Below are 121,896 nucleotides of genomic sequence, written 5' to 3'. Positions count from 1 at the left end.
AATTTTATAAGGGGGAAAAGGTGAAACTGATTGAAAGCTGAGTAGCACCAGACACTGCCCCGGATACAAAATGTACAATCTCAAATATCTCTCAAAAAAACCTTGTCATTACCACTGATATTGTCATTCTCCCTCTGCACAGTGGAGGCACCCGGGTTCCGAATGATGATTTATTACAGCCACTCTGCACCAGGATTAGAGCGGAGGCAGCCTGGCTCCCAGGCCGCTCTGACCCACTTCAAAAACAAAAGCAGGTCCAGCAGTCCCACCCCTGGGCCGATGACCATTATTCAGCCTTTACAAGGAAGGAAACTCTGACACCTGCTACAGCATGGCTTAACCTGGAGGACACTGCTCAGTGAACTCAGCCAGAAACAAATGAGCAAATACTGATGATTCCATTTCTGTGAAGTTCCTAGCGTAGTTAAGTTCACAGACAGAAGGGAGAACGCTGGGGGAGCATATGATGGGTTCTGTTAATACCACCCAAGATCCTCAGAAATCCCTGGATACAAAGAAGGAAAGCCTAGTGTTACGGACAGGACCTTTTGCACAAATACATATAATAGTCTTCAAGCTGCCCGAAGATATGGGATTGGAGCAATTAAAATCTTTATCCAAATGGAGAACAAAAACCAGACAATTTCCCGTTATTAAAAGATTGGCATATGTACCTCACATCTAGTTGTGTACATTCCTTTCATTTCCCAGATTTTAATTAAAAACACAGAGGATTTTAGCACTGCCGTCACTTGTTCATTTACACAGAGCTAGACTCACTTTCTCTAACCGCGCAGGACAGCTGTGGCCCAAGTGCTGAGCCGTTCTCATGGGCTCCTGGGCACTGTTCAATGTGCCTTATTTCCGGAATTTAACTTTCTTCTGTTGTTAGACGTGATTTATGTTTATTAAAAAAAACTGTCTCAGGCCCGGCCCGGGTAGCTCAGTGGTTGAGCATCAACCCATGAACCAGGAGGTCACAGTTTGATTCTTGGTCAAGGCACAAGCCTGGGTTTCAGGTTCTATCCCCAGTAGGGGGTGTGCAAGTGGCAGCTGGTCAATGACTCTCTCTTATTGATGTTTCTTTACTTTTTTAAAAAAGAATAGATTTTATTGATTTTTAAAAATATATTTTATTTTTAATATATTTTATTGAAAGGATGAGAGAGGAAGAGAGAGCTAGAAACATCGATGAGAGAGAAACATCAATCAGCTGCCTCCTGCCCACCCCCCACTGGAGACATGCCTGCAACCAAGGCACATACCTCCGACCGAAATTGAACCTGGGCAGAAACCGGTTTGGCTCAATGGATAGAGCATCAGCTTAGGGACTGAAAGGTCCCAGGTTCGATTCCGGTCAAGGGCATGTACCTTGTTTGCGGGCACATCCCCAGTAGGGGGTATGCAAGAGGCAGCTGATTGATGATTCTCTCTCATCGATGTTTCTAACTCTCTCTCTCTCTCTCTCTTCCTCTCTGTATAAAATCAATAAAATATATTTGAAAAAAGAAAAGAAAAAAAAGAAATTGAACCTGGGATCCCTGAGTCCGCAGGCCGACCTCCATCCACTGAGCCACACTGGCCAGGCTCTTATTGATGTTTCTGTCTCTCTCTGCCTCTCCCTTCCTCTCTGAAATCTGCCTCGGCCTGTGGAGCTGAGGGAATGGCACGGCCACCATTAACTGTATTCACCATGTCCTAAAAAGCACTGGCTTTCAACGGGCAGGTAAGGATCAGTGCCCTCTCCTGTCTAACCAGTCGGGTTCTCTCTCCTCCTCTGAGTCCTAGGACGTTAATGCCGCTTGGCATCACCGTTTTTATTTGGGGGAACAATTGTGAATCATTAGTAAAAGTTCAACTCTCTTAAGCAAAACCAGCAAGAGAATTCACGGTGTCCCTGTTTTCCAGACGGCGTCCTCCACGCTCGCACCCGGGTGCTTAATAATTTAGCCTTTTGGGCAAAGTTCTCATTAGAATAGGTCAAAGGCATGAATAATTCAGGCATCTGCGAATCACACTGGCTCAGCTGTGCTGACACTGGCCAAAAAGAACCTCCAGCACCTCCAGAGAGACTCAGGGTGACGAGATCAGATGACTGGGTCAGGATGACACCGAATTTGGCTAATGGGAGCCCAGGCCATGTCCAGTGGTATCAAACTACCCCGGCGCCTGCCACTTTTTGCAGGTCGTTGAAGTCTGAAAGGTCTCCTGCAAGAAATATTCCTGCCAGGAGATCATGCTCTCCATCTCTAGTTCTTTCTCTCTCTCACTTCCCAGACCCCTCTTTCCCTCCTCAACCCCACACTCCTCCGTTCTCAGCAGATGACCTGGCTCCCAACCCTTATGAGCCCACAGCCAGCGTCTGTACCCACACACCCTGCCCCCCCTCCTTTTCCATAAGATAGACTGGCTGTGCCCTCACTGCGGCAGCTCCTCCGTGTGTCCCTGGGTCCCAGCCCCTCTCGGTCTCTGCTCCAGCATCAAGTTTTCATTGCCCAATAAATCTTCTCTGCTAGTGTATAAACGTGCTGTTATTGATCCCATCTTTCAAATTAATTCACAATGTGTACAGCAAAGAAGCTGTCTCAGTTCATTCAGGCTTAAGGGATTGAACATAAAAGAAAGAAAAAGTGGGAAACCTCATGGACACAGACAACAGTGTGATGACCGCTGGGAGAGGGGGGATACATGGTGATGGATGGAGGAGACTTGACTGGGGCTGGTGAACACACAATACAGTGTCCAGATGATGTGTTGTGGAACTGTGCACCTGAAACCTGTATAGTGTTAACCAGTGTCACCTCAATAAATTAAATGAAAAGGAAAATAAATAAAAATTAAAATAAAACCCCAGACATTTATTTCTCACAGTTCTGGAGGTTGGGGAATCAGATATCAAGGTACGGGAAGATTGGTGTCTGGTGAGGGCCCACTTTTTGATTCACAGACAGCCAGCTTCTTATAGTTTCCTTCTGTGGGGTCACTAGCCTGGCCCATGTGGCTAAATGGCTGATGTCAACCCATGAGAGAGGTCACAATTCAGTTCCCGGCCAGGGCACATGCCCACGTTGCAGGTTCAATCCCCAGTTGGGGGCGTGCACGAGGCAGCTGATTAATGGTTCCCTCTCATCACTGTTTTGTTTGTTTTTCTTTCATTGATGTTTCTCTCTCTCCCTCTTGCTTCTTCTCTGTAATCAATTAAAAAAAACAACATCATAAGGGCACTAATCCCATTTATGAAGGCTCCATTCTCATGATGTAATCTCTTACCAAAGGCTCCACCTCCAAATACCATCCACACAGGATTTCAACACATGAATTGGGGTTTGGGGAGACACAGACGTTTGGTCTATAGCATAAGCACGTGAAAAGACACTTCTCGTTAGTCATTAGGGGAATTCAGAGTCAAACCGCAATGAGATGCCACTGCACACTAACGAGAATGTCCCAGATTAAGAAGCCCAACAGTGCCAAGTGTTGGTGAGGGTGTGGAGGCACTGGAACTCAGAAATATGCTGCCTACGTGCTCAGCACTTCTCATGGGTTTAAGTTGCCTTTCAACGTGTTTTCCCTCCTGAAGTGAATGTTCTTCTGAAAAAAGGTTGGCAGTGTCTTACAATGTTACAACTACCATACGATCCAGCTATTCCACTCCAGCTTCCTCCGTGGGAGAACTGGGATTCCCGAGCATACCCTCATCCTGTGAAGAACAGCCCCGCTACAGCCACCATCCCATCTGGGTCAGGGGCGGGAGCTGCCATGGTTACCATGTTCAAGGACTTCTTGGCAAGAAGCTCCTGAGTGCTTTTTTTTTTTTTTCCACTAAAAACCTGTCCTTGGAGCTTTTGCCATCTGACCAACTCTGTCGTTTATTTGATTAACTGAATGATTTTTGACCAAGGGCAAAAATATGAGGAGAGCCCCAAACTGCTCGGGCAGGTATGAAATGTTAGAGGAGAAAAGAAACAAAATGCGTTAGAAGACTGACTTTTTCATGAACGAGAAATGTGAGCATCACCGTCTCAATTTACCGTTGGGCTGGAGGCAACATTTACTGGACACTGAGTGAGTTAATTAAGGAGAAATCGCAACTAAACCCAACTTAAGGAGTGCTGCTGGCTCTTGCTCCGGGGCCCCCTCTTCTCTGTCTGCTCTCCCCCAGGATGCAGGTGCTGGGGGGGGGGGCTCACTGAATTGCCTCTCCCCCCTCCGAGAATCACACCCCAAGGAAAACCATCCAGTAAGACAAACTTCCAGGAAGGGGCACTGTCACCTCAAAGTTCTGGAGACCTCAGATACCAGAGCCAGGTCCAAGACCTAGGAGACTGTTCTAAAGCCTCACCTTCTTATCTGGACAGGACGTGGGGGCCCAGACTTGTTCTGGCTTTTCCAGCTGTCTGACTTTGGGGAATTTACCCAAGCTCACAGAACATGTTTTCTTTTTTAATTTTATTGACTATGATATCACATAATTGTCCTCATCCCCCCATTCCCATCCCAAATCCCTCCCCACATATGCTCCCAACCCACTGGCTAGGCGCATATGCATGCACACAAGTCCTTTGGTTGATCTCTCCTCCTTACTCCCACCCTCCCCTACTTTCCCTCTGCGGTTTGAGAGTCTGATCGCTGCTTTCTCTTTGAACATCAGTTTTCTTATTCATTGATTCAATGTATTATTATGGAGTGCCTGTTATCTGCCTGGCACAAGGAATAAACATTATTAATTTAAACAATTGGCTAGTTACCTGAGTAAATATTACTGGCTTGGAAATAATAAATATAAAGTGAGCGGTGTGTGTTAGAGAGCCCGGGAGATCTCATCATGTAGACGTGAGAGAATAGAATGTATCTGTATTAGTCTCTGTCCCCAGCTCCTGGCACACAGCTCCTAAGACCTTAGTAATTTCCTAGGACGCAGCCCTCTCCAGACATTAGAACAGAAACCTTCTGTTCTAATATTTTGTCTTTGACTCTGGATCCTGACAGGAGGCTCCTAAATCGCTTCGAATTTCCTGGGAAATTCCTTTCAAGAAGAGGGCAGACACAAAGGGAGAAGTTGGCCATGTGACGGCAGAGGCAGAGACTGGGTGATGCAGCCATGAGCCAAGGAGTGCCAAGGATTGCCAGCAAACACAGGAAGCTAGGAAAGACCAAGGAGGGCCCTCCCCTGGAGCCTTCTAGGAGAGCCTTGAAACACCTGGATTTCAGACTTCCGGCCTCCAGACTTGACAATGGATTCCTCCTATTCTCAGCCACACAATCTGCGGTGCTTCACTGTGGAAGCCCTGGGAAATTCACACACTGGGGCTTTAAAAAGGTCCACCCACCCAGTTTGAGGGGAGTCCAAGTGGATGAGGGCTGGCCAGTCAGGAATACAGTGCAGCTGTTCCCAAAAGAGATGACGGTGCCTCTGGCTAGGGTGGTGAGAGTGAGGTGTGGAAAGAAGACAAGTCCAGGAATGCTTAGGAGGTGACATCTATTGAGAGACTACTCAAGTGGCAAACATTGAAACGTGGTCTTCAGACATGTTCAGGAGCTTTGTCACCGACAAGGTGGGCACAGGCCGTGATGGCACCTAGGACAGGCCAGTGAGTCAGGAGATGGGTGAGGCCAGTGTGGGTGGAGAGATGCCACGGGACTACGGAAGCAGCAGGTGATTGGTGGGGGCCCTGGGTGGAGGAAGTCAGTGGGTTAAGAGGCACCTTGGGGATCTGCATTAAAGCAGGTGGTCAGCTGGAGCATCAAATATCTGAGGGTCCAGGGCCATTGTCCGTGTAACAAAGCCCAAATACACACCCTGGCTTCCCGGCTGCAGACATTGCTAGCCGATCCCAGCATCCACTCCGTCCATGCTGGAGCAGAATGGGCACAGAAGATAGCCTCGCAATCCCAGGACAGGGGTGGGGTTCAGCAGGGGACGCAGCCCTCTCCAGACATTTGCAGATCTGCACTTGGTCCCCTGATCTTCAGAGGAACTGGGAAGATGACAGAGCAGGTGCTTGCAGGACTCCTATTTTCAGAGGAAGCTGAGGCCCAGAAGCCCACAGCTGGCATAAAGGACAGAGCTGGGCTTGAATGAAGATCCATTTCCAAACCTTCCTCCTGCTCTTTCCTGGGAGTGGTTGTGACTTGGCGGCCAAAATAATGAAGACTACTGAACCAGCATTTTTTAAATTGTGGTAGAATACACATAGCACGAACTTCACCATTTTAACCGCTTTTAAGTGTACAGTTCTGTGGCTTTTCCTGTTGATGTGCAATCATCATCATCATCCATCCACAGAACTCGTTCATTTTCCTAAATTGAGATGGACTTGACCAGTAGTCACCATCCCCCTCCCCAACCCCCGACACCCGCCCTTCTACTTTCTGTGTCTGCAAAATTGGCTCCAGATGCCTCATATTAGCGGAATCATGGGTTATTTGTCTTTTTGTGTCAATCATTTTCACCCAGGATTGCGCACAGTGAAATTCAAGTCATAATCTTGGCCGGCGTGCTGATTTAAATGACGTTTACTAACTCTCTGCTATCTTTATTTTCTACCAGAAAAACATGTGTCTTGGTTTAACTCATATGCAGGTTTTTGTGTGTGTTTTTTTAAAATCTCTATGGACAATCATAAAGCCTTCCCTGGGAGGGGAAAAAAGGCTCAGAGAGTTTCCATGACAACTTAATGTCAGAAACCTAAATCAAAACTCTTGAGACTTATTTTCAGAAACTGTTTTCTAAGAGTTAGGCAAGTTGATGCTGGCTAATAATCCTGTTTTCAAGTTGAGTTTTTGGGTGGTGTGTGTGTGTGTGTGTGTGTGTGTGTGTGTGTGTTTGCGTGTGCATGTGTGTTTGCTGTTTTTATGTATCTACTCATTAAATAATAACAGGTCAGGCACGATGCTAGTGGGCACTGGGCCACACAATGTGGGCAGGACAGAAATGGCGCTTGGCCCAAGCTTTGGTAATTTAAGAAATGCTGTCGCTGTTCCTGAGAGAAACTTTTATTGTTAGCACGAGCTGAAGTCCGATGCTGGGCTGGGGGGCAGAGAACAGACTTGGGGCAAACTGAAGATGACCAATCAGATGGCACTGCCCACAGAGGAGTCTGGGGCCTCTGCCTTGAGCCCCTGAGTTGTCTCCTTCTAAGCCACCGAATAGCTCTGGTTACAACATGGTTTTTGACTTTAAAAAGAAGGAAATCCTGGCATGTTACCGTTTGGATGAACCTTGAAGACATGTGCAAGTGGAACAAGCCATCACAAGAAGACAAGCAGGCCATGGTTCCATCTGTAGGAGCACCTAGTGCAGTCGGACTCCTGGAGGCAAAGAGCAGATGGTGGTTGCCAGGGGCTGGGAGGAGGGGAATGGGAGCTCTGGTCCAATGGGCACAGAGATCAGTTTTGCAAGATGAACAAGTTCTAGAGATCTGTTGTACAACCAGCCACATGCCTCTGGTTAATGCTACTGTCCTGCAGGGATACTTAAAATGTGTTTATTTACTGCAATTAAAAAACAAAAGAGTCTAGCACAGCCCTGGCCATAGAGGGGCCTCAATGTTTGCTCAATGCAATCATCTTGCTGGCTCCAGTCCTGGCCTGACATTTTTGCTGCCAATGTTGGTTATGGGGTTGGGAATGGTTGGTGGTTCGCCCTCCGCTGCCTTTTTAGTGTGCGCAACTTAAGATACAGCGGGGAGATAGCAAAGTCAAGGCTTTTCTAGAAAGCCATCTACCCGGGATCGTTCATGTTCTGGACAAGTTCTGTGTCCAGCCGACACACTGACTGTGAGTCTCACTATGGACGGAGGTCGGCCTCCCACGGCCACAGTCTGTTAAAAACAAACCTGCGTCAGGAGGCAACCATTACATCTGGGTGCCCTTTATAATTTACGGATCACCCCACGTGCGCCCACCTCATTTCGGCCGCTTTCTGGCCTCCAGTGCCTTCTCCAGGCGTCACCAGAGGGGTGTGTTTGCAGAACTGACGCCTTCGTTAAGGCTTGTTTTTAAAAATTGGCTGTACCCACCCACCTTTCCTTGAGATATAAATAGAAAAAAAGGAGGCTTAATTAGTAAGGCAAGACATTCGAGCTATGTCCACTTGATCCTCGAAAAGGAAATCTAAGAGGTTCTTACTATCACTTTTTCAATCCTATATAAGGTAGGTCGGTAAGGACGCAAACGCACATCCGTTTTTTTGCTCCTTCAACTCTTTTTTCTGAATTTTCTTGGGGGAAAATCTAAGACGGTGAGTAGCTGGTGGATCCACCAGACCCCAGACTCTTCTTTCCTCCACGCATTCTTGTTAGGCTGGTGCGTGCTGCGCTCAGATTTCTCTGTTCCCATGGAGTTGACACCTGGGGGAATTCTGATCTCCGGAAGATGGGCTTTTCACGTCTCTGATTCCCATCCTTCTGGAGAAATAGCATCTCTCCCAGAGAAGGTCTATCCTTTCCCACGTGGAATTTGCAACATCGCATTTCTCTGGCGGGTGTAGGAAGATGCTATTGCAACTGTAACGTGCTTTACTTGGGAATGGTTTGTAGATGCTTATATAAGAGGTCAATTATGTAAATGTAATTTTGATAAGAAAATGAAATCAAACTGGTTTTCATCTTTGGAGTATATTCGGGAGAGGGCCCTGAGACAAAGATGGCTGCGGTCTTTCCAGTATTTGGTTTCTGTTTGGATATTCTGTCCCATCACTTAATACCACGCTTATTACATTTTTAAAATTCTCAATGAATGTACTGTTTCCACGGGCTAAAGAGGGGGGACTCCCCCAAGATGAGCCTGTTCCTGCGCCCACTCACCAGATGCCCCTTCTCCCGTGCGGACAGGTGGACAATGAGCATCACAGACGTCCTCAGCGCGGAAGACATTGCGGCCGCCCTGCAGGAGTGCCAAGGTAAAGGGCAACTGAGGCACGGGCGGGTTTATCCCTGGTGCTTGCACTTCCGGCAAAGCCACAAAAAATTAACACGTGAACTTTGCCGAAAGTTCATGAGATCAGAGAATAAAACTGTTACTAACTAAGATTACGGGGACATGAGATCTCATTTCTGTAAGGCGAGAGAAACGCACAGTGAGAAAAGAGGTCAGTGGCTGCTATGTACCTGTTTGACTCCAACAATCGCATTCCCCTCCCCGAGGAGGCCAGGATGCCGGGGGCTTGGGGACACGGCCTGTAAAATGGGCAGAGAAGGCACAGGGGAGAAGAGAGAGATGGGGGAATCAGTGGAGAGAAAAGCTGGGGTGGAGGGCAGCAGATGATACCCGAAGCCACCCAGTCTTGGCTGCTTAAGAATCTTGAGCCAGTCGCAGCCCTCTTTGTCTATAAAAAGATCTATTTTTTTTTGAGCAGAGCATCGTTGTGGCTCAATGACACCATTGTTTTTAATAACCCATGCTTTCAGCATCTTGGCCAAATATGGGATGCGGTCCAGTGAGCACCGGAATAACCCTTTCTCTGTTCTTCAGACCCAGATACTTTTGAGCCCCAAAAATTCTTCCAGACATCGGGCCTCTCCAAGATGTCGGCCAGCCAGGTGAAGGATGTGTTCCGGTTCATAGACAACGACCAGAGTGGCTACCTGGATGAAGAAGAGCTGAAGTAAGCTTTGTCCCGAGCTTGTCTGGCGCTGCTGGTGGGGCTGGGGTGCCGTGGAGGCCAGCTGCTCGGCATTTCTTCATGGGAAGGACTGGAGTCCGCGGGCCACATGTGGAAACATGGGCACCTAAGACTGGCAGGGCCAAGAGGAACTGGTTTTAGGGGTTTTCTTTGGCCAATGGACTTAGCAACAAAACTCTTGAAAAAAACTCTCTGAAACAAAATGCCCAGCAAACACTTTCTACAATGAGGGAGAACTTTGCTTGCTCAGACCTTGACTGATGCCCGAAATTGCTGGGAGCAGGTGGTTTGTCGCTTCAGGAGGAAAAGAAAGGGTAAGAGGGGCAGTGCCTGGACTTTCAGAAAATCCCCCGGGTCTCTGTTATCCTGTAGGTTTTTCCTCCAGAAGTTTGAGAGTGGTGCTAGAGAGCTGACCGAGACAGAAACCAAGTCCCTGATGGCGGCTGCAGATAATGATGGAGACGGGAAAATCGGGGCTGAGGGTAAGTTCACACCTCACAGACCATAAAAACACTAGCTCAAGGAGCATCAGGGCACTTGGGCCGTGAGATCAGATGGATGTGGGTTAAAAGCCCCCTTTCTTAACCTTGCTGAGCCTCCGTCTTCTCATCTGTGAAATGGGACTAAAGTGAGGGTGCAATTGATGTAAGGAAAGACTGCCACTGCCTGAGGCTGTACCATGGAAGCTGGTCCCACTGGCCACTGTCTATGAACCAGGAAATATCCTTTACCTGACTAGGGGACTAGGGAGTTGCCTGGCCAATTATTTGCAAGACAGCTTGGTTTGCTTTGAAAATAAGGAAAGGAATCCCCACCCGAGGCATTTGAGCCCCTCTGAGCGAGGGAGGGATCCACATTCTCAAGAGTGTCTCATGCTTAAAGGGCCTATTGTCTAGAGCAGGAAAGCCTCTTAGCTTTAAGAGCTTAAACAAATACGTTTTATTGGATTTCGCCCACAGAATGGACAATGTTACCCAGAGACCACATAACAGGCTGAAACCCCATTCACGGAGTCTTCTGTGAACCCCACTTGTAGCACACTTGTCTGGTGCAGGGTGTGTTCACAGGATTCTGTCCTGCTGCTCGTGTGTTCGCTAGCTACTATGCGCATGCCAATGCAGAATGGATGTGTGGCCTTACGGTGGTATTCTCCTGAAATTAAAAACTGCTCCTTTAGATGCTTATTTTAAAAATCTCATCCACGTGATGCCAGGATTCCTGTGCACACACACGGGGAGGTGGTGTCGCTTCTAGTCTGGGTAAGGAGAGATTGATTTTTTCCAACCTAACCATGAAAGACTTCCAAACAGGCAAAGCTTCCTAGTAAATACGAAGTAAATCCCGTGTTCGATTCCTATCCGGGGCGTCTACGTCATTATTAGTAATATTATTATTAACTTTCAGTAATATAAACTGTTGGGGGCATGGTAAAGATTCAAAGAGAAAAGTGAGTTACAATTCTCATCTTATTAAATGTTTCCAAAACTGCAAAATGTGGCTAAAGAATAGAAGAAAACCTCCCATTCTGTCCTAAACTGACCAGACGAAAAGGTAAAGTTCACGGACTGTGATTGGCCGTTGTACCGAATTCACTCATGGCCAAGGAGGGGGGGCAGGGGGAGGAGGGGGGGGCAGGTTCTAACACAGGGGCTCTGAGCACAGCTACAGGAGGTGCTTACAGGAGACCAGGCAGGAGGAGGAGACACTCAGACCGCCTGCATGTGGTCGGTGCGCTCACACTTCCTTCCTTCTGTGACCTTTGAGGGGCCATGCCCACCACCTGACATTTGCTCCCTTTCTTTCCTCTTCAGAACTTTCTCGGGCCACAGTGTCTGTAAGGGGCTGGGCCATCCCCACTGACCCTGTTCTCACCTCTTCTGTTCTAGAATTCCAGGAAATGGTACATTCTTAAAGAGCCCAGACCTTGGAGATAGACACAATCAGCTGGAAGGCCTCCAAAACCCCAGGAAAATGGGAAACCCCACATCTCCCCCTAATTTATTTATTTACTAACTTCCCGCGGTGTTTAGTGAGTAACAGACTTTTCGGCGGTGGGTTTGCCCTAATGACTCCCGGGAGGCCCTCAGCAGAAACGCCTTTATCATCATCCAATAAAGACACGTTTTCATCACCTGCTGGTGTGTGGGTGTGGTTTTTTCTCAGGAAGGGAGCCGGATGAGAGCACTTAGGGAACTCTTAGAGATGCCTGGTCCCAGCAAGCACTAAGCAAGCAGCGTTTGTGCTGTGCATGAGCGAACAGAGAAAACAGGTTGGAAAAAAATGTCACAGACAAGTTGGCACTGGCAAGCTAGGTTTTTCTCTGCGATTTATCCGCGTCAGAGAGTAATAGGGAGGGGTTTTAGACAGCATAAATCTGCTCTCGCTTATGTGCTTTCTGCCACTGGGTGTTAGGTTTCCATAAGAGAGCTTTAAGGAAAAGCAACTAGGACAAGGCAGAAAAAAGTGGGAGGCCACGGTGGGGGGTGAGGCCCAGGAGGCTGACCATGCTAGGTGAGCACAAGCAGACCCATTTTCAAACCTGTTGTTTCGTTTTCTTAAAAAACAAGCTGAGACTTTCCTGTTCTGACCTGACTCCTGCTGCTCCCCCCCTTTCTCAGCCCTATTTTCCTGGCTTCTATTTGATGCCACCTGAACCAATTACACCGAGAATTGCCTAACATCCGAGGCGAGCTGGGGGGTCCTGTTACAGGCGGTATGGGGGAGGGGGGCGGTCTCGGGCCAGGAAACTCTCCCTGGGCTGCCTTCCAGGTGGCAGGCTGACGCTCTGCTCCGGCTGCCCGCCCCGGAGGCCCAGGGCTCCTGGGAGGAACTGGGCATTTCTCTGGGCACCCTTTTAAAAACTCAGTCTGAAGGCCCTGGGCTCTTCCATCATTCAGTGACCGTGAACCCCCGGCTTTTAGGTCATGTGAGCGCAGCTTTTAAAGTCTGGGGGCGTAGACTACTGGGGGGGGCCTCAAAGTGACTTTAGAGGGGCAGGGTGAACACTTGTTTAACAACCACGTGTTTAATTTATGAGCATTAGAGAGAACAAGCCCGAACACGTGGCTCCAGTATCTGAGACCAGGCTAAGGGGAGCAGGAGACTTTGGAGAGCACAGCGACCTGAAAGACAAGCATCAGTGGGGATGGGATTCAGGGGACAAAACCACAAAGGCAATTTTCAAAAGAGTCAAAATGGGGAAACACAGCTGGAAAGTGAATAAGTCTTTGGGGAGAGCCGGACAACCAAACTGTCACTTTGTGGCGGCTCCTCCATTGCCTCCCTGCACACCCCTGTACTCCACCCTCTCCTCGCCTCACCCCTGCCTGCACTCCATCCTCCTCTCACCCCCTGCCTTCCTCTTGGCTTGTGAAAATGTCCCCCAGACTGCATTTGTCAATCCCTCGAAATAGGAGGGCCTTCCTGGCCTCTGCTGACCTCTGAGGCTTGATTCTTAAAGCAGACGCATTCTGCCCTCACCTCCCACCATACGCAGATGCGCAGATCCTCCCCTTCCTCAGCAAAGGCAGCCTCTGAGTAGCTCCAAGTGATCCCACAGCCCTTCCACCGCAGGGCTCTGGCCACTGTCTGCTTCAGAGAAACATGTGAATGTTGATGCTTAAAAAATAACGGTGGTGAGCTGTTAATTGGTCATTAAAAGCCAGCACCACCCTCTGGACCAGCAGAGGCCGTCTCACCCCCCCAATCGAAGCAAAGATCCTGGGTTTCTCTTCTTTCCTCTCTGCCATTCTCTGTATGAGAATCACGGCCAGAAGGGTCCTTCGGGGCACGGGGCGCCGTGCCATTGGGGCACACTGACGTTCTGCCTCGGGGAAAATGCTTAGAGGACAGATGTATACGAGAGGATAAATTGCCACAAATTGTCCATAGAGTGATGGTCAGCTCTTCATGAATTTGGTTCATTCTACTGTTTCAAAAGTATAATTCAAATTACTTTTGCCCATTTTAAATAGAGTACTTTTTCATTTTTCCAACCCAGTTTTAGGAAATGAATTTTAGAGTCTCTGCCAACAGACAAGAAGTAGCAATCAAAGGAGACATCTTTCTGTGTTTAACACCCAAAAAGTGCCGGGTGGTGTGCTTAAATGAAACAATAATCTTGTCTTTACCCATATCAATGTTTAATTATGTCATTTGGATTTGGGTGTTTTGGGGAGCGGGGTGGGCATTCCATTTCTGAATACAGGTAATAACAGCTCTGGGAGTTTGATCATTTTTGTTAATTAGCACTGTTTTTTGTTTTGTTTTGTTTTGTTTTGTTATTTTTCTAGGTTTAAATATCGCAAAAACAGTAGCATTTCCAAATCTTTGGTAAAGTATGATTTGAAAACAAAAACAAAAAATGTTTTCAGAAACTACTCAACTTTAGTCATTATATAAATTTCATGCAAAGCAAATGGGTCCTATTCAGTATGTCCCTCACAGAAAAAAAAGAGCGAAAGGATATACAGCAAAATGCTAACAGTATGACCGCCAGCTGGGAGGATCACAGAACAGTGAGATAAGACTGGGGCCTTTTTAAAAGCAGCGCTGAGTAATTACAGAACACTCAACACAAAGACGCAGAATTCACTCAGTTATTCACACCGAGCCAAAGGAACAAATTCTGATTTTAATAAGGCCCTGCATACTTACCATGTTCCTGAAATTTTTACTTAGTTCTTTTAGACTCAACTGTAATTCTATATGCCAGGGAACATTTTTAAATATAACACATCCAGAGTCAAATCAAAACTGGAAAAACCCTAAATAAAATCCCAACAACCCAGGAAAGGACTTGACAGGCATCTAAACAACTTCACCTTTGTGGCTGTTTGCTCGGCTGGCCTAGCTTGCAGGTGCCCGCCGACCTGCCTGGAGGAATCATGTATTCTGCCTTTGAAACGAGGGTCTGGGTGGCATTATGGGGACAGAAGTCATGTCTATTCTTTTTCCTGATTGCTTATAAAATAGGGAAGTAACAGTACCTTTAATTTGGACTGTTTTTACTTATCACTTTGTCTCATACTTTATAATAAACAGAACATGATCACAATGCCAGCTTCATGAATGCTCCATCATTGCTGAGGCTCATAAGAAGGATTAAAATATGTCAACTATCATTGGGTGTTTGGCTTCAGGACAGCATATTATAAAATACGTGCATGATTTTTTTTAATGTGTAGGCTTTCACAGCCCCTGCCAGCTCAAATAGAGAGTGTAGCCAACAGGGGAGGTTTCTAAAATACTTGTCTGTTGGTTTACAAGCTCCATAGCTCATTCTGCATAACGACTGCAGTTTAATGTTGTGTAATGAGTACCCGAGAATCCAATTTCAAGCAAAAACCTATCTTCTATCTCCTCTGCTCATGCTCAGGGGTGGGATTACTGTGCAAACACTTAAGAAGACAGATGAAATTGGAATCACCAGGATCGCTTCCACTGGGCCTGTTAATTTATTCACTGGGAAGGCTATTCATTTACATAATGTTGTAACTGGCTTCCAAAAGCAACTTTTTTGGCCAGGGAGTGGATTTTTACATCATTTGCATAGGACTTCTACAATGAATATATGGGTTCATACCTTAAATTGCTTTTGAGTCGTAAAGTATTTGAAGCAGTCAGATGGGAATATGCAGAGACATAAACACCTGTGTACCTATCCTCCTCACTTGATGGAATCTTGATGTGAATTGTCTGGTGGCTTGGTAACCTGTCAACTAGCGTAGGCTGTAGGTACCGTTAGGCTGGGCCACAAGAGCCATTTGGCCTGAGATTTGGAGGGTGGGGGAGAAGCAACTGTCGGAGTATTTATCCTCCGGAAGTCCGTGTGGGGTGGTCACTTACCTTCCAGCTCCCCTCCTTGGTGTGGGCTCCTCCTTCAGCTCCCAGCTCCAGATGTAGGTTTCCTTCAGTGACGAGGGACACCGGCTTTACCTGGAGGACTCCCCATTATCGGAGTTGGGGGTGTGGGACACTGACATGAATTCCAGTCTGTCCTCCTGGGTCCCAGCCTGTCTTCATTCTCTCTCTTTATATCATCGTCCCTTCCTGACTGCCTGCTCTGCAGACATACAAAAAGTAGGTTTATAGTTGTGAGTGCACAAAACAGTTTATTCTTGTATTATTAATTATTAACTATTACAGTATTAGTGTCCCAGTGCACAGATTCATGCATACTGAAAGGAAATTAAGTAGAAGAAATATTTTAATATTGCTATTCACCTTTTCTCTATAATAGAAGTGTTAACCAAATTTGCGATTGACAATGACAGATGCAAACACACAGGTATGATTGATGCCAGCAAGAGCTTTATTATATCACACATGTGTGAGTCAACTTAGCCTTTAATTAGACCTGCTTTCTGATTTAGCCATACTTTTTCCAGCCCAGTGAAGCCCCCCAACTTCTCTTTCAGATAATTGTCAGCAACACAGCAGTAAATATCAACACAAAGCAGATGATTATTATAGATCACACAGGGAGAACGAAGGGTAAAATATTTAAGTGCAGCAGTGTTTGATTATATTCTGCACAGTGAGAAAACCTGGATTCATTTCCAAGTTCCACCATTTATTACTTCTTTTCAGTCGGGTCAAGTTTCTAAACTTTCTAAATCTCTGTTTTTTGACGAATTAAAAGAAAATAAGATTCTACCGAGTCCTCTATCTACCTACTCCAGGACTTCTGTGAGGATCAAATGAAATGAGACGTTAGAAAATGCTTCACAGACATTTGGTTGAACTGTAAAATGTTTGCACCTGGCTATAAAGTATATTGGGTTCCTGGGTTGAAGAAACTCCAAGGAGGCTAGTGGCTAGGGAGAGAAAGCTGGGCGTTGCTATGTGACGTCATTACCTGGTGCCCACAACCACTGTTTCTGGGCGGGCTGGGTTGTAGGCTGCATTTTGCGTCATAGGGTCTTGGCAGTATTGACTGTGATTTGGTGGAGTGTTGTTCCAGGATGGTGGCAGGGTCTGGGTCCCATTTGGGGGAAGCCAAGTGTTGGTTTGTTGGTGCCAGGTGCCCCCTGGTGGTCAGTATGCATCATAGCTACCAGTTGGAGGGGAGGGCAGACACTTGGCCTTTTATATATATAGATTTATTTGTATTATGTCTTTTTATTATATTATTATTTCATATCCTTATCTATGATTTATCTTTTGGGTAATGATAGTTGGTGGTTTAACCTACTTTGCCCACCCCTATAAATGACAATATATTACATGGTTACATAATAGCTTAATTCACGTAATAAACACCTAAAAATCACATTATATATAGAATACATATATATGAATACATATATACATATATATATATTATATATTGTCTAGTAGTTCTTGTTCTCTGATTGAACCCTGACTTAAGAGAGTTTGCTCCAGATTTTTTTTGGTGTTTTTTTTTTTTTTTAATATATTTTATTGATTTTTTACAGAGAGGAAGGGAGAGAGCTAGAAACGTTGATGAGAGAGATACATCGACCAGCTGCCTCTTGCACACCCCCTATCGGGGATGTGCCCACAACCAATGTACATGCCCTTGACCAGAATCGAACCTGGGACCTTTCAGTCCGCAGACCGATGCTCTACCACTGAGCCAAAACGGCATCGGCCAGATTTTGTATTTTTTAAAAAAATATATTTTATTGATTTTTTACAGAGAGAAAGGGAGAGAGATAGAGAGCTAGAAACGTCAATGAGAGAGAAACATCAACCAGTTGCCTCTTGCACACCCCCTACCAGGAATGTGCCCGCAACCAAGGTACATGCCCTTGACCGGAATCGAACCCGGGATCTTTCAGTCCGCAGACCGCTGCTCTACCACTGAGCCAAACCGGTTTCGGCCAGATTTTGTATTTTTAATAAAAAGTATCACACATTAACCTTTTACTGGATTTGTGGTTTGCAAATATTTTCTATTCCATTGGATGACTTCATTTTGTTGATGGTTACCTTTGCTGTGCATAAGCTTTGTAGTTTATTTTTTATTGTTTCATGTACTTCTTGTATCAGCTCCAAAAAATCACTGCCATAACCAATGTCAAGGAGCTTACCTGTTTTCATCTAGTTTTATGGTTTCACCTTTTATGTTCAAGTCTTCAATCCATTTTGAATTGATTTTTTATGTATGGTGCAAAATAGAGATCCAGTTTCATTTTTTTGCATGTGGCTATCCAGTTTTCCCAACACCATTTATTGAAGAGACTACCCTCTTCCCAATATCATTATTGGCTCCTTTGTCTTAAACTAATTGACTATATGTGCATGGGTTTATTTCTGAGCTCTCTATTCTGTTCCAATGATCTTGTGTGTTTTTATAACACCATATTGTTTTGATTACTATAGTTTTGCAATGTAATTTGAAATTAGGGAGTGTGAGGACTTCAGTTTTGCTCTTCATTCTCAAGATTGCTTTGTCTATTCAAGGTCTTTTGTGGCCCCATATGAATTTTAGGATTGGTTTTTGTGTCCATAAGAATTACCATTGGAATTTTGATAAGGATTGCATTGAATTTATAGATCACTTTAGGTAGAATGGGTATTTTAACAATATTAATTCTTCCAATCCATGAACACAGAACATCTTTCCATATATTTGTGCCTTCTTCGATTTCTTTCATCAGTGTTTTATAATTTTCAGTGCATAGATCTTTCACCTCCTTGGTTAAATTTATTTCTCAGTACTTTCTTCTCTTTGGTTGTTTTAATCCTCACCCAAAGATATTTTTTCCAATGACATTTAGAGAGGATGAAAGGGGGAGAGACAAAGAGAGAAACATGGATGTGAGAGAGACACATCAATTGGCTGCTTCCACTATCACTCCAACTGGGCCAGGGATCAGACTGCAACTAAGGTATGTGCCCTTGACCAGAACTGAACCTGAGACCCCTCATCGGTGGGTTGACACTCTAACCATTGAGCCAAACTGACTAGGGAACTATTTTATTCTTTTTGATGCTAATGTAAATAGGGTTTTCTTACTTTCTCTTTCTGATAATTCATTTTAGCAACAACTGATTTTTGTATACTGATATTGTATCTTGCAACTTTACTGACTTCCTTTATTAGCTCTAAGGGGTTTATGGTGCAATCTTTAAGGTTTTCTATATATAAGATCATGTTATCTGCAAATAGAGACAATTTTATTTCATGATTTGGATGCCTTTTCTTTTTCTTGCCGGATTGTTCTAGGGAGGACTCCTGATCTTAGAGGAAAGCTTTCAACCTTTCACCTGTGAACTGTGGGCTTGTCACATGTGGCCATTATTAAGGGATGTATTATATCAATATATCCCTTCTGTACCGAGTGTTTATTGTTGTTTTTTATCATGAAAGGATGCTGAATTTTGTTGAGTGCTTTTTCTCACCTACTCAGATGATTATATGATTTTGACCCTTCATTTTCTTTTTTTAAAAATATTTTATTGATTTTTTTACAGAGAGGAAGGGAGAGAGATAGAGAGTTAGAAACAGTAGGGGATGTTCCCTTGACTGGAATCAAACCTGGGACCCTTCAGTCCGCAGGCTGACGCTTTATCCACTGAGCCAAATCGATTTCGGCGACCTTTCATTTTCTTAATGTAGTGTATCACATATATTGATTTGCATATGTTGAAAATGTCTTTTAAGAGTAAGTAATTATAGTAATAATTTGTTGAATAATGATTAAATACTGGGTGCTAGATGTCCAATTCAAAGTCCCATTTAATTCTTATAGTGAAGTCTTCCAGAGAAGCCTTTACTATTAGTCATTTTACAAACAAGAGATACACACTGGAAAAAGGTTAGGTAATCAGCCCAAGGTCTCACACCTAGTGAGGGATTGAGCTAGGATCAGTGCTCAGGTCTTTCTCATGTCCAAATTCCAACACTGTGCCCCCAAATGTGAAGACCCATTCTGCCAGGTTGGATAAGAAGTCCTGTTTTTAAACTTAATCTGTGACAGACAACTACTGACTCCAAGAAAAAAATTACTAAAAAGGGCTCTTGGTGGCCAATTTGGCCAAATGTAAAATCAGGGCCTAGCAGCCTTGCCAAACAGGGGCCTTTCACACAGGCTACACTTCCGGGAGGGAGCAGCCTGCACTAAACTGCCCGCTGGCCATCTGAGCCAACCCTTCTAAAGGAATTCCTGGAATCCTATTTCAACCAATAGGACTGAGGCTTTTTCCATGCACTGGGAGCTGCACAGCTGTAGTCCCATCAGCATTTTCATTGACCAATCAGGTGCCTCCATTAGGCCAAATCAGGGCAGTGTTTGTTTTATTTTGTTTGTACCAATCAAACTGAGGATGAGGAGTCCTCATTTGCCCAAGGGAGGGAGCACTTCCTGCTCTGGAAGTCAGATTCTCTCTGACTCAGGGAATGGGCTCTCCTTGTCTACCAAAGATTGTGTTTTCCTGCTGGAGCTGTACCAGGGAAGATGGCCGGCTGGGCCAGGCCAGAGTGGATGAGCAGAGTCTGGCTGTCTGGCCAGAGAGGGGCCAGGCTGGACCACTGGGCTGCCTCACACCTGACCTGCCTCACGGCCCTGCTGTTCCTCCCCTGTGCTGTCCGGCATTTGGGCTGCTTTGAATAAATTCTCCTTCCCTGTACCCCACATTGGGGTTTGCTATTGGAGTTGAACGGATGCCAACAACCGCCAGTTGACAGCAGACAATCTAAAGGTGGCTTAAGGTCTTGAGCGTGGCCAAGCAGTCGGCTGCAGTTCAATCGGCTAGAACTCCAAATCCCAGAAGCAGCGAGCCATTCCAAACCGCGCCATAATCCACAGGACTCAAAAGCTGGAGAGGGCGATGCCCTGGGCGCCGAGGCGCGAGGGACGGGATCCCTGGAGGAAGCCGTGGCTTCCCCCGCGTGGGGCGCACACAGGCCGCCGCGGGCAGCGCCTGCAGATCCGCAGTCTTCCTTCGGCGCCAGGGGCGTGGGGTAAAGAGCTAAGTCCGTCGGTTTGGTTTGAACCACGGTCACCTGAGGTCTCTCAAATTGGAATTTAAAAAAAAGAAGAAAAAAAAGAAAGAAAGAAAAAAAGCAAGAAACACCTTATATGCTCGAGGCGAGGCTGTAGATGACGAGGACGGGCCCGTCTCCGGCGGGACGCACGCACGGGTTTCTCTCAGCTCAGGGCGTCTTTGGCGCCTTCGCGCTCCCTCCCACCCCGGACTCTGCTCCGTCCGTTTGGCCTTCAACAAGCGGCCGTCCCCGTGGCCCAGGCCGGAATCCTGGGCGCAGCCCAACCCCAAAAGCCGCCCTGCCCTTACCTCTCACAGAGGAAACGCCCGCCCAGGAACCAACCCTCTCAGGTGCGCCCGAAGGGGACGCCGCGCTGCGGTTTCTACTTCCGGGCCGACTGCGACCACTTCCGGGGCGACCGCCAGGAGGCGGAAGTGCGGTTTCCTGGAGGCGGCCGTCTCGGGACCGGCAGAGGGAGGCTCCCGAGGCGGGGGCCGGGCCGGGATGGCGGCGGCGGCGGCCGGGGCGGCCCAAGAGAAGCAGCTCCCGCCGGCTCTGCTGAGCTTCTTCATCTACAACCCGCGCTTCGGGCCGCGCGAGGGGGAGGTGAGCGGGGCGGGGCGGGGCGCGGGGCGGGCGCGGGGAGCGGCGGGCGCGCCCGGGAGGTGACCCTCGCCCTCCAGCGCCGGGGAGCACCTGCCCCTCCGCCCTCCCCCAGCGGCTCTACCGGGACCGCTAAGTGCCAGGGGCGCCCGGGCCCGGGAGCCGGCGGGGACTGACAGCGCTGGCAGCCTGTCCGGCTCCCGGGTCAGTGCCCGGGCACTGAAGGAAGAAATGTCGGGTGAATCGCTGCACACGAGTTGAGTCTTTTCTCGTTGCTTGGGTCCTGGGGTGGTTAATTGAGTGGTTGAGTGGTTAATCGAGCTGCTGTCTTTGTTCCTGGAAGTCCCCGACCTAGCAGCGCGGGAGAGCGGCGGACCGCAGCCCTGCGAGCTTGCAGGCTGGAAGGAGGGAGGACCCTCGCAAAGATTTCCAAATTACTGAATGCACCAGTTCCAGGAGTTTTGTGTGTGTTGGTGCTTTAGGTGGGGACGGCGGCTTCCTCAAAGGATGTCCGGAGCAGGAAATCATAGTCCTTGTAAAGGCTGTTTAAATGTCCCTGGACCTGCTGGGTTTGGTTCCCGGGGAGGTGTAAGCTTGTGCACGCGCACGCGCACGCGCTTATTTCTTTGGAGCGTCAGTGTATTTATTACAAATGAGCAGGAGGAAAGAACTCCGGAGACGGAGTGTCAGAGAAATTGCCTAGTGCTACTTCACTGCCGTGTGACTTAATGAGTATCACAATTGTCTTTCAGTCTGATGAGCGTTTTGCACATGGAAACTTTAATTTTTTTGCTTTGGGAATGGTTTTTGTTTTGCCTTTAAGCATATATGATGTTGACATCAAACAGCATTTCCAACAGCTAAGATTTTAAAAATGCTTTATGTTAATGTTGTGGTACTGTTTCTTCATACGTAGGAGGAAAACAAAATTTTGTTTTATTATCCAAATGAAGTAGAGAAGAATGAGAAGATTAGAAATGTCGGGCTATGTGAAGCCATTGTACAGTTTACAAGGTAATGCCTTTCAACGAGCTTCTGCAGAGCTCAGCGAGTTCTTACAGCTTACACCGGCGAATTGTCCCCAACACATCCTTCTCGCCTTTGTAGGACCTTCAGTCCATCAAAGCCCGCGAAGTCTTTACACACACAGAAGAACAGGCAGTTCTTCAATGAACCAGAAGAAAATTTCTGGATGGTCATGGTATTTACATGCACAGCACATCTTTTTGAAATTGTAAAGTTATGAGTGACCTTTACTGTTAAGGATTTAGTCCTCTGGCCATAGCATCAAAGTAAAATTGCAATAAGATTGGTTACAAAAAATTCAACTCCTGTTCAGGATTTGTTCTTAGGGTTGTTTTAAGAAGTGTGTTTTTGTTGTGACAGGTTCAGATATTTAAATTTAGGGAAAATTTTTAAAACGTATGGTTGATTCATTGTATAATTTCATTTTATCAAATTGTGTAGGTTGTTCGGAATCCTATCATTGAAAAGCAAAGTAAAGATGGAAAACCAGTTGTTGAATACCAAGAGGAGGAGCTGTTGGTAATGTCATTCTTTTATTTCATGTTTTTAGAAAAACATTTATTCCTAAGTATGCTGGGTGACTTTCTTGGCCAGTTTTAAGCTACATTGCTTTGCAGAAGTTCCTCAGGGCACACAGGTGAGGTTTTATATCTACTGTTTACATTAGTGAAATCTTATGCAAAGGCAGATGTTCCATGTCTTACGCATGCCTTCTACTCATCATCCATGTGTAAATCCCGCCTACAATCAGGCTTCCTGCTTTAAAATTGAACTTATATATTTATTTATTTTTAAATTATTTATTTTATTGATTTCAGAGAGGAAGGAGAGGGAGAAAGAGAGACAGAAACATCAATGATGAGAGAGAATCATTGATAGGCTGCCTCCTGCACGTCCCCTACTGGAGATCAGGCCTGCAACCCAGGCATGTGCCCTTGACTGAAATCGAACCCGGGACCCCTCAGTCCACAGTCTGATGCTCTATCCACTGAGTCACACCAACTAGGGCATGAATTTAAATACCTCTCTTTTCAGCACACAACTATTGTGGGATCAAGTTTATAAACATTTTGTTGCTTTGCCAACAGTCATTGTACCTCTGCCTACCGTGTAATAGAATTTCCTTTCTATTTGAGACGGGTGCTGTGTCTGTGTTGTTTGCAGGACAAGGTTTATAGTTCCGTGCTCCAGCAGTGCTACAGCATGTACAAGGTAAGAGTGACATTCTTTCTGGATTGAATCTAGCCAGTTACCCCCATTGACAGGGGTTGTTTAAAAATAATAGTTAATTCTTTACATTATTGCATGGTGACTGTGAAGCTGGGTGAGGGGAGGAAATTACGGGACCTCTGAAACAGTATTGAGTTTGTACATACATACACTCACTGAGCTCGGAGCACTTCTCCATTCCTGGCCTTGTACTAGGAATGCGTCCTCATTGGTGAACAAGACAGTCCAAGTTCTTGAGGAAAATGCACACTGTCTGGTTTAAGAAATCTGGTGACGATACTTATGTAAAGTTCAAAGTGGGTATGAGCTGAGGTTCAAAACGTGCCCAAAACAATTAGGTGATTTCATTAAAATCACATCACTTAACAGCGTGTTAGTTTTTGGTGACTTCTAACTCCTCCTTTCTCATGAGACTAGATTCTATATTTAAAAGGGACTGGGGAATTAAGTAAGTCAAATTCACGAAGCTAAAAGTAAAAGAAGAACTTGTCATACCGGATGATTGAAGGGCATGGGAAACTGACTTTTTAAAACCTTCTGCACCCTTAGCTTTTTAATGGGACATTCATGAGAGCCATGGAAGATGGAGGTGTCAAGCTCCTAAAAGAAAGATTAGAGAAATTCTTCCATCGGGTAAGTATTTTGAATTTTATTTACAATCTTCGTCGTGTCCAGATAGACCTTTCTATAGAGACAACTTTCTCTCCTACAAAAATCCCAGAACTTGAAAGTGGCAAAGAGCCTAAGATATACTGTGGCAGACCCTGCCCAGTGAGGAAACTCATTAGACTTTCGCGTGAACCTAGTCTCAGTGCTGGTGCACAGCTCCTTTAAGCGTCTTGAGACATGGTTCGGCTTCACCCGTCCTCCTGCATCCATCAGAGAGAGCTTATCAAAAGTGAACTTACTGTACGGCGGGTTGGTTGGTTAGCAAAGTGTAAACACTTCACTGAGTTGAGCACGCTTATGGATTGATTCTGTTCACGTAACGGCCAGAAGTGTTTGGCTGTGACCCAGACTTTATCACAGCAGTGGCAATCAGTGTGATTTTCCCACTGATACGTGAATGTCCCTACGTAGCTGCCATTCTCTTTCACTGCGAATGGAATTTTGCGTATCTCACCCAACCTCAACCCTCAATAACCTATTTTCGAATTATTATATTTTTGTGAATTACTTATTTGTTCTTCACTTCAGTGACCATAACTATTCACTCTCATACCATCTCCTGCTTCCTGCTCTTGTGCCCATCCCTGGCACAACGGCCACGTGCCCCGGAACATGATTTTGATGTAAGACATTAAGTCACTGAGTGTATCCGTGATGTCACAAATGAGGCTGACCCAATTTGAGAAGCACCAATAAAAGGAATTAAATGCTTCAGAGAGAGAAAACACAATACCAAGGAAACATGAATGAGTGTGTTTGAACGTTATACTTTGAAATTGGTACTGATTTCACATCCGGTTACCTGTGATGCACCTGCTGGCTGGCTTGTCTGTATGCTGTTGCCAATGTGTGATTGTGCTGTACCATTAATCAGGGCTAATTATCTTCCGTTGTGAAAGAGGACTACATTCGGTGTACTTATTTATAAACGTTATGCCTTATTTTTTCCTACAGTATTTGCAAACGCTGCATTTGCAGTCATGCGATCTACTCGACATTTTTGGTGGAATCAGCTTCTTCCCGTTGGATAAAATGACTTATTTGAAAATCCAGTCCTTTATTAATAGAATGGAGGAGAGCCTGAGTATAGTCAAATACACTGCCTTTCTCTACAATGACCAACTCATCTGGTACGTACGCCCTGAATGGATTTGGTGTTGGCTGTGATAGGATTAGATATTATTGCTGTTCATGGGAAGATATCAGTTGACTTTTTTTTTTTTTTTTTTTTTTTTTTTTTTTTTAGTCCTCACCAGAGGACATGCTTTTATTGATTTGAGAGAGAGAAAGGAGAGAAACATTGATTGGTCGCCTCTAGTACACGTGGTTGACCCGGGATTGAACCTGCAACCTTTTGGTGTAGGATGACGCTTCAAGTAACTGAGCTGCTCGGCCAGAGCTCAGATGATTTTTTTGTCCAAAGTTTTTGGCTTATTTTTTAGGAGAATTTTCCCCTTACTGAACTGACTGACTTTTCAGGGCTTAATGCTTTTATAAATAAATGCCTTAGGTATGTTGAGTTAATCAGAGCTGACCATGCTCTTTGATCTTGGCTGGATTATGTTATATTCCATATAAGACAATAAGTCTGAGTTCTGGACTAAACTGATCCTAAGTGAGGATTGTGCCTTGGGTGATCACAGCCCTGTTCTTGACAGGGCTTCTACCGACGGAAGTGCCCGAGTTAAATAACTGGGTGCCGTCTCCAGAAGCTGGGTATGCTCTACTGACATGCACAGCCGTGTGTCATGTGCAGAGCACTTGTGGAGGTCTTAGAGCAAAACAACGGAAGCCCATTTAGCAATGACACCAACACAGGACATAGTTACCCTATATAATAAAAGGCTAATATGGCCAAAACCGGTTTGGCTCAGTGGATAGAGCGTCGGCTTGGGGACTGAAAGGTCCTGGGTTCGATTCCGGTCAAGGGCATGTACCTTGGTTGTGGGCATATCCCCAGTAGGGGGTGTGCAAGAGGCAGCTGATCGATGACTCTCTCTCATTGATGTTTCTAACTCTCTATCTCTCTCCCTTCCTCTCTGTACAAAATCAATAAAATATATATTTAAAAAAATAATTTAAAAAAATAAAAAATAAAAGGCTAATATGCAAATCGACCCAACTGCAGAACGACTGGTCGCTATGACGCGGACTGACCACACCGGAACTGCCCCCTGGTGGTCAGTGTGCTCCCACAGGGGAATGCCGCTCAGCCAGATGCTGGCTCACGGCTGGCGAATACAGCGGCAGTGGAGGGAGCCTCTTCCACCTCCACAGCAGTCGGATATCCCCCGAGGGGTCCCAGACTGCGAGAGGGTGCAGGCTGGCTGAGGGACCCCTCCCCAGTGCATGAATGTCGTGCACCGGGCCTCTAGTCTGTAATAATAAAAGTGTAATGTCCTAATTAGAATGGACATCCTTCCAGTCGACCTGCGAGGGAAGCCCGGGGCCTGGGTGCCAGAGGGAAGCTGGTGCTGGCAGCCGGGGAAGGAAGGCCTGCTCTTGCATGAATTTCACGCATCGGGCCCCTAGTAGACCCATAAACCAGAAAGAGCAGTCAGTCTTGACAAAGTAGTAGCATTGCATGCACACAGGTGACTCACTTTGAACGGAAGGAAAGTTCTGTTTTTTAAAGGGGAAAAAATTCCTTGAAATAACTATTTGAGAGACAGAACGCTGTACTTCTAGCCTGAGGGGCTCTTCCTGCGGGTGGAGTCCGGACTCCTTGGGCCGGCAGTGCAGGGTTCTGTTGGCTTCGTGTGGTTGTCTGTCTGTGCTAAGGAAGGAACTCTTGTTTAGTGTTTTAAAAACTTGTATTTTGAGATCATTGAAGATTGCCGTGCAGTTAAAAGAACTTGCCCCCAGAGGTACCATCTGGCATAACTAACAGAGCGTTACTTCATTTGTTTCTGAGGGGAGCGCAGGTAGGGGTGGGGGGCAGATCCTGGATGGAGAGCTGCTTGGTCAGGGCTGGTGGAGACCCTATAACTGGGCACGCCTCTCCGCCCCTCTGCAAGCAGAGGCACCTGCTGGTGTTCTGTGCTCTGAACTGCTGGCTGCAACTTAATTTGTTAAAATGTCCTACCCAGAAAACCAGCACCGAAGGACTTAAGGCCTAGCATTACATCTTAAGTGCAATAATAAAAACAAAGCCCGGGTGCATGGACTGGTCAGCAGTTAAGGAATGTTGCCAGTTCCTTTTATAGGGCGTTTCCACTCCATGCCCTCGGGTCTAGGACAGCCCTGGATGGTGAGAGTATAAAGCACAACACTCAGGCGCTTTAGAAGTTTCCAATAGCCGAGATAAGATAAAAAGAAACTGGTTATGTTAATCACAATGTTATATATTGTAGCCCAATACAGCTGAGCAAAAGAACATGCCACTGCATGGCCAGAAGCTGAGCCACGCGACAGCTCCCACCTGAAGGGGAGCATTGTGGTCACTAATGCTCCCCAGAGTCCTGCGGAACTCGCCGGAGAATCTGGTCCTGGGCTGACTTCCAATGGCCCAGGCAGTGCGTGGCCTTCAGCAGGGCCCAGGGCCGGACGCAGGCGTGACATTCCCTCTGCAGCCTCCCAGTCAAGGAGGCTCTCGATCTTCTGTGGGAGAGATGAGCTTTCGCGTGGAGCCGCGTCTGACAGTGCTTCTCTGTTTCAGGAGTGGATTGGAACAAGATGACATGAGAATTTTATACAAATACCTCACCACATCCCTCTTTCCAAGGCATATCGAACCCGAGGTACGATTGGGTGCTAATGTCTCTCTGTAGATAGGTGGGGAGGTAGGTATGTGCATGTTTGCATGTATGTGTGTACACATGCACATGTGGCTAGGGCAGCTTCGATATCTATTTTACATCATCGATGTGATATGTGGTGAGACCTTTTTACCTGTATTTCACTTAACACAGGGAGCCACATGTGTCAGCTCTTCTCATTTTGTTACACACAAAGGCAACAGCAAAGGCGTGTTTTTAAAGGAGCAGTTCACTGAATAGAGGGAGAACCGGTGTTTAGGTTGGGTTCTGGGAATTGGGAAAATGTCAGGACCTTTGACAGATCAGTGGTTACCCATCGTCTTTTCATCTCCAGCATGTGATCTGATTTGGAGTAGATGTCACACAGCCTTCCCACTCTGGTACTTACTCTCCCGACCTCCTGCGCAGAACTGAGATAACTGCGCGGCTCTCCCAGCGTCCTTTTGTAGCTTTAATTGTACTGGGAGTGAAAGTGTTCCTAGCCCATAAAAGCTTCCTCTCGGCCCAGGAGCGTGTGTACGCTGGTTCTCTCTCTCCCTCTCCCCCTCCCTCCCTCTCCCTGATTTTTAAAGCCATGGCTTAGAACAAGAAAAATGTCTTTGATAAGAAGCTGAGAGCAAGTTTTTGAGAAGGACCTGGCCCTGCGCTTAGTTCCTCTCTAGGCAATCTGAGTAGATTGATTGACTGTATTTGAATGTGTGCTGTAGGCCAGACACCCAGCAAGCACGCATCTCCTGACAACAATCCTCACATTATTTTTTATTTTATTTTATTTTTTAAATATATTTTATTGATTTTTTACAGAGAGGAAGGGAGAGAGAGAGAGAGTTAGAAACGTCGATGAGAGAGAAACATCGACCAGCTGCCTCTTGCACACCCCCTATCGGGGATGTGCCCGCAACCAACGTACATGCCCCTGACTGGAATCGAACCCTTTCAGTCCGCAGACCGACGCTCTACCACTGAGCCAAACCGGTTTCGGCTCTCACATCATTTTTTAGAAGAGTAACAAGGGGTTTAGCTAGTATGACTGTTGGGTTGGGGGTGTTTTTTATTTATTTTCTATGCGTATTGAAATAGTACATCCTTAGCAAAGGAAACTAGGAACGTGCTATAAATACAAGTCGAGGAGGAGGCATGATGCCCTGGCGGAAGGCAGGGGCCTGGGTTTGAGTCTGGTGTGCACTGGTGACTGTCGGTGGACTTCAGTTGCCACATCTAGAAAATAGGAAGAGAGTGTTCCCACAGGGGAGACAAGGTGAAGTGGAGTAATTGATGTCATTGCTAGGATGCACTGACTGAGTGGGAGATTTCGGTCATTGCTCTAAAAGCACTAAATTGGGATGTGGAATTTAGGCGCAGGGAAGTTACGTTGTGACGGTTCTGGTTAAAGTGAGTTCTCTGTGTCTGTGAGCCTCCTCTTTTCTGGGTGGAAGGAGTGGGGAAATTGATGTAGAGAAGTGGCACAGAGCCAGCTGGTAGATGAATACTGCTTTTCAAAGCTGTGAAAGGAGACAACCTAATAAGTCATTTCTCAACACCCATTTGTTCGCAGTTGGCAGGAAGGGATTCTCCCATCAGGGCAGAAATGCCAGGAAATCTTCAGCACTATGGAAGGTAGGACTCTGTTCTTCAGTGTGCGGTATTGGGAGTTTGTCATCTTCCTTGGTAAAGATAAAATCATGAACCCATAATTACCTTTGTGCTGCTTTGTGATAACTAGAGGCCCAGTGCACAGATTCATGCACCTGTGGGGGTCCCTCTGCCTGGCTTGCACCCTCGGGGGATGTCAGATAGCTGGTTTCATCCCGATCCCCACAGGCCCGATCCAGACAGGAGGGAGCCCAATTCTGTGCATTGAGCATCTGTCCCCTGGTGGTCAGTGCACATCATAGCAACTAGTCAACCATTCGGTCACTTAGGCTTTTATATATATTGATAGATGATCAACAAAGGAATTCTCTTGTTTCCAGTGAATTAAGACCATTACTTTTTTGTATTCTGATTTGGTGTTTTGTAAATAGTATCTAGTTTCCCCAAAAACTGGCTGCATATTAAGTAGAATGTACTCCATATATACAGGGTGGGCAAGGTAGACTTACAGTTGTTCATATGGAAACTAATGCAAAAATAAATAAGAATGAACTCAGTGTTTTGCATGCTCACAATGTAGACCTACTGTTACCCACCCTGTATATTCCTGTTTATACTTTTCCTAGTTTAATCAAGTCATCTCTTGCTTGCTTCTCAGATTTCTGACTGGACCCTTGAACCTTAATGATCCAGAAGCAAAATGCAGATTCCCCAAAATCTTTGTAAATACCGATGACACTTACGAAGCCCTCCATCTCATCGTTTATAAGGTAACAGCTGTTTTCTCTACAGTGTCCAGGTTAACACCAAAGTAACTCTCCTGTGTGTGTCCACGGGTACGTGTGCAAACCTCTTACATGTTCTCAGAACATGAACGTTACTGTGACACTCAACATGGGTGCCCTCCTGGAATAGTGCCTTCCTTTCCAGCTCCTGGGAAGGCTTTTCCTTACTTGTGAGAGGGTAACTGTCCAAGGCCTGGCGTCCTGTGTGCTGGTTGGACACCCCCGGCACAGGCCTGCCCACACTTGCCTGAGTACTGCCCTTGTGCAGTTTACAGATGCGGACTTGCTCATTCTGTAGGCATAGTCTCAGTTCTTCCTTAATCTCATCTAGTGCTCATTCCATATCCAGATTTCTCCAGTTGGCCAGAAAACACCTTTCTAAAGGTGATCTGTCCAGTCAGGAGTCCAGCCAGGTTGCTCCATGCCGGGGTCTTTCTCCAGCATCTAGAAGGTTCGGGAATCTGGAGAAGGTGCTGCGCGTAAATTAATAAAGAGACTAGAAATATAAATTTGTAATCCATGGGGGAGCCAGAGGTAGCTTCTCCTATCTCTGGACTCAGGGCTTTTTTATTCCCACATTTTGCCCTATAGCAAAGTAGATATACATATCAAAGGTAAGGTTGAGTATACAGTAGGCATTGTCAGATTGGGGGAACTGCCTTGGCTGTTCAGGTGTTTGGCCAGCAGGAGGCAATAACTTGCAGATTAAAATGCCCTCAGCTCTCTGGCAACAAGCAATCACGTATGTAAATTCAGGTTTGGGGGAATGCCTTCGGCCCTTCCAGTAGGCAGTAATATATATCTTCAGCCCTGCTGAAGCCTCAGGGTTCCATCAACCTTTTGATGAAACTTCTTGCGTTTAGGTCACAGGCGTCCTCAAACTTTTTAAAGTGGGGGCCAGATCACGGTCCCTCAGAGAGCTGGAGGGCCGGACTATATGAACTACTAATTCCTGCTGTAACACCTCGGCTGCGCTCACTGCCCAAAAAACCTGGCGGGCCGGATCAGACTCCTCTGCGGGCCGCATGTGGCCCGAGGGCCGTAGTTTGAAGACCCCTGGTTTAGGACATGCTGGAATGAGCCTCCAGCAGCTGCTCCGCTCTGCAGCCTTCCCTCTGTCCCGCCTTGTAACCTCGGCTGTGTTTTCTCCTCCCAGGCCATGAGCGCAGCTGTGTGCTTCATGATTGACGGTAGGTACACAGTGTGTCTGACGCCAGCCTCAGACAGGCCTTGTCTGTCTGCAGTTCGCTGTGTTCTGTCCCTGAACGGTAAACATGCCATAAGCAGCATCGAGGGAAGTCGAGTCCTCGTTTTCCCTTTGTCAGCAGCAGGACCTGGGCTCTCTGTGCCCCTGGCTGTGGGAGGGAACAGAGGCACCTGTCTAGGGGGCTTTGCCAATTAAATGAGGTCACATTTGAAGAGTCCCGGACGTGGCCCATCCGTGCTGTGTAATGTTGTTAAATATTCGACCTTCTTTGGTTGACTTGGGGTGGACAGCCCATTTACCACCCACAGCATATGTTAACGTCAGCATTCTCAGTGAGCCAGGTCTTTGCTTTTGTTGTTTTTTTCCATCTTAAATACAATTTTGATTCTTCTGTTTCTCTTCTATTGGGGGTAGGGGGTTGTAGGGAGATCTGATCATTTAATTGCTTCATCCCCCAGATCCATAGTTCAGTAAAGATATTATAGCAAAATTGTTAAGACAGTAAAGTGGACAGTGACCTTTTCACCCCAGAACACGGTCACTCACTGCTTTCTGCCTTCCCTGCAGCCTCCGTGCAGCCCACGCTGGACTTCTGCCGGAGACTGGACAGCATCGTGGGGCCCCAGCTCACGGTGCTGGCATCGGACATCTGTGAGCAGTTTAACGTCAACAAGAGAGTGTCTGGGTTAGTACTTCACTGTGTGCTTCCTTCCCAGCGTGCAGCGGGGCTTGGGAGAGGGAGGGAGGTTTTCCTCAAGCAAACGGACAGTATTCATTCGCGTTCCCTCTGCTCCAGAGAGCCGCAGAGAGCCGCCCAGTCCTGACCGAAAGGCCTGTGGGGAGCTGCTCCCGAGTTCTGCCCACGCCGATGGTTGGGCGGGCTCTGTCCTGGTTGAGTGTATGGGCTGAGGCGTGCCAGCTGTGCCCGTGGGCTTGGCCTGTGAGAGCCCACCCACACCCCACATCCCACTCGACCAGCCCAATGGAGGAAAAAACCCTGTGTGAGGGTTAACAACAACAATTCTGCTTTTATAAGAATTCTCTTTTCATTTTCCCGGAAACTAAGCTCTCACATGCCTTCTTTGCCTGGATGTACAGTATTACAGTAATAACCCACTCGTCCAGAGCCCGGACGTAAGCAGAGGCCCTGAGCCCTCAGAGGCAGGGCCGCTCAGCTGCCAGCCAGGCCCCAGACTGAGTGAGTGAGGGCACAGTGAGGGAGGGCAGGAGGCCCTGCATCTAGTGGCCCAGCTGTCTGGTGGGACCCTGAGAAGCCACAGGCCCTGACCTGGGGGCAGTGGGGTAGCACCCACTCATTTACAGCAATTGAAGCTGCATCGTCCTTCATCAGAAAGGCTGATCTCCACTCAGGAGGGTGCAGTGCTGCTGGTTACCAGTAGTGAGCTTCAGTTCTATGGCAGATTGACACACGAACACACGTGTTCCCAGTTCAGTGGGATAAAGGAGATGTTACTCTCCTAACAGGCCAGCAGACTTCTGCAAAGGGCCGAACAATAAGTACGTTGGATTTCATGGCTGTGTAGGTTACACCCCCTCAATGGCTGTTTGTGTGAAAGCAGCCACAGGCATTATATTAAGAAGTGTGGCCGTGTTCCAGTAAAACTTTATTTAGAAAAACAGGGCCAGGAGATACATGGTCTGTATTCATTTAGTTTGCCTTTATTTTTTATTTTATTTATTATTTTAAGTGATTGCCATTTATAAGACATTATACTTTTATTGAGAAAAATCATAAAACGGTTTAGGTATTTTTATTTTTTAAACAATACACTTCAGCCCTCTGGAAAATTCCATCAGATTGGATGCCTCACAGATAGCACGAACCAATGAGGAGCTGTCACACCTTCATGGAGATCCGCCTGGCAGGCCCCGCCATTGGGAGTCGGCCGCACGGATCCGAGTTTGGAGGACCTTTCAGAATGCTGACAGTTCCTGCTGTCCTCACAGGTCTGAGAAGGAGCCCCAGTTTAAGTTCATCTACTTCAACCACATGAACTTGGCAGAGAAAAGTACGATCCACATGAGGAAAACGCCCAGCGTGTCGCTGACGTCTGTTCACCCGGATCTGATGAAGATTCTGGGCGACATCAATAGTGACTTCACCAGGTAATCTGACTGCCGCTCCGGCGAGGTGCCCCTGCCGATCAGCAGAGACGCTGAGGGAATCGTCCTCACAACCCAGTGACCACGGCCCCTCAGAGGCCCGCAGCCTCCGGGCTTCCAGACCCACCGTTAAGCCCAAAGCCACGGGACTCCCCGAACTTCTCAGACCCTGAGAGTTCCCGTTGTGCGTAGCTCCTCGCAGCCTGCCTGTGTGTAATAAACCACTGCCTTTCGCACCTCTTGTCTTGCAGGGTGGACGAAGACGAGGAGATCATCGTGAAAGCCATGAGTGACTATTGGGTTGTTGGGAAAAAGTCTGACCAGCGGGAGCTCTATGTTATTTTGAATCAAAAAAATGCAAACCTGATTGAAGTAAATGGTAAATAGGTTTTGGTATCTGAGCAACTTTTAATGCTTCTGGTATTTAAACACCACTGTCTTCATTGTACTGAGACACGTGCGCAATAGAACAGCATGACTGTTGAGGTTTCAGGCAGATGCCTCCGTTGCTTGGAGGAGACCTGTATCTTAGTTCCTCAAGAAAGCATGTGAAAAGCTTGCCTGTGTCACGGCAAACTTGACAGTGGCCAAAGGAAAACTATTTTTATGCCAAAGGAGACAATCCCATGGCTTCCCATCCTGTGGCTGAACCAGGCCTTATTTCCGGTGGGGAGAATACACGCTTCACAGCAGAGCAGCCAGGCTCATGAAGCCGCTGACGGCCACTCTGTGCGGGAGCAGTAACGCTGAGGCCAGTCTGTGCTCCCGCTCCAGCCAGAGCGGTCCTCCGCACGCTGTCTTCTCAGCAACTGCTTTGACTGACCCTGGCGGTTGTGCTGGCCAGGACGCAAGGGTGTGTCCCTTCCCTGCACCCAACCCCATGGCGGCTCTGCGGGAGACCAGAGCAGGGAGTGGACAGTGGGGATGCACCCAAGTGCCTGCCACCTGTAAGCAGAGTTAGGTGTGCGTTTCTCTCTGCGGGTATCTCCGAGGGCATATTCCATTTCTCCCTTCTGTCACACACATGCATAGTGTGTGCGTTAGAAACCACAGGGAGGCCGTGCTCAGCATGAGAGGGGGGCCGTGGGAGCACCTGGTCCGCAGGTCACGCTGCAGCAGGAGTTTCCTGCTTGCATCCGAGTTTTCAAGGTTTTAGAAGTTGTGCCCCTGAGGCCCTCACCGGGGGTGTCTCGGGCCTTCTGGGTGCTGGGTTTGAGCTTTCTCGGGCCGAAGAATCAGTGTTTCTCTGGTAAATAGCACTGAGGTCTCCTGGCATATTGGGCTTTTTCTTTCTCGTAGTTTATTGACATTTCTTGCCTCGGCTTCTTAGAAATCAGATCAACATTAAGGCAGATAATTACTTATTCCCAACTTTATTCTAGAAGAATGAAGGTACTAATGTGTGTCATATACCCTCCGAGTGAAAAGCTCTCCCTCACTCACTGCTTTCTGTCCTCCCCGCAGAAGAGGTCAAGAAACTCTGCGCCACGCAGTTCAACAACATCTTCTTCCTGGATTGACCGGTAACGGCTCGCAGAAGCATCTCTTAAAAAGCATTCGGCAAGCATTCTGTTTACACTGCAGGTTATTGGTCATATTACTGACTGGATTAATGACAATAGTAAAGCAATACTTGCTCTGAAGAATCAAATTTCTACTCAGTCTGATGATCCTCTGGAGTTTTTAGATTTTAAATATTTATGTGGAATTAGCCAACGACATTGTATCATTCCATTCTTTGGACATTATGTGAATATTTTACTGGAAAATAAGATTAATAAATTGTTAAAGTTTTTAAACTCCCGGTTTTGCGTTGATTCTCTCTCCTGTTGCCTGTGTGTGGACCACACTGGCCGCTGGGCCCCTGGCCCTTCCTGGGGCTACGCCAGCAGCTGGAGCGGAGCGGAGTTGGGGTCCCTAGACCTGAGTGGTGAACTAAGTCCTTTGCCCAAAGTAATCACCAGCCGTGGTGTTTATCCTGAGTTACTGATGTGGTTTTTGACCTCATGTCATACTAAGCTTAGTGGAAGTGCCCCAGGATGGCCTAAACATAAAGCGTTTTTGTCTGGTAGAACTCACTCCCAGACACTCTGCAAGCAGCCTCACAGCTGGGACGGAGCTGGCTGGGTTTTATTTTAAAACCTGCCCTTCAGTGGCCTGGTCCCCCCGAGTCGGGGTGAAAACAAGCCAGGCATGGTCTAGAAACACTGGGCCCACCCAGCCCCCACGGGTTCAGTTCCCATCCAACTTGCATGCTCCTGTGAGGGAGGGAGGAGATGGGAGAAACTCCTCATCCATTTGTAGCATTTTTGTTGTCTTGCATAAAGCAGTTTCCACTGTGATTTCCTCTCCATCAAGGCATGCTTTGTGTTTATTGCTGACTTGCTAATTGCAGTCCCGTGAGATCCGGTCTCTGAGGGGTCTTTTGAAACTGTTGCACTTTTCAACCAAAAATGCAGCCAGTGTTTTTTCTCTGTTGCATGCTGGCGTCTAACTCTGTTAGTTCAAAGGGTTTCGTGTAGGTACTGTAATTGTCTGCGTCCTAATTGTCTGCGTCCTTCCTCAGTGTTGCTCTTCCTGGTCTGTTTGCAAGGCTAGCTGGGGAGATGCATGGGAGTACTGCAACTTTTTGGTTGTTGGTCCTTTTAATTACTTTTATCTGTATTATGCTGATATTTGCTTTAAATTCTATTTTGTCGACCTTGAATAATGCTTGCTTTCTAATCATCTTGATTAGATTTTCCGGGTGCATTTTTCCTACTTTTATCTTTTCTAGATGGCTTTAAAGATGTTTTCCCTTGTAAAAAGGAACACTGAAGTGCTGTTTGTATTTTTCACCCAACCTGAGGACTTCCGGGGCTGGGCGGGGAAGAGGCGGGGTTAGCCTGTTACATTGGTGACTGGTATCTTGGCACTTCTCCCTCCATCTTTTGTTTTCTGTTTCCATCTGTTTTCTTTGTTGTTTTCCTTTTCCCCAAGATTTATGTTGGATGATAGTTTCCTTCCTTCTGCCAGTTTGGAAGCTAGAAATTTTCTTTTCATGCTTTTGGTGGAGGGTCTTAAATTTTAAAACAGATTATTAGCTCTGACATTTCCTAACAGAGCCTCAGAGTATTCACTTCGCCGCCAACTGCACCCCCGATCCTGACCCTGCTGTTTGGCCTTGGGTCACGCAGTGGAAGGAGCCCCGTCGGAGGCAGCCAGGTGAGAGGACAGGTGGGCTATGGACACGGGGCAGTGACAAGGGGCAAAGGAGCTGTTTTGGGAGGGGCAGCCTGAAGAAAGGCTCCAATGATTTCATCTACTCCCCATTGATATGTGATTGGTTTTATCAAAGTCTAAACATAATCCCCAATCATGTGGAATACACACTCATTTGCTACCCACTCCCATGTGTTTTCAGGGTGCAGGCATTTGGTGGCCCAGCCTTAGCAAAGCCAGGAACAGCGAACGGGCATGGCATGGCATGCGAGCACAGGAAGACGGGGAGGGGAGAAGAACACCGCTTTATTAGCCAGGAGGGCATTCTGGGCTCGGGCTCTGACCTGGCACATCCGGGCTCCCGGGGCTCCTTCACCAATGCGCTCGCCTCTATCTCTTCCTCTTCTTGCTGACGATGGTCTTGGACAGGCCCAGCACCGGGTCTTCCTTGGGGAGGGCCAGCATTAAGTGCAGGGACGTGACGTCCATCGGCTCCTTGATCACATTGATGTCCACCACGCCGTCCTGTCTTTTGACCTTTTCCTCTTTCAAGCCCAACACCATGAGCCTAACGCCGGACACAAACAGAAGGAGACAGTTATTTTCTTTGTCATTTCAAAACCAAGTGTGTTTTTTTAAAGCAACTTTCTCAATGTGATTTTTTTAATACACTTTTATTGATTTCAGAGAGGAAGGGAGAGAGAGAGATAGAAACATCAATGATGAGAGAGTATCATTGATCAGCTGCCTCCTGCACGCCCCCTACTGGGGATCGAGCCCGGAACCTAAGCATGTGCCCTTGACCAGAATCAAACCCAGGACCTTCTAGTCTACAGTCCAATGCTCTATCCATTGAGCCAAACCATCTAGGGCCCCAAACCAGTGTTTATGCTGCATGCGGAGTAAAGCTGACCAGAATTTGCTGAAATAAAGTGACACCATCTCTAGACCAGATCTACAGCGCTTTGTGAACCACACTTCTCTTAGCAACTAGCAGCCAGGAGTAGCCTTGGAAAGCCTCCTGAGTCGTCGTGCTTACGTCCCGTTTCCTGCTTTCTCCCACAGACCCACCGGCTTGAGGTGCAGCCCACAGAAAGCAGGTTTTTAGACCCTGGCCCGACATGTGTGCACAGAACAGCCTGGACGGGCTCCGGGCAGGTAAGGTGCAGCCCTCCCGGGCCGGGTGCCGGGTATCGTTTTACGTGCTTTACGCACATTAGCTCGCGTCCTCCTCACCGCAGCTTGCAGGTGGGGAAACTGAGGCACACAAGTGGCTGACCTTGCCCAAGGTCACCCAGGTGTTAAACGGCAGGCCTGGGACTTGAACCCGAGCAGTCTAGATCTGTGGTCTGACTCAGCGACTCTGTCACATTGCCTCCGGGTGTGAGCCTTACAACACAGACGTCACCACCACTTTAGACAACAGGAGAGAACAGGGAGCCCCCAGGCAGGGTTCTTCCGGGGAGTCACAGGCCCGGGTGCCCAAGAGGACAGACGCCACCACTCTGTCCCCTTCCTCCCTCTCCCCCACCCCCAGCCCCGAGGACGTCGTGTGGCTCCGGGCAGCTCAGGAGACGGAGGAGAGGGGCCGAGAGGGTTCTAGGTACCTGGCTTCCAGCTCGTCGTTTTCCGTCTTCCTCACTTTGGCCATGGCTGCGTACTGTAGCTTGTCTTCCTTTACTTTCTCCTTGAGAGTTTCCTCATGTCTATATGCTTGGAAGAGCGTGTCCACAAAAAAGATGTACAGGCAGTTCATCCACATGTTGATGTTTTCGAATTGCTCATCCTTGCCTTTTTTTCTCTCTGGAAGAAAGCGCAGTGCCAGTGAGCGGCCGGACCATGGCGCAGCGACCGTGGGGCCCGTGCTCCTCGGGCTCCGTGGGGGGGAGCTGCAGGGGCTGCGCAGGCGCCCAGAGTGGGGCGTCAGGAGGTCCCCCAGGCTCCTGGCACCTGTGCCGTTTTTCTAAACAGCCTAAGTGGGTTTTGTTGTTACTTTTAATTAAAATTTCAGAAAATGTATTAACATTGCCTGTGTTTCAGGAAAAGGAAAGCCACGTGGCATTTGTGTACATTGTCTTAAAGGCAGTTTTCATTAAGAAAATAAAAGGATTTTAAACTCTGAATTGGATAAGAAATACTATTCTATGAGAGAGAGGGAGAGAGACAGAGATGTAGAAGTATCGATGATAGAGAAATATCATTGATAGAGAAACATCATTGATCAGCTGCCTCCTGCATGCCTCCTACTAGGGATGGAGCCCACAACCCAGACATGTGCCCTGATGGGGAATGAACTGGTGATTTCTTGGTTCATGGTTCAGTGCTTAACCACTGAGCAATACTGGCTAGGCATAGTAATATTCTTTTTAAAAAATATTTACTTCTATTGACTTTAGAGAGGAAGGTAGGGGAAGAGATAGAAATATCGATGATGATTTTTTAAAAAGGAAAAAGAAAACCACCACCACCAAAAAAAAAAGGAAGCATCGATGATGAGAGAGCATCATTCATCAGCTGCTTCCTGCACGCCCCACACTGGGGATCCAGCCCACAACCTGGACATGTGCCCTGACCAGGAATCGAACCATGACCTGGTTCATAGGTCGATGCTCAACCACTGAGCAACACTGGCCGGATGCGCTTTTCTTTGTCTGACTTATTCACAGTTTTTTGGTCATGATTATTCAGGTTTCCTATGTTTTCTTAAGTTGACTTTTGTTATTAATGTTCTCTTCCTAGCCAGGATGTGTGTATTTACACTTTTATTCTGGCTGAACTGGTTGAACATGTCCATTTTCCTTTCAATTAAAGAACCAGCTCTCAGAAAGGCCAGTGTTGCCGAAACCGGTGTGGCTCAGTGGATAAAGCATCAGCCTGCGGACTGAGAGGTCTCGGGTTCAATTCCGGTCAAGGCATGTACCTTGGTTGGGGGCACATCCCCAGTGTCGGGGTGTGTGTGTATGTGTGTGTGTGTGTGTGGTGGTGGTGCAGAAGGCAGCTGATTGATGTTTCTCTCTCTCATTGATGTTTCTATCAATAATTCTCTATCCTTCTCTCTTCCTCTCTGTAAAAAATCAATAAAATATACTTTTAAAAATCATAAAAACCAGTACCAACAAAGACCACAATGTAATTGAGGATCCAAATAGACATGCTCCTAAGAGGACGTACCTACAGCCAATGTGAGAAACTGTTCCCCGTCGCTGATCACCGGGGAATGCCAGACAGACCCCAGGGAGAGTCCCCTCACGCATGTCCGAATGGCCCCCCTAAAGACCAGGGAGAGCGGGCTGGGAACCGTGTCACTAATGGGAGCAAAGTCCCTGCCCATCATACCAGGAACTTCCTGGCTGGTTTATGGAAAAGGGTATGGTAGTTCCTTAAAATGTTACAAATAGAACTATGACCTTATGACCCAGCAATTCCACTTCTGGGAATATAGCCAAAGAAAACAGAAACAACATAGAAGAGATAGCTGCTTCCCGTTATTGACAGGAAAACAGCCCACGTGTTCATGAACAGGTGACTGGGTTAAGAAGTTGTGGAACAGCCCTGGCTGGTTTGGCTCAATGGGTGAGTGTCAGCCTGTGGACTGGGGGTCCTGGGTTGGATTCTGGTCAAAGGCACATACTCGATCCTCAGTGGGGGGGTGTGCAGGAGGCAGCCCATCGATGATTCTCATCAGTGATGTTTCTCTCTCTCTATCCTTCTCCCTTCCTCTCTGGAATCAATAATATATATATATATATATATATATATATATATATATATATATATATATATATATTTTAATGTTGTGGAACAATATAGAGTGGAATTTGATTCAGCCCAAAACATGGAGGAAATCGTGCCATTTGCAACAACATGGATGGACCTCCAGGGTTTATGCTAAGAGAAATGAGTCAAAGACAAACACTGTAAGACCTGTTATATGTAGGATCTTCACAACATAAAAACGCAGAAACAAACAGGTTTGTGGTTACTGGAGGGGGTGGGAGGACTGGAGGAAGGTTGTCAGGAAGCACAAACTTCTTCCACTTACTTACAAAGATAAACTAGGAGCCCTGCACACGAATCCATGTGCCAGTAGCTCTCTGTGGGGTCTGGCTGCTCCGTACCCGCTGCCCAGAGGCTCTCTGTGGCCCAAAGGTCCATCGTGGCTAGGCGTGAACGCTTGCCTCGTCGCCGCGGCGATGAAGCAGGCATTCCACCAGGCCGCTCACGCTGCCTGCTCTCAGCGGCACCTCCTCCCCTTCCCCCTAACCCCAAGACTGGGACTGGGGGACTCTGGCAGGGCTAAGACTGAGTGCCACCATCTTTGTGATGGAGTGATGGTTAATTTGCATATTACCCTTTTATTAGATAGGAAGATAAGCACAGGGATGTAACATACATGATGATGCTAGTTCAGCACTGTTTGTTGTATACGAAAGTTAAGAGTGTAAATCCGCCAAAACCGGTTTGGCTCTTTGGTAGAGCATCGGTTTGTGGACTGAAAGGTCCCAGGTTCGATTTCGGTCAAGGGCATGTACATTGGTTGGGGGTGTGCAAGAGGCAGCTGGTCGATGTTTCTCTCTCATCGATGTTTCTAGCTCTCTATCCCTCTCCCTTCCTCTTTGTAAGAAAAATCAATAAAATATATATATTTTTTTTTTTAAAAAGTGTAAGTCCTAGTGGTTCTCATCATAAGAAGAATGGTGTGCAATAGATATTTATTAAATGTATTGAGGTAATCATTTCATGACATATGTAAGTCAAATCATCATGTTGTATAACTTAAACTTACACAGTACTACAGATCAATTATGTCTCAATGGAAAAAATACCAAAAACAAACCTGAAACTCATAAGATCATGCCCTACAAGGAACTCTCTGAAGCTGGAGGCAGAATTGGAAGTAGCAGTACCAGCCTAATTATATACATAATTTTTTAATTTAAAAAAATTCTAAGCCCTAACCGGTTTTGCTCAGTGGACAGAGTGTCGGCCTATGGACTGAAGGGTCCTCGGTTTCATTCCGGTCGGGGGCATGGACCTTGGTTGCGGGCACATCCCCGGTGGGAGATATGCAGGGGGCAGCTGATCAATGTTTCTCATCAATGTTTCTGACTCTCAATTCCTCTCCCGTTCTCTCTGTAAAAATTCAATAAAATAAATTTTAAAAAATTTAAGATGGTTGTACATTTTTTCATAAATTTTTAAAATCATGTTTAAGCAACAGTTTGCCAAAATTAAAGTTATATAATTAAGATACTCACCACTTTGAGGTAATAAAAAGGTAAGCCCTTTTCCTGCAGGTTTCACAGTCACTTTGGAAATTCTATCATCACTTAGTGACTTCCTGAACCTGGGCTTTTATGGAAAATAAAATAAAATTATAAAGCAGAATATTATTTCCGCATCATCATGTACTAAAACTAGTTTACTACATTATAAATAATTAGAAATTGTTAAGGAGGCCGTTCTCTTTAAGCTAAGTAGCAGTTATGGTATTGATTGGTAGGCTCCCCCCAAGAAACCAGGGATTGAGGAAATATTATGCACAGGTAATACTACTTAGATTCATATATTAGGGGCTTTAGTTCCCACACATATGCTACCTACACCCACATTTCGGTCTCCAGCTAGATCTCCCCCTTGAACTCCCCGCTTGTATATATATCCTGTATATCAGGTAGCTGTGCTACTTGCTCACCACTTGGATGGCATGTGTCCTGATATGTCCAAACCCAGCCCCTTAATTTCGCCCCCATCTCATCGACCCCCTCCCCCGGGCCAGACCCCCCTCCCCCCTTTGTGATCAATGGAGACTATTCTTCCAGTCCTTCCAGACCCCAGATCCTGGGGTCACCTTGGCCTTCTCTCTCTCCACACCACAGCCTTTCAAGTCCCTTTTCATTCCAGGAGTTTCCTCACTGGTGTGTCAGCGAAGCCATCATGAGCCTGCTGAGCCCTCTGCTGGGGCTGGCATCTCCCTCCCCACATCAGACACTCACACCCCGGGGCTGGCCCACCGCCTCCCCCGGGTCTCCCCTCACTGGACGCGGTTCGCCCACAACCTGAGTGAGTATGCTCCCGCCTCAGGCCTCTGCACAGAACAGTCTCCCCCAGGACCACACGGGTGTACTTCACTTCCTTTGGGTATGTCACTGTTACTCAGCAGAAGGCCCCCTGCCTGCCCCCTCACTCCCATCGGCAGCCTGCCTTGCTCTCGCTTCTGCTCAGTGAGTGTCTACACAGCGCTGGGTTGGGGCCAGTCTGGACTCAGACTGCCGGCATACTGCCCCCAGCTCCTCGCCTTACTGGATCCGGGCCTGGGCCAGCTCCGTGCCCTTTCTGTGCCGCAGCGCCTGCCCAGGGAGAATAGCACCTGGCACGAGCTAATGCCCGGGAAGCACTGGCACCTGGGAAGCACCCGTGGGTGTCCGCCGCTCCTGTGTTCACCTGGCATCATCCCCTCCCCTGCCCGCACTAGGAGGTACGGTCCCTGGGAGGACGGGCCTCGAGTTCACGGCCAGCTCCCAGCTCAGACGAGCGCTCGGCACCGTAGGCATGTAACGTGCTTAAGCTCCGCCCAGGCGCCGGCTTCTCGGGTGTGCTGGAGACACAAACCTCTGTCGTCTGGATTTTGCCCAAATCGAGGAAGAGCGCTAACTTGTTTGTAGACATGGTGCTGTTCAAATGCAGGTCAGATTCCTGGCTCGTGACTGCGCTCAGGCTTCTGTCCTGATGTGGGAGTAAGGACAGCCATCAGTACTGGCTTCCACGGGGACAGGCATACACACACATGCACGTAGAGGGCACTCGTGGGTAAATGTCAGCATGTCTACACGTGTGAAACCACCTCAGTCAGAACAGTGGACATATCATCACCCCTGAGAGTTTCCTGTGCCCTGGGGGACCCCTTTCCCCATCCTCAGCAACCACCGATATGCTGTCACTACAGACTACTTTGCACTTTCTAGAATTTTCTACACAATAGTATCTACACAGCATTTTTGTCTGGCTTCTTCCACCTAGCACACTTATTTTGATTCATGCATGTTGATGTTGATTCATGCATGCATGTTGTCGTGTGATGTGTTTCATTGCTGGCTCATATACCCTGTTGTATGAACGCATATGATTTGCTTATCTTAATGGGCAATGGGAATGCCACGCTGACAGCCTGAGTGAAGCTGATGGGATGGTGTCTGAGGATGATCCCTAGGCCAGAATGTTCAGACTCAGTTACTGGCATCCACAGCGATGCCATCCATACAAGCATGGATTAATTTTTTAAGAGATATTCTTATTGATTTCAGAGAGAGAGAGGGAGAGAGAGAGAAAAATCAATGATGAGAGAGAATCATTGATCGGCTGTCTCCTACATATCCCACACTGGGGATCGAGCCCGCAACCCAGGCATGTGCCCTGCCCAGGAATCGAACAATGATCCCCCTGATTCATAGGTCAACACTCAGCCACTGAGCTACACCGGCCGGGCAAGCATAGATGAATGTAAGGCATTCATTCATTCCCCCAGAGCAGAGCCCAGCCCCGGATTGCAGCCTGGAGAAGCTGTCAGTCACCCTTCCCCTGGAGGAGGCATACCGGGCCATAGGGGTGAACCTGAGGTGAGAAGTTAAACTGGCACACGAGGAGCCCAAAGCACAGCCCAGGGCCTCGCGGTGAGCGAGAGGCTCTCCTTAGACAACAGGAGGAGGCTCCTGGGTGACCAGCTCTGAAGAGTTCTGTAACTGTGGGGCTCCCCTGGCCCCCAAACCTCTCCCTTGTGGCCCCAAATGAATGGCTCAGAAATCCTTCAAGCCCATAACCCGAAATGCCCACATTTTTCTCTATTTGCCTCAGCATCGGGTCCTTCAGTGATTTCTGCCACTGCCCCGCTCCACTGCAGCCTGACAGGGAAGCCTGCCTGGGTCCAGCCCTGGGAGCAGGCCCCGTCCTCAGGGACCCATTCAGCACCGTGTGCACACTCAGGAGCTGTCCCTTAGCACCTGGGCTCTGGGACAGGCTCTCCCCCAAGAAACAAACAAACAAACAAACAAACAAACAAAAAACACTAGGTCACGTAACAAGCCTCTCAGGAGTTCTAAGACTCGTGGCCGTGTTTGCGGGAGCTCTGGGAGTCGGCTTCCTGGGGTGTGACCCGGAAACCCATTTCCCTAACTTAAAGAAGGAAATCATGTGAAAAGAAGTCTTAAGTGGTTTCCCGAAGGGTAACAGAAGCCCGGGATAGTTTTGAGGGTGGTTTACCCACTCCTTGCTCCAAATTCTAATAAGTTACTTGCTACCTTGCTTGTTGCCATGTGAGTGATCCCAACTCTGTTTGCAGGGAAGTCATCATGGAGGATACTTAAGTAGGACTTGCTCATTTGGTCAGTAACAGAGAAGGTTGCGAAGCTTAGGAGAGCTTCGAAGAATTCCAGGAAAACGAGCTGGAACAGAAGAAATCACAGAGTCTCATTCATCCTGACACCCCTGGAGGTGGGTCAGCGCTCACCACGGCTCTAGAGACCACCGCCGCCTCCTCAGAGCTTAGGGTGCTGGGTGTACACACGGCTGCAATCAAACCAGCAGCATTGAAAGGCCTGTTCTGTTCTATCATTACATTTGTAAGCCGCTTCTCTACTTTGATTAAAATATTTTGTAATAGCTAACTGAGGACAGTCATTTTTTTAAATATATATATATATATATATATTAAATATATTTTTTTATTGATTTTGTACAGAGAGGAAGGGAGAGAGATAGAGAGCTAGAAACATCGATGAGAGAGAGTCATCGATCAGCTGCCTCTTGCACACCCCCTACCGAGGATATGCCCGCAACCAAGGTATATGCCCTTGACCGGAATCGAACCCGGGACCTCTCAGTCCCCAAGCTGACGATCTATCCATTGAGCCAAATCGGTTTCGGCGAGGACAGTCATTTTCAAGTGTTTCCTTTTTTCTGAAGTAAGAGTGGCACCCAGAAGCCAGGTGTCGAGTGTGTTACCCACTCAGCAGCTGTCCTGTCCCCTTGCCCGAACCCCCAATTCACTGCAGAATGCGTGCATCTGGGGCTGGCTGGTTTGGACTTTGTCGGGCTGCCGGTCCTGAGCCCAGGGCCTTTTGAGTCTGAGCTGGACAGGCCCCTAATTTGACCGGAGGCTCCAGGCCTGGCTTCCAGGGAAGACCCAAAACTTGGTTCTTCCACAGTCGCTCAGCTCCAGCTGCCCAGTCTGACAGTCTGCTGAGACCACCCAAAGATGGGTCCAGCTGGTAAAATGAGACATTTGCCCGCTGCAAGAAATGCTAACCATTAAAGACACATAGCTCACTCAATGGAGGGGGAGACCAGTCAGCATCTTTGAATGTATGCTATGTATGCCACAGAACACATACATGGATTAAATTGCTAAATAAATCATCCATGCAATAGCAGGCAGTTTTATATTCTTTTGACTTTGTTAATTGTTTCCTGACATCTGAAGTATTCGTTTCAATCTTAATCTCTACTTTTCTAATACAATCAAGGGTACACACACTTATAGTTTTCAATCAAATCTTGGTTCTAGTATCTAAGGCAAAACCAACAGCCTGAATGGGATCTCTACCACTGAGCCACCTCACAACAGACCTCAAGTTCCAGGTTGCTGTCAATTCCATCACACACGAAAGGATTGTCTTCCGCTATGATCTCCACAAATTTGGTTGATGTTAATTCTTTATTTATCATTTTAAATTCCTATAAAAGAAACAACCAATCAAACCACAAGGGACTATAATTGCAAACAGCTATATGTTTTTTACGTCCATTTATGTCAGTACAACACTGTAAGAAAACATACCAGAAATGGAGATCTTGAAAACTGATCATTTTGTCAAGCATTTGGGATTAACACTGGTAGTTACCTCTTCTAAACCAATCCTTCTAAAGTAACAGTACAGGTTTTTTTAAGGGGCATAAACACAGGACAGAGAATGGGAAAGTGGGTAATCCAGATGTGAGATAGCAACCCATCTGTACGTGGGGACTGTGGACGGCAGACTCCAGAGCAGAGGAACGGGAGCTCAGGGAGGCTGGAGGCAAGGCAGGTCCCCTGTGGGGACTCCAGAGGGAGAGGCACCTCTGAGGGCCACACAGCAGGTAGGGCTGACCAGGAAGACTCCCTGGAGGTTGAGGGGAACACCCTTTCCACCTCTAAGCTGAAGAGAAGAGGCTTGTTCTCAGACACTGAACCAGAGAACATCTGGCCTGGAAAACACATGGTTCCCTAGTTGCCATGATGCTGAAACTGGACACCTGGGAGGCTCCTCCCTCCTCATCGACCCTCCCCCTCCACTTCAACCCTAACCCTAACCCTCCCCTCCACCCTAACCCTAACCCTAACCATAACCATAACCCTTTCCTCCATTCTAACCCTAACCCTAACCCTCCCCTCCACCCTAACCATAACCCTTTCCTCCATTCTAACCCTAACCCTAACCCTCCCCTCCACCCTAACCCTAACCATAACCCTCCCCTCCACCCTAACCCTAACCCTAACCCTCCACTCTAGGAATGGTGAAAACCAGGTTTATGAACCCCAAGAGGTAGGACAAATCCTCTCTTGAAAAATTGTATATTAAGAGATCAATACCGAGCCCTTGCTGGTTGGGCTCAGTGGATAGAGCGTCAGCCTATGGACTGAAGGGACACGGGTTCCATACAGTCAAGGGTACATGTCCATGTTGCAGGTTCAATCCCCAGTAGGGGGCTTGCAGGAGGCAGCTGATCAATGAGTCTCTCATCATTGATGTTTCTATCTCTCTCTCCCTCTTCCTCTCTGAAGTCAATAAATAAATTTAAAAAAATCAGAGGTCAATATCAACAGATAATAATGTGAACAAAAAATAAAATAAAACACTTCATTTTTCCATTATCATTATACCCCACAAAACACAGGGTATCCACTGCATGGCCTCCCTTCAGGAAGGAAGAATATGGTAAGCAAAAAGAGGGGGAAATACAACAAACTTTCCTTTTCCTCTTGAGTTTTATAAATTATGCCTTGACAGTTGACGCAAAAATTATAACACTGTCAACCTAATTTAAAGAGGAAGTATCAATGATAAGCGGTAGGGTGAAGAGACATAAAGAGAAGCAGGGTTTCTGTATTAGCAAAGTGATGACACCAAGATGAAATTCTAAAAACTTCCAAGTGACCCACAGGAAGGCAAGGTAAAAGAAAGCAGAGAAATGAAAAACAGAACAAACAAAATAATTGAAAAATTAAATGGCAGACTTATGCCTAACTACATTAAAATGGTCTATCACCAATTAAAAGACAAATATTGGCGGATATTGCTGGTATGGATGTAAAATGGTCTGACCGCTCCAGAAAATATTTTGCCAGTTAAAAAATTTTAAAATATTTTTGCAAAACCCAACCACTACAATCTTGTGCATTTATCCCACCTCCTCCTTAAACGGCAAGTTCGGCATCGATAAAGGTACCGAAGGCCCCCATGGCACAGTCTCCTGCGTGGGTGCTCCGTTTCCACCCATCTGCTGCCACAGCCCCGTGGAATTACTCCTTTCTGCCCCAGGAGACCGGGAGACGTGGCTGTGAAGACCCATCCCAGAGCTTCACCTCACCGCTCACGCACCCTGGCTAGCATACGCTTCTTTTAATTAAAATATTTGCTTGCCCTGACCGATTTGGCTCAGTAGATAGAGCATTAGCCTGCAGACAGAAGGGACCCAGGTTCGATTCCAGTCAAGGGCATGTACCTTGGTTGTGGGCACATCCCCAGTAGGGGGTGTGCAGTAGGCAGCTAATGGATGTTTCTCTCTCATCGATGTTTCTAACTATCCCTCTCCCTTCTGTGTAAAAAATCAATAAAATATATTTTAAAATAAAACAATGTGCTTACTTTGAGCATCCAGAGGAAGTGCCGCATCTTCATGGTGGGCTCATGGGGTGGCATGGCGCTCGGCCTGCAGTGCGCCTTGTAGATCTCCCAGCACATGTCCGCGTAGTTCATCGAGTAGAGTGACTGCTGCTGCCCACTGAACAAACTGCCTAGAAACCCCACAGGAAGGCAAACACGTGAAACATGGTTACAACACGACACGCTGAATGAAGGCGCCAAGAAGAGTCCTGCTGGCTCTGTAGTTACCTTTCACGTAGCAGGCGTTGGGGTGAATGTTCTCAGTCATCAGCTTGGTGAAACACAGAAAGAGCGAGGGACTTCTGTGTCTGTGATTAAAAAGATACGGTTACGCCCCCCTCCAGGAGGAGGGCCGGATCCCCCTCTGTGGGCTCGGGAGCCGGCTTCTAACAGGCAGAGTATGGAGAGGAGAAATGGTGAGTGTTCGGGAGACAGCCTGCTGTCACCGTGTAAGCAGGTGGTCCAGGCTCACACCGCCAGCAATGAGACAGATGTCAGATTCCCTGATGGGATGGGACGGGAAGGGCAGCTCCCCTCCCCGATCTTCCGCAAAACCGTCAGGCTCGGCGTAAGGAGGGGGAAGCTCTGAGACCCAAACCGAAGGGTGTTTTATGTGGAATAGCTGGCCGATATTCTTCCACAGTGTCGAAGTCTGAGAAACTATCACAGGTGGTAGGGGACTTTACACAGTGTGGGATCCTGGGTTAAATCCCGGAACAATAAAGGGACAAGGTGGGGAAATGTGGGAAATCTAATCTGTATCATAAAAGGCTCTCCCTGTCGGGCGGGGTGCCGGCAGCGACCGCAGAGCGTGCGAGGCATGCGGGGCAGCGGACATGGGCCCGATGGCAGGCCAGGCCTAGGACCACACATGCGCACGATTTAATCGGAGCCTCTAGTGGAGTCTATGATTTACTTCATGGCACTGCAGCCATGTTAGTTCCTTAATTTCCATACGTACACCTTGATCCTGCAAGACGCTATTCGGGAAAGCGGTGAAGGGTATGCATGCCAATTTTGCTCTGAGAGAGACAGGAAGTTCTGGCCGAAAGTCAAGTTGGTTGTGACTCTTTCTGAATAAAACCCTGAGAGTTATTTGCAGTTCCTGAAACATGACGACTCACATCTGAAGAGTTCCACATTTAAAGCTCAAGTTGCAGGTTTGATCCCCAATCAGGGTGCAGACAGGAGACAACTGATCAGTTTCTCTCTCTCTCTCTCTCTCTCTCTCTGAAATCAATTTTTAAAAAAGAAAGAAAAGAGCACAAATGTAACTGCCTGCGTCCTCTCCCAGGGTCCAGAAGTAGACTTACTGGAATTCTTTGTGATGAATGTGGTAAGCCAGCTGCAGGAGATAATTCAGAAATATTCTCAAAAGTATTTTTGTAAATGGAGAATGAATCTCTTCAACTGGTATGCCACTGTATTCTAAAACAAGAAAGTTGGAGAGGATGATTAGTATTTTCTAAAATCTTCTCTTTTATTTTCTCCCGCTACACAATCCCAACTGAGAACTTTTCTTCCTAGAGAAAGCTCTGAACTGTACATTGCATCCACCTGACAATGAAGTCCCGCTCAAAAGATCTTTATCTAGTCACTTATACAAGAAGCTTTCAAGGTCTCGTGTCCCAGTGTGTTTCCAAGTTTTCTGAGCCTGATTTGATTAATGCTGATAATTCTAAATGGTCTCTAGGTCTATTTCAAACACTCAAATTTGAAGTAGTTATAATATTTTTCAAGGAGATAACTTGAGGCTTTCAGTCCTGCCTCCCAGAATTCAGCTGGGAGGAGTAACACCTTCAAAGTCACTAAATTTACTTCATGAGCTTTATAATTTGAAATTGAGACCAAGACCAAGACTATCTAAAGCCTTTTCTAGGCTTTTCTATGCCATCCCCCGACACCTTCTGCTTCTGACCCGACAATTTAGCATGTTTTTACTATAGACAAGAGGTAGGCACACTTGACAAGAGGTAGGCACACTTCTCTGCAGAAGGTCAGACAGTAAATACGTTAGGCTTTGTGGGCAAGTCTTTGCCACCACCACTCTGTTCTGGCGTTTTAGGGAGAAGCCGCTACAGACAACAGGTACAGAAATGGGCATAGCTGTGTTCCAATAAAACTTTATTTATAAAAACAGGCAGGGGGTCCCTGCTTTGCTGACCCTTCCGGCTGTAGATGGCCATGGTGTTGCTATCACATCACCAGATGCCTCTTCAAGTGCGTTTGAAGCACCTTGAGCAGAAAAAAGCCACGTGCTGATTTCTGCAACACCCATCCTGGCCTCTGCCTTCACCCCTCAGCATCTCCCAATGGGGTGACCAGATGGCACACTCCTCTCTGAACTGAACGGTGTGCCGGACCTGGAACACTCACCACTTAATACCCTGTCCATGTCGGCGAGAGTGATCTTATGGTGATGGAATTTGCAATCCTTCAGAAACCTCCAGAACTGGAGCTTCGTCATCAGAAAGGTGTTGTCCGGGGAGTGCTCACAGCCCAGGCTGCTGTAGAAGCTGTAGATCCTCCTTAGCTCCGTAATGTTTCTCAGGACAGCGTATTCCACCTGGAGGGAGAAAGCCACATCTATCTTCGTCTCTCCCGAGGAGAACGAAGCAGGAGAAACGCCCGTTTTCTCTATTCATGAGATGACACGTGGGAAGCAGGAGCATTTGCCTCTGGTCACTGTGAGGGCTCAGGGAGGACTGTATCCTCCCCACCTGACCCCATGCCAACAGCGTGCGGTTTCTGAGTGACAGGAGAAAACCTGCGGCCATCTGGACGAGGGGACCCCTTTCTTGGTGCTCGGGGCCAGCAGCCGGTATGCAAGGCCGCCATCACATCCTCTTGGCCACAGACAAACACCCCTCAGGAGCAGACATAACACTCCCAGACAACAGACCAGCAAATCCAATCTCGCAACGTCTTTAAAAATCGACCGTGTCCACACCAAGCGGGGTCTATCCTGGGACTGCAAGGCCAGTTCAACCTCTGAAAAGTCAGCCAGTGTAAGTCTCCGTATTGATAACTAAGAAGAAAGAGCGCCTGATCGCATCAACGCATTTGACAAAATGGGTTCCTGATGGGCACCCTCAGCAGACTGGGTGGGGGAAGGCATGGTGAGCGGGGGCACTGACAGAGGCGGGTTGTGGGGAGAGCTGGATGTCAGGGCCCCATTAACCAGTGACATTGACTGACAGCAAAGGCAGCCGTTCAGATGGCAAAGGGTCTGTACACAGCCAGGAGGCTACGGCTCGCTCCAGCTGAGATGAGAATGGTCCAGAACCGGCTCAGGAAAAGACACCCACCCTTGGACAAAATGATTCTGAGAACAGAAAATAAGACATATGATCCTGAGAAGACACCAGGTATACCCAAACGAGGGACAGTCTTCAGAGTAACAGACCAGCGCCCTTCAAAAGCCTCCAAGTCAGGAGAGCCGGAGGAGCCGCCCAGACTGGGGGAGGCCAAAGGAAGGGGACCAGGCTGGGTGGGCCCCGGAACGGAAGAGGCTTCAGGAGAGCTGCTGAAACACAAAGTCTACACCAGTGTCCATCAACTGTAATTGAAAAGTCAATTCTTTAAAAAAACATACTTAAGCCTAAATACAAATTTGTGACAGTGCGAAAGGTCCTTACCTGCTTCTTTTCCTCTGCTTGCTCCCCCTGAGGGTACATGTTTAGCAACAGAACGAGGTCTAGCTCGATGCTCGAGCCCAGCACAGACATGCTCTCGCTGCCGTTAAGCCTTCTGACAATCTCTAGCAAATGGAGGAAAACACTGGGGATAAATGGGACAGGCAATGGTGGCATTTTCCAGCACTATGCCAATTCCCCGAAGACGTGTGATACAAGGGCATTCCGAAACCCTAGCAAACAGACGGCATCGCACACCTGAAACCAGTGTAATTTCATTAACCCATGTCCCCCAGCACACTCAGGAAATGAGTCAATAGGCAGTCGCTCCAGGAAGCTTGTGCCTTCTGGGGTGGTGAGGGTGCTGTGCTGCGTGGAGCCTGGAGAATGAGGCCAATGAGCTCTCAGCCGGCAGGGGGCCCTCCCTACCGGCACTGGAAAGTGCTCTGGACCTGCTCCCAAGGTCAGGCGCTGCAGACGGGTCTTGGTATTGTAGTGATTCATCGTCGTCGAGTCTTGGAACCTCCGCTAAGTGGTCATTGGAAAAAGGGCCAATATACACGCGTCCGTTCTTCAAAGTTATCCGGCCCTGCAGATACAAAGGTAACTTTTGAAGTTTAGGGGAAAAGTTTCTTAGGAAGCCATTGGTTAATGTACATCAAAATCTTTCTCGAGAATTTGGAGTTTTGCCCTGGCCCACTTGGCTCAATGGTTAGAGAGTCAGCTCACAGTGGTGTCTCGAGTTCAATTACCAGTCAAGGGCATGTGCTTGGGGTGCAGTTTTGATCCATGGCCCCAGTTGGGGTGTGTATAGGAGGCAACCAATTGATAGGTCTCTCTGACATGATGCTTCTCTCCCTCTCCCTCTCTCCCTCTCTCCCTCTCTCTCTCTCTCTCTCTCTCTCTCTCTCTCTCTCTCTCTCTCTCTCTCTCTCCCCTCTTCTCCTCCTTCTGTCCCTCCCTTCTACTCTTTCTAAAAATCAATGGAGAAAAATATCCTTGGGTGAGGATTAACAAACAAACAAGTTGGGAGTTGGGAGTTTAAGATATGCACTTAGTCCACACATAATCAGGTTCCTAGACTCTCATGTCACTGCAGAAATCCTCCCTCTCCTCTCTTCTTGCTGTATCTGCCTCACAACCTCTCCCCAATTGTAAACACCCCTAGGTCACAGAATGTGTCTTATTAAACTATGCTAATGGCCAGCAGAGTGCCGTCACAGAAAAAGGACTCTTGGTATTTGTGAAACCCAGGCCAGTCATCAGTCTGATTCAGAGATGGGCAAATGACCCAATTCAGTTCAGTGAGCCTCAAGATGTTTGTGGAAAGCTTCTTGAAGAAAAGTTTCTGCTCTCTTTCTACTTAGTGTGAAATGTGGATGTGAAGGCAAGGACCACAGCAGCCATCTTGCAATCATGAGGGAGGAGCAGCATAAGGGTGAGACTGACATGGCAGGGGACATCATAGGTAGATAGGTAGATATTAGGTCTAGTAATAATTAATGTCGTTTTCTAATACTTTTTAAAATCAAATTTATTTAAACAATACAACAAAATTTAATCAACAATATAGTTGCCGTTGTTTTCTACTACTTGTGCCCAACGCTCAGGAAGCATTTTAATCCCTCTGTTGTAAAATTCTTGTGATTTTGATGCAAAAAAATCGGTCAATGCATTTTTGAGGCATTCTTCATCATTAAATTTTTTTCCAAGAAGAAAGTTTTGCAAAGAACGAAACAAATGGTAATCGGAAAGGGCAATATCAGGAGAATATGCAGGTTGAGGGAGAACTTCCCATTCCAACTGGCGCAGTTTTTCAGCAGTGATTCTTGTAGTATGCGGTTGTGCGTTATCGTGGTGAAGAATTACGCCCTTCCGATTAATCAGCGCGGGTTCTTTTTCTCTTAAAGCTTGGGCTAACCTTTCCATTTGGGCACTATACACTGCACTTGTAATGGTTTGGTTAGATGGTAAAAGTTCATAATGAAGAATTCCTTTAAAATTCCACCAAACACACATCACTTTTTTCGCATGCAAGTCAGGTTTTGGCGTGGGCTGCGGAGCCTCATTTTTGTCCAACCATTGAGGCCGCCTTTTCAAATTAACATACAGCACCCATTGTTCATCTCCGGTAACAATTTGCTCTAAAAACGGCAAATGGTTTTGACGAGAGAGGAGCGAACTGCAAATTGTGACTCTTTGATTACGGTTGTTGTCAGTCAACTTATGAGGAACCCATTTTCCAAACTTTTGGACTTTGCCAAGTGCACGCAATTGATTGGAAATTGTTTTTTGTGAACAATTTAAAGTTGTCGCAAGCTCTTGTTGGGTAATTTGAGGATTTTGCACCAAAAGAGCTTGAAGAGCTTCTTGATCAAAATTGGACACACGGCCTCGACCACTCTTGTCATCTAACAAAAAATTTCCCTCGCAAAATTTCTCAAACCAACGCTGGCATTTTCTGGCGCTAACTGCATCTTGACCAAGAGCACTACAGATGTTTTTTGCAGCCTCACTTGCTTTTCTTCCTAATTGGAACTCGTAAAGCATGCAGTGCCAAATATGCTCTTCATCCGCCATCTTCTTAGCCCTAGTTTTGCAACAAAAACCTAACCAAACACAAACTTTTTCAAGCAAAACTTGTTAATTGCACTTCACACGTTCTGTAGATACCACGTGTTTGAAGGTTATGTCACTACAAGTCAACGCCAAGCAAGATTTTAAACGAATGTTTAAAAACGACATTAATTATTACTAGACCCATAGATAAAACCTGGCAACAATAAGCTGCTGAATCAAACCAACATAGAACCCCATGTTATTTTTAATAATTTATTGAAGATTAAGCTAGATTTTCTACACACACACAACCTCTAGATATCAGGAAACTATGTTGGAATTATGTTTAAATTTGTGTAATCGTCTGAACAAAGCAGGAAGTTATCCCATGTGCTGTATTTTGAGTGCTTTACATAGTCTTTGAAATGTAACCTCACAGGTCTGCACTCACCATGCCATGTTTTTTATTGGAAACCCACTCCCCCTCATATATGGCTCCACTGGCGTAGTAAAACTTCCCGTGGCCATGACGACATCCATCTACAAAATTCCCTCTGTATTCGTTTCTCAAAGGATACTGGGTGTTGGGGACTCTCTTTAGAAACCATGTGTGTGTTCCTAAACCATTCTGAAAAGAAAGGAAATGCACATGAGACATGTTCAAGGTACTTCCTCCTCGTATTGAATCTGTTGACAATTAGGTAAAGGTTAAAAACAATGACTTGTTTGAAGGGGCAAAGAACATGGACTTCAGGGTCTCACAGAATTGGGTTCAGTCTCAGCTCAGCTCCTTCCTAACTAGCCTTCTGACATCAGGCAAATTATTGAAGCCTTTGTCTTTCATCTGTAAAATGGAAGTAATACTACTGTGCAGGTTGGGTGCAAAGACTGAAGATGGTGCATAGAAAGTGCCTGGCTTCATAGTGATTATTTTAGTTTTTATTTAATTTCTTTTTAACATGCAGATTGATAAAAATATGTGTGTGTGTGTGTGTGTGTGTGTGTGTATATCTATCTATCTATCTATCTATATATATATATATATATATCTCCCAGAGGTAACCTCGACTAAGCCCTAAACATGTATACACCTGGCAACAGAGTTTCGAAATATATGATGGATCTGAAAGGAGAAATAGACAAATCTTCAATTAAACTTGGGCACTTCAACACTCTCTTAGACATGAATAGAAATGTAGACAGAAAATGAGTAATGATCAGAAGATCTGGACAATAACGTTAATCTAGCTGACATCTGTGGACTATTCCACTCAACAAAAGCAGAATTACATCTAACATTCACCAAGACAGTCATTAATTGGGCCGTAAAATAAATATGTTTAAAAGAAATGCAATCAGCCGAAACTGGTTTGGCTCAGTGGATAGAGCATCAGCCTGCGGACTGAAAGGTCCCAGGTTCGATTCTGGTCAGGGGCATGTACCTGGGTTGCAAGCACATCCCCATTAGGGGGTGTGCAAGAGGCAGCTGGTCGATGTTTCTCTCTCATCGATGTTTCTAGCTCTCTATCCCTCTCTCTTCCTCTCTGTAAAAAATCAATAAAATATTTTTTTTAAAGAAAAAAAAAAGAAATGCAATCATACAAAGTGTATTCTTGGACTACAGTGGAATTAATAAACTATAAAATCAATGACAAAAAGCTTTCTGGAAAAATCTCCAAATATTTAGAAATGAAACAACATACTTCAAAATAATTTATAGGCTACAGAGTAAGTCATAGGGAAATTAAAAAACCTGTAGTATTAAATGCTTATATTAGAAAAGATGCAAAACTCTGGGGAGGAAGGGCATGTATCGAGTGTGTGGGGGAATTGGTAAGATATGTACGAATATAATATCTTAATTAAAAAAAAAAAAAAGAAAGTGACTAGAACTATTATCTGATTTTAGCAAAGTCCCTGGTTACCAGATTAATATGTTACAAGATATCATCAGAAAAACCCTAACAATATAAACTATATGAAATGAACCATAAAAAGTACATAGCTTCTGCCAAAACCGGTTTGGCTCAGTGGTAGAGCGTCGGTCTGCGGACTGAAAGGTCCCGGGTTCGATTCCGGTCGGGGGCATGTACATTGGTTGCGGGCACATCCCCGGTATGGGGTGTGCAGGAGGCAGCTGGTCGGTGTTTATCTCTCATCGACGTTTCTAGCTCTCTATCTCTCTCCCTTCCTCTCTGTAAAAAATCAATAAAAATATTTTTAAAAAGAAAAGAAAGTACATAGCATCTAATGTGTAAATAACAGCCTCAGTCCTCATAGATATTGTGTGCATTTTGCATTCACCAGTGGTAGAACAGAATCTAATTTGTGTGGAAGACCTTCTGAGCAAAGTAAATAGGAAAACAGCGTTACAAAAGTCTAGTTTAGACCAGGAAATTGTAAGTTGAGTTTCTAAATGTAGCAGAGTTTGAATTTCAGACTGCCGTACAACACCATACCAAATAACATATGTGCTGTGGATCAGCAGAGCGTCCACCTCTGGGTACACGCTGCTGAAACCAGCTGGCGGGGTACCTGGACACCATTCTCCCACTGACCACTGTACTCTTCGTTAATTGTCAGCCATTTCATAGTGCCTTCCCCATGGCGCACGTTGTTTTCCCACTGACCTTCGTATATATTTCCAGACTTGTAACTAGGACAAAAAACAAACACAAACACCTCACAACAATTCAAAGCAATCCATTATCTCATATACCTTTACCAAGACTTGCTCTTAAGACATTCTCCCTGTGCTCTTATGAAGAAATCCAACTCTCTCACTCATACAATCTACCCTGTATTTAAATTCAAAGAGTGGGTATGTGGTTGGTAAAGAAAAAAAAAAATCATCTTAAGAGGTAGAATAAATTACTTTATTAAACTATCTGATTATCTAATAGTAACAAAGTGAATAAGGGCAGTCATTTTAAATCCTTTTTTTAAAATATATTTTTATTGATTTCAGAGAGGAAGGGAAATGGAGAAAGCAATAGAAACATCAATGTTAAGAGAGAAGCATCGATCAGCTGCCTCCTGCCTGCCCCACATTGGAAATCAAGCCCACAACCTGGGCATGTGCTCTGAGAGGGAATTGAACCATGACCTCCTGGCTCATAGGTCCACGCTCAACCACGGAGTAGCACCAGTGGGCCTAAATTTTTAAAAATAATTCCCTGGCCACAGCTGCTCTGGCTCAGTGGGTAGAGGATTGGCCCACGGATTGAAGGATCCCAGGTTCGATTCCAGACAAGAGCGCGTACCTTGGTTGCAGGCTTAATCTCCTTTCCCCAGGGCCCATGTGGGAGGCAACCAATCAATGTGTCTCTTTCACATCAATGTTTCTCTTTCTCTCTGTCTCTCCCCCTCCCTTCCACTCCCTCTAAAAATCAATGGAAAGCCCTGGCCGGTTTGGTTCAGTGGATGGAGCATCAGTCTGCAGACTGAAGGGTCCCGGGTTTAATTCCAGTCAAGTGCATGTACCTTGGTTGTGGGCACATCCCCAGTAGGAGGTATGCAGGAGGCAGCTGATCCGTGTTTCTCTCTCGATGTTTCTGACTCTATCCTTCCTCCTTCCTCTCTGTAAAAAAAATCGATAAAATATAAAAAAATTTAAAAAATAAAAGTCAGCCGGGACCGGTTTGGCTCAATGGATAAAGCGTCAGCTTAAGGACTGAAGGGTACCGGGTACGATTCTGGTCAAGGGCATGTACCTTGGTTGCGAGCATATCCCCAGTGGGGGGTGTGCAAGGGGCAGCTGATTGATGACTCTCTCTCATCGATGTTTCTAATGCTCTATCCCTCTACCTTCCTCTCTGTACAAAATCAATAAAATATATTTTAAATAAATAAATAAATAAATAAATAAATAAATAAATATCAATGGAAAAATATGCTTGGGTGAGGATCAATAACAATAATAATAATAATAATTTCCTGAAGTATTATAATTAAGTGATATTTTCCCCATAAACATTTTTACTTTATCAGCTCAATCTAAAAATCAAGCAAATGTGCCAACATTCATCAGAAAATGTAACCTGTATCACGGAGATCCATGACTAACACAGAGAACAAAGAAAGGCCATTTTTACAAACTGAAGTAAAACAGAATGATGGGACACATTTAATATGGCACCTTTCTACATTTTCTGTAGAACATGTTCCTTACTATGGGGTTATGTTTGGGTTCACTGGAATACTCCGCCTGCTTCTATAGCAAATGCATTCCCTGGGGTTTCCGCCCCTTACCTTTACAGAGCCTTGGTGGGCACCCTCAGGCCCCGCACGCTTTGCACCCAGACCCAGAAGGAGGAGGGGTGACACCTACTGTCTTATCCCCCAGCCTTTTTTGATGTTGTGAACCCAGTCCCCCTCGTAGCAAGAGGTGCCCTCCTCATTGTAATAAATGGAGCCCTGAAAGAAATAATATCATTTTTTTTAAAAATCAAGTTTCATAAGACAATGGTTTCTTATAGGTAAAGGTAAGAATATACTCTATAAATTTAAGGAGCCTAAACTATACCGAAGTCAAACATCACACGTAAGCAAGACATACAATCTGTGACACATTTCTGTTTCGTAGTCAAGACTATAGTCAAATGTCGGCCAAGGGAGGATAAGATAATGTCGCAAACCAGTTACTCCTTATTAGCAAAGGGCCCCTCGAGGGCATGAACATTCCTCGAGATCAGTATACTCATTACCTTCATAACTTTCAGGCAGATATGTGCCTAAAGAAACCCTGTTTTGCCCTAAGCAGTTTTGCTCAGTAGTTAGAGCGTTGGCTTGTGGACTGAAGGGTCCCAGGTTCGATTACAGTCAATGGAATATACTTCAGTTGCGGGCACATCCCCAGTAGGGGCTTTGCAAGAGGCAGCTGATCAATGTTTCTCTCTCATCCATGTTTCTTTTCTTTTTCTTTTTTTATATTTTATTGATTTTTCTTACAGATAGGAAGGGAGATGGATAGAGAGCTAGAAACATTGATGAGAGAAAACATCGACCAGCTGCCTCTTGCACACCCCCTATTGGGGATGCGACCGCAACCAATGTATATGCCCTTGACCGGAATCGAACCTGGGACCTTTCAGTCTGCAGACCGACGCTCTACCGCTGAGCCAAACTGGTTTCGGCTCATCGATGTTTTTAACTCTCTACCCCTCTCCCTTCCTCTCTGTAAAAAATCAATAAAATATATATTTTTAAAAGAAATCCTGTTTGTCACCTAAGTGAACAGTAGCGCCTTTCATATAACTGAAGGTCACTCACTTATGTAGCAAACCGTTTTTTCCTTATCCATTTGGACACCTTCCTTAGCTCACTCTAGGGTAGGGGTGTCGAAGTCAATCAGAGAAGGGGCCAAAATCTAAAATCCAGCCTAAATCGCGGGCCGAATGGTTTACTGAACAGTCATAAACTGTCATTGTGATGGAAACGCAGCGGAGTGCAGTGATGACAGCGCGGTGCGGGCCACATTGCAAGGCCTGGCGGGACGGATTTGGCCCGCGGGCCTTGTGTTTGACACATGTGCTCTAGGGGATGGCCAAGGGGCAAGGTATTTGGATCTACACTGAGTGGCCTCAGCTTGCTTGCTTGTTCACTGGTATGAGTGCGTGCGTGTGTGCGTGTGCGTATGTGTGTGTGCGCACGTGCTTTTTCTATCTTCCTCATTGTCAAGCTAACTTGTTTCTTCTTGCAGCCATTCAGGTGCCTCAGGGGAGAACCTCCAACATATCCCAAGTGATCTGCAAAGAGCTAAAACCAAGCCAAACAACACAACCGAACAGTCCAAACCCAGTAAAGTGTGGATTACAATGGTAAACTTTTTTCTTGTGACATTTTCTAAAAACACTGCTGCAGTATTTTATTGTCCCACACAGAAGAAAACAGCCGTGCCAAAAACAGCCATCTTGCTTAAAAGTGAACAGAACCTGCACTGCAGGTGTGGGTGTAAATGGTGTGGCCACTGCGGGAAACAGCTTGGTGGTTTTACAAACATTAAAAAAACAAGGGACCACGTGACTGAGTGATTCCTCTCCCAGATATGTACCCCACAGATCTGAAGACAAGCCTGCATACACTCATAGCAGCACTACTCGCAAACGCCCAGCAGCAGGCGTATGGATAAACCAACCGTGGTTCATCCTCACAGTGGGACGTCCTTCAGCCAAACAAAGGAGAGAAGTACCCACACAGGATGAACCTCAGAAGCATGATGCTGAGTGAAAGAAGCCAGACACAACAGGTATGTTTCTACTTCATACAAAACGTCCAGAATAGATAAACCCATAGAAACAGAAAGCACATTGTTGAGACTAGGGGGGGGCACAGTGGAAGGGGGCTCTGGAGCAACTACCTAATGGTTTTGTTTTCTTTTGGGACAAGAAAGAGGTTGTGGCCAAAACTGGTTTGGCTCAATGGACAGAGCGTCAGCTTGGGGACTGAAGGGTCCCGGGTTTGATTCCGGTCAAGGGCATGTACCTTGGTTGCAGGCATATCCCCAGTGGGGAGTGTGCAAGAGGCAGCTGATTGATGACTCTCTCTCATCGATGTATCTAACTATCTCACTCCCTTCCTCTCTGTAAAAAATCAATAAAATATATTTTAAAAAAAAAAAAGGAAAAAAAAAAGAAAGAGGTTGTGTTTGCACAACCTTGAGAATGTACTAAATGCCACTGACTTGCTCACTCTAAAATGGTTTCTCTCCTGGGGTGTGAATTTCACCCCAATAAACACACATCCCAGGCACAGAGGGCCATCCGCGGCTGCCTCACCCACCTTCCCGTGCCTCTTGCCCTGGCACCAGTGGCCGATGTAGGACACGGGTTGCGTGCTGCACTTGAACACACCAAAGCCATTGCGCATGCCGTTGATCACTTCTCCTTCGTAGGTGCTGCCATCCGGCCACGTGTACTTGCCTCGGTTCATGGGGATGTTTTTCACAAAGTCCCCCTGAGGCAAAAAGGCCAAAAGAGTCAGCAAGCAGGCAGGGAGCGATTTCTGAGCTTGGGGGGGGGGGGGACGCGGTGGCAGGGGTGGTGGTGTCTGAGACACATCCTCGACTACCCATCTATACCTGCCTCTCCTCCCATGGAAACAGGCAACTACCCCCAGCTCCCACCCCTCCCCCCTTCCTTCACTACCCAGCCCGTCCGCCCTCACCGGGCGCCTCCCCTGGTAGAAGCCACGGCAGGAGAATGCAGCTGGAAGGCTGTGTGCAGTCTGAGCCCCAAGCAGCAAGCAGGGGGGACACCGGCCACGGGAACATGGATTCTAGGAACCCACCCCGAAGGAGGCTGTGAGTGGGAGTGGACACCCGATTCCTCTCTTGGAGGGCACTTTGGTTCTGGCACATGATTTAAAAATGCATCCTCCCCTCAGCCCAGCAAGACGGGTGAGGAGAGTTGCCCATAACGGAGCACAAGCAGCCAGCGGAAACAGGGATGGCTGCATGGAAGGCTGCAGTTCGATCTGGAAGCAACGAACAGACAGAGGAGAGCGTATAATAAACTGTAAAAGGCAGAAGCCCAGGTCACCCAAGTGTGCTGTTCTTGCACAGAACACAGAACCTCCCAGAACGAGTGACACTGCTAACAATACCACAGGGTCCCGGGCGGTGACCAGTTACTTTTCACCTACGTTCTTTGGTTCTGTGGGTTCCTTTAATCCATCTGCTGAATTACCTTTATGAAAGTAGTATGTTTCATTGTAGAAACCTGACCATTCAGTCTCATAATTATAGTTTAGAACTACGACATAGTCTATGCTTTACCTCATATTTCACTCCATCGGCCCAAATGTAAGTCCCTTGTCCATGCATGAGTCCTTCTGAAAACATACCCTGCAAACAGAAGGACGGCAAACCCCTGGGACCAGTCCCTGATGTCACACGACAGCTTCCTCCCCCGTCACCCGCACCAGCACGACCGTGCTTGTCCACACAGAACCCGCTTTGAGCCGGCATCCATCCTGCTCTAAGACGGGTCTGAGGAGGGGCCCGAACAAATCCATTCCCTAGAGCTTCCACCAGGCAGGCAGCCTGGGCAGTTGTTAAACGGGAGCCTGAATTCAATCTGTGTCTGCATTTTGAGAGTTTTGGTGACGTAGGAAATTGAACATGTTGTATGCAAAATGGGAAAAATTCGGGGAACTAAAACTCATGCCTGTGGCCTCAAACACAAAAATGTGTGACCCTATAATAATCACATATTTCTCTGCTAACCTGAATGAAAGAATGAATAAATGAATGAATGCCCTCACTTAATAAAGGCAAAAAGTGAAAATGCCCCCAAAGTATCCAACAACAATGGCACAGCTGAAGTGGACACTACGCCATGTTTAAGTATTATTATGGAAGAGGGAACAGGGAGCTAGTGTTTGATAGGCTAGGAGTTTGTTTGGGATGGTGAACCAATTCTGGAACCGGACAGAGTGAAGTGTGTATAGCCTGCTGAGTGCACTTAATGCCACTGAATCGGACACTACAAATGGTTGAAATGATATTTTATGTTATATATGTTCAACACAATGAAACAATTTGAGTTATGAAATTATGTAGCAATACAAAGTGAAAAAAGATACAAGATGTTATGTACAAAACGAATATGCCAAGCCCTGGCTCAGTGAGTTGGAGCATCGGTTCCATACACCAAAAGGTTGTGGGTTCGATTCTCAGTCAGGGCACATACCTAGGTTGCAGACTCAATCCTTGGTCAGGGTGTAGGAGGCAACCAGTCAATGTTTCTCTCCCACGTCGATGTTTCTCTCCGCCCCCCCCCCCCTAATTCCTCTCTAAAATAAACAAACATATCCTCAGGTGAGGATAAAAATTTTTTTTTTAATTTTTAATGAATATTCCCAGGTGAAAACACTGATACATCCATTCAAGAAATGAAAGGAACACAGCAAATTAAAAACATTTATGGCAAGAGGATGATGATACTGGCCTTTATTCCTCATTCTTTACTGTAGTGACCTTAATGTTTGTATCATAAATAAAGATCAATAAAAGGACTATTTCAGTTGTGCTGAGCCATGTTTTTACCTTAAAATATGGAGACAGTGTTTAAAATAAAATCAGCAGTCAGGACTTCCAGGTTGTTTTGGAGAATCAGTGTGTTTGTCTGGTGCACATCTGAAACTATCACCACCCCACGCCCTCCTCCCTGCCCAGCCCGGATGTGTCACTCGCCTGGTAGGTGCAGCCTCCCTGGAAGACAGCAAAGCCTTCTCCCTCATAGAGTCCATGGACTTTCTCCCCTTCATAGCTACAGAGAAACGAGATTCAAGGTCATGACCTGAGTGAACCCACGTGACAGGGGGTTAAGATACATAATTAACGTGAATGAAGAAGCACTTGTCACATTTATTCACCCAATAAACACTCCCCGAGGGCCGCAGGATGCTTGTCCCTCCTACACGCCAGGCCAAGAACTGAACTGTGTTCACTGAGGACAGACAATAAACAGGAAACAAAGGAACAAGAAAATTCCAGCCGAGACCGGTTTGGCTCAGTGGACAGAGCGTCGGCCTGCGGACTGAGAGGTCCCAGGTTCGATTCCAGTCAAGGGCATGTACCTTGGTTGCGGGCACATCCCCAGTAGGGGTGGTGCAGGAGGCAGCCGATCGATGATTCTCTTTTTTTTTTTTTTTTTTTTAAGAAAATTCCATATCGAGTTCAGTTTTTGGGAAAGAAGTAACCAGGGAGGAGGCTACTGTATACAGTCAGTCAGGGTGGAAGCCTTTCAGAGGACAGGAGCGTTGTACTTAGACCTAAAGGGTCCGAGACAGAACATCCATTAGAAAAACGCCGGGAAGAGGACCCCAGTGAGAGGGAACAGCCAATGCAAAGGCCCCGAGGTGGGAGAGAGCCTGAGACCTCAAGCTCAGCAGAGAGGAGAGCTGCACAGCCCAGTAAGATCACCTTTCGATGATGAGGTTGGTCAGAATGGGGTCTTCGTACTGAAACGTGTCTTCCGCCTGCTGATTCTCATTTCTGGACCCCCTTTTGGATCCAGGTTCGCTTTGACCCAACTGTGGGGCGATGATTGGGGACACTACTTGTCGAGCAGAATTGCCGTCTTGCTTGGAAAGCTCTGGATTGTCGATGAGAGATGAGGGGGAGTGGGCAGCTTTATCCACCTTTTTGTCTGTTTTTCTCTTTTCTCTCACCATGGCCTTTATTTAAGTATCCGATTCCTTTGAGAGCTGTTGGAGCTTTACGTGGAAAGATAAAAATTATGTCTCTACAGACTTGAGGGTTTCACTCTATAGCTGAAGTGTTAGCTTTATATAACCCAATGCCATTACCGTTCTCCTAAAAGTGTGAAAAATTACAATAGGCATTACCAGTCTATAAAAATAATATAGCCTCAATGTTACGTTGGTTGTTCCTAGATATTTTTTAAATTGGAACCACTGTTGACAAATAGTGTCCCAGGAAGGGTAATCCTGTCCGTGAAAAATGGCTGCCTAACCTGAGGTCTAGCATGCTGCCAGCCCATGCTGTGAACGCCTGTCTCCTGTGGTCAAGTGCGCAGAGCCAATCCCGGCTCCCAGGTCCCCCTGCCCAGATGTGTGTTCTTGAGGAAGTTACTTCATGTCCTTCTGCCCCAGATACCAAATAGGAATAATGGCACCTTGTTTCCTTATAAGAATTAAATAAATCGATGCAGGAAACATTTCCAAAGTATGGGAAAGGGCACACGACCAGTGAAGGAGTGATGATCTCATGTCACTTTCCTGTGTTGGAACTTGCAGTCACTGGCCCCTTACTCCCTGTGCCAGGACTACCACTGGCTGAGCGAGCATCCTCTAAGCAAGCCAGAAACAGGGTGTCAAGGTCGAGCTGAGGGGTACGACACTGAGCCCTAGTGTCTGTGGCCCTCTAAAACCGGCCCCACCGAAAGCATCCCAGTCCTGGAGTACCAGGCACCATCCCTCCTAGTGTGCCCAGAGGGTACAGGGGGTGCCCTGCGCACTCTGCTGCCTGGAGGGCGTCGTCTGAACCTCCCCTGCCCCCACCTCTAGCACGTACAGTCCTGCTTCTTCTCTCCATTCAAAGCTCCCCTCGCCCTAGCCGGACTGGCTCAGTGGATAGAGCACCAGCCTGCCAGCTGACGGGTCTCGATTTGATTTCAGGTCAATCCCTGCAGGCTCAACGCCTGGCCCTGGTCCGGGGTGCGGATGGTGGGAGGTGGGGGCACCCAATCTGTGTGTCTTCTCACATTGATGTACTTATATCTCTGTCTCCCCTCCTCCTTCTCCTCTCTATAAACCAATAGAGAAATATCCTCAGGTGAGGAGTAACAACAGATGAATTACTCTTTTAAAAACAAATCACTCTCGCCGAAACCGGTTTGGCTCAGTGGATAGAGCGTCAGCCTGCAGACTGAAAGGTCCCAGGTTTGATTCCAGTCAAGGGCATGTACCTTGGTTGCAGGCACATCCCCAGTGGGAGTTGTGCAGAAGGCAGCCCATCGATGTTTCTAGCTCTCTCTCTCCCTTTCTCTCTGTAAAAAATCAATAAAAAATATATATATACATTTAAAAAATCACTCTGTCTCCACCCAACCCCATTACTGTCTTCTCAGCTAAGCTAGCTGCTCACATCTGAACTCGGACAGGCTTTTCCTATACAGGCTTTCTGGTCCCACAGCAGTGAAATCTGAACGACAGGCAAGTTCCTCTCTCCTGACGTGATTCTCATTAATCTTTTCCTGTTCTCCCTGCCTAGACACCGTGTTCTCATAACTGTTTATTCTTTCCCGAGGCAGCATAAAAGGAGCGCGTTCCTCGCGGGGGTCCCTTAGCTGGCTGCCCTTCCCCAAGGCCCTCCTCGCCCACCACGCACCGGCTCGGCTCCGTTAGGCGGTTAAGCCCTCACAAGGCCTGGGGCGCTGGGAGCTCTCCTGGGGTGCTCCCTGGGCTCGGACACCAGGCCCACCAGGTGAGCACTGCTCACCGCGGCTCTGCGAGTCCAGGCCAGACCCGCCTCCAGGCAACAGCAAGCCCCGCCCCACCCCGCCCCGCCCTTAAAGGGGCCGAGCTTCCTAAAAGCACAAGTTCTCTGCCCTTTTCGCTCCAGGTCAGGGGGCAATCTGGAGCTGGATGCACCTGACCTGGGTTCTCCCACCTCTGCTAATTGCCCCATGACCTCTCTCACCCTTCCTCTTCCCCAAAACAGAATAATTAACTCAGGTGTTAGTTTTTCTTTGCGCTGTAAACAAATCACACAAACTTGTCTAGGGGCTTAAAGCAACACAAATTTATCATCTTACCTTTCTGTAAGTTAGGCGTCCAACTGGGCCGGTTCCTTCTGGCAGCTGCAGGGAGAATCTGTTTTCTCACCTCCAGAGTCTGCCTTCCTACATCTTCCAAGTCAGTGGCTGCCTCTCCCAGGTTCCCCACGTGTAAGTCATGGGATAGACTGGGCCCACCCAGCCAAGGCAAGATAGGTCCTCCACCTCTCAGCTCATTTCTTACTCACATCTACAAAACCCCATATTCCAGGGCCTGGAGTTAGGACATGGCATCTTTGAGGCCAGAAACCCCAATTTGCAGAGTTCTCAAAAACATTAAATAAGGCCCTGCAGACAGGCCACCAGCCTGAGCATGGCACAGTAACTGGCAATACTTATTCCTTGGCTGTCCCATTACAGCGAAGAATGAATTCTAAGTTTTGGAATGGAAGCCCTCTCTCCCAGGAGGCCGAGGTCTGGGCGGGGAGGTCGAGAGCAGGGGGCGTGGCCTACACTTGCCACTTGGACTCCACAGACGGCATTTTTTAGCTGCATTTTGGCAGAGTTCAAATGGGATGAGATTCCATGAAAAACGATTTGATAAAACACAGGGATTCTTCCATCTTCATACCACATAGAGCCAGTCTCTTCAGTACCACTCCGAGCCAGTAACTGGGATGTCTTGCAGCTCACACCCCAAGGAAACCACATCATAGCATTAGATTACGGACAACTCCAAAGCTTTATTTCCCCTTGCCTGCAACAGCGCCGTGCCGCCCTGGCCACGCAGGGGAAGATTTAAAAATCATGACCCAGCTCCTCTTGGTCCTTTCTCCCAGCCGGAGAGAGAACTCTCACTGAGTTTTCCAGATTATTCCTTTTTTTAAGAAATTTTATGTACATCAGGGTTGAGAACTGTGAGCCAAGAGGACCATAATTTTAAATATATGAAATTAAACCATTACCGACTTAATTATCATTAGGCTTAGCATTGAAAAAACATGCTCTTGCCTGTACACACACACAGAGGCACGCGCACACACACACACAGAGGCACACACACAGGTGCACAAATACACACACGTAAATTCAGAACAAAAAACACTGCAGCAATACTCCACATGGTTCAAAAGGCTCTCAACATCATTTCTGAATGGCACAGCTACGTGCTGTTTTGTAAGTGGGCTAATTTTGAAACATAATGGCTAAACCCTGTCTTGCAAAACAGAAAAGTCCAGTGACAAACAACGTCAGTTTTGGGAGAGGACGTCCAGGTTGGCGATGTGCCTCATGGTCGGCCTGCCGTGGGGACAGTTCCAGGGATGGTCCATCTCCCCCATGTGCGTGATGAGTTTCTTCATCTCACTCGTGTTAAGAGCAGTTCCGATCATCACCTGAATACAGACACAACAGTTTCAGGTGTTATCGGGTCTGTGTTAGAATAACAGCTCAGCTGAATTTTTCTCTAAACAAAGCTGGACAAGGTGACAACTCAAAAACAACTTTCCCTGAGAAGTCTTCCCCATCACTGCCTTCTAACATCTCAGTGCCTACCTTCCTGTGAAACCAGCCATTTCCTCAAGGTGCCGCCACCTGCCCAGAAGCCAACCTCTGTGCCAGCCGTCCTCCCCTGTCATCTCGGCACTGCAGTGACCTCCTTACAGCCTCCCTGCTCCTCCTCGCCTCACCCACTGGCCTCCACTCAGCCACCAGGGATCCCTTTGAAAGAAGTCAGGGCTCCTGGCTCTTCACCTGAGTAACCGCGCAGGTGCACCGCCTGATCCGGCCCTCACTGCAAGCCTTCAGGCCTGAACTGCAAGCATATTCCTTCCCTCCCCCCACTGCAGCCACACTGGCAGTGCCGGCCTCAGGACCTTGGTACTGGCTGTGCCCTCTACCAGGAGACTCTCCCCCAATGTCACTTCCCCGCTCCCTTCGGGCTTCTGCCCTATGCCCCTGCCTCCTCAGAGAGCCAGCTCTCCTCGTCTACCTGCCTTTCCTCCACAGCCCATCACTACCTGACAGATACCAGGAGGTGGGCTATGCCACTCAAAACAAACGGCGGCTCTCAGAAACAAGGAATGGAGAGAGGTGACAAACCTGAAACTGGCCCAGTCCTGGAGGCAGGATAGGGGGCAGCACTCTGCCATGTTGGAGGGACACAGACAACAGACAAGTTAACAGAAACAAAGAGAGCTGTCACTCAGGGCGCTGTACCCGAGTGCTGGGAAGAGGCCACTTCGGTGGATGCTCAGGGCCCAGGGACAGAGGGGGCCAGGGATGTGGCGATGGGATGTGAGGCAGGGAACCCAGGCAGAGGGACGGGTCAGCACTCAGGGCTGCTGGCTGTCCTGGGCTTTCCTTGCCGCCTGAGGGTGCAGGCTCTGGCCATCCTGCCCTCCAGTCCTTTTGCTGCTCTTGTCTGCAGACCAGTCACTGGGCCCCTTTCCCACCTCCAGCCCGCAGTGAGTTGATGTGCAAAGCTTCATGGCACCCTGAGGACTTGTGTGCAGGCAGGGCGGCAGCAGCTCTCTACCTACCAACGTTGTTAATATCCACAGAGGTCCACAGACAAACAACATGCGTGATAGCTAACTGCGCTGGGACCAACGAACCTCTGAGAGAGAATACACTCAATGGAAGTAGAGGAAAAGCAGTAATTGTGGGGCAGAGTCAGAGATAATGCAGACATGTGGAGATGGTGTGTCAGACTGATAAGTGATGAGGCTCTATCTGTACAATAATCTGTGGCCATCACAGCCGCATGCACAATGCTGACTGCTCAGCAGCTGAGCTGAGAGCTTCTGAGGACTGGAGGGAGCAGACCCTCGGGGTCCGGGCCCATGTTGCTCCTTTACTCACAGACTTCCGACAGGCCCTGGAGGCAAACATCTGCCTGACGCGGGAGGGCCGACACATAACCCCAGGGCTGTCGCTCAGCATGAAGATCAGCTCGTCGATGTCCTGGGGTCCAAAGGTCCAATTTTTACTAGTTGGCAAGGAAATCAATTTAGCCCTTTCGGTGACGGGAGCTGAAAGAATAAAATTTGCAGAAAAAATTCATTAGTTGAAAAATGTGTTTCGTTGGAGTGCTACCTGTCCTGGATATCTGACAGAGAGGGCAGCCATCCTCACTGCTTATAAAGCACCTCAGAGACTGGTCCCCACTCTGAAAGGGCACCGTTCTAAGGTCTTCAGTGATAACTCACCCCTTTCATCGATAACAAAATCAAAGCCATTCTTCCTGAAGATCTCCAGGTTTTCCATCAGGACGGCTTCGTTGACAGCAGTCAGGTTGAGAGTCTGGGGTCTGAAAAACCAGGAGAGTCAAACCATCTCCTCAAGTCAAACGTTCCGGTATAACGCATTAAAACAATCCTGTGCGTTCCTGAATCCATTTCAAAAAGCAATGTGAATAGTAACACTTTATTGAGGTATGTGCCTTTACTGTCACAAAACTTTGCGAGAATTTCCTTTTAATTTTTTTTAAGTTCATTTCAGAAGTTAAAGTATAAAAGTAAGTTGCTTTTCATGAATCTGCCATCCCACCTGTCTTTTTCTGAATCTTCTGAAATAAAATATAACGCTTTTTTTTTTTTTTTTAATGCTGTTTGTGTGTTTTTTCTCCCTCCTCGCATAAAGACAATTGGAGAAGCTGGGGTAGATCATTACAGGCGCTGGAAAAGAGAGTAACATTTGTTTTGTACTCGACGCCTTCCTCTGCCTGAGCTGTTTCTCTCTCCATCTACCATCGGGAGATGCAGCCATCTCCTCCTGAGTTTACCAAGTCAGACACCGGTCCAGGCAGGAGACAGAATGCACAGACCCGGTCTCTGCCCAGTGGAGTAATAGTCTAGTGGGGAAGAAAGGCATCGATCAAACAGTCAAATAAATTACAACTACACTGAGAACCAGGAAGAAGAGACACCCAGTGCCCTAGGAGCATAAAGTGAGACTTGACCTGGAAAGAGAGGGGGTCAGGGAAGGATCCTCTAAGAAAACGTTATGAAGTAGCTTATTAAAGGTGCTTCCATTGCCATTTGCTTCTACTGAAAACAACACAATGCGTGCATCCCACAGGAACTGGAGCACTCCTGATGCTATCAGGAAAACCTGTGCTTTCCCAGCTCAGTGACTGGTTGTATGTTTCTTCACGCCAGGATCTGAGTTTATTTTGCTATGTATTTTAATTTCTCAAGTGAAAATCCATGCCTCGTCTTCTAATTCTGCTTAAGAAAGACTTCTAGTCCAGCCAGAGTGGCTCAGTGGTTGAGCACTGACCCACGTACCAGGAGATCACGGTTTGATTCCTGGTCAGGGCACATGCCTGAATTGCAGGCTCAATCCTCAGTGAAGGGCTGCAGGAGGCAGCTGATTAATGATTCTCATCATAGATTTTCTATCCCTCTCTCCCTCTCCTTTCTTCTCTCATAAATCAATAAACATTTTTTTAAAAAGGCAAATATCGGGTCTAGTAATAATTAATGTCGTTTTTAAACATTCATTTAAAATCTTGCTTGGCGTTGACTTGTTATTGACATAACCTTCAAACACGTGGTATCTACAGAACGTGTGAAGTGCAATTAACAAGTTTTGCTTGAAAAAGTTTGTGTTTGGTTAGGTTTTTGTTGCAAAACTAGGGCTAAGAAGATGGCGGATGAAGAGCATATTCGGCACTGCATGCTTTACGAGTTCCAATTAGGAAGAAAAGCAAGTGAGGCTGCAAAAAACATCTGTAGTGCTCTTGGTCAAGATGCAGTTAGCGCCAGAAAATGCCAGCGTTGGTTTGAGAAATTTCGCGAGGGAAATTTTTCGTTAGATGACAAGAGTGGTCGAGGCCGTGTGTCCAATTTTGATCAGGAAGCTCTTCAAGCTCTTTTGGTGCAAAATCCTCAAATTACCCAACAAGAGCTTGCGACAACTTTAAATTGTTCACAAAACAACAATTTCCAATCAATTGCGTGCACTTGGCAAAGTCCAAAAGTTTGGAAAATGGGTTCCTCATGAGTTGACCGACGACAACCGTAATCAAAGAGTCACAATTTGCAGTTCGCTCCTCTCTCGTCAAAACCGTTTGCCGTTTTTAGAGCAAATTGTTACCGGAGATGAACAATGGGTGCTGTATGTTAATTTGAAAAGGCAGCCTCAATGGTTGGACAAAAATGAGGCTCCGCAGCCCACGCCAAAACCTGACTTGCATGCGAAAAAAGTGATGTTGTGTGTTTGGTGGAATTTTAAAGGAATTCTTCATTATGAACTTTTACCATCTAACCAAACCATTACAAGTGCAGTGTATAGTGCCCAATTGGAAAGGTTAGCCCAAGCTTTATGAGAAAAAGAACCCACGCTGATTAATCGGAAGGGCGTAATTCTTCACCATGATAACGCACGACCGAATACTGCAAGAATCACTGCTGAAAAACTGCGCCAGTTGGAATGGGAAGTTCTCCCTCAACCTGCAAATTCTCCTGATATTGCCCCTTCCGATTACCATTTGTTTCGTTCTTTGCAAAACTTTCTTCTTGGAAAAAAATTTAATAATGAAGAATGCCTCAAAAATGCATTGACTGAATTTTTTGCATCAAAATCACAAGAATTTCACAACAGAGGGATTAAAATGCTTCCTGAGCATTGGGCACAAGTAGTAGAAAACAACAGCAACTATATTGTTGATTAAATTTTGTTGTATTGTTTAAATAAATTCGATTTAAAAAAGTATTAGAAAACGACATTAATTATTACTAGACCTAATACTTCTGGTTTACATGGTATACCATCACACCACCTATGGTCAGTTGCCAACATTCAATTTGGCAAAGGACAGGAAAATGCAGAATCTGCGGTGACTACCTAGCCATTGGAACTGTCTGCGGCAGCTGAGGACTGACACACAGACAATGCTGCCTGAACACACACATTCCACGTGCTATAAATAGCTGTACTACACACTAAAAACTGTCTTCATCAGAGGGTTTTCTGGCCAACCAATGACGGACATTTTCCGATGGTTAAAATGTTAGATACTTATAAGAACACAACTGTGTAACCTTGAGCAAGTTACTGAACCTCTCTATGTGTCTCAGTTTTCTCATCAGTGAAATGTTAATATGATAGTAACAGTGACTACTTCATAGTTTGTGAGAATTAAGTGAATTAATACACGTAAATTGCTTCAATAGTGCCTGGCATATAATAAGCACTCGATAACTGCCAGGTATGACTATTATTATGTAAAAAGTATAAAAACCTGCCCTAGCTGGTTTGGCTCAGTAGGCCTGCGGACTAAAAGGCCCCAGGTTCGTTCCAGTCAAGGGCACATGCTTGGGTTGTGGGCACGATCCCCAGTAGGGAGTGTGCAGGAGGTGGCTGATTGATGTTTCTAACTCTCTATCCCTCTCCCTTCCTCTCTGTAAAAATCAATAAAATATAGATATTTTTTAAAGTATAAAAATCTTCTGTAGGGCTGCTCATGGCAAATCTATGTGTAAATACATAGGCACACATGTAAGCTATGAGATCTACATGTGGGCGGGGCAACGACCCTGCATATCCAGAAGCTGCGGGCACCTGCCTGATGAGCCGCTGGCCCTGCAGCACCGTGTGCTGCTGGAGCATCTCGAAGTTGTACTTCTCATCCGTGGCGTGCTGGTCCACGATGAAGAGGTCCGCGTCCAGTTTGGTGATTATAAACCCCAAGTTGAACTGACCGATGACCTCCATCTCGGCAAACATGGTCTTACTGCACGGAGAAAGGGCTAATTGTGAGACAGTTTAAAAGGCTACTTTTCGGATAAAAAAAAAATCAAGAACCACAATAACAGCTGATCAGAAAGTGCTTGCTGAATTAATGAAAATCTCTGTTTTTAAAGTCGCAGTTAACTTCACTTTTCGAGGGCTGACAGACTGCATTTAAAACAAAAAGAATTTATACTATAAATTAGGCAAAGCCTACGTGGTCCACATGGAAAGTGCTACAAAAGTTCAGTGTCATTACACAGCCGCAGTGTGTTCAGTCAACCGCAAGGCAAAGTTTAAAAAAACAAAAGTTAAGAATTTCAGAATTCAACATTTTAACAAATCACGATGTTGTTCATGATTACTGACAGAAAAGGGGGGCAGTGTTTTCTATTATCTGTGTTATTTATCTTTTTCTTTAAATTGACTCCTATTCCTTAGCCTTATCCTGAGTATCTTCTGAATACCACAGGTTTGACGATGTGTTCTACTTTTCCTAATACACGTTGAAATGGAAAACAGCAACATCCACCAAAAGTGCCATGAATTCCTTACAGGGGGGAAAAAGTCGCTATGAGCTGAAAAGCTTGAGGAAGAGGAAGGAAATCAGGATCAAGGCATCCGCTGACTTGGACTGACAGACAGGACATGCATGCTAAGGACATCCAAGGGAAAAGTTCTCGCACGGTTTGGGCAGCAGAAAGAGTTCTTTCTAGCAAATGTATCTGGTGCATGTGCGAGGCAGTGAGAAGTTGGTGAATGGAGAAAGCCTTGCCAGGGATGCACTGGTACAGATAATGGCCGCTATGTGGAATCAAACTGGCTCCAAATTTGGAATCTTCTAGAGGGAGGGAGAAAGGGAGGAAAATGGGGCAAGTCTGACGTTCTGAGATACAAGTCTGTGGTGCACGAAGACCCCAAGGAGGACCCCCCTGACAGGCAGCAGGAGCCTGAGGACCAGGCACCCGTGCCAAGGCAGAGCCACACCCAGGCCTGACCCAGAAGAGATGCCATCACAGCAGAGGGAGCCAAAGCTGCCTGTGGGAGGCCCAGCCTCTGGCTCACGCACTCACCAATGAGCAGAGCTGGTCTTTACCTTATCTCCTTCCTCAGCTCCTCTTCTGCCGCTTGGTTTTCTCCAGGACAGATCTTGGCCCGGAACCTCCTGTAGTTCTGCTCGCCCCTGCACTGCTCTTGGTGGCATAACCGCCTTACGCGTGCACGTAGAGAACGCAGGGAGAAGTCCAGGGGCACGATCTTCTTGTCAATTTTAACGGCGACGTCAACTTGAGACGCCGGCACGTTCTGCGTGTTAACCGGCTTCTGAGGGGCGTCAGAACCGAAAGGGATGCCTTCTGTTTTAAAACGCTTAGTGTCTGAGAGGTTAGTTGGCTGAGGCCACGTTCTAAATTTACATCCACTGTCTTCTTGTTCTAAATGGCACTCCATGTCTGAAGAATGATGCCCAGTTTCAGGCACCTTCTCGCACGACTCCATCTTTTCTTGTGAAGACCCCCCTTCCGGGGAGCTGGCTGCTGGGTCACTGCTGGAGTGACTGCCCATGTCCGGGGTGCTGAACCCCTCCTCTGAGCCTGCGGAGGTGCTGCCATGCCCGGAGTTCCCCTCCGCCTCCACTCTGTCCTCGCCTGGACTCATCCGCCCTCCTGGAGGGCCGGACCAGCCTGCGCCTGGGCGGGGCGTCTGGGGGCAGAGGGCGTCTGAGGGCCTGGAAGACGGCACGCCTCTCTTCTGTCCGGGAGAAGCCCGCCTGTTGTGAGGCCTGCTCTCTGCCGAGGGACGCAGGGAAAAGGCCTCCCGCAGCCTGGAGATGGTCACCGTCCTTCTCTCTTCCCCGCCCGTCGCTAGCGAAGTGGGACTCCCCTGCGTCTCTGGCACAGGCTTTTCCGTCTCTGCCCAGCGCGGTTTCAGGAGGTGACCTGGGCAGAGAGGAACAGGAGAGTGTCAGAAACAAGAGGAACAGCGCCGCAAAAGAGGAGATAAAAATTGAGAAAGCATGAAAACTGTTCGACATTAACCATAGAGACAAATGAGAACCTCTAATGATGCGCAGGTCTGCTCACCAGAGGGGGCAGAATGAAAACAAGCAGCATTCACGAGACAGGATGGAATGGGGTGCTCCCACAGGGCTGGTGGCAGTGAGGCAGACACACTGCGGTGTGAAGGCCGCTGGGAGTGCCCCCTACACCTGAACATGTGCTTGCCTGGGACCCAGCCCGCCTCTCCTGTCAGAAACGCTTGCCATACTGACAAAGCCATGGACGAGGGTGCTCACCACAGCTTTGTTCATTATGGCCCCAAACTGCAAACTACCCAACTGTGAGGGCCTCCAAAACCTCCCTCCTCCCTCAAAGAAATGAGAAAATGGGCAAAAACTGTCCAAATCAACTTTCTCAGAACTCTGAAAATGAAAAGGCTTGCACAGCATTCAGCTGAGTTCCAGGGAGAACACGCCCCTCCCTGTGCACAAATGTGTACTAATGGTGACTCACGTTCTTTCTTTCTATTTTAGAGAGAAATATCAATGTGTTGCTCTACACATTCATGCATTCACTGGTTGCCTCCCTTTATGTGCCCTGATCAGGGATCAAACTTGCAACCTTGTCGTATGGGGACAACACTCCAACCAACGAAGCTACCTGGCCAGGGTGTCCTGTTCTTTTTAAACAGATTACTTTCTAGTGAGATACATCTTTTCTATCTAGAAGAGATTTTATTTCCTGTCAAAACAAACTAAGGAAAGTATCACAACAGCTATGTTTTAGAAGCTGCTGATATACTTGTAGTCTTTTACCTTCAATATCCAGCAGTGGCTGCTGACTGACGTTCAGTTTGCTGACATCACTATCGAACATTCCTATCAAAGATGTCTTTAAAACTGCCAACAGAAGCTTCTCTTCTTGTAGGAAAATTTGCCTTTTATCTGGAGTAACATTGATATCCACACTTCCTAAGGCAAAAAAAAGAAAAGATACTTACTGTGTTTAAATTCACCTATGAAAACAGCAATTCCCCTACCTACTATTTTATTCACTTGTACTGAGCAAACATACTATTAAAGACATTACAGTGTCCAAATTATTATTCATAAACTATAAAATCAGGTCCTTCAAATAAACAAGAAAAAGATTATCAATTTTGTAAATAGAAAAAGTATGCAAAGATTCAAATGAGTAAATTGCAGAAGAAAAAGAATAAATAGGCACACGAAAATCCTATATAATAAAACCCTAATATGCTAAGCGTCCAGTCAGCCATTCAACCAATCAAAGCGTAATATGCTAATGACATGCTAAAGCTACTCAACTGCTCGCTATGACGTGTACTGACCACTAGGGGGCAGACGTTCCAACCAATAGGTTAGCTTGCTGCTGGGGTCCAGCCAATTGGGACTGAGCAAGATGGACCAGACACACCCAGGAGCCCTACCGCATTCTCTCCCCAGCTGGCCAACCTCCCACATCCCTCTCCAGCCCCAGTTGTGCACCGGTGGGGGTCCCTACGCCTGGCCTGCACCCTCTCACTATCTGGGACCCCTTGAGGGATGTTGGAGAGCGGTTTCAGCCCATCGGCGGAACCACCAGGGAGCGCTGCTCAGCCAGAAGCCAGGCTCATGGCTGGCGCGTGCAGTGGTGGCAGTGGGAGCTTCTCCTGCCTCCACAGCAGTGCTCTGGATATCTGACTGACAGCTTAGGCCCACTCCCCATCACTGCCACTGTGCTCGCCAGCTGTGAGCCCAGCCTCTGGGAGCCCTCAGGGGAGCGGGCCTAAGCCATCAATCAGTAGGACATCCCCCAGGGGCTCCCTGACTATGAGAGAGTGCAGTCCTGGCCAAGGGATCCTCCCCTCCCCGAGTGCATGGATTTCATGCACCAGGCCTCCAGTGTATAATAAAACTGCAAACTAAAGGAGGACGTCACTTTATCACCTACAGAATTTGGTTAAAAAGGATACCTAATACATTGTTGGTAGGTGTATAAATTGGCACACCACAATCATTTCCACTGGTGCATTCATTCTAATTCTAGGAATTTATCTGAAGGGAGTATCAAATATATAGATAATGATTTAATTATAAGGACAGCATTTAAATTTCCAAAACCTGAACAAAAAAGTTTAAAATGAACACATATACCCATACACTGGAATATAATAAATGTAGCTATTAAAATCATGTTTCTGAATAATTTTTAATGACATAGTGAAGAAAATGTTTATATCTAAGGACAAAGTGTACTATACAAAATTTCCCAAAATTCTTTTCTCACCTCAAAGTATATGGATAAATATAGAGGTCATTACAACTTTTTAAGGTGTGCACATATGTATTTTCTTAGAAAAAATACTGAATAGCAATAAATCAGAATTTTAAAAATCGAAAGAAAAATATGAAATAATTTTCTAATCAGGGAGAACATTCTCCCTTGGTTAGCATGAAAAAGGCACATTTTTCTAAAAATACAATTAACACAGTTTCAAGTAGAAAGCAGAAAAATCTGTATTAAGAATGTAACAAATAAAAGTCTGTGAAATAAAATTGAAAGCCTGTAAAAAAAAAAAAATTTTTTTTTTTAAATGGCCCTAGCCTATTTGGCTCAGTTGATAGAGCATCCGCCTGGAAGTGAAGGGTCCCAGATTTGATTCTGGTCAAGGGCATATGCCTGGGTTGCAGGCTCCACTCCCATCTCCAATTCTCTCTCATCATTGATATTTCTAACTCTCTCTCCCTCTCCTTTCCCCTCTGAAATCTATAAAAATATATTTTAAGAAATATATGGCCATTAATTCTTACTATAAAAGTATGTTTCCAATCATATCAGAGCTTTATACTTTCATTGTATTATTTTAAGAGCAAGTCACTGATTTTACTGAAATGTCAGTGGAACTTACCTGAATCAACAGCAATATTAAGAACAACAAATGGGTACTGATGTCGATTATACATGTGATAAACCTCGTTCACAAGTCTGGAAACCTACAAACAAAGCAAAGATTAGAAAAAAATAAGTGTTCCCTATCCCCTGGGTAATAGCAACATGCTATTCTAACCCACCATAAAAGGATACATTTTTAATAGCTTTTGTGAGGTATAACTGGCCTGCAGTGTTACACGTATTTAAAGTATACAATCAAGACAATGAATACATCCATCACCCAAAAAACAGATTCTTTGTGCCCCTCCATCACAGACCCCCAAGACTGAATCTTTTTCCGATCTAAAGATGCTCTTGAAAAAAATGCCAAACATTGCAGATGTGGTTTACTCATAAAACACATTCAACGGACATGTATTTGTATGAGTTAAAAAAACTTGCACAAAAAAAAATTATACCTTTGCTGGGTCACACGGCCGCCAGTTGACAAAAAAGAACTGTCTGTCCGTTGAGCTCCGTCCAACACCATGAGTACAGTGGGAGATGAAACCCGAGATACTGCTCAGTGTGAACAAGGGCAGGAGTCCAGAGTGAAAAGGATTAGAAACACGTAGGATATGGCACATTCTTAAAGTAGAAAAGAATTAAAAACATAACACCTGGTGCCTGCAACGAAGTGCTAACATTTCAGTTACTGTGCACCTGTCTTCCATTCCAGTGGGTTAGAAGGAGGACAGGGACCTTCTGGAAGGCTCTTCAGGAGAGCAAATTCACCACAGGTTCAAAACGATTTGCTCCAGCTCTCCTCTCACCTTCCCTAGTAGATCCTGGGCCTCCACAGAGTGTGGGCCTCACTGCAAACCCACATTCCAGAACCTTCGTGCGGTCTCCACCAACTATCCAGGGAATCCGACTATTTGTCACCAGGATCTCTCCCCACATTGCCTGGCCTTTAAAATCTGCTCTGTTAGCAAACATGTATCTCCTGAGGTGCTGGTAAGGTGCTTATTCCACCTGAGATCAACCTCAGGAATACTTGCATTTCCGTAAGAATGATGCCTTAACGTAAATTAATCCCGTCTTTAATTCCAGGCAAAGGCCAAAGGCAAGTGGAGGCCCCACAGGCCCAGTCCAGCTTATGGAACATTCTATTGTTCTTACACTGTAAGTAATGATGCTGGACTGGACGTTGGGTAAGACATGAATTAAAGGAAACACAGCCTCCACTGCTCTGTGCTAGATCCCAATAAAGTACAACATTGTACACAAAATAAATTTTTAAAATTTTTCTAATTGTTTTGCTATTAGTCTTTGTTTGCTACAAAGACTAATTCAAGAGGAAACCCCTAAAACACACCAGTTGCCCAGAATATTGTTAATACCCAGAATTAAGTAACTGACTGCTTCATCTACATCTCTTTCTCAGCAGTAATACAGCTTACAGGTTTATAATGGACAAAAGAGACTAAAAGCCTTAAAAGCACTATCTTTAAAAAGAAAAAAATAATTGATTGTCATTTTCCTGGAGGCAAGCCACTCACCAAAACTGATTTTGCAGAGAATCTGAGCAGCTGAGCCCGAACTCTTCGCAGACGCCGTCACTAGGGGGCAGCTGAGCGAAAGGAATGAGGCTCTGCAACTGCAAGAAAGCGGGCCTCAGTGATTTCCAGGCAGACAGAGGGGCCTGACTGCAGAAAGAACACAGGAGGGTCCTGGTGCTTTCTTTCCTAGCCAGTTAGCCACGGTCAGAGCAAGAAGAATTTCATCAGCTGCTTTCTGCACTAAATTTTCATTTTTCTCTAGAAAGATGAAACTTAGCTCCTGCTTATACATAATCAACATACTGCCCATAATACTTGATATATGTTTAGACAGAGAGTAAAAGTATTAAATTTATTCTCCACAAGAGTGAAATAAAAACTCTCAGAATTTAACATTAATATCAGTTCTCAGATTTTATTCTCCATTCTGTCGTAAAGGATAATAGAAACCTGCCTTAATCGCTAGAGCAGTAAGATATACCTGTTTCTGCCCAAACACAGATCCAATATTGTCCCTTATGCTGGCGCTTCCGCTTGTGCCCACCACAGGCTGTCGTTTTCCTTGTCCCACCTGATTGGTGCAACTTATTCGGATGCCCGAGGAAATGATACAGTACGCATGGAGGACATGGACCATCTTGGCAAATTCCTGTTTAAAAAGCACAGGCATAAAACTCAGTAAGAGAACAAGTAGAATGAAGCATTGTAGCAGATTCTGCTGTGGGTGTTCCTAACAGTCTCAACGCTTTTGGGGTCCTGAACTGACCGCACCTTTTTAATATTCCTTTGAAACTCCTTATGGCGCACAGGCAGTGTGTAAAACAGCTGCTGGACACTGACTGTCGTCCCTCTGGGCCGTGGATATGGGGATTTCTGGGTAATTTTCCCATTGTGATCAAACACTAGTCGAGTCCCAACCTTCGCAGATGAGTGGCAGGTGGAAATGGTGACATCACTGGAAGAGAATGCCAGGGGAGGCCTGGTCAGAGATTCCCTGGTGTTGGACATCAGGACATCACACACTTACTTCCTCACTTCTCTTCTCTCAAGACTCTAAGAGATGATGAACCCTCTGAGATAATCAAGAGAGTTCAAATGCGTGAGGAATCATCATAAAATCTAAGGTACGACAGAGTTATGAAAATGCTTTTTATTGATTTTTGGAAAAAATATGTTTTTATTGATTTCAAAGAGAGAAGGAAAAAGAGATAGAAACTGTGATGAAGGAATTATTGATCAGCTGCCTGCTACATGCCCCCTTCTGGGGATTGAGCCTGCAACCCGGTCATGAGTCCTGACCATAATCAAACAATGACCTCCTAGTTCATAGGTTGACACTCAACCACTAAACCACACCAGCCAGCTGTAAATGCTTTGCTTTAATAAGAACTTGACTTTTTTGTTGTTGTTGATAAACTGCAAAAGCGTAAAAGATCTCAGAACCTATATATTCACAAATAAAAATTTCTTTCTGATTTGTTACTAGTGTTCTAACAAAAATTTTAAAAGGATCCAAAAATATTATAGTTCAAAAATTGAAATTAAAACCAATAGCATCTATAATTTATTATCTCTGTTATTTTAAAATTGAGAAGTTAGCCCTAGCTGGTTTGGCTCAGTGGCTAGAGCGTTGGCCTGTGGACAGAGGGGTCCCGGGTTCAGTTCTGCTCAAGGGAACATACCTGGGTTGCGGACTCAGTCCCCAATAGGGGACATGCAAGAGGCAGCCAAACAACAAATTTTCTCATTGATGTTTCTATCTCTCTCTCCCTCTCCTTTCCTCTCTGAAATCAATTAAAAAATATATACTTTTTTTTTTACAAATTGAGAAGTCACTGCTTGACTAAGGGTAACAATTTTTTTACAGTACTATTTGCTTCATTTCATTCATTCATTGCTTACATTTCAGAGGCATTATCACTCAGATTGATAGTAAGATAAAATAGAATGCAGAAGTGAAAAGTTGAGACACTCAGACGAAGAGGTATAAATAATTATGATTCTAATTATGCTTTTTAATTTTCAGAAAGGTTATTTTTTTTTATTCCCCCATTACCTCCTCATCCCCCCTACTCATCCCCTTACCCCTCTGTTGTCTGTATCCATTGGTTAGGCTTATATGCATGCATACAAGGCCTTTGACCTCTGCCCCTTACCCCCACCCTCCCCTACCTGCCCTCTGAGGTTTGATGGTCTGATCGATGTTTCTCTATCTCTGGAGTTGTTTTTGTTCATCAGTTTATGTTGTTCATTACATTCCATAAATGAGTGAGATATTGTGATATTTATCTTTCTCTGACGAGCTTATTTCACTTAGCACAATGCTCTTGTTTCATCCATGTTGTTGCAAATGGTAGGAATTCCTTCTTTTTCAGAAAGATTTTTTACAAAGAGTCAAGTTAGTAATAAAAATATTGCATCACCTCAGTGCACAAAGTGAGCTCAGAGCTTCCCCCCGAAAGCCGAAAGTTTCAACCTGAGTTAGGTCAGCAAACTCTTGAATCTTAGAAGTGTGATGTTTCAGAGCTGGAAGAGAGATGCAGTGTGGCTGAGGATATCTGAAGGGGTATAGCATGAACATACACAACGCCCACCGAAGTATCTGGCTTTGAAAAACTGTTTTAGTGTTTACTCAAAATTTTGAAATATTTTGCCCACCTATTTTAAAAAAGGGTTAGAAAAAGTCAACTTACTTAAGCCTTCAAAGTTTTCTTCTTCTACCCCACATCCATTGTCTGAAACTTCAATGAGATCCACCCCATAGTCTTTAAGCCTTAGATCTAAGAATAAAATATTTATTTTTCAAAGAATTGATCCATGTAAGTCTTTTATTGACAGTATTTGTAACATACATAGGCAAATTTGAGTCATAATTGCACTTATTTAAATATACTATGTAATTTTATTTTTTCAAGTCCTTCTTTGCTATTTACTAATAAAATAGGTGTTCTTTTCTCTCTCTCTTTAAAAAGAATAATTTTAACATACTCATTAAAGAAAATAGGCTTTGGCCCTATCTGGTTTGGCTCAGTGGATAGAGCATGGGCCTGCAGACAGAGAAGTCCTGGGTTCGATTCCAGTCAGAGGCACATGCCTGGGTTGCAGGCTCGATCCCCAATGTGGGACATGCAAAAGGCAGCCGATCAATGATTCTCTCTCATCACTGATGTTTCTATCTCTCTCTCCCTCTCCCTTCCTCTCTAAAATCAATATTTAAAAAAAAAAAAAAAAAAGAAAGAAAGAAAGAAAGAAAGATAAAGAAAGAAAGAAAACCGGCTTTGGAATCAGACTTCCTGGGGTCATATTTTACTAGCTTTATAACCTCAAAAAAAAAACAAACAACCAAGTAAATTCCTTGTGCCTTAACTTCCTCCTCTGTACAATAAAGATAATAGTTACAGCCCTAACCTGTTTGGCTCAGTAGATAGAGCGTTGGCCTGCGGACTCAAGGGTCCCAGGTTCAATTCCAGTCAAGGGCATGTACCTTGGTTGTGAGCACATCCCCAGTAGGGGATGTGCAGGAGGCAGCTGATCAATGTTTCTCTCTCATCAATGTTTCTAACTCTCTATCCTTCTCCCTTCCTCTCTGTAAAAAAATCAATAAAATATATATATTTTAAAAGATAATAGTTACAACAGTAATAATTCCTATCTTGTAAAATTATTCTGCAGATTAAATAACATATCCCATCCATAGTTCTTAACACAATGTCTGTCTAGCACATAACAAGAACACAATAAAAGTTAACTGCTATTATTATTATTACTACCTAGCACATAGTAATTTACTTTATAAACTAAAGAATATAATTGAGTGTCTTATGTCAGTAACAAATGTTCCATGAATAATACAGCATAAACTGGCTATTTCTTGTGGCTTGTCTCCCAAACTTACCAATATTAGTGGCACCGGCATCCACACTATTTTCTACCAACTCCTTCACAGCAGAACTCAGACTCAGGACCACTTGCCCAGAACAAATCTGATGGACCGACCTCCGGTCGATAGGTTTGATGACCTTAGCACGTTCTGTACTAAAGAAACCAGTTACAAGAAGCAAGGCAAGTATGCATTTATGTCTTTTTCATCCCGGTTTCAAGGGTGGGAAGTGATTCCTCTCTGTTAATAGTTAACGGGGCTAACGTGTTCATTTGTTATACAAACATATACATTTATTACATTCATAAATATTAAATGTTGTTCTAGCCCTATCCCGTTTGGCTCAGTGGATAGAGCGTCGGCCTGCAGACTCAAGTTCGGTTCCGGTCAAGGGTATGTATCTTGGTTGCGGGCACATCCCCCTATAGGAGGTATGCAGGAGGCATTTGATCAGATGTTTCTCTCTCATCGATGTTTCTAGCTCTCTCTCCCTCTCTCCCTTCCTCTCTGTAAAAAAAAAAAAAAAAAATCAATAAAATATATATTAAAAAAATGTTATTCTACAATTCTTAAATATTTGTCAAAATCTCTTGAGTAGATACTAAAATGCAATACATATTTAAAAATCTAATGATCCTGGGATCTACATGGAAGAGACACATGTGTCCCTCAACCTATGGGTCAACAGTTTCTTGCAAGGATGGGATCTTCTTTCTTGAGAAAGCAACACTTCTCACACAATTTGCAAAACCAAGAGTGTGAAGGGAAATACACAGTGCTTATGTCCAAACCAAAGCCTCCTGGAGCCTGGGTGCCGGCTGCAAAACTGTTCCCAGGGCTGCCTTTGAACCCCTCCTCCAAGTCCAGGCTGCCAGCTGCTGCCTTAAAGGCCCTCAAAGTTCTGGCTCTCCCTGTTTTATTTTTTGTTTTTATCCTCACCGGAGGATATTTTTCCATTGATTTCTCGAGAGAGTGTTATGGAGAAGGAGAGAGCAACAGGGAAACGTCAAAGTGAGAGACACATTGATCGGTTGCCTCCTGCATGCCCGGAGAGCCTGCAATCGAGGTACATGCCCTAGAGTACGGGAATCGAACCCGGGACCCTTCGGAATGCAGGCTGACATTCCATCCACTGAGCCAAACTAGCTAGGGCTGCACCTGCTTTAAGAATTTTCCAACCCTGTTTGTCTCCATTTCCTCCCTACTCCAACCCAGCCTCCATGCTACCCCCACAGCTGCTTTAGAAAGCACCGGGCGGGTCAAGTCATTTTTCTGCTGAAAAACAGGGAGCAGCGTCGCCCCGTCTGCTGTGTGAAGGTTAATAGAATCATAACTGAACCCGGTCTCCTTCACTTGCTCCTTCTTTCCGTCCTCCCTTTGACATGTCCCCTCCATAGTGCTCGCTGCTCCTGGTCTATTAGCTTTGGGTCTAGCCCAGTGGTCGGCAAACTCATTCGTCCACAGAGCCAAATATCAACAGCACGATTGAAATTTCTTTGAAGAGACACATTTTTTAAACTTAAACTTCTTCTAACAACACTTCTTCAAAATAGACTCGCCCAGGCCGTGGTATTTTGTGGAAGAGCCACACTCAAGGGGCCAAAGCGCCGCATGTGGCTCTCGAGCCGCAGTTTGCCGACCATGGGTCTAGACGACTCCAGTCCCCTTCTCCCGCCCGGCAAACCCCTGCTCATCCCAAGACCGCGTTCCGTATGTTCGCGAAGCAAACGGGGCGAAAATGGGTGTCGTGGGGCACAGGAGCCCTAGGCCTCGGGTCCATTTCTGGCATTTGCTTTGAGGGGCGGGGGACAAAACTCTTAAACGCGGCGAACTTGGGTTCAGGATTCTGACATCGAATGCAGAGGACGCGCCGGAGACTCGCCACCCCGAATTCAGCGCAGCTCGCCAGCCAGTGATCCAGACAGAGGTTCTGCATTTTTTAAACGGCGGCCATGCAAATGAGCATATCCCTAGAAGCCGCCTCCAAATAACTGCAATTCTTTCCCCCAAAAAAGGAGAGACACCTTCAGTACACTGAGCCCTCAGGCCGGACTTCAGGTCCACGGCCCTGAGGCGGCGTCTGGGCTCAGCCTGCCGCCCGCGCCGCCCCGAGCTCCCGAGGGGGCAGCGGTCGGCGGAGCGCTGAGGAGCCCCCTCGGGCCTGCTAGCCTGCAGGGCCCCATCGCCCTGGTCCGGTCTCCCTCCTTTGCGGGAACGCCGTGCGCCTTCCAAAGGGCGACGGCGAGGGAGGCAGCCAGCGCCGCTCACCTCAGCCCTTCCGCGCGTTCCATGGCTGCGGAGCCTGACGCGCCCTCCGACTCGCGACAGTTCCTCCCGCCGCTCCCACGGGTGCCCCTCCCCCGAGCCGCCCATTGGCTGCTTCTGAAACTGTGCCCCACCCCTTCCGGGTGGAGGCGGAAACAGGTGCTCGCATCTCCTTCTCGCTGATTGGTGGTATAAAAATATCGGGGTCGTGACGTCAGAGAGCCCGAGCCAATCAGAGCACACGAACTGTGAGTTTCTTCTGAAGGCCCGAATGCGGAGCAGAAGGGAGGTGGCCGCGGTACGTGGTGGTCTCTGACGCCGTGTCCCCCACCCGCCGCCGTCCCTCCTGTGCTTCCCACGATGCCGATGTACCGGGTAAAACCCTATCACGAGGGTGGCTCATCTCTCAGCGTAGAGCTCCCCACCTGCATGTACCGGCTCCCCAACGTGCACCGCGGGACCGGCTGCCCGGCGCAGAATGGGAGCCACGTGCAGGTAGGCGCCCCCCCCTCCCCGTTCAGTAGTGCGCAGGCGTCAAGCCCTCCGGACCGCTCACTGCGCAGGCGCCGTGGCCTAGCCAGCTGAGATGCGCGAGTAGGGCCCGGGGTCCCTCCAGGCCCGCTTCGTGTATCAATTTTCTTTTTTTCGCTTGTAGCTACTTAAACTTTACTCACAGAAAAGTGAGTAGCACGTAAATGGCCATTTTAAGAATAACAAGTGTCACCCAGGTTAACACACGTTGTCAGTGCCTAGTCTTAAATTACCCCAAAGCGAAAGGGCCCGACTTCCGTGATCATGTCCTGCTTCTCTCTCCTGCTGCGCCGCCTAAGGATGCATCCCTAAGCCACGTGAACGGAAGCATGCTGTTTGGTGGCTTATGTCCGGCTGCTGCTTCTAGACATGATTTCAGACTCGCTTTGTTATGTGAAATGAAGTCTTCGTCCTCTGCGGGTCTGCTGTCCCAACGCGTTTGCCCCATCCCACTGCTCATGGATGTCGGGCCTTCTGTAAGCTGCTTCATTTTGCAGTGAATGTTTTTGTACAGGAGCAGGCATAGGGTATTTTACTAGACATGGAATTGCTGACCCAGAAGTCAGGTCTGCCTTCAAAGGTAAGTACTAGGTATTGTAAATTGCTTTGCAGAGTGGTTGCACTGATGTCGGCTCTCACCAGCCACGTATAAATTTCCTGGTGCTGGCATCCTCCCCAAAGCTTATGACTTTAGGAGTCCCCTTTCTTTAATAGATGATGGCAGTGTGGATAGACAGATAATTAGAAACCCAGCATTCGGAGAGCAACTGGAAGAGTAAACTGCTTCCAAATACGTATAAACCAAGTGGGTAAACGCATAGGCCAAGGCATAGTCTAGTCTGAGCAAGAAAAACAACAGCCCAACATTAAAAGGGATGATAAGCAGATTTGAGCATTTCCTTATGCCTCAGATCAAGGGGTGAGATCCAGCTATGCTGGGGCCCTTTTATTATTAATACTATTAATATTCATGCACCTTGAAAGGAACTGTTGTTGGCTGTGAGGCTGCAGTGGAACAACCAGTCCCTATGACATATGCTGACTACCAAAGTGCGCATGCAAGCGGAACACCGCAGGCATTGGCCATGGTGGGATAGTTGAGCAGGTGAGTGGGGGTGGGTCTCAGCCCATCCTCCTGCTCCTGCCCAGCCCCTCCCAGTGCAGCCCCCTGTCCTGTGTGCCGGCAGCCCTGCTCCTCCACTGCCGCTCCCACGCACTGACAGGCGCTGAGCAATTGGGCCTGGCTCCAGCAGCAGGTGCAAGAGGCAGCTGCTGGCCCCAGTTGCCCCTCGGGAGCAGGGGGAGGTGGAGAACACCTCAGGGGCGATCGGGGCCAAAAGCCACTGCTCAGACCTGCTGACGGCGTCGAGTGATTGACGCCAGCACCAGGCATCGGCAGTGGGAGCAAGTTCCCCATGGGACTGTGGGGTGCAGGAGCAAAGAATTTTCAGTAGCCACCAGAGGCTCCCCCCAATGAAGGCTACCGGTGCCCCACCTTGGTCTGGCACCCCCACTCACCTGCTCCACTATCCCACCACGGCCAATGCCCGCCCTGTTCTGCTCACATACGTGCTCTGGTAGTCAGCACGTGTCATAGGGACCGGTTGTTCCACCGTTCGTTCTATTTACAGTACCTTATTATCGAAGTGGCATATGGAACTGTTTATTGTTCTTTGTTCCGCCTTATATTTTTTGCTGTTTGATCTTAAACAAGAACATCAAGCAAGAGAGGAATGTATCAGACCGAGGGACCAGGGTGAGGAAAGTCCAGAGGCCACTGGAGGCATGGTGTGTTTTAGGAATCCCGTGGACTGTCCGGCTAGAGACAGAGCAGGGGAGAATTATGTGAAAGGAGGCAGCCAGAGGACAAATCATATAAACTACTCAGCAAGCCAGGGTGAGGGCTTTGCTTTTTAGCTTAGGGGGTTAGCACGGGGGAGGAGGTGACAGGATCCGCCTCTGTTCTCATCACTCCAGCGGCCATCTTATGGATGGGTGTGAGGTGACCAATGGAAGTAGACCAGATGAAAAAAATGATGTCTTGGACTTGGGCAGAGACAGTGGAGCAGGCAGAATCGATCCACGTGAGAGGGCAGTGTTCCGAGTGACTAACAGATGTTCCCAAGAATTAAACTTAGCAGCACTCAGATGTGAGCAAGTACACCTGAATTGTATCATGAATGCATCTTTCTAATAACTCATGGTCAGTGCCATGTTCCTGACTTCTCTCTCATTATGAGCATTTAGCTCATGTTTTATTTTCTCAACACAAAGTGGACGGTCTAGAGCACATGTGTCAAACACAAGGCCCGCGGGCCAAATCCGTCCCACCAGGCCCTGCAATGTGGCTCGCACCGCGCTGTCATCACTGCACTCCGCTGCGTTTCCATCACAATGACAGTTTATGACTGTTCAGTAAACCATTTGGCCCGCGATTTAGGCTGGATTTTAGATTTTGGCCCCTTCTCTGATTGAGTTCGACACCCCTAGTCTAGAGTGAGAGCTCAGGAATCTGGAGATAGTGCAGTGTGACTGTACTGGGAGGTTTCTTGATATTACTTTGTAAGTTCAATCTAGATTGACTTGAGATTTATCATAAACATGATGGGTAACTTACTATATACCAGTCACTATACCAGGCAAGAAAGATGCAAAGGTTCGGTGAGTGGAGAACGTTTACGTGTCCATATTTATACATGCCGGCAGTGAAAAGTTCTCGTTGACTCTACAGTGAGAGTGCTGGTATGCCGAGAGTGAACATTTGGGGAGTTGACCATCTGACCTCGGACAGACTTTTTTTAACCTATAAGTGTACCCTTTTCCCTTCTATTTGTATTAATTGAGTTACATTTTCACTGTTTGTTTAAGCAAAGTGTTTTGATATGAATAAAGAACAATTAGTATTTGTTTTCTATCCTTCTCTCTTCTTAGCCTAAATTACCTGAAATTAGCCATACAAAGGGGCTTTCAGTCATGTTCTTTATTTATTTTAAAGCATTTGTGGATCTACTTGCAGGACCTATCAGACAATGGAAGAAATGAGATAATGCTAGTTTGTTTTTTTGTTTTTTTAAAACCTGGACGGTTTGATGAATTTGTGGAACTAAGTACAATAGAAGACAAATGATCAAATTAAGCAGACTGCTGTGATGGAGGAAATGACATTCTGGTGTTGATTTGCTTAGGGCGGGTCTGACCCATCTCTTCAGGCTCTGGAGTCCCGGCAAGATAACATTTTAAAACGTCTGTACGAGTTGAAAGCCGCTGTGGATGGGCTCTCCAAGATGATTCAAACGCCGGATGCGGACTTGGACATGACCAACATAATCCGAGCCCAGGAGCCCTCCGCCCTGTCGGCCAATGCGTTGGACTTAAACTCAGTCCTCGGGAAGGTGAGCTCACTTAAAACCAGAGCGGCCGCGTGCTGGGTGTGAGTGCTGGTTTCCAGAGGTGGACAGAGCCGTCCTTTTCTCCCGTGTGATTGTGCCGTGCATGGAGTAGGACATGATCTCTAGTGAAGCCAGAGCACGTTCTAAAACTGCTGCTGGCCTCAGACCCACTGCTGGAGAGGGGGGCGTCCGGCACGGCGTCTCCCCACTTGGCGGCAGCATTGAGCAGCCTGAGCGCTGGAGAGACAGACTTAAATCGCTCCCTCAGTCAACCCCTGGGCTCTGGCTGCACAGAAACCCCACTCATCTCACCAAGAGCCAGTCACAGTGCCAGACTGCAAGTGTATTTTGCAGCACCTCCTGCATTATAGTTTGTGTGCAGAGCCCCAGTGATGCCAGCAGGCCCCGGGAGCCAGTGCAGTGGGTGAGTCAGCGGGCGGGCTCAGACACAGGGAAGGCTCCAGAGCATGTGCTGCTTGAGCTGAATGTGGCCACCCCAGAAGGCAGTGTTCAGACAGCTGCGAAGCAGTCGTCAGAGCCCATGTGAAGGGCTCGGTCAGGAGTGCAAGACCAGAGGCCAGATTGGCTCCAAGAGACTCTACAGCACAGCCAAACAACGTGACACAGAGATGGAAACGAGATGCTGTTAGGTGGAAAGGTGTTAGGAAGATTTGGTAAACAGAATGTAGTCATACCTCAGTATCCGTGGGAGGCTGGTTCCAGGATCCCCCTGAGATCCTAAATCGTATATGCTCAAGTCCCTTCCATGACATGACAGTACAGTGCATTTAATCTGCAGATCCCAACCATGGATCAAAAGTTTTTTTGCCCTGGCCGGTGTGGATCAATAGTTAGAGCGCTGGCCCACGCACTAAAAAGTTGAGTTTGATTGCCGGTCAAGGGCACGTTCGACCCCCAATCCTGGTCAGGACCCACATCAATGTTAGTCTCCCCCTACTGTCTACCCCCCTTCGTTCCCTCCCTAAAACCAATGGGAAAATATCCTCAGGAAAGGATTAACAACAAAAGAAATAGTTTTCATTCCCCCTTTGGTTGAATCTGCAGGTGTGAAACCCATAGATATGAAAGGCCGATTGTAATTGCATGTGATTTTTTTATTTATTTATTTTTTTTAACTTAGGGAAAAACGGAAGTTCATTTCTAACTTGTTTTACTAATTTGACAGTAAAAGTCACCTTTTTGTCAGGAGCCAGCAGTGCAGGGGCTAGGGATTGGCATCAGCTCAGAGCCCAGCTCCCCTTCCCTGGGCTGAGTGACCGTGGGTAAGTCACCACTCTCCCAGGACTCCTCAGCGGTGAGGTAGGACAGTGGCAGCACCTCCTTCCTGGGTATTAGGTGTAAGAATAGCACCTGGTACGAGCACTCAGACTGCTGTGTGGGTTTTCTCCCCAGGATTACGGGGCCCTCAAAGACATCGTGATCAATGCAAACCCTGCCTCACCGCCCCTCTCCCTGCTGGTGCTGCACCAGCTGCTCTGCAACCAGTACAAGGTCCTGTCCACCGTGCACACGCACTCAGCAGTCAAGAACGTGCCAGAACACCTCCTCAGGTGCTTTGGCGAGCAGACCAAAAGCCAGCCCCGCCATGAATACCAGCTGGGCTTTACTCTCATTTGGAAGAATGGTAAGTAGAGGGGACTGGCTTCAACTCCTACCTATGTACTGAAATGTACCTCATTTATGATCATCTATAAGAAAAGCATACCGGTAATGTGCTAATTAGACCGGTGTCCTTCTGGATGAAGCCGGGGTCCCAGGTGCCTGGCGGTGGCCGGAGGAAGGCAGGCCTACTCGTGCACGAATTTCATGCACCGGGCCTCTGGTGGTCTTGTCTGCCCAGCTGGGTAGGGGAACAGCAGCTGTCATGGCCGCCTGGCCCTCACATTCCAGAGCCTATCCTTACAGGGACACTGATGTCCTTCCGGCTGGCCATGCAGGATGGCAGGGGATCATTTACTCACTATCCCTGTGACCTTTATGCAGAGGGAAGGGAGGCAATGCCATTCGCCAGGGATGCCTTAAGTCTCACCTGGGCGAGGGGACTGCTGGTTCCATCCCCATCCTGCAGATCCAGACAGGGGTTGGAGTAGATGGTCTAGATCCCTTGTAGCTTGAAATCTGTCAGGATCAAGTGATTAATTTCCTAACATATAGCCCGCACTCGCTATTTTATTTTTTAATATTTTTTATTGATTTTTTTTTTTTTTTTTTTACAGAGAGGGATAGAGAGTTAAAAACATCGATGAGAGGGAAATGTCGACCAGCTGCCTCCTGCAAACCCCCTACTGGGGATGTGCCCATAACCAAGGTATATGCCTTTGACCGGAATTGAACCCAGGACCCTTCAGTCCGCAGGCCGACGCTCTACCCACTGAGCCACACCGGTTAGGGCTGCACTCTTTAAACATAGTTCAAACTTTAACATCACACCTGAAAATGTGATTTTTCCCTTGGAAGTACCTTTCCTTGCCACCAGAGCAGGGGGAGTGGCTCCCCGCCCTGCGAGTATGAGCACTTCTCCGGGGCGGTGCCCCTGACAGCGCGGTGCTTTCCTTTCAGTGCCCAAGACTCAGATGAAGTTCAGTGTCCAGAGGATGTGCCCCATCGAAGGAGAAGGGAACATTGCACGTTTCTTGTTCTCTCTGTTCGGCCAGAAGCATAACGCGGTGAATTCAACCCTCATCGATCGCTGGGTGGATATAGCCATTTTTCAGTTCCAAGAAGGCAGCGGCAAAGAAAGGGCCGCCGTGTTCGGCTCCATGAACTCCGCGCTCGGGAAGAGCCCCTGGCTGGTGGGGAACGAGCTCACCGTGGCGGACGTGGTGCTGTGGTCTGCGCTGCGGCAGGCGGGGGGCGGCAGCGTGCCCGTGCCGGCCAACGTGCAGAAGTGGATGCGGGCCTGCGAGAACCTGGCCCCCTTCAGCGCCGCCCTCCAGCTCCTGAAGTGACTCAGGAACTGATTGTGAAGGGATTCGGTTGTAAGAATGGTGGTGTTGGTAAAGGGCCTCCCGTTAAAATGGGTCTTTAGGCTAATGCGGAGTACCAATAAAAGCACCCTGTAACTGTGGTCTGTTTAACATTCAGCGGTGTCACACACAACACGCCACACTGCCGCCAGGCCCAGGCTCCTCCGTGCAGAGATGAGCAGGTCAGTGCGCTTGGAGGAATGCGGGAGTCAGGTGCTGAGAAGAACAAGGCAGGCAGAATCGGGAACACTGGCGTCCGAGCTGCTTTGAGATCATTTCGGGCACGAAGTACAGAGCTCTGAAAGGGCATGGTGATGCCACGCTGAAGGTGATGAGAACAGAAATAGGCCAGGTGATATACACTGCCAAGTTTTCTCCTGGGGGCAGCAAAGGCTGAGCCTGGCGTGAGCTGGGATGTCCTGGTAGTTAGCTGGCAGCGTGTGAGAGGGTAAAAATAAAATGGCAGCTGTCAAAACCACCAGCCCAGATCATGCACAGGCTGGATCTGGGTGGTAGTTGGGTGCAGAGCACACTGATTTCTGCAGAAGCTTCTAGAGGAGGACAGGCAGCATTCCAAAAAAAACAACAAAAAACTGATGATGTCTAAACTTTTTGTCTGAGAATAGACACTAACACTAAGAAATACAGGAAAAGGGGCTTGTGGGACCAGGAGGGGAAAGATCACAAAGGGTGTAGTTTAGAGCAGTCAAGTCCATCTATACCCAATAAAAAACTGAAGCTATAGATTCCAGTTGGCTTTAGCTCAAGAGTTGAAGTTCATTTTTATGTTTCTAGAGACTAAAGAAGCTACACAGAAACACCCCCATCTTTCATGTCATCCTTGACCCCTTTGTCCTGAGAGAGGAGGCGTAACTGCTTCTTTAGTTCTTCTATTTCTTTTTCTTGCTCTACTATCTTCATCTGCAGGGTGAGATTAACCTGAAATGGAAAAGTTGAAGCTCCATTAAAATAGCTTCTTTCCCTTTAAACACAAGCAGGCTTCACTTTGCACAGTCCAAGAACGCATGGATCCAGTCATCAGTTTAGAGAAATTAGGCCAGTAACCCAGCAACGTGGTTCAAATGTCAGTTACCACAAGTTTTATCCACAAAACACTAACCTATGGACGTCCTGATCCAGACAGTCACTTCCCTTCAGAGTCAGCGCACCTGTTAGTCCTCACACAGGCCTGTGTGCAGCCAGGCTGCCTGCCTCTCCCAGGGAGACCCAAGTGGCATTGTTTTCAAAAATGGGCCACAGAGGGGACTGGCCAAGGACACGGACCAATGAGAAGTGGTAGCGCTGGGAGTGGGAATCAGTCAACCCGAAGCACTCGGGGGACAGCCGCCCTGGGAACGCTGCCCTCCGCCACAGGTGGTGCAGCACGGAACAAGGAAAGGGACGTGGCACCAGTGGAGGGAAGTGATGGCGCTGCCCCGGAGAGTGACACCAGCAAAGCCCACCTTCTGTGAGCTCGAAAAGACGCTTCACATCGCAAGTGCCCAAGACCAGGTGCTGGGAGCTGAGCCAAGCGCAGCCCGGAGCAGGGCAGTGCGTCGCCTGAGTTACAGGGAGGGAGGCGGGCATTGCTCAAACTCCTCTTGAAACACGAATTCTCAATGATACTGCACTTAATATTCATTTCACAGGTGGTGGTGGGTTTTCATTTCCATAAGGGAGTTTCAATGCTTTGATACACATTTTAAAGTCACAGAATAATCCTAACTTCCCCCTGGATTATTACGACGCCTCTGCATGGTCTACCTGGCCACTCTGACACTCATACTCCACTGTGCAAAGTGAGGACTGCCGCACAGACATGTAATGTGTGCAGGTATGTAGAGGTTATTTGATAAGAAAAAAAAAAATTAAAAAAAAGTTCCATAAGACAGGAGAAATCTTTACCATAAACACATACTCTAAAAGCTACCTTAAGTTGGAGTTAGAACCCCCCCTCCAATTGGGCATTTAATGACCATATTGCCATTTTCAAAATCGCAAAAAAGCATTCCACCTATCACTCAAGCTATGATGACTCAGTTTTACTTGAAAATCAATAAGCCTTGAGTAGGAGATAAATCAACAAAACAGGTTCCCAATTAGTGGGCACCAGAATCACTCGGAGGGCCTGTGGACGCACAGATGGCAGCCCCTCCCCAGCTCCCGCCCCTACCCTTGGGGGGGGGGGGGGGACTCCCTCGGGCCTGAGAAGTGTGTCAAGCTCCTGGGGTCTAAGGCTGCTGGTCCGGAGTCGAACACAACCGCCGCTCTCCGCAGTGCCGCTCGGACACTGTGTGTAAGGCGGGTTCTGCCTCAGTAGCTCTGGGCGGACTGAGACCCTGTGTTTCTAACGAGCCCGCATGCTGCTGCTGCTGCTGCAGGTCCGAGAACCACGCTGTGAGGAGCCGCGTGCTCTGGGATCTGTGAACGGGTCTGAATCAAGCTCAGCTCTCGGCAAGTTCCTCCGGGAACAGGAGGGGCGAGTCACGGTGCAGAGCGGAGGCTGGCCCTCTGCGGGTCAGGGGTCAGGCAGGAGGGAGGGAGGGAGGGGCTGCCCAGGACAGCGCTGGCACAGGACAGAGCACCAGACTCGCACGTGACTGCTGAGGATCCCAGGCTGGCTCAGGCAGCCCTCACCCTAGAGAATGACTGCTGTCATTTTACCCTTGACTGTGTCCCTTTTTACCGGCAGGCATGTTGTAATCATTTAGGGAAGTTACACACCAGAGCTGGAAAGGAGAACTAGTACCTTTTGGCTTGGCGAGATGAGACTGGGCAAACTGTGTGCACCTGGCAGCTCGGAGGATGGGCTCAAACACTGTTCCCATGGACCTCCCTGTAAGTCTAGTGTTCTTCATGAAACGGGACTCCACTTAAACCAATCCTAAGCTCCATACTCGCCCCGGCATGAACAAACCCTGTACATACACTCCCGGGATTCTGGAAGAGGTCGCTCTGCAGCAGCTGCACGGCCGACGGCCTCTGGGCGGCGTCCTTCCGGGTCAGCTCCTGGACGCACCGGGCCTGGACGGGGCACCTCTGGCGGAGGGACTTGGGCATCTGGCCGGTTCTCAGGTCCGTCAGCACCTGCGCTCGCTCCATTTCTGTCCCAAACGGCTGGAAGAGCTCCAACAGGATCACACCCAGGCTGTACATGTCCGACTGCAAGAGGGGGAGGGCCGCTCAGTGTGAGCTTCGCGGTGAGCTCTCAGCTCCGTCAGCAGCGTCCCCTCCAACAGGAGGGCGCACACAGGAAGGATGGCTCACAGGCTCTAACCTAATGGCCGGCTCCTCCCTCCTGGCAATTACCTGCCAGCCAGCTCTCCTGCGAGGTGGCAAGTCCTGTCACAAAGCCCCTCCCTTTAACACCAAAAAGGGGCTCATGGGACAAAGGACTGACGGCCAGGGGAGGCCAAGGTGGTCCCATCACCACAGCAGTCTATACCATCCACCTGACTCCACCCACCCCCCTGGGCCAGCCGGACACAGATGTGAGCTCCGTCGTGCTGGGGCCACGTGTCCTGGGGCCTCGCCAGCCTCACCTGCTTCCCGTACAGCGGGAGGTCCTGGCAGAGCTTAGCACACACAGACTCGGTGCTGCTTCTCCGGAAAGTAAGTGTCTTAGGAAGGCCCTGACCACAGGCTTTCTGAAACGACGGTGGTTCTTTCCTGGCAGCTCTTTCCCAACAGGTGCCTGAGCTGCAGGTTCACTCCCGGCCCTGGGGGCAGAGGGCGCGGGGCCAGAGGCAACCAACCGCTGGTCTCTCTCAAGCCCATGTTTTGCTCTCTCTCCATCCCTCCCTTCTACTCTCTCTAAAAATCAATGTGGAAAATATCCTTTGGTGAGGATTAGCAAAACAAAACAAAAAAAGTTCAATACTTCATTAAGAGGAACAGCCTGTATTAGGTTTCACAGTGAGAAGGAGGAGTTTCTTCGGGAACAGTGTGAGTTAAAGGGACACGCTGGCCCGGAGCGCTGTTTAGCACTTATTTGAGCTTGGAGACAAGAATGGAAGGCTGAGCCGAAGCTGGTTTGGCTCAGTGGTAGAGCGTCGGTCTGCGGACTGAAAGGTCCCAGGTTCAATTCCAGTCAAGGGAATGTACATTTGGTTGCGGGCACATCCCTGGTAGGGGGTGTGCAAGAGGCAGCTGGTCAATTTTTCTCTCTCGTCGACGTTTCTCGCTCTCTATCTCTCTCCTTTCTTCTCTGTAAAAAATCAATAAAACATGTTAAAATAAAAAATGGAAGGCTGAAAAGCGGCCTCTGAATTCTCACCTTCTGGGGTGCATGTGACACTCAGTAGGGGAAGCTCATTTCAGACACTATTCGCTATGCCCATGGATTTAGAAACCGTAAAGAAGCCTAAAAAGCGAAGTCAGGCTCAGCTGCAAAATGAAGTTCCCTGTTCGGTCCGCTGGGCGGGTGGATAAACTACAAAGCTTCTCTCCCAGCACGCCTTCCCTGGAGCCTCCACTGCACTCACTGTGCTTTGTTCTCACCACTGCCAGGAGGGCCGGCAAGGGGGAGCAGCAGGAAACGCTACCTGGGCATCGTACTCAGATCCCTCCAGCTGCTCGGGAGACGCGTACAGACAGGTGCCCACTCTGGAAGTGTGTGTCGGTCCTGTAATGGGAAAAGCTACACATTACATACTGCGGAGTTAGCACAGTTAGTGCAGGAACATGACGCTGGTACAATCACACGCTGTCTTTCCCTCACTTCGCTATGAAATCTCCATCGTTCTCTTTCAATAGTGACACCTTACTGTTTTAACGGAACAAAATGCCAACACTTACGCTTCCCATCCCCGCCGGCCCAGTGTGGGTTCTGGATGATGTCTGTGCACGCCAGGCCGAAGTCCCCGATTTTCACTTGCTGATCAGGGCCATGAAGAAAAATATTTCTGGGCTAGAAACAAACACAACAAGTGAATTCCTTTGCGCTCTAAAAACAAATAGTAAAAATGTCTGGATGTTAAGGAGTTTTCAACTCAGGAGCAAGCAGCCCCTCAAGAATTAAAAATCAGAGCAGCGGTTCTCAAACTCAGCCACACATCAGAGGCAATGGGGAGCTTTTTTAAAAAACTGCACCTGACTGGTGTTGCTCAGCAGCTGAGCATCGACCCAGGAGCCAAAGGGTCATCGGTTCGATTCCCAGTCAGGGTACATGCCCAGGTTGCGGGCTTGATCTCCAGGAGGGGTATGCAGGAGGCAGCCAATCAATGACGTTTCTCTCTCCTCAATGTTTCTATCTTCTTTCCTCTCTAAAAAGCAATTTAAAAATATATTTTTAAATAAAAACGAAAAGGACTGTCCTCTCCAACAAGTCCAACACTGCAGTTGTTCTTAATGAAAAAAAAGTTTAAGAGAATGTTTCAAGCTCCCACATAATTCTGTTAGCCAGGATCGGGGACGACTGAGTCACCCTGTCAAGGTACACACTTCGCTCTAGTTAAGCAACCACCATGGACCCGAAACACCCCCGTGGAACTAACCCTGTGCCAGTGAACCTCTGCACCTGTCCTGGGGGCGGGAGAATTCCACCACAATCTAAACATTTAGGTTAAAGGTGGGTTTTCTTATTTTAAATGCAGTCATTTTAATTTTTTTTATTTTAATGTACAATTGTGTTTTAGCTTTGTTAGGTTTTTTTTTTTTTTTTAAATCTACAGCTAAATGGAAAGAGAAAATAGAATCTTACATGTGAGACGATAACTTGGGTCTGTTTTTGTGATCAAGTAGAAAGTCCTAAAACCTGCGCTTGTATGGGAAATCATGTGAGAGAGGAACAAAGTCTGAGAAAGTTTGGCTCTGATACAAAAATGAGCCGTGTGCATGGATACGGTTCTCCACAATTCTAGAACAGTTCTAGAACGGCCCGAAGGAATCCTAAGGCCTCGGGAAGTGACCTATTCCGTAGCAAGTTTCCCCTGGCCTCTGAGGTCCTCACGCTCAAGCGTTTCTCATGGGAAACATAGTCAAGAGAGGCAGCCGGGAGCTGGCCGCTGACGGGACCACGTCCCCGGAGAGGGCCCCCCGCGAAGTGCTCCACGCCCGGCTCTACGAGGCCATCATGACAGAGGACTGCGCGGCCATCCAGGACCTGCTGCGCAGCCACCCCGTCAACCAGCCCCTGACGGTCCTGGCCAATTCAACCAGCTGCGGGCTGCTGCTGACGCAGGTACCCCTCTCCACGTCCCTTCCCGAGGACAGACTCCTGATGCTCTGCAAGGGCCACACCGAGTCCTGCGAACTCATTAAACCTCCTGGCTGTCCTCACCGGCAGCCGGCACGGCCCTCCAGTTAGCACTCTGCGGAGGGGAAGGCGAGCTCCTTCGGTTGGAGGGACAGTAGCATCGCCTCTCAAACATACCATGGTCGCTGGGTCCGTGTGATGGAATCATTTTCCCTTTTACATACAACTTTGCATTTTCTAAATGATTACACAATAATCACCACCGTTATAATCGATTTCCTTTTTGAAAAGTGACCCTTCTTTACTCCGCCCTCTTATCTCGCAGCCATGCTATAAAGCCACTACCTACACATATGGTTTTAAGAGCAGCATAAACATCTCTGCTAATCACAGACAGAGCGTTTGCTGCTTTTCTCTGGAGCCCTGGGAGTGTAGGTTTTACTACTGATGCTATGGCAAAACCTTAAAAAACAAAACCTACTTGTCGATCCCCTGCAGGTTAGTTTGAGGGTGAAGTGGCTTAACAGCAATTGTCATTGATTTTACACCATGAGCTCCTCACCACAATCAGCTTCCAAAGCTCGGAGTGAGTTATCGATATTTCGTTGGCTTGGTAACTTTGCCTTTAGCACACAGAGTTTATAACAGTCATAAAGCTCATTGGCTTTGGGTCACTGCAAACCGGCCAGGGAGAAGGAAATGCCTGCACGTCCCAGAGAAGCACAGCGCTGAGATACATGAGCCGCGGGTTCGCTCGGGGTGGCCAGCTAGCCCGTGTCCTCTGACCACACAGGACACCTGTAACGGCCTTGGGTTTTTCCCGCTGAAGCAGACGCAGTCCATCATCCCCATCCACCTGGCCGCCGAGCACCGCAAGGCCCAGAGTCTGCACTGTCTGCTGGAGCACGGGGCTAACCCGGAAGTACGGTGAGTAGCTCAGCAGTGGCCATTTCTAAAGGAGGAGGCACGTGACCTCGAGGTCCGCTTTCCCAGTCATGTCTGGGCTCACCCACTCTGCAGGAGTTGCGGACTAGAAAGGATCATGTTTGGAACAAACCAATTTCTTTACTAATTAGAGGAGATACTCTGAGAAAGTGGGGAGAAATGCAAGAACACAAAACAGTCAGCCCATTTAAAGCACCCCGAGTCTTAAGTGCTCAGCAATCGTGTTCCTCATAACCCGTCCCCCTACTTTTCCCTGAACTCTCAGGATCGCCGAAGCACAGGGGTTTGGAGGCAATCCTGAGAGTCCAGGGAAAAGTAGACGAAGGCCCGGCTATCAAACATGCCTCCCCCGGGTGGAAGCAGGGAAAGAGACGGATGGGCCTCACTAAGCAGAGTGGCTGTGGGGCTCCAGATTCAGCCCTGTCAGCTATTCCAGCGGTTAGCAACCGGTGGTACGTGGACCGCGGGTGGTCTGTGAGGTCCGAAAGGCTGGCGACCACTGACCTAATGCACCCACATACGGCGGGAGCGTCAGGCTCAGGGGCAGATGCAGAGCCAATCGCACACAAGTTCCCAGAACTCAGCTCCCCACCGAGGAGCTGCGGGAGCAAGGAACTGAGACTCAGCCCTGCAGAGGCCCCGCCCGGGCGGGAGTAAGGGAGCACAACAAGATGCCAGGGGAGGCGGGGCCCCGGGCACTGATGCAAAGCACCCCATCCCCCAAAGCGTTGTGAGATCCTGAGAAACTAACAGCAGTGCAGATTTCCAAACACTTCTTTGTAACTGACTAAGGGCAGGGATCACTTTAAGTAAATGTCTCTTTCCTGAGCGCTAACCCATGCAGAGCCACCTCCACTGTGTGTTCAGTGTAACCAGCGCTCACTGCCTCTTCCAGGGACACGCGAGGCCTCACCACGCTCCACCTGATGCTGCTGCACTGGCCCATCACCTCCACCGTGCAGACCAAGCCGGGGAACAGGATCCAGCGGCTGCTGGCGGACATCCAGAACAACGCCGTGGCCTGCCTCCGCATCCTGTGCGAGCACGGAGCTCAGGTGAACGCGCGGGTGAACAACAGCCACAAGCACTCGGCGCTGCACCTGGCCATCCGGTACGGCACCTACCCGGTGCTGTCCATCCTGGCCCAGAACGGCGCCCAGGTGAACGCCGTCAACGAGTCCAACATGACGCCCCTGCACATGGCGGCGGACATCCTCAACAAGGAGATGATGGAGACGCTCATCGCCTGCGGGGCCAACGTCAACTACGCGGTTCCGGCCACCGGGAACACGGCGCTGAAGCTGGCGGTGTGCGCGGCGTCCGGCAAGGCGGGCCGCGTGCTGGCGGCGGGCCTGGGCTGCATCCGCCTGCTGCTGGCGCGCGGGGCCGAGGTCAACGTGCGGGACCACAAGGGCCAGACGGCCCTCCACGAGGCGTGCTTCGCGGGCAGAGAGACCGTCATCGACCTTCTGCTCGAATTTGAAGCCGACATCAACACGCTCACCAAGAACGGCGAGTCCCCCCTGCACATGTACCTCCAGCGCAGCTCCAACATCAGGGACACGGCGCTCCTCGCCAAGCTGCTCTCCCGCTCCTACCCCCTGCGGCTGACCAACAGCCAGGGAACTCTGCCCGCGGGGCTCATGCTGTCCGAGTTCAGCCTCCTGCGGGAATCCCTCATCAAGCTGTCCCAGAAGCCCTTCTCTCTCGAGGACATCTGTAAGCGAAGCGTCAGGAATATCTACGGGGAGAGGCACAAGCAGCGCGTGAAGCGCCTGCTCCCGGAGAAAGTCTGGAGCTCTGTGTACGGGCGCTGCGACCTGGCTGGCCTCTTGAAATAAGACCTGTGTCACGTGCCACGGGGTCCAGAACGCCAGTCGCGGTTCTGGCCAGACAGGTACCCGGCAAATAGCCCATCGCCTCCTCCATCCCAAACACACAAACCACTGGTTCTTAAGCTTCTTCAGAAAATAAAATGATTTGCATATTACCTCTTTGTTCCTAGATATTCTTTTAAATGCATTTTCCATGTTTTGAATGTTGCCGAAAAGGTAAGCAACCTAATTTAAAACTCTCAGCCAAAGAAGTGAACGTATTTCCTGTCTTTCTTGATAGTGTTTTGTGGATAAATGTTGGAATGGTAACTATGGATTTTGAAAACAGCAGAATGGAATTTCCTATGTTAAATTTCCTTTAAGATAAATCATCATAAAAACAGATTTTTACCTCTAAATGGATGAATATTTTTGTCAGCATGAAATACACTTAGTATCACCAATTATAGCAGTACTCAGAACACACTTACTACCGGAAAAACAGTGAGAATATTCAAATGCCCAAAGTTTTCTGCTTTTACACTCAATCAAGTTTTAATGTTCTGGACCTAAAAAAATGACGATTTACATGAAATTAATGGCACCCTTCTGGATAAATGAATAAATGAGCAAGGGTATGCAGTCTCCTTAATTCAATGAATCCACACCAAGTCAGCCCTGATAAGAGGTCTTAAAGATTCCATCTTTGCCACTTACCTTCAGGTCTCTGTGCACGACCCCCATGCTGTGGATGTAAAACACACCTTCCACCAATTCCTGAAAAATTTTTGTTGCAACACTGGCCATCACATAAGGACCTGAAGTTAAAAAAAAAAGTTTTATTTCTCTAATTTTTTTTTACTCATTAATATCTAAATGTCAATTGTCTAAACACATTAACATCTGACACCTTCAGATTTTCAACTAAGTCAATGCTCCAAAGAATGGTTCCTAGAGGGCTCCTCAGGATGCCATCGAAAACTAGCGCCTACCTCAACCGTCTATCCCCAGAAAGAGACCTCCCAGCTCACTCAGAGCAAGCAGTTCCCAGGCACTAGGCGGCCACACTAAATCACGTGGGAGACCCCCTCACCCTAGGAATCTGGTGTCCTAGCCCACTGGGTCTGCAGGTCCTATTACACAGAATAAAGTAAGAGGGTAAATTCTGTTCACTGCAAGGGGTGAGCTTCATCATCCGTATTTAGAATGCACATTTTGAAAATGGCAGACAAATGAAGTATATGGAGAAAAAGTGAATGACTGAATAATTCCTCTTTAATATGATGACAGAGTGTATGAATTTAGAGGATGGAGAGGTTTGTAAGACTAAAAATAAAATAAAAAATTGATAAGAAAAAAAAATCCTGACGTTTCCAGCCAAGAAGTTTAATAATATAGTGGGAACTTACTAGTTCTTCTGTATTCAAGTCATTTTAAATCCTCAACCTATTGCTGACCTTCAAGTACAAGAACACTTGCCCTGACCAGTTTGGCTCAGTGGATGGAGCATTGGCCTGCAGAGTGAAGGGTCCTGGGTTCAATTCCAGTCAAGGGCATGTACCAGTACCTTGGTTTTGGGCACATCCCCAGTGGGGGGTGTGCAGGAGGCAGCTGATTGATGTTTCTCTCTTATTGATGTTTCTAGCTCTCTATCCCTCTCCCTTCCTCTCTGTAAAAAATCAATAATATATATTGATTTTAAATATGTATATATTTAAAAAAAAAAAAAGAACACAGTGGGCCCCTTTCTCCACCCCAAATGAGCCTGCTTTGTTATCAACAGCTCACACCTACTCCACCCCTCCTTTATGCTTCCTAGCACACAATTTTGGGATCTGTGTGTGTGTGAAAGCAATGGTTCCACTAGATAAGAGTGAGGAAACTTTTTTCTGCCAAGGGCCATGTGGATATTTATAACATCATTCAAGGGCCATACAAAATTATCTACTTAAAAATTAGCCTGCTAGCCCGGCCAGTGTGGCTCAATAGTTACGCATCGGCCCATGCACCAGGTGGTCACCGGTTCAATTCCAGGTCAGGGCACATGCCCGGGTTTCGGGCTTGATCCCCAGCAGGGGGTGTGCAAGAAACAGCTGATCAATGATACTCTCTCATCACTGATGTTTCTCTCTCTCTCCCATTCTCCCTTCCTCTCTGAAAATAATAATATATATATATATATATATATTTATATATATATATATACAATATATATATGTATATATATATTTTAAAAATATATGTATTAATCTGACTCCTTGGCTGGTATGGCTCAGTTGGCTCGAGTGTCATACCATACACCAAAGGTCGAGGGTTACATTGCCGGTCAGAGCATGCACCCTTGGTTGCAGGTTCAATCCCCAGTCAGGGTGTGTATAGGAGGCAACCGATTGATGTTTCTCTCTCATATCCGTCTTCCTTCTCTCCCTCTCCCTTCCTCTCTCTACAATCAATAAAGACATACCATTGGGTAAGAAGATATATATACACACAAATATTTCTATAATACAGCATTTCTAGGGAATATACAGCTGCAGGAGAGAGAGGGAGATCTGGAGCTTGAGGGAGACAAACTTGATCACATGCCTTCCTATAATGGTTTCTTTCACAGTTTCTTTTAGTAAGAATACCACGTTTTCAGGTTAAAAAAAATAAGAACAAGTATTTAAATTTTTTCCTTAAGTTTTTAAAAAATATTTTCCACCCTAAATCAGTTTCCTAAATTCTATTAGGTCTAGTAATAATTAATGTCGTTTTCTAATACTTTTAAATCGAATTTATTTAAACAATACAACAAAATTTAATCAACAATATAGTTGCCGTTGTTTTCTACTACTTGTGCCCAACGCTCAGGAAGCATTTTAATCCCTCTGTTATAAAATTCTTGTGATTATGATGCAAAAAATTTGGTCAATGCATTTTTGAGGTATTCTTCATTATTAAATTTTTTTTCCAAGAAGAAAGTTTTGCAAAGAACGAAACAAATGGTAATCGGAAGGGGCAATATCAGGAGAATATGCAGGCTGAGGGAGAACTTCCCATTCCAACTGGCGCAATTTTTCAGCAGTGATTCTTGCAGTATGCGGTCGTGCGTTATCGTGGTGAAGAATTACGCCCTTCCGATTAATCAGCGCGGGTTCTTTTTCTCTTAAAGCTTGGGCTAACCTTTCCAATTAGGCACTATACACTGCACTTGTAATGGTTTGGTTAGATGGTAAAAGTTCATAATGAAGAATTCCTTTAAAATTCCACCAAACACACATCACTTTTTTCGCATGCAAGTCAGGTTTTGGCGTGGGCTGCGGAGACTCATTTTTGTCCAACCATTGAGGCCGCCTTTTCAAATTAACATACAGCACCCATTGTTCATCTCCGGTAACAATTTGCTCTAAAAACGGCAAATGGTTTTGACGAGAGAGGAGCGAACTGCAAATTGTGACTCTTTGATTACGGTTGTCGTCGGTCAACTCATGAGGAACCCATTTTCCAAACTTTTGGACTTTGCCAAGTGCACACAATTGATTGGAAATTGTTTTTTGTGAACAATTTAAAGTTGTCGCAAGCTCTTGTTGGGTAATTTGAGGATTTTGCATCAAAAGAGCTTGAAGAGCTTCTTGATCAAAATTGGACACACGGCCTCCACCACTCTTGTCATCTAACGAAAAATTTCCCTCGCGAAATTTCTCAAACCAACGCTGGCATTTTCTGGCGCTAACTGCATCTTGACCAAGAGCACTACAGATGTTTTTTGCAGCCTCACTTGCTTTTCTTCCTAATTGGAACTCGTAAAGCATGCAGTGCCAAATATGCTCTTCATCCGCCATCTTCTTAGCCCTAGTTTTGCAACAAAAACCAAACCAAACACAAACTTTTTCAAGCAAAACTTATTAATTGCACTTCACACATTCTGTAGATACCACGTGTTTGAAGGTTATGTCAATACAAGTCAACGCCAAGCAAGATTTTAAACGAATGTTTAAAAACGACATTAATTATTACTACACCCGATAGCACATTACTGCTTAAATATCAATCAGAGAAAATTAATTTCCAATTACTATTTGTTTTCGAAAAATGCTGAAATAAGCATAATTGTTGTTTTGGTTTAAAACAGATTTTTTTCCATCTAAAGGCCTGGCAGCAGGAGGCGGCGGGCCCTCCTGCCTTTACTCCACGCCCCGCACCTGCACGGTACTCACAGGCAGACTCATCCACACACTCCCGGCTCCGCCTGTTCCTCTCCACGATCCAGTCCCACAGGGAGAGCTCACACAGCTGCATCTGGATGTGCAGCATCAGGTGGTATTGCATCTAGGGGGGCGACATAGCACTGGTCCCATCTCTGAACCACTTATATTAGTCATTCAGCTAACAAATACTCACTGGCCTGCTCTAGGCCAAGCACTGGCTGAGTGATGAGGATAAAGGTGACACACAGGCCTGCACAAGATGCCCAAGGTCTGATGAAGGAGACGGAGAAGGAAAGCAATGCTTAAAATTATGTGTCACATTCCAAGAGGGCAGGGGTAGGCCTGCTGGGGTTAGGCAGGTGTCAAACGGGAGAAGCTCTTGAATTTGACACTGAGGCACTGACACTGTTTGGTCTGCTCACTGCATGAACAGTTTTGAAAGCTAAAATCCTGTCCTATAAAATAAAAGGCTAATATGCAAATTGTACCCTCAGGAGTTCAAAAGAACAGGAGTTCAACCACTTGCTATTATGTGCACTGACCGCTAGGGGGCGAAGAAAGGCTCCAGCCATCCAGCTGCTGGCAGCTGTGGAAGGCCTTGGCGATAGCTGGCAGCCCTACCTGTGCTTGAACGTCTTGCACTGGGCCCCTCTAGACACGTAGAAAAGGATGGCTATCTGCGATCTGTTACTCTGTGTATAGCGCCAGTGCACACAGTGTGGTTAGCTTCACATTGTGCATAACTAACAACCTGTCCAAGGAAAAAGTAAGCAAAAGTTTAGCTCACTGTAGCCCACTGATTTAGGCATCAGGAAAATTTTCCAAATTTACACAGAGAAATAAAGTTCTTCTGAATAAAATTTCCTCAAACCCAACTCCTTTGTATTCAGGTTTATGTTCAAAGTTTCATGTTTCATAAAAAATCACTTGCACACGCCACGTGTTTCCGGACAATGAGAGTTAATTCTGCGTGCACACAGTTTTGGAATCTAATATGACCAGTTTTGTGCAGGCCCTCTTCATCTTCAAGCTTTTAACACTAACACTGGGCACGGAGCAAGCACGGTGGCGCCTCACCGGCGCGTCAGTGTGACCCTCAGCAAGCGTCACCTGGAACATGACCTGTCTCCTACTGGGACCCTCGTAAAGCCATGCTCCAATGTAGAAAATCCGTCTGCATAAATACAGACTCATAACCCAGTGTTAACGTACAACAGAAACAGACCGTGGTACATATCGATATACGACACTGCCTAGAACAGTGATTCTCAACCTTCCTGGTGCCGCGACCCTTAAATACAGTCCCTCATGTCGTGGTGACCCCCAACCATAACATTACTTTCGTTGCTACTTCATAACTGTAATTTTGCTACTGTTAATGAATCGTAATGTAAATATGTTTTCCGATGGTCTTAGGTGACCCTACTAGTATAATATTGTAGTTCTCAACCTGTGGGTCGTGACAGCATCAGGTGGTATTGCATCTAGGGGGCGACACAACACTGGTCCCATGTAGAAAATCTGTATAAATATTTATTTATAACCCAGTGTGACCCACAGGTTGAGAACCGCTAGCAGGGTCGCCTAATACCTTCGGAAAACACAGATATTTACATTATGATTCATTAACAGTAGCAAAATTACAGTTATGAAGTAGCAACACAAGTAATGTTATGGTTGGGGTCACCACGACATGAGGAGCTGTATTAAAGGGTCGCGGCATTAGGAAGGGTGAGAACCACTGGAAGGAAGGGATGACCCCGAAAAGGGCACGTTAACTAAGGGGAGGCGTGAAGTTCAAACACATAGGGAACGTGGACAGAGAGCCTGAACACAGGACAAAAGGGCTGGAGCAGAGAGGGAGGAAGCCAGCTGGGGAGAGGGGCGGCCATGTCTAATCGCAGTCCACGGTACGATTATTACGAGTAAACGTGAAATCTACCTCTGTCTGTCCCACCGTGTTGAAGTTTTCTTCAGACGAGTCCTCGGTGGAGGTGAAGTTTTCCTCCAAGTCTGACTGAAGCCGAAGGGGCAGCTGGCTCTCAGCCGTCGATCGGGAGGACAACTCAGCCCCGCCGTTTTCCTGGAGCTCAGCGGGTAACCCCAAGCCCCCGGCCTCTCTGGTGACCAGGCTGGGGGTATAGTTCACCAGTTTGTTATTCTGGTTTGCAGTGCCAGGCCCTCCTAAGAGCTTTTCTTCTTCTGAGGTGAACTCGGCGAAGATAATGGACGAGCTGTTACTTTCATCAGTTTTAACATCAGACTGATTACTGGAGGGGGAAAAACAGAAAAGATAATAATCCATCATCAATGTAAAAAAAAGATCAAGAGTAACGCGACTGTTCCTTCAGGTCTACGTAATGCTTACCGGGAAAGCCCTGGGGGAGAAGGGCATCAAATCTACCTAGCAACTGCATTTATTTAAAATACTGACAGGAAATATTTAACATTTCATACAGAAAATAAGCGAACACGAAGTGTGAAACACTCCTGAGCTCCTGACGGCCGCAGACAGGGCAGCGCTGCAGGAGGCAGGGTCTGACCGAGAGGCGCACAGGGCAGGGCGCACACCTGTCGTCCTGGGCGGAGATCACTCTCAGCGACGGCAGGGGGACAGGAATCCTCTCTGCGGAACAAGCACAGAACAAACCTTCAAGCAGCCCATTTCCTAATTCAGTCACAGGCAGAGCAGAAATATACACATAATGCCAAGTGAAACCACCTATCTAAAAACGTCATGACAGTCCTGGCCAGTCTCGCTCAGTGGAGAGAGCATCGGCCATGGACTAAAGCACATGTGTCAAACACAAGGCCAAATCCGTCCCGCCAGGCCTTGCAATGTGGCCCGCACCTCGCTGTCATCACTGCACTCCGCTGCGTTTCCATCACAATGACAGTTTATGACTGTTCAGTAAACCATTCGGCCCGCGATTTAAGCTGGATTTTAGATTTTGGCCCCTTCTCTGATTGAGTTCGACACCCCTAGACTAAAGGGTCCTGGGTTCGATTCCAGTCAAGGGCAGGGACCGAGGTTGCAGGTTTGATTCCCAACCCCCAGTTGGGGCTCGTATGGAAGGCAACCAATCAATGTGTCTCTCTCACATTGATGTTTCTCTCTTTTTGTCTCTCCCCCTCCCTTGCACTCTCTAAAATTCAATGGAAAAAACACCCTCGGGTGAGAATTAACAAAAAAATAAAATAAAAATGCCATGATCTTCTGGCAAAGTGCAATACAAGCTTATTCAAATGTCTGGCACATGTAAGGAACCATAAAACAGCTGTTCCTCCACACAAGGCTCAGCACGCTCTCTGAGCAGGGCCTGGTGATGAACAGGTCAGGTTTCTCAGGCCCCGAGACTATGCTGCAGCTATTCAACTCCACTACTGTGGACAAAAGCAGCCACAGACAATACTCATATGTGAGCCTGTGTTTAATAAACTGCATTTATTGTCACTGAAGAGGTATTTCATATAATTTCCACTAAATATTCTTTTCATGCCTTTTAATATTTTTTAAAATGTAAAAAACATATGCCGAAACCGGTTTGACTCAGTGGATAGAGCGTCTGTCTGAGGAGGACTGAAAGATCCCGGGTTCGATTCCGGTCAAGGGCATGTACATTGGTTGTGGGCACGTCCCCAGTAGGGGGTGTGCAGGAGGCAGCTGGTCGATATTTCTCTCTCATTGATGTTTCTGATTCTCTATCCCTCTCTCTTCCTCTCTTTAAAAAAATCAATAAAATATATATTTTTTAAAAAAGACAGTATCCTTGTAGGAATACTGTGTGCAAAAAAAAAATTTTTAAAACATAAAAGAATTAGCTTCGCCCACCTTCAACTCTGTCTCTCCTGACACTGCTTACCTGGCGCCTGGGCCACGTGAACGTGCTCGATCCACGCAGTGTGATAGCCCACAATGTTGGGGTGCTGAAGACCCGCCAGCACCTTCACTTCCCGCAGTACCTGAAGGAGAAGCAGCGTTAAAACTGAGCTCTCACTGGCAATTTGTTAGACGCTCATGGTATCAAATGCTACCACTTCTTCCAGAGCAAACAGAAAAAGCCCTCTGTACAAGCAGTCCAAACGATGTTAAAGCAACAGGAATATCTTTATGAGAGACCAAAGCAATTGTTATAGCCACTAAACTTACATATATGTGGCACTTTATGCTTTGCGTGTTCATTTACCCTCATTCTCCTATAGGGAAGTCCAGTTCACAAGGTAAATAAACCTGCCGTCAAGGGCGGAAGATAGACGTGACCTGGAGGACACACAGCATGGCAGGGGAAAGACGGGGACCTGGACTGAGCTCATAGTTTCTATTTAATAGCAACTTGTATTGTATATGAATAATTTAATTTAAAAATTACTGTCCCCAGCAATGATCCTGAAATGGGGCCAACACGAAATGCCTATAAAAAACGAAGTCAAATAAATTTAGTTCTGATGTTTATGTTACTGTAGCCCATTCTTAGTAAACTGGCAAGCCATACCACCTAGTATTTGTCAAATACTCACGCTCTCTTTCTCTCTCTCTTTCTGTCTCTCTTTCTCTCTCTTTCTCTCTCTCTCTCTCATACACACACACACACACACACACACACACACACACCCCTCTTTCAAAAAAATACTCAATTATTCAAAATAAATACATTTTTTAAAATCTTACCTTCATGCAATCTGTCTTAGTTGCACCCTTAATCAGGATTTTCTTAATCGCATAATACTGACCATCTAATTTATTCCTGACCTAAAAAGTAGAGAAAAAGACAAAGCACATTGTGCCATTAAATTTCAACCCAATAAAGAAAGTTCTTTCGCCTGAACTCAGACCATCCAAACGAGCCAAAGAGATAAAACTAAGGAACAGACAGACCCCTGAGCTCTGCCATGGTGCTCAGCTAGACAACAGGCTTTCAAATGCAATGAGAGGCCAACTCCCAGAAGCCCCCGGGGCGGAAGACTGGCAGCGTTGGCCAAAGGGCTCTGCGAAACCCAAAAACAGCAGCACAAGTCTTCTCAGTAATACGTTTTATGGAAAAGGTAGCTACAGGACAAAAACTCACCAACCAGAATCACCAACCCACCAATGTGGTTAGGAAAAAGGGAAAACCTGCCCACTTCCCCATAAAGGACAAATCTTGGTGAAAAGCAAATGGACACAATTTCTAGGAATTTTCCTTTGCGTACTTTCAATACTGAAAACAACTTCTCACAATACATTTATTTAAGGAGTAGGTAAAAAAGACATGGGAAACCCACCTTGTACACTCTGCCATATCCACCTTTCCCCAGGATGGAAACCTCTTCAAACTCATTTAGGTAACGTGACGTCTGTGCTTCAAAGGCTACTTCCCTGGATCTGAAAGTGAAAACAAACAGCCAGTATTAAAGCATGAGCACATCAGGATGTTCCAGGCAGTTCATGTCCCCGTTTTACTACTAACCTTCTAACTTCCTTCATCACCAAATTGTGGTGATTTGAAAAGGATGAGCTAAAGTGAAAATTTTCAGAGTGGCCAGTGCGGCTCAATGGCTGAATGTCAACCTCTGAACCAAGAGGTCACAACTGGATTCCTGGTCAGAGCCCATGCCCGGGGCTCCATCCCCAGGGTGGAGCATGCCGGAGACAGCTGACTGATGATTCTCTCTCATCACTGATGTTTCTACCTCTTTCTCCCTCTCTCTTCCTCTCTGATATCAATAAAATTATTTTTTAGTGAAATTCTTCATTCTCTATGAAGAAAACAGTTGCTAAGCAATTGACAGGTTGATATGATAGCAAGAGGATCATTAATCTAATTTGAAGTATTTTACCAGTAATAAGTACTTAATGATTAACTAACAAGCAAAAGATTAGTGGAGTTCAGTAATAAAGTCACTTAAATTCCCAGACAAGTTACAGATTTTATATTAACACTTCCTAAACACAGGCAAAATTCAATGGTTTTCCCTGACAGAGACCAGATACCAGTGCCCTGCATTAGGATTGGGGCTTATGGAATCCACAGTGAATGAGAGTGGGGGATTAAAAATGAAGAAAAACATTTTAAAGCAAAAAAACCAAAAAAATTTTTTATTATTATTTAAAGGAGGGAAATGAGAATTAAAGCAAATCTTGGAGCAGTAATTAATTGCCAAGAATAAAGTTTTTAATTTGCATAAACTATACTAACTATAGTATTTTAAAACTCAAAACTCATTTCTAATTAATTCAGGATTAATTCTTAATCCTGACTAGATAGTTAGTATTTAAATAATCACAAAAGCATTTGATACAGACCTGATCTTTGGAATATGAGAACTATCCTCACAAGGATCCTAAAATAAAATAAAAAAATTATTTTTAAAAGCATTTTGAAATGTTTATGGAAAAAGAAATCTATCAAAATTCAATGTCATATATAATAGTCTCAAATGCTTACACAAAATTAAAAAACTAGAGTCATGGTGCACAAAATTCATGCATGGGGGGAAGGGGGGTCCCTCAACCCAGCCAGCACCCTCTCCAATCTGGGACCCCTCAGGGGATGTCCGACTGCCACTTTAGGTCTGAACTGGCAGTTGGACATTCCTCTCACAATCTGGGACCTCTGGCTCCTAACTGCTCACCTGCCTCATCACCCCTAAAAGACTGCCCCTCCGCCCCCCAGCGTGATCACACCTAGCAGGCTTGATAGGCCCCAACTGCCCCCCTCCCACCCGCCAACCTGGTCACCCCACACAGGCTGCTGTTTAGTCGTTTGGTCGTCCCTCACTAACCCCCCTGCTGGCCTTGTCACTCCATGCAGCCTGCTATTCGTTCGTTACTGTGATGGAGTCCCAGATAATATGTATACTCCTCTATTATTAGCATAGATAAGACTCAATTGCCAAAACTGGTGTGGCTCAGTGGATAGAGTGTCGTCTGCGGACTGAAGGGTCCCAGGTTCGATTCCGGTCAAGGGCATGTACATTGGTTGCGGGCACATCCCCAATAGGGGATGTGCAGGAGGCAGCTGGTCAATATTTCTCTCTCATCGATGTTTCTGGCTCTCTATCCCTCTCTCTTACTCTGTGTAAAAAATCAATAAAACATATTAATAAAAAAAAAAAAACTCAATGGCTTTTTCAACATTACCTAAAAATTTATAATTGAAAATGTATCTCTCTCTTAACCAGAAGATTACTAATAATAAAGCTACATTCTTGCTACCCACTGACAAAGCTGAGATTGTACCAAGGAGCACCATAAGCAAATGGTGATTTTTACCTTCAAAATATATGCAGAAATTGACAACTTCTCACATCTCCATGGCTACCACCCATTCCATGCCACCACCATCTCTTCTTGCCTCTATGACTGCACCAGTGCCCCTGCTTTTCCCCTTGGCCCCCCTCAGTCTATTCTCAACACAGAAACTGGTTGGTCCCATTAAATCATTAAGTCACATGATACCTATCTTCTGCTCAAAATCCAGCAGTGCTGCCTGCTTCACTCTGAGTGAACACCGAAGACATTAAAATGGTCTGAAAGCCGACTCTGTTGTCCCAGCCATCATCCCTCTTCCTGCCCCCTTACCCCCACCCACTCCCCTGCTCACTCCAGCCGCACGGCTGCCTTTCCAGCTTCCCCTACACCTTGCCCACTGCTCACCAGGGAGCTATTGTGCCTCCACTGCAGTGCTTTTCCTCTAGGCCAGTGGTCCGCAAACTCATTCGTCAACAGAATCAAATATCAACAGGACGACAATTGAAATTTATTTTGAGAGCCACATTTTTTAAACTTAAACTATATACGTAGGTACATTGTTATTAGCTGAATTAGGGTACTCCTAAGCTGGCCTTTGCTAAAAATTCAAGGGGTCAAAGAGCCGTATATGGCTGGCGAGCCACAGTTTGCTGACCACTGTTCTAGGCTCCTCCTCTCAGCCTCAGCTCCTGACTTCAGGCGTCTCAGGGCGGCCCTCGCGGGCACCCTCTGTTAACATTCGCACATTTTCTAAGTTCCCTCCCTGCTTCATATTCTTCCTTAACACTCACCATGATCTACCCCATTTATTTTTACACATTTCCATTTTTCCGTTGCTTACTGCCCGCTCTTTACAACAGAAGCTCCCTGAGGCCGGGATTCTGTCTATTTTGCTTACTGCCTGAACCCCACCACATACTAGAGAACCTAACACATAGCAGGCATTCATAAATAGTTGTTAAATAAACAAATTAAAGTTAAACATTTTATAAACCTCTTTATAATCAGGATCTCATAAGGCTTTAAAATACAGTCCTCTGAAAGAACATTATAAACGGATGAACCAAAAGGTAGATATAAAGACAGTAAAGCAACAAGTACACTGTCAAATTACAGCGGGGAGCGTAGGGAGATCTGGGGGAGATAAGAGATCAACCGAAGGACTTGTATACATGCATATAAGTACAACCAATGGACATAAAACTCTGGGGAGGGAGAGTATGTATGGGAGGGGGGGCAATGTTAAAATATGTACACAGATAATAATTTAATTTTAAAAAAATGTAACAAATGTTAAAACTGCTGTCAACTGGAAAATGAAAGAAGCAATTGTTGGCATGTACAAATGCCAAAAAAAATGTTAAGGATAAAATTACTTAAGTGTCATATTTATCATTAGAATCATCTTTTCCTTTGAAGTAATAAAAAGATTTTCACATTAAAAAAATAAAATAAAATACAGTCCTCTGGAAATCAAGACGTTTTGTCACACGCCAAGTAGAGTCTGACGCTTACCTGGCGAACTGCCTCTCTGGCTGACCTCATCAGGTGAGTGATGGCTCTGTTGTGATGTAGTCGCAATGAGCTGAACTCATCGCTGCAGGTGAAAGAGGACAGCAGCCCCATTTTGATGAAAGTCTGACAGAGTACTAGAAAAAGAATGCAGAAAACTATTAGGAAGGCCATCAATAAAATGGCAATTTTATTTATTTATTTTTTCAGAGAGGAAGAGACAGGGAGAGAGAGATATCAATGATGAGAGAGAATCATCAATCGGCACCCCCCCTACTGGGGACTGAGCCCACAACCAAAGCATGTGTCCTGACCAGGAATCAAACCATGGCCTTTCAGTGTTTCCCAAAGTGTGGTACACGTCCCCCCAGGGGTACGGGAAGAGTTTGGTGGGGGTACGCGTTGCACCGGAGTTTGGTGGGGATGTGCACTGCACCGAGCTTAGCTGCGCCTAATTCTACGTTCTCAGGAGTACGAGGGGTACTCAGTGTTACGAAAATTATAGAAGGGGTACACTTATGTCAAAAGTTTGGGAAACACTAGTTCATAGGTCTAGGTCTAGGTCAATGCTCAACCACTGAGCCACATCCGGCTGCGCTAAGGGCACTTTTGAAGAGTACGGAGCATGGAGAGTGGTAATAGCCTCCAGGAGAAAACAGTTCCATTCAACAAACACATTACAACTTGGGGACTGACTCTGTCAAAGGAAAGCAATTGGTACGCTCGCTGGTCAGGAGCACATCTACACCGACTTCTCTGCCACTGAACAGTCATTTGTTTACATTCCTGGTTGGTCAGTGAAATACTATGCTCCATCTTTTATTTTTTTTATTTTTTTTAATATATTTTTTATTGATTTTGTACAGAGAGGAAGGGAGAGAGATACAGAGTTAGAAACATCGATGAGAGAGAGTCATCGATCAGCTGCCTCTTGCACACCCCCTACTGGGGATTTGCCCGCAACCAAGGTACATGCCCTTGACCGGAATCAAACCCGGGACCTTTCAATCCCCAAGCCGACGCTCTATCCATTGAGCCAAACCGGTTTCGGCCTAAGCTCCATCTTTTAAAAAGGCAAGAAAAATGTAAACACAACAGTCTTCTGATTTTCAAACACATTTCATTCTGCAAACAGGCACTGAGATAAGAATAAAGGCAGCAATGGAAATATGATTAGAATGAACAAAAGTGAATATTCATTATTGTTTCTATTACGAAATATCTTAACCCACAGAGAGAAATATGCACAATTTATGGTTATTAATCTTTCAGGGTACCTATTAATTCTATGTAATAAAGAGCTAATATGCTAATTAGACTGGACGGTAGAATGACTGTCCAGATGACCTTCCGGATGAAGCCGGGTCTGCAAGGGCCCAGCCTCTTGCACGATTTTCATAAGGAATTACCCAAAGCAAAATATAACATGAATTTTAAGAAATATAAACTAATTTGGCTCTGTTGACTAATGAGTTTGCTGACCACTGGGTTAAAACATAGTTTCAATGTGCCAAGCTTATGGTTTGGTCCCTGATCAGGGCTCATACATGAATCAACCACTGAATGCATGAACAAGTGGAATGAAAAATTGATGTTTCTCTTTTCCTCTCTCTAAAATCAATAAATAAATAAAATGTTTTTAATAAATAAATAAATAAATAAATAAATAAATATAAACTATGTTGCTCAGCCAGCGTGACTCAGTTATTGAGAATGGAACTATGAACCAGGTCACGGTTCAATTCCAGGTCAGGGCACATGCCCGGGTTGTGGGCTCCATCCCCACAAGGGGTGTGCAGGAGGTAACTGATCAATAATTCCCTCTCATCATTGGTGTTTCTAGCTCTCTCTCCTTTTCCCTCTCTGAAATCAGTAAAAAAAAATATTTTTAAAAATATAAGCTATTAATACTTATTTCAAATTTTTATATACCCGCTGCTTCTCGGGCCCACAGCATTAAATGCAATATTCTTTTACAAGTGTTATGTAGCAAGATGAGTTGATTCTTACTAACATTTAAACACCTGTCTTGAACGCAGTGGGTTTGGTTCATGCACATGGCTCAGATGTTCCAGCAGAGAAACAAGCAATAGCTGGTTGGCAACTGCAAAGGGGAAGGTCGGCTGCTGCTGCTGCTGCTGCTGCTGTGGTCCTTTTAACAACTGGAGTTCGGCTGGAACATCAGATTCTAAAAATTAAAGAAGGAAAAGTTGTAATAAATGGCAAACATACCTCAGAATGACAAAATAACACATTCTAATTAAAGAGACAAACTATGTAACTCTAAGGGGGGGAAAAACACCACAGCCCAGCTGTGTGGCTCAGTTGTTGAGCGTCAACATCCATAAACTGAGAGGTCACCGGTTCGATTCCCAGTCAGGGCACAGGCCCAGGTTGAATGCTTAATCCCCAGGAGGGGGCGTGCAGGAGGCAGCCAACCAATTATGTTTCTCTCTCATTGATATTTCTATCTCTAGCTCTCTCCCTTCCTCTCTCTAAAATCAATGAAGACATATTTAAAAATAAAACTAGGCTTTAAAAAGAACACAGTAGTTAAGCTGAGTGGGGTTAATCGAGACAGACTTTTTGGAGTTGAGTTTGAGTGGCATTCTGGAAGTTGGAGGCCTAGCAGAAGGCAGCCTGGGGAAGGGAGAAGTTTCGGGAGGACGCACACCAAGGTAAAAATGAAGAAACCAATGAGTGACTGTTCAAGCAAACCAGCAGGAACGCCTCCTGTGGCCAGGACAGGGGAGGCCAGGGGCTCTCACCTTCCTAACGCGCTGCCCTTTAATACAATTCATGCGGTGGTGACCTCCAACCATAAAATTATTTTTGTTGCTACTTCATAACTCTTAATTTTGCTACTGTTATGAATCGTAATGTAAATATCTGTGTTTTCTCAGTACAGTGGAACCTTGCTTCTTGAACGCAATTAGTTCTGGAAGGCTGTTCGAGAGGTGATTTGTTAAAAAAAAACAAGTCATTTTTTCCCACTAGAAAGAATGGAAATTGTCCTAACCAATTTGGCTCAGTGGATAGAGCATCTGCCTGCAGAATGAAGGGGCCCAGGTTCGATCCCAGTCAAGGGCATGTACCTTGGTTGCAGGCACATCCCCGGTGGGGGGTGTGCAGGAGGCAGCTGATCGATGTTTCTCTCTCATCGATGTTTCTAACTCTTTATCCCTCTCTCTTCCTCTCTGTAAAAAATCAATAAAATATATTTTTTTTTAAAAAATACTACACTCTTCACGGATCTCACTTTCCACATAGAAAGGTAAATTCTGTCTGGACCTGCTGGGCTTCTTTGGAAGAAAGGCACCATGTAAACACATCAGTAGAAGGAGTAACCTAGAAGGGCATTTTTAGAAGCTAATCTAAGATCACACCCTTCAAGCATAATCTTCAGTTTGCAGAAAACCTTATCACACGTTCCAGAAAGGCAGGCTTTCACCTTTACAGCTGGGACTTTCTGTGACGTAACGTATTTACTAGGGAGCTGCTCTGAATGCCACCTGAAGTGCGGGAAACACCCGTTTGCCACTGCATCCTCTGTGACTGACTCCGCGGTCTGCTTCCCATCCCTCTGGAATCAAGAGTTACAGCGGGAATTAAGGATGAAAATTGAAGAATTTAAGAAATTAGAACCTTTTGAACTTGGCTTGCACCTTTAAATTGATTTTAACATGTTAAGAGTTGTTTCATGCTTCAACTGAATGTGTATTCTCTATAGCCATCCTATTCAAACCACTGCATATAAAAACCTCCCTGAATCCATGTATTCATTCTTCCTTTTTAACTAAATCTTTGCCCTCGCTGGTTTGGCTCTGTGGATAGAATATCAGACTACGGACTGAAGGGTCCCAGGTTCAATTCCCGTCAAGGGCCCATGCATGGGTTGCAGGTTCAATTCCCAGTTCGGGGTGTGCAGAAGGCAGCTGGTCAGTGATTCTCTCTCATCATTGATGTTTCTCTCTCTCTCCCTCTCCCTTCCTCTTTGATATAAATAAAAATATATTTATAAAAAATAAAATAAGATACATCCTTATTGATTTCAGAGTGGAAGGGAGAGGGAGAGAGAGAAACATCAATGATGAGAGAATTTCACCGAGGAGCACCCTCCTGCACTCCCCACAGTGGGGATGGAGCCTGCAACCAGGGCCTGTGCCCTGACCGGGAATGGAACTGTGGCCTCCTGGTCCAGAGGTCAATGCTCAACCACTGAGCCACTCCAGGCAATGATTCATTCTTAATAGCACAACTTAATTGGTGCGATTATGCCAAGGTTGTGGGTTCCATCTGGATCAGGGTTCATACAAGAATCAATGAACGAATGCATAAGTGGGTGGAACAACAAAATGATGTTTCTCTCTTTCTCTCCTCCCCCTTCTCAAAACAATCAACAAATATAAATTTTAAAGTAAAATAAGTTGTCAAAACAACTAGTTGCAACTAAAGAGCCTACTGCACTGTCATTTAAAGACTGGACACTCCGGACTGGCTAGCGTCATGCTTCAAGCACCTCTCTCCCCCTGTATGCTGTTGCCCAGTAACATACCATATGTCCCAGGAACCAAAGCCTCAGGGAACTGGGGCATTTTGTTTTTTTGTTTTTTTTTTAACAGAAGAGGCGGCTCTGCATTCTGCCTCACTAGGACAGGTCTTCAGCTGCTGCGCTATCGGGGAAGCAATAAATCCAACTCAGCCCCAACGGCTCGGCGCGGGGTCTGCAAAGCCCCTGCTGGCGGCTGACAGCGCTCCCGCCCGCCGCAGGGAAAACCGGGGTCCGCGGAGGAAACAGAAACGCGAACGAACGAGCTAGCGGGTCGCAGCCTCTCTTCCATCTGTTTACCTTCCGCGGGCGCCCTCCGCCGCCCCGCCCACCCTGCCCCGCGGGGCCCGGGGCCAGCAGGATGGGCCCAGCCCCGGAGCAGACCGCGCTGCACCCAGAAAGCGGACGGGCCCGGGGAGGGCCGCCGCGGCCTCGGTCCCTCACCGTCATACTTGGGGTCCGAGCCCTCCTTCGGGAAGTCGATGGCCGGCGGAGCGGGAAGAGCGTCCGCCCCGTCACCCTCAGCCTCGCGCTCCGCGGCCTCGGGGCTGCTCCCCAGCATCGCGGGGCCCGGGGGCCGCAGCCCAGCGCGCCCACGACCCAGCGCCCGCTCGCACGGCCCGCTCACACAGCCCCCGCGGCGGCGGCCCGCGGACCCGGAAGTGCCCCCTGGCGAGCGGAAGTCCCGCCCCGCCTCCCGGTGGCCACTTTGGGGGCGGGGCCTGCCGCGGACTCCGCCCCTTCCGGAGGGCCGCGCAGACAGGTCCCTCGGAGGACCCCAGTGCGGGCGCCCGAGCTGGCAGGCCCCCGGGCGGAGGGGCAGGGCGCCCGCCACGCCAGCGGGAGCCCCCCCTTTCCCCCTGGCGCCCCCTTCGGTGTCCGGGAGATCAGAGCGCTCACATCTCACGCCCACACTCGGGTACCACTGTAGGAATTGCTGTCTGCACAGATTCGAACCCACATGTGTACTTTGTGCAGACACAACAGGGACTATTTGTCACTTTTTTTTTTTTTTTAAGTCAAAAGCATCTACAAGACCCGTGTCAGCCCTAGCTTAAAGCTTAGTGGGTAGAATATCTGCCTGCGAACTGAAGAGTCTTGGGTTCGATTCCAATCAAGGGCATATGCCCAAGTTTCGGGCTCAATCTCTCTTTCTCTCTGAAGTTAATAAAAAAAAAAATTATTGATTAAGGTATTACATATGTCCTTATCCCCCTATTACACCCCCATCCCCCCTACTTATACCTCACACCCCTGGTGTGTGTCTATTGGTTAGACTTGTATGCATGCATACAAGTCCCTTGGATGATCTTAAAAATGTATTTTTTAAAAGGTATAAGAAAAAGACCCATGTCAAAGAGAACTGAACCTATTTTGGTCAATTGCTAAACCAGACAAAACAGGAAATACAAAAGATAAACAAATAAATACATATATATACACATACCACACACACGGGAAATGCCAACCAGATTCCAAAATTAATCCAACCTAACAAAAATTCCGCTGACTTTGAGACTGAACTTTCCTTTTTTTTAAAATATATGTTTATTGATTTCAGAGAGGAAGAGATAAGGAGAGAAAGATAGAAACATCAATGATGAGAGAGAATCATTGATCGGCTGCCTCCTGCACATCCCCTACTGGGGTTTGAGACCGCAACCTAGGCAAGTGCCCTTGACCAGAATCGAACCCGGAACCCTTCAGTCTGCAGGCCAACACTCTATCCACTGAGCCAAACCAGCTAGGGCAAAACTGAACTTTCTGTTTTTTCTTTTTCTTTTTCTTTCATTAAATATTTTTATTGATTTCAGAGAGGAAGGGAGAGGGAGAGGGAGAGGGAGAGAAACATCAATGATGAGACAGAATCATTGATCGGCTGCCTCCTGCACGCCCCCTACTGGGGATCAAGCCCGCAATCCAGGCATATGCCCTTGACTGGAATCGAACCTGGGACCCTTCAGTCCACAGGCCGACGCTCTATCCTCTGAGCCAAGCCGGCAGGGCGAGACTGAACTTTCAATTGAAATGATTTCAAACCTGAGACAAGCCTTTTCTAAGGGACCCCATGGCCACTGGATTAATCTTTGAAGCTTTAAATTTCCTC

At 46.8% G+C, this 121,896-nt stretch overlaps 7 protein-coding genes and 1 long non-coding RNA gene across 17 annotated transcripts; 4 read left to right on the top strand and 4 right to left on the bottom strand.

The window, feature by feature from the left end:
- The first annotated feature begins 7,739 nt into the window (after positions 1–7,739).
- On the top strand, positions 7,740–11,648 carry OCM2 (oncomodulin 2). The gene is made up of 5 exons (XM_036424629.2): positions 7,740–8,242; positions 8,835–8,902; positions 9,475–9,607; positions 9,998–10,107; positions 11,512–11,648. Exons 2-5 carry the CDS (start codon positions 8,842–8,844, stop codon positions 11,535–11,537), a joined length of 330 nt encoding a protein of 109 aa, XP_036280522.1. The 5' UTR covers positions 7,740–8,242; positions 8,835–8,841; the 3' UTR covers positions 11,538–11,648.
- A 7,699-nt stretch (positions 11,649–19,347) lies between these two features.
- Positions 19,348–20,997, bottom strand: LOC118711500. The gene is made up of 2 exons (XR_006740644.1): positions 20,891–20,997; positions 19,348–20,609 (listed from the first exon to the last, which is right to left on the bottom strand). It is a non-coding gene; the product is annotated as an uncharacterized LOC118711500 (long non-coding RNA).
- CCZ1 (CCZ1 homolog, vacuolar protein trafficking and biogenesis associated) lies at positions 20,923–35,376 on the top strand. Of its 2 annotated transcripts, XM_036424624.1 has the most exons (15): positions 20,923–21,188; positions 22,102–22,199; positions 22,293–22,386; positions 22,653–22,730; positions 23,376–23,423; positions 23,991–24,074; positions 25,065–25,240; positions 27,769–27,850; positions 29,424–29,485; positions 30,120–30,231; positions 31,403–31,436; positions 32,021–32,138; positions 33,422–33,580; positions 33,829–33,956; positions 35,042–35,376. In XM_036424624.1, exons 1-15 carry the CDS (start codon positions 21,087–21,089, stop codon positions 35,095–35,097), a joined length of 1,431 nt encoding a protein of 476 aa, XP_036280517.1. In that variant the 5' UTR covers positions 20,923–21,086; the 3' UTR covers positions 35,098–35,376. The 2 variants fall into 2 exon arrangements, with proteins under 2 accessions (XP_036280517.1, XP_036280519.1); XM_036424626.2 differs by lacking the exon at positions 33,829–33,956 and having other exon boundaries at positions 20,991–21,188.
- A 1,701-nt stretch (positions 35,377–37,077) lies between these two features.
- Positions 37,078–66,133, bottom strand: RSPH10B (radial spoke head 10 homolog B). Its single transcript, XM_036424631.2, is given in 19 exon segments — positions 37,078–37,346; positions 38,386–38,581; positions 42,037–42,130; positions 43,391–43,534; positions 45,103–45,216; positions 46,400–46,507; positions 48,679–48,827; positions 48,925–49,004; positions 50,010–50,124; positions 51,073–51,262; positions 52,335–52,456; positions 52,761–52,920; positions 55,342–55,518; positions 57,426–57,546; positions 59,221–59,306; positions 61,671–61,844; positions 62,665–62,733; positions 64,084–64,159; positions 64,816–66,133. Coding segments are annotated over 19 exon segments (2,604 nt in total). The 5' UTR covers positions 65,067–66,133; the 3' UTR covers positions 37,078–37,168.
- Positions 66,134–67,855: 1,722 nt separating this feature from the next.
- On the bottom strand, positions 67,856–86,569 carry PMS2 (PMS1 homolog 2, mismatch repair system component). Of its 7 annotated transcripts, none has more exons than XM_036424614.2 (15): positions 86,449–86,569; positions 84,196–84,335; positions 82,994–83,080; positions 82,724–82,826; positions 81,072–81,255; positions 80,782–80,949; positions 80,301–80,398; positions 79,218–79,317; positions 78,776–78,860; positions 76,680–76,835; positions 74,964–75,804; positions 73,704–73,871; positions 70,342–70,442; positions 69,995–70,164; positions 67,856–68,526 (listed from the first exon to the last, which is right to left on the bottom strand). In XM_036424614.2, the coding sequence occupies exons 1-15, from the start codon at positions 86,469–86,471 to the stop codon at positions 68,383–68,385; spliced, it is 2,568 nt and encodes an 855-aa protein (XP_036280507.1). In that variant the 5' UTR covers positions 86,472–86,569; the 3' UTR covers positions 67,856–68,382. The 7 variants fall into 7 exon arrangements, with proteins under 7 accessions (XP_036280507.1, XP_036280511.1, XP_036280509.1 ...); XM_036424618.2 differs by having other exon boundaries at positions 84,196–84,330; positions 86,449–86,552; XM_036424616.2 differs by lacking the exons at positions 79,218–79,317; positions 80,301–80,398.
- Positions 86,570–86,698: 129 nt separating this feature from the next.
- AIMP2 (aminoacyl tRNA synthetase complex interacting multifunctional protein 2) lies at positions 86,699–93,375 on the top strand. Of its 2 annotated transcripts, none has more exons than XM_036424628.2 (4): positions 86,699–86,940; positions 90,162–90,368; positions 91,779–92,010; positions 92,946–93,375. In XM_036424628.2, exons 1-4 carry the CDS (start codon positions 86,806–86,808, stop codon positions 93,332–93,334), a joined length of 963 nt encoding a protein of 320 aa, XP_036280521.1. In that variant the 5' UTR covers positions 86,699–86,805; the 3' UTR covers positions 93,335–93,375. The 2 variants fall into 2 exon arrangements, with proteins under 2 accessions (XP_036280521.1, XP_045432399.1); XM_045576443.1 differs by lacking the exon at positions 86,699–86,940 and adding an exon at positions 87,536–87,556.
- Positions 93,376–94,118: 743 nt separating this feature from the next.
- Positions 94,119–120,454, bottom strand: EIF2AK1 (eukaryotic translation initiation factor 2 alpha kinase 1). Of its 2 annotated transcripts, none has more exons than XM_036424623.2 (15): positions 120,234–120,454; positions 117,255–117,428; positions 115,244–115,377; positions 112,781–112,818; positions 111,760–111,859; positions 111,167–111,247; positions 110,361–110,460; positions 109,069–109,123; positions 108,440–108,767; positions 106,507–106,618; positions 103,025–103,125; positions 98,150–98,261; positions 97,897–97,976; positions 96,281–96,514; positions 94,119–94,291 (listed from the first exon to the last, which is right to left on the bottom strand). In XM_036424623.2, exons 1-15 carry the CDS (start codon positions 120,349–120,351, stop codon positions 94,160–94,162), a joined length of 1,899 nt encoding a protein of 632 aa, XP_036280516.1. In that variant the 5' UTR covers positions 120,352–120,454; the 3' UTR covers positions 94,119–94,159. The 2 variants fall into 2 exon arrangements, with proteins under 2 accessions (XP_036280516.1, XP_036280515.1); XM_036424622.2 differs by having other exon boundaries at positions 109,069–109,129; positions 110,364–110,460.
- ANKRD61 (ankyrin repeat domain 61) lies at positions 99,213–102,334 on the top strand. The gene is made up of 3 exons (XM_036424632.2): positions 99,213–99,533; positions 100,342–100,475; positions 101,389–102,334. The coding sequence occupies exons 1-3, from the start codon at positions 99,318–99,320 to the stop codon at positions 102,332–102,334; spliced, it is 1,296 nt and encodes a 431-aa protein (XP_036280525.1). The 5' UTR covers positions 99,213–99,317.
- Positions 120,455–121,896: the final 1,442 nt, after the last annotated feature.

The sequence above is a fragment of the Pipistrellus kuhlii genome, unplaced genomic scaffold, assembly GCF_014108245.1.
Source record: "Pipistrellus kuhlii isolate mPipKuh1 unplaced genomic scaffold, mPipKuh1.p scaffold_m20_p_8, whole genome shotgun sequence".
Classification (NCBI taxonomy): domain Eukaryota; kingdom Metazoa; phylum Chordata; class Mammalia; order Chiroptera; family Vespertilionidae; genus Pipistrellus; species Pipistrellus kuhlii.
The sequence above is the reverse complement of the archived record's forward strand: the minus strand, read 5'-3'. Positions and strand labels throughout refer to the sequence as shown.

What these genes read in the sequence shown, in the direction of transcription:
- OCM2 (XM_036424629.2), top strand. Translation starts at nt 8,842, where the DNA reads ATGAGCATCACAGACGTCCTCAGCGCGGAAGACATTGCGGCCGCCCTG. An exon ending in CGCCCTGCAGGAGTGCCAAG is followed by an intron (nt 8,903 to 9,474) that starts GTAAAGGGCAAC and finishes TCTGTTCTTCAG; the next exon opens with ACCCAGATACTTTTGAGCCC. An exon ending in CTGGATGAAGAAGAGCTGAA is followed by an intron (nt 9,608 to 9,997) that starts GTAAGCTTTGTC and finishes GTTATCCTGTAG; the next exon opens with GTTTTTCCTCCAGAAGTTTG.
- AIMP2 (XM_036424628.2), top strand. Translation starts at nt 86,806, where the DNA reads ATGCCGATGTACCGGGTAAAACCCTATCACGAGGGTGGCTCATCTCTC. An exon ending in AGAATGGGAGCCACGTGCAG is followed by an intron (nt 86,941 to 90,161) that starts GTAGGCGCCCCC and finishes TGATTTGCTTAG; the next exon opens with GGCGGGTCTGACCCATCTCT. An exon ending in TAAACTCAGTCCTCGGGAAG is followed by an intron (nt 90,369 to 91,778) that starts GTGAGCTCACTT and finishes TTTTCTCCCCAG; the next exon opens with GATTACGGGGCCCTCAAAGA.
- EIF2AK1 (XM_036424622.2), bottom strand. Translation starts at nt 120,351, where the DNA reads ATGCTGGGGAGCAGCCCCGAGGCCGCGGAGCGCGAGGCTGAGGGTGAC. An exon ending in CCAGAGAGGCAGTTCGCCAG is followed by an intron (nt 112,819 to 115,243) that starts GTAAGCGTCAGA and finishes ATTTTATTTTAG; the next exon opens with GATCCTTGTGAGGATAGTTC. An exon ending in CTAAGACAGATTGCATGAAG is followed by an intron (nt 110,461 to 111,166) that starts GTAAGATTTTAA and finishes CTTCTCCTTCAG; the next exon opens with GTACTGCGGGAAGTGAAGGT.
- CCZ1 (XM_036424624.1), top strand. Translation starts at nt 21,087, where the DNA reads ATGGCGGCGGCGGCGGCCGGGGCGGCCCAAGAGAAGCAGCTCCCGCCG. An exon ending in TAGAGAAATTCTTCCATCGG is followed by an intron (nt 24,075 to 25,064) that starts GTAAGTATTTTG and finishes TTTTTCCTACAG; the next exon opens with TATTTGCAAACGCTGCATTT. An exon ending in TGTGTGCTTCATGATTGACG is followed by an intron (nt 31,437 to 32,020) that starts GTAGGTACACAG and finishes CCTTCCCTGCAG; the next exon opens with CCTCCGTGCAGCCCACGCTG.
- PMS2 (XM_036424614.2), bottom strand. Translation starts at nt 86,471, where the DNA reads ATGGAACGCGCGGAAGGGCTGAG. An exon ending in CTGTGTTTGGGCAGAAACAG is followed by an intron (nt 80,399 to 80,781) that starts GTATATCTTACT and finishes GCTTTCTTGCAG; the next exon opens with TTGCAGAGCCTCATTCCTTT. An exon ending in TCTCTGCAAAATCAGTTTTG is followed by an intron (nt 79,318 to 80,300) that starts GTGAGTGGCTTG and finishes CACACTGAGCAG; the next exon opens with TATCTCGGGTTTCATCTCCC.
- ANKRD61 (XM_036424632.2), top strand. Translation starts at nt 99,318, where the DNA reads ATGGGAAACATAGTCAAGAGAGGCAGCCGGGAGCTGGCCGCTGACGGG. An exon ending in GCGGGCTGCTGCTGACGCAG is followed by an intron (nt 99,534 to 100,341) that starts GTACCCCTCTCC and finishes CTGACCACACAG; the next exon opens with GACACCTGTAACGGCCTTGG. An exon ending in GGGGCTAACCCGGAAGTACG is followed by an intron (nt 100,476 to 101,388) that starts GTGAGTAGCTCA and finishes TGCCTCTTCCAG; the next exon opens with GGACACGCGAGGCCTCACCA.